We start from the raw sequence: 144,179 nt of genomic DNA, 5'->3' as shown, positions 1-144,179 counted from the left end.
AGCCGAGAGCCTTCGGGAATAGCTTGCGTAAAGTCCAGGATCTGACATTTATGTTTTCAGTAACAAGCTTTAATAAAGCATAAAAAAGAAAAACGATAAACGTTCCAGTGTGACTCACGACCGTGGACCATTCGGCTATTACTGACGATCAGCGGTACTGCATTAAAAGTCTAGTACCCTTATATCGGGTTTCTCAAAATCATTAGTCAGAGATTTAAGTCTAAGTCACCTTTTTACTGTGTAATGGGTTTCTGAAAAGTCCTTACTGGGTCACTAGTAATGTAGTCTCTGGCAGCTCTATAACATATCAATATTCTCTGGCAGAAGGGAGGAGGGGAACAAAGAGGCAAAAGTCGTTCCAATTCTCCAATACTTGTATTCATCTCAAACTTTATCCAAAAGAAATGGGGAGCTCACGCCCATAGAACTGCCCACTGTAGTTTCTCTCACACCATGGAATATCCCTTGCTCCTCACTCCATAGCATGGCTGCACAAACTGAGGGGAGTATCCCCAGCTTCTCACACTGCAGCATAGCTGCACAGGCACAGAGGAGCATCCCCAACTCCACACACTGCAGTATACTATAGCTGCACAGTCGAACTACTTCCTGCTGAGAGCTCTGCTCCTCATTGCCTCCCCTCTTTAAAATCACAGTAGTTTACAAATCACTGACACAACAAAACATCAAATGAACAATGTATAGTCTGCAACAACCATACCCTCCTTACATAGCCACACTCTGCCCTGCTGAATAGATGATGTACTCCATTCTTTTAATTTAAGAATATCCTCACAGGGAGGTGAAAAATGGGTTTTCTAATCTAGATAATGCCTAGATTGGAATGGATTGGGGCAGGACAGCACTAGGTGTACACTAGGCTCTCATTTACTGATGGCAAACCTGTATCTTGGAAATGGTGAAGAAAGAAAAGATAAAAGTGCATTAGAAAATTGTACTATTTATATACACGATAATTAAAGGGAACTTGGAAGGTTGAAAATGCAGTCCAATCTCAGGTCAGCATGTCATAAAGCAGGAGGTGCTAAGCAAATTGCTTATAGTAACAAGCAGCTAGGCGTGGGTATAGAGGGGAGATACTCTCCCTGTTGCTCCACATAAGAGAGAAATCTGGGAGAATTGTATCACCAGCTGGCTGATTAGATGGTTATTTAAAGGTGTCTCTGCAATAGATCAGCATTCCTTACTAGCCAGTGAACACTACGTCACAATGACATAGTGTACATTGCCGGGCAGGAAGAAGAATGCAAGGAATGCACACTTCATAACAAGAAGAAGAGGATCCATCCGGCTTGCAGTAAGGAGACCAGGGGGACTGGAGAAGATCAGCGAAGAGAAGATGCGGTAAGGAGTCTGCCTAAGGAGGAATAGGGGAGTATAGAAATTTTTTTTTAATGACAAAACCTCTTTAAGGAGCTACTAAGAGACTGCCAGTTCCCTTTTGCTGGGGACACAGAAAGCTGGTCTGTGTGAGTCTTGCATGTGGACTGTGAATACAATTGCTAAATCTTGTTTTTTTTGTAAACTGGCATAGAGAAGCTTTCCAGCTGGTAGAGATGGTTCTACTGTGTATTAGTTTGTGCCGGATAGGCAAGGTATTTCTTTTGTTACGGTTGCATACTGTTTTTACTTTAATTTGAACTGTGCTAATAAAGCTGGGCAAGTGTCAGTTTCAAAACCTACTCCTAGCTGCTGACTCTGTGAATGGTAAAAGAGATACATATCCCTTGACCTAATCCCTTCACTATATATATTATATATATTCATATCAACACCTTGGCTTATTTGGAGACTAGGAAGCCAGCAGGCGGTCCTACTTAGTGATTGACAATCTTCAGTCTTTCCTGCATGACTATGTATTGAGATAGCTGTCAATCACAGACTAAAACCACCCACTGGACTCCTAAGAATAGAAAGTGTAGGAATTCTAATGAATAAATTACTAGTTATTAGAGATGAGCGAGCACCAAAATGCTCGGGTGCTCGTTACTCGGGACGAAATTATCGCGATGCTCGAGGGTTCATTTCAAGTAACAAACCCCATTGAAGTCAATGGGCGACTCGAGCATTTTTGTATATCACCGATGCTCGCTAAGGTTTCCATTTGTGAAAATCTGGGCAATTCAAGAAAGTGATGGGAACGACACAGCAACGGATAGGGCAGGCGAGGGGCTACATGTTAGGCTGCATCTCAAGTTCACAGGTCCCACTATTAAGCCACAATAGCGGCAAGAGTGGGCCCCCCCCCCTCCCAACAACTTTTACTTCTGAAAAGCCCTCATTAGCAATGCATACCTTAGCTAAGCACCACACTACCTCCAACAAAGCACAATCACTGCCTGCATGACACTCCACTGCCACTTCTCCTGGGTTACATGCTGCCCAACCCCCCGCACGACCCAGTGTCCACAGCGCACACCAAAGTGTCCCTGCGCAGCCTTCAGCTGCACTCATGCCACACCACCCTCATGTCTATTTATAAGTGCGTCTGCCATGAGGAGGAACCGCAGGCACACACTGCCGAGGGTTGGCACGGCTAGGCAGCGACCCTCTTTAAAAGGGGCGGGGCGATAGCCCACAATGCTGTACAGAAGCAATGAGAAATATAATCCTGTGCCACCGCCATCAGGAGCTACACTCGTGGGCATAGCAATGGGGAACCTATGTGCCACACACTATTCATTCTGTCAAGGTGTCTGCATGCCCCAGTCAGACCGCGGTTTTTTATAAATAGTCACAGGCAGGTACAACTCCGCAATGGGAATTTCGTGTGCACCCACAGCATGGGTGGCTCCCTGGAACCCACCAGCTGTACATTAATGTATCCCATTGCAGTGCCCATCACAGCTGAGGTAACGTCCGATTAAATGCAGGTGGGCTTCGGCCCACACTGCATGCCCCAGTCAGACTGGGGTTCTTTAGAAGTGGACACATGCAGTTACAACTCCCTGTGGACCCACAGCATGGGTGGGTGCCAGGAAGCCACCGGCGGTACATAAATATATCCCATTGCATTGCCCATCACAGCTGATGTAATGTCAGCTTTAATGCAGGTGGGCAAAAAATTAATTGGATTACACTGTAGGCGAGGGCCCCAAAAAATTGGTGTACCAACAGTACTAATGTACCTCAGAAAAATTGCCCATGCCCAACCAAGAGGGCAGGTGAAACCCATTAATCGCTTTGGTTAATGTGGCTTAATTGGTAACTAGGCCTGGAGGCAGCCCAGTTAAAATAAAAATTGGTTGAGGTGAAAGTTTCAACGCTTTAATGAGCATTGAAACGTATAAAAATTGTTTACAAAAATTATATGACTGAGCCTTGTGGGCCTAAGAAAAATTGCCCGTTCGGCGTGATTACGTGAGGTTTCAGGAGGAGGAGCAGGAGGAGGAGGATGAATATTATACACAGATTGATGAAGCAAAAAGGTCCCCGTTTTTTATGGTAATAGAGAACGATGCTTCCATCCGCGGGTGCAGCCTACGTATTGCTTAGGTATCGCTGCTGTCCGCTGGTGGAGAAGAGAAGTCTAGGGAAATCCAAGCTTTGTTCATCTTGATGAGTGTAAGCCTGTCGGCACTGTCGGTTGACAGGCGGGTACGCTTATCCGTGATGATTCCCCCAGCCGCACTAAACACCCTCTCTGACAAGACGCTAGCCGCAGGACAAGCAAGCACCTCCAGGGCATACAGCGCGAGTTCAGGCCACGTGTCCAGCTTCGACACCCAGTAGTTGTAGGGGGCAGAGGCGTCACCGAGGACGGTCGTGCGATCGGCTATGTACTCCCTCACCATCCTTTTACTGTGCTCCCGCCAACTCAGCCTTGACTGGGGAGCGGTGACACAGTCTTGCTGGGGAGCCATAAAGCTGGCAAAGGCCTTGGAGAATGTTCCCCTTCCTGCGCTGTACATGCTGCCTGATCTCTGCGCCTCCCCTGCTACCTGGCCCTCGGAACTGCACCTTCTGCCACTAGCGCTGTCGGATGGGAATGTTACCATCAGTTTGTCCGCCAGGGTCCTGTGGTATAGCATCACTCTCGAACCCCTTTCCTCTTCGGGTATGAGAGTGGAAAGGTTCTCCTTATACCGTGGGTCGAGCAGTGTGTACACCCAGTAATCCGTAGTGGCCAGAATGCGTGTAACGCTAGGGTCTCGAGAAAGGCATCCTAACATGAAGTCAGCCATGTGTGCCAGGGTACCTGTATGCAACACATGGCTGTCCTCACTAGGAAGATCACTTTCAGGATCCTCCTCCTCCGGCCATACACGCTGAAAGGATGACAGGCCAGCAGCATGAGTACCCTCAGCAGTGGGCCAAGCTGTCTCTTCCCCCTCCTCCTCATGCTCCTCCCCCTCCTCCTCAACGCACTGAGATATAGACATGAGGGTGCTCTGACTATCCAGCGACATACTGTCTTCCCCCGCCTCCGTTTCCAAGCGCAAAGCATCTGCCTTTATGCTTTGCAGGGAACTTCTCAAGAGGCATAGCAGAGGAATGGTGACGCTAATGATTGCAGCATCCCCACTCACCATCTGGGTAGACTCCTCAAAGTTTCCAAGGACCTGGCAGATGGCTGCCAACCAGGCCCACTCTTCTGTAAAGAATTGAGGAGGCTGACTCCCACTACGCCGCCCATGTTGGAGTTGGTATTCCACTATAGCTCTACGCTGCTCATAGAGTCTGGCCAACATGTGGAGCGTAGAGTTCCACCGTGTGGGCACATCGCACAGCAGTCGGTGCACTGGCAGATTAAACCGATGTTGCAGGGTCCGCAGGGTGGCAGCGTCCGTCTTGGACTTGTGGAAATGTGCGCTGACCCGGCGCACCTTTCCAAGCAGGTATGACAAGTGTGGGTAGCTTTTCAGAAAGCGCTGAACCACCAAATTAAAGACATGGGCCAGGCATGGCACGTGCGTGAGGCTGCCGAGCTGCAGAGCCGCCACCAGGTTACGCCCGTTGTCACACACGACCATGCCCGGTTGGAGGCTCAGCGGCGAAAGCCAGCGGTCGGTCTGCTCTGTCAGACCCTGCAGCAGTTCGTGGGCCGTGTGCCTCTTCTCTCCTAAGCTGAGTAGTTTCAGCACGGCCTGCTGACGCTTGCCCACCGCTGTGCTGCCACGCCGCGCGACACCGACTGCTGGCGACGTGCTGCTGCTGCTGACACATCTTGATTGCGAGACAGAGGTTGCGTTGGAGGAGGAGGAGGGTGGTTTAGTGGAGGAAGCATACACCGCCGCAGATACCAGCACCGAGCTGGGGCCCGCAATTCTGGGGGTGGGTAGGACGTGAGCGGTCCCAGGCTCTGACTCTGTCCCAGCCTCCACTAAATTCACCCAATGTGCCGTCAGGGAGATATAGTGGCCCTGCCCGCCTGTGCTTGTCCACGTGTCCGTTGTTAAGTGGACCTTGGCAGTAACCGCGTTGGTGAGGGCGCGTACAATGTTGCAGGAGACGTGGTCGTGCAGGGCTGGGACGGCACATCGGGAAAAGTAGTGGCGACTGGAAACCGAGTAGTGCGGGGCCGCCGCCGCCATCATGCTTTTGAAAGCCTCCGTTTCCACAACCCTATACGGCAGCATCTCCAGGCTGATCAATTTGGGTATGTGCACGTTTAACGCTTGAGCGTGCGGGTGCGTGGCGGCGTACTTACGCTTGCGCTCAAACAGTTGCGCTAGCTCATGTCTGGACGCTGCGCTGAGAGACATTGCTGGATGGGGCCGAGGACAGCGGAGGTGAGGGTGTGGGTGCAGGCCGGTAGGCACTCGTGCCTGTGTCCTCAGAGGGGGGTTGGATCTCAGTGGCAGGTTGGGGCACAGGGGGAGAGGCGGTGGTGCAAACCGGGGCGGTGAACGGCCTTCGTCCCCCCTTGTGGGGTGCTTGGCCATCATATGTCTGCGCATGCTGGTGGTGGTGGCTCCCCAGCTGATCTTGGCGCGACAAAGGTTGCACACCACTGTTCGTCGGTCGTCAGGCGTCTCTGTGAAAAACTGCCACACCTTAGAGCACCTTGGCCTCTGCAGGTTGGCATGGCGTGAGGGGGCGCTTTGGGAAACAGTTGGTGGATTATTCGGTCTGGCCCTGCCTCTACCCCTGGCCACCGCACTGGCTCGGCCTGTGCCCACACCCTGACTTGGGCCTCCACGTCCTCGCCCGCGTCCACGTCCTCTAGGCCTACCCCTACCCCTCAGCATGCTGTATTACCAGTAGTGCAGAAACAGAACGCTGTAATTAAATGTGCCGCTTATTGGCCTGTGGTTGGAGGCTGACTTCGCTTACGGAACGCACAGCAGAGCCAGGAAAGAATTTTGCGCAAGCCTGCTGTAACACTTAGCTGGCTGCGTATGAATTAGGACAACTACCCCCAGCAGAGACCCTGTACACAGAGGACGGTCACAGGCAGCCCAAATAGATTTTTTTTCCCAAATGTTTTTGGAAAGGTCCACTGCCTATATACACTAAATATGTCTTCTGTCCCTGCCTCACCACTACTGGCCCTGGACAATGTAAAATTACTGCAGACTGTTTCACTGTGGACAGGAATACAGCGGTGATGTAACAGGCAACACAGAGGCAGGAAAGAATTTTGCGCAAGCCCGCTGTAACACTTAGCTGGCTGCGTATGAATTGGGACAACTACCCCCAGCAGAGACCCAGTACACTTGTGGACAGGAATATAGCGGTGATGTAAGAGGCAACACAGAGGCAGGAAAGAATTTTGCGCAAGCCTGCTGTAACACTTAGCTGGCTGCGTATGAATTAGGACAACTACCCCCAGCAGAGACCCAGTACACTTGTGGACAGGAATACAGTGGTGATGTAAGAGGCAACACAGAGGCAAGAAAGAATTTTGCGCAAGCCTGCTGTAACACTTAGCTGGCTGCGTATGAATTAGGACAACTACCCCCAGCAAAGACCCAGTACACTTGTGGACAGGAATACAGCGGTGATGTAAGAGGCAACACAGAGGCAGGAAAGAATTTTGCGCAAGCCTGCTGTAACACTTAGCTGGCTGCATATGAATTAGGACAACTACCCCCAGCAGAGACCCAGTACACCTGTGGACAGGAATACAGCGGTGATGTAAGAGGCAACACAGAGGCAGGAAAGAATTTTGCGCAAGCCTGCTGTAACACTTAGCTGGCTGCGTATGAATTAGGACAACTACCCCCAGCAGAGACCCAGTACACAGAGGACGGTCACAGGCAGCCCAAATAGATTTTTTTTCCCAAATGTTTTTGGAAAGGCCCACTGCCTATATACACTAAATATGTCTTCTGTCCCTGCCTCACCACTACTGGCCCTGGACAATGTAAAATTACTGCAGGACGCAATGCTCTGCACGGCCGATATACAAAAAAAATAAAAATGTGCAACACTGCAAAAAGCAGCCTCCACACTACTGCACACGGTCAGATGTGGCCCTAAGAAGGACCGTTGGGGTTCTTAAAGCCTACAATAACTCCTAACGCTCTCCCTATAGCAGCTCCGGCACCAGCAGCACTGTCCCTGATCTCTGTCAGAATGCATCTGTGGCGAGCCGCGGGAGGGGCCGATTTATATACTCGGGTGACACCTGATCTTGCCAGCCACTCACTGCCGGGGGGTGGCATAGGGCTTGAACGTCGCAGGGGGAAGTTGTAATGCCTTCCCTGTCTTTCTATTGGCCAGAAAAGCGCGCTAACGTCTCAGAGATGAAAGTGAAAGTAACTCGAACATCGCGTGGTACTCGTTACGAGTAACGAGCATCTCGAACACGCTAATACTCGAACGAGTATCAAGCTCGGACGAGTACGTTCGCTCATCTCTACTAGTTATACTTCATTTTTTCCACAGAACTACATATCCATCTACTCAGCTCATCCTGCTCTACAACATTCTGCTGACAGATTGGACTGATAAACTCTTTTAAAGGGAATTTGAGGGACTCTAATATTGATTATCAATATTTGATTAGTAGGGTCCACTGCTCACGACTCCTGCCAATCAGTTGTCTGAAGAGGCCACATCACTCAGACAAGTGCTGCAGCCTCTTCACTGCTTACCAGACACAGTGCCATACATTTCGTAGTGGCGATGTCTGGTACAGAAGCTCAATCACATTCACTTGAAGAATAAGAAAGAGGAGGTAACCAGCCTCAACACGTCGATCTCCAATCAATGATACTTTATTTCATCTTCATACAGGACAGGGAAATATAAACTCTTAAAAAAGCATTCCGTTAAGCCACCCGGTGGCCAACAGGTGATTGGTAGGGTTCCGGAGAGGCTGGCTCTCCCAAATAGGATTTTGATGACCTAAGGATAGGTCATCAATATTGGAGTCCTAGAAAACCCCATTACACTTAAGTTTGCTGTTCCTTGAGCGTAGGGACCAACATTTTTTGTTTTACAAATAGATACAAATTGATAGGAGAACTAATTAATTTCACGGCACCCAAAGATGATTTTGGCATCAATTTATAACTCAGCTGTACATGGGAAATACATGGAATCTGTTAATGCATTAATACTATCCTTGTACCCCCTAAGTTTTAACTAAACGTTTCTGCTGCTCTCTTTCTAAGGGGAACCCTATTTATTACTGGAGATTAGAGATGAGCGAGTATACTCGCTAAGGCACATTACTCGAGCGAGTAGTGCCTTAGCCGAGCATCTCCCCGCTTGTCTCTAAAGATTCAGGGGCCGGCGGGGGGCGGGGAGTGGCGGGGGAGAGCGGGGAGGAACGGAGGGGAGATCTCCCTCTCTACAAGATCATAAGCTGGCATTAATTCATGTGTATCAATCAATCGGCTTCAACCAAAAGACTAATCCTAATTAGAGATGAGCGAGTATACTCGCTAAGGCACATTACTCGAGCCAGTAGTGCCTTAGCCGAGTATCTCCCCGCTCGTCTCTAAAGATTCAGGGGACGGCACGGGTGACAGGTGATAGGAACAGAGGGGAGATCTCTCTCTCCCTCTCTCCCCCCCGCAACTCACCTGTCACCTGCGCCGGTCCCCGAATCTTTAGAGACGAGCGGGGAGATACTCGGCTAAGGCACTACTCGCTCGAGCAATGTGCCTTAGCGAGTATACTCGCTCATCTCTACTGGAGATCCTTTGTATATTATCCCCGGACATCATTGTTGAGCAAGTGCCCGTTATCAAAGCAAATGCCTGAGGTTGTCAAAGTTCTTGGATCGAAATTTGGGAAAACATGGACCAAAGATCTCAATCTAACTACATCCAAAAAATGGCATAAAGAGCAAAATATTTTTTAATGCACTCAAATGATGCTAAAATCATAAAGCCAGGTGGGTGGACACAGTGAAACAATGGCATCAATCATTGAAAATGTTCTTACTGGCTTATGGAGCACAATTAAAATACCAAATATTTCCCATTATACTGATGCTTTGTAGAGTATAGGAATTGTATTATAGTCTTATATCTACCATACAATACTTCACAGACCACTTGGTGCATTGCCAGCGGGTCTCTTAAATGTGAATATTATTCCGAGCTTCCTTCTGAGCCCATCTAAAGATAAAGATTATTTGATCTCAGGACATGTCAGTCTTGCCAGAAGCGGTGCTGGTGTGAAAACCAACTCTTAGTGGTATCAACTAAAAGCACTGAAAGCGGCAACAGCTTTTAGTTTTGTGAAGTGCTTGTACTTCTCAGGAAAGAAGCCATTCAGGGTTCTTTCAGAGGGAATTGACACTGAACCAGTGAAACAGCAAATAACCGCCGGACATGGTATTATTATATTTCTATTAAAAATAGCTTATCAGCCTGTCATGATTCTGATGTTTTTGCAGGAACTAAGCTCTACTGGCCAATGTATCACACTTTTAAGTATTGTGCTATGTTTTTACTTTTCGTCCCCGGAGACCCCTGTTTTTCCCTTGACTTATCCTTGATCAAGATGACCGATATTGCCTACTTTAGAAACTTATCTCCTTATTCTTAAACTTAAATCTTATTTCCTGCTTGGGGCTACTTAAAGGGGTATTTGAGTTATAGGGAGTTTTTGCAAAAGTTTTCACCTATCCACTAGATGGGAGAAAACTGATCTGTGGGGATCCGCCCCCTATTACCCAATTGATCCTGAGAATGGGGGGCCTGCGTACCCCCTATTTTTACAGTTGAGGATACAGGTTCCCATTGCTGTAGTGTAGAAGGGAATTAAACTGCTGGTTGCATGCGCTTTACCTCTGGGGATTACCAATCACATTGTGTTCCTTAGAAGAGCCTCAAGTGCATTCTAAATTGTGTTCAGCTCACCTCCTTTAGGCAGTTGGATTCTAGTGGTGACCCACCAGTACCGTAACAGTCAATACAGTTGAGTTAGAACAAGGTTTCGATTCCCCTCTTTTAAAGTTGTGACTAGAGATGAGCGAACGTACTCGTCCGAGTTTGATACTCGTTTGAGTATTAGCGTGTTCGAGATGCTCGTTACTCGTGACAAGTACCACGCGATGTTCGAGTTACTTTCACTTTCATCTCTGAGACGTTAGCGCTCTTTTCTGGCCAATAGAAAGACAGGGAAGGCATTACAGCTTGCCCCTGCGACGTTCAAGCCCTATACCACCCCCCTGCAGTGAGTGGCTGGCGAGAGCAGGTGTCACCCGAGTATAAAAATCGGCCCCTCCCGCGGCTCGCCACAGATGCGTTCTGACATAGAGGAGGGAAAGTGCTGTTGGTGCCGGAGCTGCTATAGGGAGAGTGTTAGGAGTATTTTAGGCTTCAAGAACCCCAACTGTCCTTCTTAGGGCCACATCTAACCGTGTGCAGTAGTGTGGAGGCTGCTTTTTGCAGTGTTGCACATTTTTTTTTTTGTATATCTGCCGTGCAGAGCATTGCGCCCTGCAGTAATTATACATACTCCAGGGCCAGTAGTGGTGGTGAGGCAGGGACAGAAGACATATATTTATTGAATATACGCAGTGGGCCTTTGCAAAAACATTTGGGGAAAAAAATCTATTTGGGCTGCCTGTGACTGTCCTCAGTGTTCTGGGTCTGTGCTGGGTGTAGTTGTCCTCCTAATTCATACGCAGCCAGCTAAGTGTTACAGCAGGCTTGCGCAAAATTATTTCCTGGCGTTCCATAAACGAAGTCAGCCTCCAACCACAGGCCAATAAGCGGCACATTTAATTACAGCGTTCTGTTTCTGCACTACTGGTAATACACCATGCTAAGGGGTAGGGGTAGGCCTATAGGACGTGGACGCGGGCGAGGGCGTGGAGGCCCAAGTCAGGGTGTGGGCACAGGCCGAGCCAGGGACAATTTGGTGTGCGCTGTGGACACTGGGTCGTGCAGGGGGGGGTTGGACAGCATGTAACCCAGGAGAAGTGGCAGCGGAGTGTCATGCAGGCAGTGATTGTGCTTTGTTGGAGGTAGTGTGGTGCTTAGCTAAGGTATGCATTGCTAATGAGGGCTTTTCAGAAGTAAAAGTTGTTGGGGGGGGGGCCACTCTTGCCGCTATTGTGGCTTAATAGTGGGACCTGGGAACTTGAGATGCAGCCCAACATGTAGCCCCTCGCTTGCCCTATCTGTTGCTGTGTCGTTCCCATCACTTTCTTGAATTGCCCCGATTTTCACAAATGGAAACCTTAGCGAGCATCGGCGATATACAAAAATGCTCGGGTCTCCCATTGACTTCAATGGGGTTCGTTACTCGAAACGAACCCTCGAGCATCGCGAAAATTTCGTCCCGAGTAACGAGCACCCGAGCATTTTGGTGCTCGCTCATCTCTAGTTGTGACACATCCCGTTGAAATATTTTTATGTATGAGGAAAATAGAAAAATGTTTTAAGAGAACTTGGGTAAGTACAATACAATATAATAAAGAATAATATTACTTCTAGAGTCTTCATTTCCATTGATTTATAGCTTAGTTTCTGGTTTAACCCTGTGCATGGACAAAGAAATATGATGTAAGTAAAAAGGGTATTTTTCAAGAGTGCAAACTAAGGTATTACAACACTAATAAATTTAGAGTTAGAAAAACACTTAACCCTTTGCAATCCAATTTTTGATTCAGGCTTTCCTAGGGGGCTCTCTCTTTCTGCCATTATACAATAGTGCCATCTGCTGGCTAGAGCCAGTACTGCAGTATGTGACATGCTGGAGAGGAGCCTGGATAACAGAGCGGCCAGTAGTATACAGTAAGAATACCCTGCTAGACGTCTTCCGACATCGAAGCTGTACAGCCTTCAATCAGAATGTCTTCAGACGTCAGACAGTGGATTGGAAAGGGTTAATACAAAGGAATTCCCTATGTAGGAGCCTCATCTTTTAGGGGAACAACCACATGGATCCTCACTTCTATTGGAACCACCATGTTTAGCAAGGCCATCCATGGTTTCAATGGGAACTGTATGACCTTTACATTTTCTAGTGTTGGTGATGCAGGGAAATTGAAAATTTTGTTGGGCTCCCCCACAGGTAACTCTTTGGCACCATTGGATGTATACTTACATTAGGCAGGGCCTAATAGGATGCCTTCAGTGTTCGGCCTCGTTTACATCTCATCCAGGATTTCATCAAGCGGTGCTATCGGCCTCTCCATTTAAAATCCCCAAAATGTCACCCCTGGGCAATACCTGCATAGAAAGGATCACTTTCATTAATAAATATTCTGAAACTAAGACCAATAAGTCTCCATTTCGGCAGATTCGTTTATGGTGGTCTGTGCTGGAAAGAATAGTGTGGTGAACCGGATTATTCTTTTTGCTACGAAAACTGCATCAAGATATAACTTGTACCACAGTAAATAAGCTCTCAGTAAAAAAAGGTATCTCTCTCGGATTGCAGTGAAGCAAAAACTAAATGAATCAATGTTGTCTCAAGATCCATAGTAGTTGTGTCCATGAGAAGGTAAAACGGACCATTGGGAGTCCCTGCAGTAGGACCAGCTATGATCAGCTTTTCGCTGGGAGGCCCTGCCAACAAATTGAAATGGTCTAAAATGGACAACCCATTTAAAGCATAGACCCTAATCTTCTTAATGGACAAGAGCAAGACTATAACAAAGCAGGGCTAAGACAGTTTCTGCATGCCTGCTTTGCACTATTCTTGGGTTTCGCCCACTTATAAAGGAAGCCTCTACAATTTTGCAAGCATCTTTAATTCATTTTAGAAACTGACAACTTGAGACCCTCTTATACTGTATAAGTGGCCAAAAGCTTTAGCGCACCATGGCCATCAAGGTGGCAATCACCACATATGTAGGATGAAGTTCTAGACCTCGTAAATCTCGTTGGGTTTCGAAAGCTCAGAAGAATAGATTGTATAATGAAGTAAGAGATTAAGTTGGGTTAAATGTTAGGATGGTGGAGGAAGATGCATAAATAGATAAAAATTATTGGAGATTGAATACATAACAGGTCAATTTGTATATTAATGGACATATAGGAGTAATTTCTCAAATCATCAGTGATAATATAACTGCACTGACTTTATTAAGATAGAGGATTTCTCTCCTGATTATTACTTTTCTCACAGATAGTTTTTAAAATCTTCTCTTCACGCTTCAGTGGGGGAACAGATAGGGCACTATTATTTTCTGGGGCTACAGAGGAGCCACTGTTACTTTGTGGGGCCACATTGGGCACAATCACTTAAGGCGGTCACAGAGGGTGCACTATTACTTCCTGGAGCCATAGAGAAGGTATTATTACTTTGTGGAGTCACATAGGTCGCACTATTACTATGGGGGTGGGGGGGTTACTAAGGGCAGTAATGGTTGTAGCATGGGAAGAGAGTGCAGAGATGAGTTGTTGGAAGAAGATTTCATAGAGAAATGCAAAAGTGGACAATTCTAATCAGAGGCAACGTCACCTGTGATCACTGGAGGTAACTGAGCTGCAATCACTGTCACTGTGTAGAGCTGGTATCCAACTGCATTATTTAGAGGTATACTAGCGCTGAGCCACTGTATCTGAGCCTGTTGTGTTATACAAGTTGTCTTATTGATATGTTGTCTCCAATGAGGATAATTAATAGAGATGAGCGAACGTGTTCGGCTCCGCCCCTTTTCGCCCGAGCACCGAACTTTGCGAGCAATTCCGTGCTCGGGCGAAAAAAGTTCGGGGGTCGCCGTGGCAGCGCGGGGGGGTGCGGCGGGGAGTGGGGGGGAGAGGGAGAGAGAGAGGGCTCCCCCCTGTTCCCCGCTGCTGCCGCCCGCGCCGCCGCGCCTCTCCCCGCCCCCCGGCGCCGGCCGAATCTTTACGCGCGGACACTGAAGTCCTCGGTAAAGCCGGTGTCTGGGTGCGTAAGTGTTCGTTTAGAACACGTTCGCTCATCTCTAATAATTAACCATTCAGTCATTGCTGATTCTCGGTCATCCTATAGATCAGCTCTTGCCATTTTCATCTAACAAGTAGTATTAATGCTGTCCATGGGCATGAAAATATTGGAGTAGGTCACTAGATCTTTCTCCAACCGTTGCTGTAGTTGGCCTACATAGGATCACTATGCAGTTACACTCCTTTGCCACATTGAGGTCTGCAGTCAGGTTTGAAGGGGGCTGTCTACACAACAGATATATAAGGGTGGTGGTAGAATGTTGAGTTTTGCCATGGGGCCCCATAGATTTTAATTATATCCCCAGCCATCTCTGTCAATTGACCCTCCACCTGAAAAATGTCTCCACTTATTCTGACATCTTGTCTGCATTTGCTAGTTCCTCCCCTGTCAATAGTCTCCAACTTCCTGCGAGCAGTGCATGATGGGAGGACAGGGGAGGAAGCATTGTGCTCATGTGCGGTTCAGAGTATCGGACGCTCCTGTCTGTTGGCTTCAGCAGCTCTCTTTGCCCTCTCAGTGAGAGGGAGGTTGGTGCTGGTAAGTTGTAGGACCTGTGAGTTGTGGGTGGAGTTACAGTGCTGGTCTGTAAACAAGCTCTATGTATGCTGGGAGTTGTAGATAACAGTCTGTACTCTGTTAACTGCAGAAGTGATGCATGTAAACAGCAGCTGCATGGGACAAAGAAAAGGGTCCAGAGCGGCAAACAAAAGGTACAGGTTGCCGCTACTTATCTTTCAGAATTTCTATTTTGTGCTTAGAATACCCCTTTAACCCGTTTAGGACCAGGCACTGTAAACTTACGGCGCCTGGTCCTGGGCTTAAAGCTTAGCCGTATGTAAAATTACAGCGTCGCTTTAAGCCTCGTGCTCTGCAATCAATCAGAGCAGGACAAGTTATCAGCTGTTAGTGTCAGCTGATAACCCAGAGGAGAAGGCAGGAGGGGTTTTTAACCCTTTCTGTCTTCTCCTTCCCCAAGTACACAGCACTTAATGAGCACTGTGTACAAGAAATGAAAGTAAAGTGTAACTTTCACTGCGGGGGGGGGGGGGTCATGTGACCGCCAGGGTCCCATGCTATAGCAGAGCTGGAAGGTCATACTAGACCCTAGGCAGTTCTGCCAGTAACTAATGTCACTACAGGGGTTGTTTTCCCCTGTAACTGGGGCTCCTATGGATGACCCAGCTACAGTGGGAAAGTGTCAAATAAAAAAAACCAAAAACATGTGAATGACCCCCAGAGGTCCTATATGACGTCATTAGGGACATAGATAGTAAAAAAAAAACATAATTCCATACATCAGTTAAACAATATTACAGAATAAAACAACAATATATACAAAAGAAAGAAAATAACCCAAGACCGACGCCAACCAAAAACATCGCTATAGGTGCCCTGTAATCCCAAACCATACATTATATATCAAAACGTCCGAAACAAAACGAGGAATCCATTCCCATACTTTATTTTAGTGTAAATATACTAATTTAAAAAAAATAACTAGAAATGTTTAAAAAATCATTTTTTTTAGCTTTTTACCCCAATAAAACTAAAAAGCGAAAATCGACCCATATGTCACAGAAAAAAAAAAAACACAGCAAAAATAATTTTTTAGCTAAAAGAAAAAAAATACGGCAGTAAAACCACCACATGGGTAAAATCCCTAAAAAGTGTCTGGTCCTTAAGGTACAAAACAGCCTGGTCCTTAAGGGGTTAAGTAAACTTTATTAATAGTTAGTCTGTGTATGTGAACCTAAATGTTCTCGCCATGAGACAACACCTCTGTCATGGCCAAGAGTATTGAGTTAAAAAAAAAGTATTTAAAAAAAAAAAGACCTAAATAACTGGATTTAGACGTTGAAATAATTTTTCTCCACAATAATCTTCATTTGCAAATTATGATAATTCCTAAATCTGTTCCTGCTACAATAGCGGCATATCAATGGGGAATGGGAAGTATGAGCAACAAGCGGTTTTTATTTTGCTTGAATGGAAGACTATTTTTGCAGCTTCCCATGCATGTAAATGTAGCGCCCGGGCTGCTGTCCTGCTAATTTCTACATTGTCTCTAAATGTCTTTTTCGGAAATAGAGGAATTTAGATGGCAAAATATAATAAACCCCCCAAAATTCTGTTGTATAAAAATACATTTAAATCCGAGCTCATCATCATAGCAATAATGAAAAAGACACACAAGCACTGAAAGAGATATTCTGTAACATGATTTCCTCCGTTTTGATTTCCAAAACCATTTTTACTGCTGAAGTTCTGCTTTACAGCTCTTATGCAGATTAACGAGTCATGTGATAATTTGGCTCTTTAGAAAAATATCATTTCAAATAGCAAAGTGCTGTCAGCGTTTAATTCTCATTGCGGATGCATGAAAAGCCATTTTCGTTGCTGAGGTGTCTGCATAATTTGTATTCAGCAGTAATTCTGTCTGCCGCTGGCACTAAGTGAAGTTGGTAAAGGTACTAATAAGAGTCTAGTGTTAATGAAATTGTCAAGAATTATCCACAGCAGTTTAAAGGAAATCTTGACTTAATTGGAGCATTTATTGGCTATGCGGTATCCTTATATAAACTGAAAAATGTCATAACCAGTTTTTTTTATTACACATGCAAAAGATTTTAGGTGGGTATCAAAATGTCCCATCATTTTACTACTGCAGTTATTTCTGTTGAGCCACAGTAAAGGGGTTAGAAAATAAAAACTGTTAAAGGGGTTGTCCGACCATATAAAAATGTTATACACGACTTGGTAAGGTAAAGTCCCCTGGTGCAAGCATCGAGTCATGACTGATTCCTTGGGTAATGTCTAGAGATGAGCGAGCACCAAAATGCTCGGGTGCTCGTTACTCCAGCCGAGATTTTTGTAATGCTTGAGAGCTTGTTTCGAGTAACGAACCCCATTGAAGTCAATGGGAGACTCGAGTATTTTTCAGGGTGACCGATGCTCCAGGAGGAGCGTCCATTGAAAACAATGGTCTGCCGGCACCTCTGAGATGGTTTTCATGGAAAGGCTTTACATATAAGCCTTTCCCTTAGGCCTCGGTCAGACGACCGTTTTTTGTCGCAATATGCGGATGCGCATGTGATCTGCGCATATATAGAGCCATTGCTTCGCAATGGGATCGGTCACATGTCCGCTTTTTATGCGGATGTCCGATAAATTATAGGACACGACGAATCGCAGATCGCGCCTATCTGCGTTCTGCGATTCCTTGTGTTCTATATATGCGCTCAATGGGGCCGGCAGCAGCAGCCAATACTGGGACGCACAGGGTGCTAGTTGATTGAGGTGCTATAAGAAGCAGCCAAAATATAAGATCGAGTACACTGCTACGCTAATTATGTATTAAAAACTGTCTTTTCTCCTTAGGCAGAGCACCTAGACAGTGAGTGAGGAGACTGAAAAGGCTATTCATGCTCCTCTGGGTAATATGCAAATAAGGGAGATGGAATAATACCTCCACAGTGCAACCTATTGGAAGGCAGCATTCCTACAAGCCAAAGTTAGACTCTTTATACAAGCCTTGCAACAATGACTGGGAATTAAAAGCAAAGATAGACTCCATTTAAAAGACTGCTGTTTCAGGGTATTTTCCCTTCATCAGTGTACAGTAGGAGTCTGGCTTTGCTAGTGAGAGGCCTGGGACGGGGGTCAAAAACGCTATCTTTTCTCCTTAGGGAGAGCACCCAGACGGTGAGTGAGGAGACTCAAAAGGCCATTCATGCTCCTCTGGGTATTTTGCAAATAGGGGAGACAGAATAATACCTCCACAGTGCCACCTATTGGAAGGCAGCATTCTAATCACAGTTGTGACATAGGCTGGAAATATCAGAGAAATCTCTGCATATTCATATAGCGTATGAGTTGCTGAGCTAGTATGCTGTGCTGTTGTGTTATCCAGTATACTGTTATGCTGATTGTGCATTGAACACAGGTGTTATAGAGATTAGAAATGTCAGAGTGGTCTCTAGTATACACACAGCATGCAGTGTTTTGGAAAATGGTGTGATTTTCGCAGTCAGAGAAGTCTCTATTAAATCGCAAAGGGACTGCCTAGATGCCTAGCTATCTATAAACATATATTGTACAGTGGGGCCATCCCTAAACCTAATCTAAAAAACATATAACACATGCCCTCCCAACATGTTTCGCCACAAGGCTTTATCAGGGGAGTTCAGGTAGGCTATAGGAAATTGAACACACAATTTATCCTGCACAGCACAAAATGTAAAAAAAAACAAAAAAAAACAAAAACTAAAAACTGATACACAATGCTTATGAAACGCAATTAAAATGATCAAAAAAGCCGTAAGTACCTCAAAATGCTACCAATAAAAACTACATTTTGTCATGCAAAAAATCAAGCCCTCACAGAGCTCCAACGATGGCAAACTAAAACAGTTATGGGACTTTAAATGCAACAATTAAAAACTAATAATAATTTCCAAAACTAAGGGTTTTTATTGTGCAAAAGTGGAAAAACCTAAAAAAATTATAATATTTTTGGTATCATCGTAGTTTCACCGTAGAAACAATATATCATGTCATTTATGCTGTATTAATAACGTTGTGAAAAAAAAGAGAAAAAAAAAACACTTGCAGAATTGATGCTTTCTCTCCCTGCTCTCAAAAATATAATAATAAAAGTTTTATAACATATTATATGTACCCAGAAATTGAGCCAATAAAAACTACAGCTCGCCACACAAAAAATAAGTCCTCATATAGCCATGTTGATCAAAAAATAAAAAAGTTATGGCTTTTGAAAGTCAAGAGGAAAATCTACAAAAAAAATGCTCATGGCCAAAATGGGTCATGTGCTTAAAGGGGTTGTCCCGCGGCAGCAAGTGGGTCTATACACTTCTGTATGGCCATAATAATGCACTTTGTAATGTACATTGTGCATTAATTATGAGCCATATAGAAGTTATAAAAAGTTTTTTACTTACCTGCTCCGTTGCTAGCGTCCTCGTTCCCATGGAGCCGACTAATTTTCGCCCTCCGATGGCCAAATTAGCCGCGCTTGCGCAGTCCAGGTCTTCTCCTGTTCTCTATGGGGCTCCGTGTAGCTCCGTGTAGCTCCGCCCCGTCACGTGCCGATTCCAGCCAATCAGGAGGCTGGAATCGGCAATGGACCGCACAGAAGAGCTGCGGTCCACGGAGGAAGAGGATCCCGGCGGCCATCTTCACCGGTAAGTATAGAAGTCACCGGAGCGCGGGGATTAAGGTAAGCGCTCCGGTAAGCTTTCTTTAGGTCCCTGCATCGGGGTTGTCTCGCGCCGAACGGGGGGGGGGGTTGAAAAAAAAAAAAACGTTTCGGCGCGGGACAACCCCTTTAAGGGGTTAAAAACCAATATTAGCATTATTGTAGTAGTAGCATCAGCAGCTATCCCAATGGACTGCACCATTTCCTTAGGAGAAGTGTATTGTTTCTTTAATTACAGTGATTAATATACAGTGAGCGGAAATAAAAAAAAATTGCAAATATCCCTTATAGGCACATTAAGTGATTATGTGGAAAAAGTAGCCTAGGAGTTCTTGTTTGAATGAGCTAACAATGTATCAACCTGTATAATCAGGCTGCCTGAGAGCGAACGAGCCAACGATGTATCTACCTGTATAAACAGGCTGCCTGAGAGCGAACGAGCCAACAATGTATCTACCTGTATAAACAGGCTGCCCGAGAGCGAACGAGCCAACGATGTATCTACCTGTATAAACAGGCTGCCTGAGGGCGAACAGCCAACGATGTATCTACCTGTATAAACAGGCTGCCAGAGAGCAAACGAGCCAACGATGTATCTACCTGTATAAACAGGCTGCCTGAGGGCGAACAGCCAACGATGTATCTACCTGTATAAACAGGCTGCCAGAGAGCAAACGAGCCAACGATGTATCTACCTGTATAAACAGGCTGCCTGAGGGCGAACAGCCAACGATGTATCTACCTGTATAAACAGGCTGCCTGAGAGCGAACAGCCAACGATGTATCTACCTGTATAAACAGGCTGCACAAGGGCAAACGAGACAACGATGTATCTACCTGTATAAACAGGCTGCCAGAGAGCAAACGAGCCAACGATGTATCTACCTGTATAAACAGGCTGCCTGAGGGCGAACAGCCAACGATGTATCTACCTGTATAAACAGGCTGCCTGAGGGCGAACAGCCAACGATGTATCTACCTGTATAAACAGGCTGCCCAAGGGCGAATGAGCCAACAATGTATCTACCTGTATAAACAGGCTGCCAGAGAGCGAACGAGCCAACGGTGTATCTACCGGTATAAACAGGCTGCCCAAGGGCGAACGAGCCAATGAGGCATCTAGCTGTATAAACAGGCTGCCCGAGGGCGAAAGAGCCAATGATGTATCTACCTGTATAAACAGGCTGTCCGAAAGCGAACGAGCCAACGATGTAGCTACCTGTATAAACAGGCTGCCAGTGGGCGAATGAGACAAAGATGTATCTACCTGTATAAACAGGCTGCCAGAGAGCGAACGAGCCAACGATGTATCTACCTGTATAAACAGGCTGCCCGAGAGCGAACGAGCCAACGATGTATCTACCTGTATAAATCGGCTGCCCGAGAGCGAACGAGCCAACGATGTATCTACCTGTATAAACAGGCTGCATGAGAGCAAACGAGCCAACGATGTATCTACCTGTATAAACAGGCTGCCTGAGAGCGAACGAGCCAACAATGTATCTACCTGTATAAACAGGCTGCCCGAGAGCGAACGAGCCAACGATGTATCTACCTGTATAAACAGGCTGCCTGAGGGCGAACAGCCAACGATGTATCTACCTGTATAAACAGGCTGCCTGAGGGCGAACAGCCAACGATGTATCTACCTGTATAAACAGGCTGCCAGAGAGTGGACGAGCCAACGATGTGTCTACCTGTATAAACAGGCTGCCAGAGGGCGAACAGCCAACGATGTATCTACCTGTATAAACAGGCTGCCTGAGGGCGAACAGCCAACGATGTATCTACCTGTATAAACAGGCTGCCAGAGAGCAAACGAGCCAACGATGTATCTACCTGTATAAACAGGCTGCCTGAGGGCGAACAGCCAACGATGTATCTACCTGTATAAACAGGCTGCACAAGGGCAAACGAGACAACGATGTATCTACCTGTATAAACAGGCTGCCAGAGAGCAAACGAGCCAACGATGTATCTACCTGTATAAACAGGCTGCCTGAGGGCGAACAGCCAACGATGTATCTACCTGTATAAACAGGCTGCCTGAGGGCGAACAGCCAACGATGTATCTACCTGTATAAACAGGCTGCCCGAGAGCGAACGAGCCAACGATGTATCTACCTGTATAAACAGGCTGCCTGAGAGCGAACGAGCCAACAATGTATCTACCTGTATAAACAGGCTGCACAAGGGCAAATGAGACAACGATGTATCTACCTGTATAAACAGGCTGCCTGAGGGCGAACAGCCAACGATGTATCTACCTGTATAAACAGGCTGCCTGAGAGCGAACGAGCCAACGATGTATCTACCTGTATAAACAGGCTGCCCGAGAGCGAACGAGCCAATGATGTATCTACCTGTACAAAACAGGCTGCCTGAGAGCGAACAAGCCAACGATGTATCTACCTGTATAAACAAGCTGCCCGAGAGCGAATGAGCCAACGATGTATCTACCTGTATAAACAGGCTGCCCGAGGGTGAACAGCCAACGATGTATATACCTGTATAAACAGGCTGCCTGAGAGCAAACTAGCCAACGATGTATCTACCTGTATAAACAGGCTGCCAGAGAGCGAACGAGCCAACGATGTATCTACCTGTATAAACAAGCTGCCCGAGGGCGAACAGCCAACGATGTATCTACCTGTATAAACAGGCTGCCTGAGAGCGAACGAGCCAACGATGTATCTACCTGTATAAACAGGCTGCCCGAGGGCGAACAGCCAACGATGTATCTACCTGTGTAAACAGGCTGCCTGAGAGCAAACGAGCCAACGATGTATCTACCTGCATAAACAAGCTGCCCGAAAGCAAACGAGCCAACGATGTATCTACCTGTATAAACAGGCTACCTGAAAGCGAACGAGCCAACAATGTATCTACCTGTATAAACAGGCTGCCCAAGGGCGAATGAGCCAACGATGTATCTACCTGTATAAACACGCTGCCAGAGGCGAACGAGCCAACAATGTATCTACCTGTATAAACAGGCTGCCAGAGAGCGAACGAGCCAACGGTGTATCTACCTGTATAAACAGGCTGCCCAAGGGCGAACGAGCCAATGAGGCATCAAGCTGTATAAACAGGCTGCCCGAGGGCGAAAGAGCCAATGATGTATCTACCTGTATAAACAGGCTGTCCGAAAGCGAACGAGCCAACGATGTAGCTACCTGTATAAACAGGCTGCCAGTGGGCGAATGAGACAAAGATGTATCTACCTGTATAAACAGGCTGCCAGAGAGCGAACGAGCCAACGATGTATCTACCTGTATAAACAGGCTGCCCGAGAGCGAACGAGCCAACGATGTATCTACCTGTATAAACAGGCTGCCCGAGAGCGAACGAGCCAACGATGTATCTACCTGTATAAACAGGCTGCCCGAGAGCGAACGAGCCAACGATGTATCTACCTGCATAAACAGGCTGCCCAAGGGCGAACGAGCCAATGATGTATCTACCTGTATAAACAGGCTGCCCGAGAGCAAACGTGGCAACGATGTATCTACCTGTATAAACAGGCTGCCCGAGAGCGAAAGAGCAAAGATTTCATTTGCTCATTTAAACATTAAATTGGCTCGTCTAAAAGGGCCCTAAGGAAGAATGGCAGAAGTACTAATAGATGCAACCTTAATACAAGTGTTCAACTATCTAATGTGGATGGCCATTTAACCCCTTCAGTGGCATGTCCGGAAATTTTCTGGGACGAGTTCTACAACCCATAGTGATATAGCCCGGAAGGCTATGTTTTACTATGGGACCTGCTGAACACAATGCCATAAGTTGTGGCATTGTGCTCTGCCTGCACAGACCCACACAGAGCAGAGCAGGTCTTTGAAAAAAGAAGCAGGAAAATAGAACCGATCTGCCGGCAATTTCCCCCTTCTCTTTTTAAACTTGTCAGAAGCCAGCCAATGGTCCCCGTGGCAGGGAGAGCTGGTGCTCGGCTGTCAGAGCATAGCCCGGCGCCAGCTCTTACAGAGCAGAGAATGGAGAAAGCCTCCGATCTCTGCTGTTTAACCCTTTACATGCCGCGGTCTCTGCGACCGCAGCATATAAAGGGCTGACAGAGGGAGGGGGCTCCCTCTGTCAGATGATAGGTGGGCACCAGCTCTTACAGCAGAGAATGGAGAAAACCTCCGATCTCTGCTGTTTAACCCTTTACATGCCACAGTCTGTGCGACCGCAGCATGTGAAGGGCTGACACCATCGGGCCCCCCGCAATATGATCAGTGGGTCCTGATGGGTCTCTGTGGCACCCAGAGGCTATAGCCTTCGGGTCTGCCAGCTTAGGCTATGACGCTCAGACTCGTCTGAGTGTCATAGCCTGTCTAATACCCTGCTATGCCTCAGCATAGCAGAGTATTAGAAAAATAATAAAAAAAAAAAAGTATTATGCAAGTCCCTAAAGGGAAAAAATTTTTAAAAAGTAAAAAAAATAAAAGTTTAAAATTTATTTAAACATTTAAAAAAAAACGCCCAAACCCCACCTTTCTACGTTTACTTTGTAAAAAATTAAAAACAAAATTACACATGTGGTATCCATGTGTATATAATAACGCAGAGAAGGAAGTCAGTACATAATTTAACCTCTTAGTGACGCGGCCCCCCTTTTTTTTCCCTTTTTGTTTTTTTCTCCCCCCTTTTAAAAAATCGTGACTCCTTTATTTATTCATTGACGTCGCTGCATGAGTGCTTGTTTTTTGCGGGACGAGTTGTATTTTCAATGGTGCCATTTTAAGTACCATATAATGTATTGAAAAACTTTTAAAAAATTCTAAATGGAGTAAAATGAAAAAAAATATGACATTCCGCCATCTTTCAGTGCGTTTTGTTTCGATGGCGCACAAACTGCAACAAAAATGACATGATAAGTTTATTCTATGGGTCAGTACGATTACTACGAAACCAAACTTGTATAGTTTTGTTTTTTTTTGCTGTTGTACTTGTAGTACAAGTAGTGGAACTTAGCCCCGCCCCATCACGCCTCCTCTCATTGCAAATAGTGCAGAGTGCTGGAGAGGGGGCGGGATCTCAGTGCACTGCTCCCGACTCTTCCAGCATCCTCCCCCTGCAGAGAGGGACACTGTATATCGGCCGGCGTGAATACCCGGCCGATATACGGTCGTCTGAATATGCCCTTAAATGTACAAAAATAGCAAAACAGAAAAAAACTGTATAAACTTGGTATCGCCGGAATCGCGTTGACTCAGAGAATAATGTTATCCCATTATTTATTCTGCACACTAAACGCGTAAAAATGAAATCTAAAAAACATATGCCAGAATTTCTTTTTTTTCCCCCAATCTCCCTACAAATTTTTACTACAAAAATGCCATCAAAAAGTACAACTTGTTCCGCAAAAAACAAGCCCTCACATGGTCGTGTCAATGGAAAAATGAAAAAGTTATGGCTCTTGGAACGCGACTGGAAAATTAGTTGAAATTAAATGATTGGCCCATTTTAAAAAACCTGCCCTGGTGGGTCTGACAGGGTGGGAAGAAACCCGCCACTCGAGGGGTTAAAGGGGTTATCCAGGCAATTTTTTTTTTTTTTTTAAGTTGCACAGCTTGGGGAAAATGCATGAAGGAAGTCACACTCACCTAACCAGATCCCCTGACATACCTGCTGCAATGATGCCCAGTCCCCATGCCTCTACTTCATTCTGCAATGATGACATCCCAACAACGAGACATGTGATGGCTACAATTAATCATTAGTCAAAGTTAGGGCTTATTCAGACGACTAAGTTCCAGGAATTAGCTCTGCCCCCGCCATGCCTTCCCTCATTGCAAATAGTGCAGAGGGGCGGAGAGGGGGCGGGAGCTCAGTGCACTGCTCCTGCCTCTTCCAGCCTCCTCCCCCTGCAGAGAGGGACGCCGTATATCGGCCGGCGTGAATACCCAGACGATATATGGTCGTCTGAATAAGCCCTTAGCTGGTGATTGGCTGCAGCGGTCAAATGTCTCAGCAGCAGGGGACAGGGCACTATTAGAATGGGAGCAGCAGGGGGGGTAAGAAGAATATGTCTCCTTTTAGGTTTTTCCACGATGCTGACGTCTTACCAAAATTTATTTAGGGTAACACCTTTATGTCTCTTCGGTAGAATATTCTCTTTTAGGATATGTCTGCATGGGGTTCAAATTAGCATCTACAGTATTTCCGGTATATGTAGTCATATCATCAAATGGCAAGCTGCAGTCTGCTGAAAAACGTAAGACGCATGACTGTCCCTGCAGCCTCCACGTCTACTTATCCTTAAAGGGAACCTGTCGCCATCATTTCACCCCTAAAACTGACTTCAGTGGCCTGCAGGGGATGAAATAAATTACTTCTACTGCTCTCTCTTTTTCTAATTAGCCCATGTACCTCCACAATTATGTTGCAAAGTGATCAAATCACGTATGCAAATGAGCAGAGAAGAGTCATCTGGTTGAGAAGAGTTGCGCTGATCCAAGAGTTGCTGAGCTAAAAGCACCCCTTTCTCTTGACAAACAGCTTGTGCTATCCCTGGTTACACAGGAAATCCTATCCATCAAAAAAGGGGGCGTGGCTAGTTCAGCAGCTCATGAATCAGCATGACTCTTCTTGGTCAGATAACTATTTTTTTTTTGCTCATTTGCATATACCATTGTTTAACTTTGGAAGATAATTGTGGAGGTACATGGGCTCATTAGAAAAAGAGAGAGCAGTAGAAGTGATTGATTTCATCCCCTGCTGGCTTTAGGGGTGAGATGGTGATGACAGGTTCCCTTTACTTGTGGTTATGATGTCTGAAACTAGTTGATTTATCTGTCTGTGTGATACGATTACATGGACCCTACCGCAGAAACTGCGTGACAGCAGCTGTGTGATCATCATCAGTAACTGTGATATGAATACCTGTGTCACCCACTAGGCAGTTATAGTAGAGGAGATCACAGCTCATCCTCTTAACTATATAGTTATAGTCTGTAGCTTACTTAGGTGAATATAGAAGGTAACGATAATTATATTCACCCTAGCAGGCATAAATACCGTAGCCACTAGTTGATGCATCATGGGACGGAGCCGAAAGTAAAACAAAAAAAATCTCATAATCGAGATAGAGCATGAGAAGCATCAGACAGGAGGATGCAGTGCATGGAAGTGACTGCAGTATACGGAGGAGACACGCAGATTATGTCAGGCAATCAGGTAAGGGGGGGCAGGAATGAAAAAATGTGTTTTCGCCGAAGAGACCCTTTAAAATTCTGCAGTCAGCAGTAGAGGGGTCTAGAAGCTTACTGTGCAGTTTATTTATTTTATATATAGTATGATTGTTCCCCTTGGAGGTGGTTGCAGGCACAGCAATTTTATGATTAAACTTTAAGGGGTATTCTAGGCAAAAAAACTATTGAGGACCTATGCCCAGTGAAGGTCATTAAAAGTTGATCGGCTGGGATCTGCCGACTGGGATCCTGATCGATCAGCTGATCAGATACCCACTTTTAGCACCGCAACAAAACAGAGGCCAGAGCGGAAGCAACTGCTCCAACCACCGTACAGTGGCCGGTGCTTGTAACTGCAGGCACAGCTCTCATTTAAGTCAATGGAATCTGCACCTGCATTTACAAGCGCCAGCCATTACACAGGGGTTTTGAGGAGTAGCCTCCGCTCCTAACCCGTGTATAACAATAGGTTCCCGATGAGCTCATCGACTGGGATCCCAAGCGGAGAACTCCATCTGATCAACTATTGATGACCTGGCCTGAGGATAGGTCATCAATAGTATTTTGCCTGGAAAACCCCTTTAACCCCTTGAGTGGTACGCCTGGAAATTTTCCGGGACGAGCTCCACTGCTCATAGCGTCATAGCTCGGAAGATTTCCGGGCTATGTATCACTATGGGAGCTGCAGAGCACAATGCCACAAGCTGTGACAGTGTGCTCTGCCTGCACAGACCTTGAGAGAACAAAGCAAGGGTTTTGAAAAACCAGCAGAAGATATTGCCGATCTGCCGGCAATCTCCTGCTTTGTTTACAGGTTGCCATAAAGACCATCGGCTTGTCAGAAGCAAGCCGATGGTCTCTGTGGCAGGGAGAGCTGGTGCTTGGCTGTCAGAGGACAGCTATGTACCAGCTCTTACAGCAGAGATCAGAGAAAACCTCCGATCTCTGCTGTGTTAACCCTTTACATGCTGCAGTCTATGTGACTGAAGCATGTAAAGGGCTGTCACTGCAGCATGTAAAGGGCTGTCACCATCGGACCCCCGGAATGTGATCAGGGTTCCTGATGGGTCCCTGTGGAAGTCCCCTAAAGGGACAACAAAAAAAAAATTTTAAAAAAAAAGAAAAAAAGGCATAAAAACACTTGTCTCCCTTTACTTTGTAAAAAATCAAAAATACAATCACACATGTGGTATCCATGCGTCGTAATGACCCAGAGAAGGAAGTTAATGCATTATTTAACCCCTTAATGACATGGCCCCTTTTTTTTCTTTTTTCCCCATTTCTTTTTTTCCTCCCCCCTGTTTAAAAAATCACAACTTGTCCCGCAAAAAACAAGCCCTTATATGGCCATGTCAATGGAAAAATGAAAAAGTTATGGCTTTTGAGACACAACTGCAAAATTAGTTGAAATTCAATGATTAGACCATTTTAAAAAACCTGCCCTGGTGGGCACGACAGGGTGGTAGGAAACCCGCCACTCAAGGGGTTAATGTCTATGCAGGATATTTAGAGTTCTGTATCCGAAAAGCAGAGCTCCAACCCCTACAAAATAATATTGAGCAATTAATCAGCGCAGAATTTTGGAATGATGAGAAAAAATAAAAAAGAGTAAAATGGTGTTCAATTTAAACTCCTGGATATCTTCTCTACAGGTTAATATGCTTCAGCGGAGTGAAAAGCAGAATATGTTGAAACTTCAGGTTTTCCATGTATATTATTCAGCTAAGTACAGCAGTAATTTTGCTTGCTCTTTAAAGACTTTCAGAGCAAGACATCTCTATTAATAGAAATTCAAGCTTTTCATGTTAAGTTGAATTCTCTTAACCATAGTAACAGTGTAAATACCCACTGAGAAGCCTGTAGTGATAAGAAAGTATATTAAGGCCTTGTCTAGTGTATAATGATCTGGTAAATTACAGATATCATACGGGGGTCCAAATGCCTGTAGACGAGCCTTGTAGGGAGGGAGCAATGAGTACATACAGTATGCAAGATGATAGGAATAGGAAAATAACAGCAACATATCAGTCTAGAAGAGAAGCTCCGGAGACAGCGGTGGGCCAGGAAGGCCTACTATACAGAGTCTAGATCTAAATTTTCCATTTTGCTCATTAGAGTACTTTTAGCCAATAGCCTTGCCATTTAACACCTCAAGGAGTGCAGGCACAGCCACCCCACAATTCCGACTTGCAAAAATTCCTTCATCTGATTTGAAAAGGTTGTCCAATGGAAAAAAAATATTTTGCAACCTGCTCAGCATGACGTAAAAACATGAAAAAGGCCTACTCGCCTCTAGTGGTCCCCCGTCGCTCTTGTTCCGATGGTGCCTGATTAGAGTTGAGCGAGTATACTCGCTAAGGCACATTACTCGAGCGAGTAGTGCCTTAGCTGAGTATCTCCCCGCTCGTCTCTAAAGATTTGGGGGGGCGGGCGGGGGAGAGCGGGGAGGAACGGAGGGGAGATCTCTCTCTCCCTCTCCCCCCCACCCCCCACTCCCCGCCGCAACTCACCTGTCACCCGCGCCGGCCCCCGAATCTTTAGTGACGAGCAGGGAGATACTCGGCTAAGGCACTACTCGCTCGAGTAATGTGCCTTAGCGAGTATACTCACTCATCTCTATGCCTGATACATTGCTACTCTACTTCTTGCTGCAGCAATGATTACCTGATACAGGGAAAGTAGTGACCGCTGCAACCAATCAGAGCTTTTTACTGTATCAGGGTGTCTTTGCTGTAGCCGGAGGTAGAGAGCGGTGGGGATAATTGTCAAATCTGGAGCAGCGGGTAATTTACTGGGGTAAGTATGTTTTTTTTGTTTTTACACAGTGCTAAACATTTTTTTCACTGTACAATCCCTTTAAAGGGATTTTTTGGGCACTTTCTGTAATGGATCGTCTGGGATCCGTTGCTAGGGACCCCAACCAATCAACTGTTTGGGCACCTACTGTCAGCGTCAAAATGCAGGGTATAGAGAGGAAACAGATAGCTCTGACCACTCTGTAGTCCCCAACATTTGTAATTGTAAGCGCACATTCCATTAAAATCAACGAGTGCTGCACCTGCCATTACCAGTTCAGGCCACTACACAGGGGATGGAGCTATATACTTCTGCTCTGTACCCTGTGTTTTGGTGCTGTCAGTGGGCACCCAAACAGCTGATCGGCCAGGGTCGGCAACCGTGAGCCTCAGATGATCAATTATAGAAATAGCTTGGAAAAAGCCTTGAAGCTTCCGGATGGATGAATGGGCAATAAATCATATTCACATATGGCTCAGGAGTAATAATCATGCATATTGGTATGCTGGATGAATTAAAGGGACCCCAGCCGATCAGGTGCACTGAGACAATTTCTGCAAGAAGCAGACAGCTCCATTCCCGCTGCAGTGGCAAGGCTTGGTATTGCAAGCCAAGTTGCATTGAGGTGAAAGAAAAGTTTGCCTGTTAATATTAAAGGGGTTGTCCCGCGCCAAAACGTTTTTTTTTTTTTTTTCAATAGCCCCCCCGTTCGGCGCGAGACAAACCCGATGCAGGGATAAAAAAAAAAAAACGGGTAGTACTTGCCCGAATCCCCGCGCTCCGGTGACTTCTTACTTACCTTGTGAAGATGGCCGCCGGGATCTTCACCCTCGGTGGACCGCAGGTCTTCTTTGCGGTCCATTGCCGATTCCAGCCTCCTGATTGGCTGGAATCGGCACACGTGACGGGGCGGAGCTACGAGGAGCAGCTCTCTGGCACGAGCGGCCCCATTCAGAAGGGAGAAGACCGGACTGCGCAAGCGCGTCTAATCGGGCGATTAGACGCTGAAGATTAGACGGCACCATGGAGACGGGGACGCCAGCAACGGAACAGGTAAGTGAATAACTTCTGTATGGCTCATAATTAATGCACAATGTACATTACAAAGTGCATTAATATGGCCATACAGAAGTGTATAACCCCACTTTGTTTCGAGGGACAACCCCTTTAAGCCTGGCCATGGTAGCAAGAATAGAGCTGTCTGCGTCTTGCAGAAATCAGCTCAGTACATAAGCACACAATTGCATATTTTCTATAAAACCCTCATTCCCCACACAGTAAAATAACCGATAGGCATATATTTACCTCTCCCCACTGTGTCCCATGCTGCAGCTCCAGGTCTCCGATTTGGCGTCAGTTTTACAGGCTGCCCCAGCCTGTTTACAGGACGTCATAGGTGCTGCAGCCAATGACAGAGCTCAGCGTTCGATCGCTGAGCTTTGTCATTGGTTGCAGCACCTGTGACGTCCCATAAACTGGGCGAGACTGCAGCCAGTAGACAAACACCGGAGCGGAGGACTGAGCAGCAGCACAGGACACAGCGGGTGCACGGAGAGGTGAGCATATAGCTGTTAATTACGGGGAATGGGGTTTTATAGAAAACCTACAACTTGGACAACCCCTTTAACTGAATTTGGGTTACATTTTATTCTCTGCCCAAAGTTTCGCTTTACAGTAAATCTCCAACTTTAACACCATTTAATTTTTAGGACCAACATTCTGTGCTGATGAGTTTCATAATACATCCTTATAGAGGTTAAAGCTCAATTTTCATTTTACATAGGACCCCAATTACCCCGCACAAACAAGGAGCTAAAGGGGTTTTCCAAAAATATACATTGATGACTCATCTTTAAAGGGTTTATCCTGCTCCCCAATTTTTTAAACCTGCCCAGGTTGATGGAAAAACATTAAAAAAAACAAAGTTGTACTGTTGCAGCCGTTCTGAGGCCTGCACCTCGCTTGCAGGCCAGACCAGGTTTTGGGTGTGCCCTTGCTTCTCTGGGAGCTGAGGGGTGTGGTAGCTGCAGGAGTAATGTCAGTCAGCACCTGGTGCTGAGTAGCCTAGCTTCTACTTAAACAGTGCCAGCATTATCTCCTGTGCTGGTCAATTTCTTCAGTTGCCTTTGGACAGCGACAGAGGAACACATCTTGGCTGAAGCTCTCGATACTAGCTAAGTGCTTTTCTGTTTTGGGTTTTCTGTTTCGCCTTCCTTTTGTGCTAGGGCTCCCTGACAGGGACTAGTCAGTGGCCTAGGCACTTGTGCGGGCTCGCACTTGTCAGAGCGATCAGTCCGCCAAGTAGGCAGGGGCCCCTCCCGGGTTAGGGGACTATAGGGATAGAATTCCCCCTAGTTTTATGTTTCCTTTTGCACAGTTGTGCCTTTTGTTTGTGTTATTGAGGTTGCACGTCCTGAGGACGCAACATGTACTTGCTCACGTAATTCCTGCTGCTCCTTTTCCACTGGTGCCCGATCCCCCTCTACCCTCTACTTCCTCCTGCAGCGATGATGTTCCTGACAACAGGGACATGTGACAGCTGCAACCAATCATCAGCTCAATTTGGCCAGTGATTAACTGTAGCTGTCACATGTCCTATTGTTAATAAGGAAGATGGAATGAAACCTCTACAGTGCCACCTATTGGAAGGCAGCATTCCTTCAAGCCAAAGTCAGACTTTTTATACAAGCCTTGTAACAATGACCTGTTGTTGGAACATCATTTCGGTAGAAGGAAGTAGAGAACAATGGGGAAACGGGCACCGTCAAATGATTGGGCGACAGGAGATTGAGTCAGGTGAGTATGTTTTTTTTCAAAACAGGTTTAAAAGAATGAGGGGGGTAAAGGGGGGGCTGGATAATGCCAAAAAGTTTGCCGCCCCATATACTAAAATACATATGCAATATGGCTGTATATCGATGAAGTAACGCGCATATGAAAACAGATTAAAAAACTGCATTTTTGTGACTATTAAAAAACTGTCACAAATACGTAAAAAAAAGAAAGGCTTTCAAAATCTATTTGAGATTACACAGTGTGTCAAAAGCTATGTGACTTCAGCAAGCGAGTAAAATAAACAGTTTAGACATGAGCAGGAGACATGCATGATAAGGCCAGACATAGCACAGAGACGTGTGAAAGGGAAAGCAGTTAAAGCAAAAAAAATGATGAAAAGAAAATTAAATCAACAAAAATAAAAAAATTCAAAAATCTCGAATACGTCGGCCGGAAGAAAAAAAAAAAAAAAAAGCGTTTGCTCTGTTAAATTATACCTAAATTTAAATGCGCTCGTTTCTCGCTTAATATTGCTTTATGCTTCTTCTTTATCCTGAGGGTTTACTAGCTTGTTAATGCATGTAAAAGAGGCAAGCAGAATTAAAAAAAAAAGAAAAAAAATCCAGTCTGTGCAAACATCAGAATCTCGGGCCCCTGCGGTGACATCAGTTGTACAGCAGGAGGACAGCAATTGGATTGAGGGACAGACTTGTCCAAAATGCACCATATTTTAATTAAGACGATTACTGTGAGAAGTAATCGCCTTAGATTAAATATTGCCTTTGTACAGTTTAAGGGTACGATTAACAGATGGCTTCTGATCATTAAGGACAGCAGAGCTACAGCACAGTGTTTCAAACGCATCACATTTGGAGGCTGGTAATTACGTTTGATTAAGAAGAAAAAATAATATAAGACCTTCAAATCCTATAATTCAGAGTAATATTACTTGAAACAGAGGCTTCGGCAGATTAGATATATCACACATTCCACAAAAAGGCATGGAAGGTGTTAATCTTCGTAAGTCATTCGACGCACGTCACGACCAGGACCGTCAAATGATTACAATTAAAGAATCATGGAAGCATCTCTTAAGTGTATAGTAAGATCTCCCGCCCCCCCTTTGTCTAGTCGATGACGTTGAGTCTGGTTGAATCTGTGCCACACAGTTATGCCAAGGACAGATTAGACTGCAGACCATGAACTCCGTGCACTCTATGTATCGAGGCCTACAAATGGCCATTCCATTGTTACATTAGTCAGTTCCAGTATAAAATACCTTTCAGCTATTCTTATCTTGCTGCATCAGAGAACTGGATAATTGCTATATTGAGCGATATCCTTTTTGTTTTTTTCACCGAGAGTCTGTTCTGGAACCAGATTGTGGACAGATGGGGGAATCTCGTCTTTCTCAAGCAGTAGGATATTTTGAGACCAAGAGCCAAGTGGTCGGAGAAAATATTAAAATCAGTACATTGACCTTGTTTGTCATTGAAAGTCATCCATTTTCTCATTAAAAGGTTTGTCATTAGAATATATAGAATGATGAGGCGAGTGGCCACTGGCCAGATATGGAATTTGCAAAAACTCCCGACGTTGCTGCCTTCATAGTCTCAACTCTTCTTGAAGGGCTTTCCAAAAGTTCATATCCGTTAAACCACAAATAATAGGAAGGTCGGGCAATGACCTGGCTAGCAATCCACTTTACAATTCACAAAAGGTGTTTCATATGGTTGATATGGGATTTTTCTCAGGTCTGTAGGTTTCACCCACACCTTTTTATCAGTGGTGGGCTTTACTATTGCAACGAAGACACAAGGAAGTCAACTTGTGCTCCTGTGTATTGTGGTATTATACAGTGACAGGAGCACAACTCCGCAGGTGTAGGTCGATTTGACTGGTTGTGCGTTGATTAGTCCAGCCAACCAATCTGTGCACATAGATACCAGCCCCTCTTTCGAGAGGATGCTGGTCATTTTCCTGACTGCATTCTGCTGTGTGCATATATGATGTTTGGTCTTGTTGCCCTTTGAATGCATGCTATTCAGTCTGTTGGTTTCGGTTTGTTTGGCGTTATCTATGTTGGGTCCTGTTCTGTTTGTGTCTGCTACCTGTCCAAAGGGTGTTCGAACATCTGAGTTTCATTTGTTTCCACTTGGCCGTTGGTGGGCATACACCCAAGTGTAGTTCTGCCTGAACTTGAGGCATTTGTCCTATTTGTATTGTGCCATTGTATTTGTCCTATCTAAACTATGTTCTGTCTGACTTTTGGTATGTACCTTGTTGCATTACTAAGCTGGAGTATTGTATCAACTGGTTCCCGGTGCTCCCTGCTGCTACTTAGGTTGAGACAGGATTGCCCTAGGTTCCTGACATGGGGCCATCCTGACCAGGACAATTATAGAATCATAGACTGGAAGAGTTTGAAGGAACCTCCAGTGTTATTGGACCCAACCCCCTGCTCAGTGCAGGATTCACTAAATCATCCCAGACAGATATTTGTCCAGCCTTTGTTTGAAAACTTCCATTGAAGCAGAACTTACCACCTCCTGTGGTAACCTGTTCCACTTATTGATCACCCTCACTGTCAGAAAGTTTTTTCTACTATCTAATTTGAGTCTTCTCCCTTTCAGTTTCATCCCATTGCTTCTAGCCTTTCCTTGGGCAAATGAGAATAGGGCTGATCCCTCTGCACTGTGACAGCCCTTCAGATATTTGTAGACCGCTATTAAGTCTCCTCTCAGCCTTCTCTTCTGCAAGCTAAACATTACCAGACCCTTTGAGCGTTCCTCATAGGACATGATTTGCTGACTGCTCACCATCTTGGTAGCTCTTCTCTGAACTTGCTCCAGTTTGTCCATGTCTTTTTTAAAGTGGGGTGCCCAGAACTAGACACAGTATTCCAGATGAGGTCTGACTAAGGAAGAGTAGAGGGGGATAATTACCTCAGGTGATCTAGACTATGCTTCTCTTAATACATCCCAGAACTGTGTTTGCCTTTTTGGCTGCTGCATCATATTGTTGACTCATGTTCAGTCTATGATCTATTAGTATACCCAAGTCTTTTTCACATGTGCTGCTGCTTAGCCCAATTCCTCCGATTCTGTATGTCTTTTTTTTAATTTTTCTTGCCCAGATGAATACTCTCTCTTCCCTAGTGTTAGCTATCCCTCCTAGCTCTGTGTCGTCAGCAAATTTGATCAGTTTCTCATCAATTCCCTCCTCCAGATCATTTATAAAAATGTTGAACACCACTGGGCCTAGATCAGAGCCTTGTGGTACCCTACTTGATACATTCTTCCACTTGGATGTGCAGCCAGTTATGATCACTCTTTGAGTACGATCACTCAGCCAGTTCTGAATCCACCTAAGAGTTGTCTTGTCAATCCCATATTTGGTAATTTTTTCAATAAGTATGGTATGAGATACTTTGTCAAATGCTTTACTAAATTCAAGATATACTATATCCACCGCATTTACCTGATCAACCCAGTTGGTGATTCTGTCATAGAAGGAAATTAGATTCGTCTGGCATGACTTGTTTGTTACAAACCCATGTTGGCTCTGGTTAATTACTCAATTTTTTCCAAGTACTTGCATAAATGCTGTTTAATAATTACTCTGCTTTTAGGCAGGTTTCCCCGTTTCTGTCAGTCCAGGGTCAGATACCTCAGTATTGTTCACATTATGACACATATTGTTCGCCCCAGTTGTCTAATAACATGTTTGTGTGTTGGATTATTCGAGTCTGCCATGTTTCTATGTTCTGTTTCTAACCGTCCTAATTGGACATAATGGTGTATGCCCATGCAAGCATGGTCGTAATAGGTGGTCCTTTCAGGACATCATATTTCCGTTTTTGTAGGCACACATAAATAATGCCTGCTCGAATGTGACAGGTTCTTCTTCTGCCCAAACTGGCAGAAGCATGTAAATCTCCAGAATCTCATTTTATGTTGTAGTATATGATGGGGCTCGTCTGCTGCCACAAAAAGAGAGCCCAACACAAGTATTCTCCTGCCACCATGCTACACTGGTATTTGGCCCCCAGCACACAGGTGGAAAATCCGTGGCGGGATTTCCCGCAGAATTTCCGTCTGTGCCTGCCTGCATAGGATTGAAAACGCAATCCTATGCACACAGCCGTGATCTGTCCGCGTGAAAACACACGCGGAAAACAAATTGCGGTACGTTCTATTTCTTTGCGGGTGTCGCAGAGGCCCGCACAGAAATGTCTCTCCCGATGCGCCAGCTGTGCTCTGTGCATGCACCGGCTGGGCGGCAGCCAGCACATCACAGAGAGAAGAATACGCGGAAACAAGTGAGCCACACTGCTCACTGCATGCCGCGATTTGAGTTCCGTGAGCAGAGAATCGCTATGATTCTCCACTCGTAGGACAGGGGGCTGCGCTTTCCTTAGCAACGCTATGGAAAGCGTGCACTGTGTTACTCACGTCCGGATTATCCCCGCGAGTAACGCAATGCACTATCGTCCGTGGGCAGGAGCCCTTATACTACTCTCACACATGCGTTTAGATAAGGGCTGCTTGAAACTGCAGCATTTTACCGCAATTTCGAATGGTGTTTTGGACCACATGGTACAGCGTTTGACAGCGCTTTTTAATGCACCACATCATTGTGATGGGTGATGAGCTGCGTTAAAAAATGCTGAAAAATAGAACAGACAGCGCTCGATAATCATGGCGCTAGAAATGCCACGTTCCAGCGCAGGTCTGCGAGGCCGCATTGAAATCAATTGAAGCATTGTACGGCCTCGCTCGGGACGCTGCACTAATTGTGATAAAAAGTTGCCGGTGTGAGAGCGGCCTTAGAGATTTGGCTCATGAAGCTGCTGTAAAGCATATGAGACAATTATCAGGAAGGGACCAATTGACTTCTATAGGAGACTGCTCTAAGCTCACTATGTTTGCAGCATTTTTAACCCGTTTAGGACCAGCCATAGTAAATTTACGGCGGCTGGTCCTGGGCTTAGAGCACCGCCGATAGTAAAATTACGGCGGTGCTTTAAGTCTCCTGGCTCTGCAATCAGTCAGAGGCAGGAACGGGTTATCAGCTGTTAGTGACAGCTGATAACCCGGAGCAGAAGGCAGGAGGGGTTTTTAACCCATCTTGCCTTCTGCTTCCCCGATATACAGTGCTCAATGAGCACTGGGTGGGGAAAGTGAAAGTAACATGTACTTTCACTATGGGAGCCTCGGGGGGTCATGTGACCTCCTGGGATTTCCTGCTACTGCAGAGCTGGAGGGTCAGACTAGACCCTGGCAGCTCTGCAAGTGACTAATGTCACCACAGGGGTTGCTTTCCCCTGTAACTAGGGCTCCTATGGACGCCCTAGCTACAGTGGGAAAGTGTCAAATAAAGGAAAAAAAAAAGTGAATGTCCCCCAGAGGTCTTATATGACGTCATGGGGGACACAGATAGTAAAAAACAGAATTACATAAATAAGTAAAACAAAACAACAGAATAAAAGAACAATACATACAAAAGAAAGAGAATAACACAAAACAGACGCCAAAACAAAAACCGTCGCCGTATGCGCCCTGTAAACCAAAACCATACATACTATATATCCAAATGTCTGAAACAAATCGAGGAACCCATTCCCATACTTTATTTTAGTGTAAATATAAAATTAATTGTAAAAAAAATTATAAATGTAAAAAAAACGATTTTTGTTTAGCTTTTTACCCCCAATAAAACTAAAAAAACAGAAAAAAAAGTCAGTGAAAAAGATATTAAAAAAATAGTCCTATATGTCACGGAGAAAAAACGCAGCAAAAATAATTTTGGTAGCCAAAGGAAAAAAAATAGAGCAGTAAAACCGCCACATGGGTAAACTCCCTAAAAAGTGTCTGGTCCTTAAAGGGGTTGTCCCGAGAAAGCAAGTGGGGGTAAGCACTTCTGTATGGCCATATTAATGCACTTTGTAATATACATCGTGCATTAAATATGAGCCATACAGAAGTTATTCACTTACCTGCTCCGTTGCTGGCGTCCTCGTCTCCATGGTGCCGTCTAATTTCAGCGTCTAATCTCCCTATTAGACGCGCTTGCGCAGAAGGGTCTTCTCCCTTCTCTTGGGTCTCGGCACGAGCGGAGTTCTGGCTCCGCCCCCTTCTACGCGTCATTGCGTAGCTCCGCCCCGTCACGTGTGCCGATTCCAGCCAATCAGGAGGCTGGAATCGGCAATGGACCGCACAGAGCCCACGGTGCACCATGGGAGAAGACCCGCGGTGCATCGTGGGTGAAGATCCCGGTGGCCATCTTGGTAAGGTAAGTAAGAAGTCACCGCAGAGCGGGGATTCGGGTAAGTACTAAACGTTTTTTTTTTTAACCCATGCATTGGGTTTGTCTCGCGCCGAACGGGGGGCCTATTGAATAAAAGAAAAAACCCGTTTCGGTGAGGGACAACCCCTTTAAGGTACCAAAACAGCTTGGTCCTTAAAGGGGTTGTCCCGCGCCGAAACTGGTTTTTTTTTTTTTCAATAGCCCCCCCGTTCGGCGCGAGACAAACCCGATGCATGTGTTGAAAAAAAAAAACGGATAGTACTTACCCGAATCCCCGCGCTCCGGTGACTTCTTACTTACCTTGCGAAGATGGCCGCCAAGATCTTCACCCTCGGTGGACCGCAGGTCTTCTGTGCGGTCCATTGCCGATTCCAGCCTCCTGATTGGCTGGAATCGGCACACGTGACGGGGTGGAGCTACGAGGAGCAGCTCTCCAGCACGAGCAGCCCCATTCAACACGGAGAAGACCGGACTGCACAAGCGCGTCTAATCGGGCGATTAGACGCTGAAAATTAGACGGAGCCATGGAGACGAGGACGCTAGCAACGGAACAGGTAAGTGAATAACTTCTGTATGGCTCATAATTAATGCACAATGTACATTACAAAGTGCATTAATATGGCCATACAGAAGTGTATAGACCCAACTTTGTTTCGCGGGACAACCCCTTTAAGGGGTTAAAACACTTGGAAAACCCACCATGTCTTCATGTCTTTCAAACATTTTTTACAAGGAAGTTTGGTGGCATTTTCTACAGTATTTTGCTACATTTGTTTTTTTGTCATTCTGCATTTTGAAAAAAAAGGGTACAAGCCAAAAAATACCGGCAATACTCAGCAAAGAAAACACTGTATACATTATGCAGACTTGTTCCATGATTTCCTATAGAATTTACAGTAACGCCGGCTGCAGTGATTCTGACCTTTAAAAAAAAGCAGTTAAAAACGCCAACAACAAATGCTGATTGTAAATCCAGCCTTTGTCTATAGCTACACAGCGTGAAATTCCCAGAGCGGACATTCACTGGGGATTCAGCAGCAAGATCCACAACGAACCCGTAACAAAATTCCCATATGTTACAAGTGGATCTGTTGTGGGTTATGCTGCAAATTTGTGACCTAATTAATTCAAAAGAGCGAATCCAAAGTGAAAATCTGCTACGATTGACAGGTTACAGATTCCGTGTGTATTGTCTCCACACCAGGGGCGTAACGAAAGGCTCAGAGGCCCTGATGAAAAACGTGAGCTGGGGCCCCTCCTCTATCTGTACCCGTACCCATACCTAAACCATGCTGCACAGAGACATAGCTTAAAGCTTCTGGGCCCCAATGCAAAACCTGTAACAGGGCCCCCAACTATAATGCTTTATTCATAGTACTGGGCTCCTTATATGGTGAAGAGAGGCCTTATGGGCCCCTCAAGGCTCCTGGGCCCGGGTGCAACCGCATTCCCTATAGTTACGCCCCTGCTCCACACCATAGAGATTTTTTAGAACGCTCATCCACATGGCTTGTACTATAAACACTGCAGATTTAAGCAGGTAATTCCGATGCAGTAAGCCTGCAGCACTTCTGCTAAGTATGAACATAACCCTATGGGCTTTATCTTCTCTTGATCAGTACGGGGAAGCAAAGTTGTAAGAATTACCCATCCCAGACATTTGACTTTTTTCAACCACAGTAACTATGCAATGAATAGGTTTTATTTACGTAAAGCAGGAATAACTCTTAAAGAGGTTTTTCACCACTATCTTCAGGGTAGTTCATCAATAGCTGATTAGCGGGGGTCCGCTGCTGATAGGCTGTTCATTAGGCTGCTGTTTCCAGGTCGAATTGAAGTGAATAGCAGCTGCTCCTGCAATACTACCCTTGAACACTACACAATGTACTGAGCTCTCTGCTTCCTGCGCCATACACTAAAACAGCAGCCCAGTGAACATCTGACCAGCGGTGGTCCCAGGTGGTGGACAATTGCTAATCAGCTATCGGTTACCTATCCTGAGGCCATCAATTATTTTGAGCAGGTGTAAGAAGGGAAAGTGGAGCCCCACAACCCTCTTACTACTGAAAATGGCTCCCAGCCAGCATACTTTGTATTTCAGACGCACTTCAGTAGCGGTGAGCGATTGCAGCGACCTCATTGGTTGTTGGGTACACCCCCCCCCCCCCCCTTTGAAGATCTGCACGAGTGGGCGGCCCGTTAAATAAGCAGCAACAGGGCCGTAGAAGGGTTGGCAACTAACCCTAACCCCTAACCCCAACCCTAAACCCCAACCCTTAACCCCAACCCTAAGCCCCAACCCTAACCCCTAGACCTAACCCTAAACCCAACCCTAGTGGCGTAGAAGATAGCCATGGAAAAAAAATTGCATGAATGGACGATTTTCCGCGATCAAGTCTCGAGCCTCTTTAGTGTGAAAATTGCCCGATCAGGAGTGGCGTGTTGCAGAAAAAATGCGCTGCTAAGAAAAAAAAAATTATTTTATCTGGGCAGCACAAAATCTTCAACTCACTACACACAGCCACATGACATTCTTTATCAGCACTCCCCACTGCTAATCAAACTCCCCTCCCCCTCTAGCATTGTTTCACAAACTTTCTCTCCCTGCCAATGCCATTGTTTAGCAGTATTAGCTAAATAATGGCAACGTTTACTTAACACTACTAATCTCACTCCCCTCTCACATACACTTCTATAGCACTCTTTGACAGCTAGTTGCGTTTTTCTGTCAAAATGTAGGTCAAGATTAGAGATGAGCGAACGTACTCGTTACGAGTACTTACGCACCCGAGTACCGCCATTTTTGAGTACTTCAGTACTCGGGTGAAAAGATTCGGGGGGCGGCGTGGCGGCACGGGGGGTAGCAGTGGGGAGTGGGGGGGAGAGGGAGAGAGAGAGGGCTCCCCCCTGTTCCCCGCTGCTACCCCCCGCACCGCCACACCTCTCCCCGCCCCCCGGCGCCCCCCGAATCTTTGCGCGCGAGTACTGAAGTACTCGAAAATGGCGGTACTCGGGTGCGTAAGTACTCGTAACGAGTACGTTCGCTCATCTCTAGTCAAGACCTATCTTTTTGCATTGCAAGGAATTTCAATTGCTGAATTTCAGTCGCTCATCTATCTTTTTAGGCGCAATTTTGTTGGGTTTTTTTGCGGCTAAAATACCTTTGAACGTGTAGTGATCAGGTGAGCGCTGGGTCATAGGTGCTGGAGCAGGATGGAGACCAGAGAGAAAGGGCTTGTGCTGCAGATCAATCCAAAAGGCTGAGAGAAAATTTACTGGCAACAACTTGTAAGTGAGGCTGGCCTCAGTAAAACTGCTACGTCTGCACATCATAGGGACTTAGTGACCAACAGGCCTATTGTGTAGGAGAGAGTAACATCAAAGGACTTAAGCTGTTCCACAAAGTGCATTGCTCGCAGTTACAGACTGAGTTAGACTGCCAAAGGATGAGTCTTCATAATTGAGACACTTTTGATTAGAGTTCGAATGCAGTGTTCATAATTGTCCGCCTGGATAATAGCAAAGAGTTAACCCCTTAAAGAAAGGACTGTGTAATTTATATTTCTATTTAACAGGACTGATCAGAGCATTATTGAAATGGTTTCCAGTATTACTGTGCGTAAAGTGTTATTGATCCTTGGATTTAGTTAGCGTTGTATTAGAGATGAATGGCAAAGTGCACAGAGCCTTAAAGGGGTTGTCTCGCGGCAAACCTCAAAATTTTACCTTACCCCATTCCCCCTGTCACCCCCCTGGCATAAAATAGCAAAGTAAAGCGGTTTTTAAGCCGCTTGCTACTTACCGATTCGACGAAATAAGGACTTTAAAAAATCTTCTCCCAAGATGGCCGCCGGTCCTTTCCCAGGGATGCACTGCGGTTTTCTCCCATGGTGCACCGCGGGTCTTCTCCCATGGTGCACCATGGGCTCTGTGCGTTCCTCCTGATTGGCTGGAATCGGCACACGTGATGGGGCGGAGCTACGCGATGATGCGTAGAAGGGGGCGGAGCCAGAACGCCGCTCGTGCCTGGACCGAGCAGAAGGGGAGAAGACCGCACAGCACAAGCGCGTCTAAAAAAGCAAGAAGACATCAGAATTAGACGGATCCATGGCGACGGGGACGCCAGCAATGGAGCAGGTAAGTGAATAACTTCTGTATGGCTCATAATTAATGCACGATGTACATTACAAAGTGCATTAATATGGCCATACAGAAGTGTATAACCCCACTTGCTGCCATGAGACAACCCCTTTAAGGATGCGGCCCCTTTTATTTAATTTTTTCATTTTTGTTTTTTCCTCCCCACTTTTAAACATCATAACTTTAAGGCCCCCTGTCCACAGGCGTTGCAGTAACCTGTGATGGAGCTGCCGCCCAGGAGCAGGAGCCTCCGACAAATCTCCGCTGGTCAGCCTTATCTGATAGATAGGCTGACCGCGGAGAATCGGGGCAATTCGCAGCATGAAAACTAAACAGCACCCTGCAGTCTCATCATGAGGGGGCATCTCGGGAACCCCAAGCTCAAATCGGAGCATTTAAATGCTGCTGTCAGAATGGGCAGTGGAATTTATGGGTTTATCAGCCTTACTTGGACCCTCACTGGTGGAGGAGGTGGCTGGCTTCTTCCCAGAAAGGTGTTGTCCTGGCAAGGTTTTAGAATGAACATGTGAAAGACTTCAGGCTGCCTAGAAGCTTCAACCAGAATGCCACTTGGCTGATCTGTGCCGTGATCGTTAAGGGTCCGATAAACCTTCGTCCAAGCTTGGGGGAAGGTACATGAAATTTTACATTTTTGGTGAATAACCACACCTTGGAAGTTGGGATCCCACAGCACTTCTATCACTGCGGCACTTTGGACGTGTATATCCTAAGGAAATTTTTAATTATGTGAAGTATGTGTATATGTTCAATTAAGGGTAAATTGTAGAGATGAGCGAACGTGCTTGTTTAGAGCAATTACTCGAACGAGTATCGCTTTTTTCGAGTAACTGCCTACTCAGGCGAAAAGATTCTTGGGGCGCCGGGGATGAACAGGGGGGAGCGGAGGGGAGAGAGAGAGAGAGAGAGATCCCCCCTGCTAAACCCCGCCGCCCTCCGAATGTTTTAGGCAGTTACTCCAAAAAAAACGATACTCGTTCGAGTAATTGCTCTAAACGAGCACGTTGGCTCATCTCTAGTTAATTGGTGATGTGCTTACTATCTGACTGCCTCTCCCCCCACTCTCCCCCGCCGCCCAAAGTAATGCTTATTTAGCCATCGACTGAGCTGTCTGAGGGCTTGTTTTTTTGCAGGACGAGTTGTATTTCTCAAATGGTACCATATAATGCCCTAAAGACTTTTAAAAATTCTAAGTGGAGTGAAATGGGAAAAAAATACAATTCCACGATCTTTAGGGGGGGGGGAGGTATGGGGTCTTGTTTCTACGGTATACATACTGCAAGAAAAATGACATGATACCTTCATGCTATAGGTCATAACCATTGTGATGATACAAAATGTATAAAAAAATTTTTTTTTGGCTGTACGACTTTGGAAAGAAATACAATCATTTTCTGCCGCTATCTTCTGACAGCCATAACTTTTTCCATCAACATACGGTAGTTGTGTGATGGCTCGTTTTTTTGAAAGATGTCCTGTAGTTTCTATTTGTACCATTTTGGAGTACATATGACTTTTTGATTGCTTTTTATTACATTTTTTTTTTGGAGACAGGGTGACCAAAAAAAAGCGCATTTCTGACATTTTTTTTGACAACATTCACAGTGCGTGAAATAATACGGTGTTTTGATAGAAAAGTCTTTTATTTAGATTTTTTTTTATTGTATATATGGAAAAAGTGTTTTTATTTCAAACTTTTTGGTAAATAGGGTAGGGTATAGATGCATGTTATACAGTAACATGTACAGTAGGATATTAGATTCTTAGGAATTATTTTCAAGCATTATGGTACATCCTCCCGCTTCTGAGGATTCAATCTTAGCTTACAACAGACGTTTATAACATATCTTGTCGTTTCTTAACAAGGGAAAGGTCTTTAGTAAAAGACGGAAGAGAGGGGAGGGGGGGGGGAGAAGAAGAGAATAGAATGGGGGGGGCAGGAATGGAATGGGGGTGAGAGGAGTGATGAGGTCTTGTAACTAGACCTCTATAACCAATAAAAACTGAGCAGCAAACTTTGTTGGCTTCATGAGTAATTTGAAGTTAGTTTTTTCGGATCTCTTCCCTCCCGTACGGTCCCCACCAGGGTCCATATAGCTTCCAGCAGTTTTGTGCAGCAGCAGTACATGCAGGGTCCCTCGAATCCCCCCAGGATCACATCAACTACAAGTCTATCGGGAGGGGGTCTCCTCCCATGATTCTCTCTATGTACCAAGGTGTTAGTTTAAAGGATTAGTAGCCTCCTTTACCCATCAGGGCAATATGTTAATAAAGCTTTCCTAGCTTTCAAAAAATCTCTGTACCCAGCTTTTCTTTCCCAATGAAGCCTCCACCCAGTCCATCTGCATGAGAATGTGATTTTCTCTAAAACCTTCGTCCAAGCTTGGGGGAAGGTACATGAAATTTTACATTTTTGGTGAATAACCACACCTTGGAAGTTGGGATCCCACAAAACTTCTATCACTGCGGCACTTTGGACGTGTATATCCTAAGGAAATTTTTAATTATGTGAAGTATGTGTATATGTTCAATTAAGGGTTAATTGTAGAGATGAGCGAACGTGCTCGTTTAGAGCAATTACTCGAACGAGTATCGCTTTTTTCGAGTAACTGCCGACTCGGGCGAAAAGATTTGGGGGCGCCGGGGGTAAACGGGGGGGAGCGGAGGGGAGAGAGAGAGAGAGAGAGAGATCCCCCCTGCTCCACCCCGCCGCCCTCCGAATCTTTTAGGCAGTTACTCCAAAAAAAAAAAAATACTCGTTCGAGTAATTGCTCTAAACGAGCATGTTCCCTCATCTCTAATTAATTGGTGATGTGCTTACTATCTGACTCACTCTCCCCCCGCTCTCCCCCGCTGCCCCCACAAGCATGCTCGGACGAGAAGGCAGTTACTCGAGAAAAGCGAGGCTCGCTCGAGTAACTGACCTTACCGAGCGTGCCCGCTCATCTCTACTTTTAATGCTTTATGGTAACTTAAATACAATGTACTACTATGCTGTAATGTGTCAGTCATGTTAACAATTGCTACATCTGTATTAGCTACTAGAGGTGGGATGGCATAGAAGGTGGGGTTTAGAGTGCTGCTAGTGGGGCAAGGATGGGTCTGGTTTCTATATGCTGCCTGGGGGAGAGTGATAGGTGAGGGAGGATGAAGAAAGGGCATTTATGTGCTTCTATAGCGGGTTGGGTCAGAGTGGGCCATCTAAGCACTACCAGGAGAGGGATTAGTAATCTTTATGTGACCGGTATACCTGTTACTCGCTCCTCCTCTAATAAAACATTGGGGAAATCTATTTCTGCAGTTTTTGTGGCCATTTCTTATAATAAACAGTTAAATAAGGAGAAGATGTAGTGAAGACTTTTTACGCGGCTGGTTACGTGTTGGGTTATGAGTGCAATGGAAAAGGAAAGGAAAGTTCTTTGAATCTGGCATCCAATAGTGCATAAAGTCTGATAATCTGATATACATCTCTAGCACCAAACTGCAAGATAATCTGGAATCTTAGAAAACAAGCGCAAAAGAAGCAATGATGAACCTCCTTGTAGTCGTCTTCCTAGAGGTTCTCTACATTTACTAGGAAGCGTTATAACTTTTTTTTATTGGTCATCTAATAGCACAGATTGTCTGATGGCATCTATTAGGTCCTATTAATGCTGGAGTAATGGAATTATACTACACAGAGGTAAAGATTCTCTAGGACCGTCAGTGGAAATACAGCAGTGGTGCACAAGTGGCCAAGAGCTCCAACGCCACTCCACCAGACGAGAGTTGTCTACACAGAATCAGCTTTATTTCATGTCTAATATGATGTTTCGGCCATAGTGTCGCCTTTCTCAAGTCCTATAGAACCCATCATGGAGTCACATATATATCATTCATTTTTGGATCTATATACTGTACTAGCTGATATACCTGGCTTCGCCCGAGTTGATTTGGTACTGGTGTTTATCTGGTGTTCACACGGAAAATCTTATGAAGTCGTCGTTACTTTAGAGATACCGAGGAAAAAAATATGTTCACCATTTTGCATGGTTCTTTGTGTTACCCAGGAAACACCACGGGGAGACAACCATGCGACATTTACTTTATATAAAATGACATCAGGAAGTGAGAGAAGTAGATTACGTACATAAAATTTGGACGCTAATTCTTTTGCGCTTAGAATTGAATAATCGAGTTGGGACGCATTAGCTTTTCCTATTTATGACATAATCAATGCTTGTGCCAAATTTCAAGTTTCTATGACATCAGGAAGTAAGAGAATTAGATTGCGTATGTCAAATTTGGACGCTAATTCTTTTGCGCTAGAATAAAATAATCGAGTTGGGACCCATTAGCTTTTCCTATTTATGACATAATCAATGCTTGTGCCAAATTTCAAGTTTCTATGACATCGGGAAGTGAGAGAATTAGAGGCGAGTCAGTCAGTGAATCAGTCAGTTAGTGAGTCAGTGAGGGCTTTCGTCTCTTTATATATATATATATATATATATATATATATAGATATAGATATAGATACAGTACTCCATGATGGGTTCAGTAGGGCTTGAGAAAGCCCATACTATGGTAGAAACATTGCCTCCATTGTATGCATTTTTATTAGCCATGAAATAAAGCCGATTTTGTACTGACAACTCTGGTCTGAAATCCAGTACGGTGACATATTTGGATACTTGGTTGTCTTACCGCAGCATTATTATCTCCAGCAGCATCTGCAGGAAGTTAAGTTATGATCATGTTGCTTTTAACTCAGTTCCTCCTGTCTGAACATTCATTTCCTCTTCTATACCTCACCTCTAAAAAATTTTTTTTTAGTTACACTAAATTGGCCCACAAAGGTTTAGTCCATAGAAATGGCTATGCCTACTCTCCTGGCAAATCAATGATGACCGAGTGTGCACACAGATAACACAGAGTCCCACAGCAAAACTCAGAATTGGACACAATGAGAGCGAGGTTGTCCGACTTGATAAATTATATTATTCTGCATGTGTGAGGTCAGTCCAGGTTTTCAGCTTCCAGCTGAAAACAGGAATATTGACAGTAAGGCCGGTCTCACACGACCAGGTATTCCACACACATTGAAAGAATAGAACATTCACATATTCGAAAGCGGATTTTAAATAGCAACATGTTTTTTGAAGTCAATGGAAGCTGTCCGACCCGCGGCCCATCCACAGTTAATATTGTGGATTGGCCGTGGGTACCTGAGTCATCGACTATTAACGGCACAGGAAAAACAAATATTAGAAAAGCATGTTCAATGCCAGGTTCAAGACACGCAGCTGATGCCCGCTGTCCTCTCCCTTGTTATGTGGCTGGTCACATGACTAATTCAGGGAAGGTCCTTTAGGCTAGTCACACTATGATGTCAATAGGCTAGCCTCTTGACAGGACAGTCATGTCACAATCTGCAAGCCGCCAGAAATCCTCTGGCCGTCACTTTTGGCTCGCGGGCCATATGTTGTGCAGGCCTGATCTAGAGGGTTCTCTAGGACTTAATTATGGAAGTCATTACTGTTGTGTCCTTAATGGGATAACAAAACTACTATTTCTCTGATGTACATTAGCGATGGAACAAAGGATTACACATCTTATAAGAATGCTGCTTTGAACCCGTTACACAAGAGGGAGTACATGTACACTGTCTGTCAGCAGGGGGATATGGAGCCGCGCAGAAGCCCCTTCCACACACAGCGGGTTTTGGCTGTCTTTGACAGCAAGCACCTGGCCACAGCAGCCGCGATCAGAAGTAAGTCCAATGGTGGCTGTTAACCATTTTGATGTCCCTATCAATTCTGACAGCGGAATTTAAATGGCCCAACAGAGGGGAGGAGCTCCCTCGGTCTCATAAATGGTCTTCCCACAATAAGATTGAAGAGCGTCATGGCAGCCTTCAGCATTGTGAAGACCCCCAGGGCTGCGATGTATTTCTGCCTATTAAGACATGCCTGTGCCTCCCCTCACCCACCACTACAAAAAAGGCAATATTTTGGTTATTCCATTTCACTCTACTTGAAAATGTTTAAAAGTTTCTTCAGTACATTAATTAGTACCCTTGAAAAATATAAGAAGTTATGAGTCATATATATAACTTATGACTGTTTTGAAATTGGGTAGGAAAAAAAGCTAAAAAGAAAAAAAAAAGGAAAATGGCTTAGGAGTAAAGGGGTTAAGGTTATGCGAAAAGAAAAATAATTGTTGCATGTTGAAGCTGCAAAGAAGTCATTCATTACGAGGTAAATCACTATAAGGCTGGGTGCACACTTTCGTTAAAAAAGTCCACGTTAGGCTTCTTTCACATGAGCGCATATCGGCTGGTCTTTTCACGGCCGGCCGATGTGCGCTGTCATCTGATGCATTGGATTCCAATGCATCAGATCACATGGGCGTATTTGTGAGACATAAGCCAATATAGCGCCGGGCGTTTTTACGTCGGACCCAAAACATAGTTCTGGAACTATGTTTTGGGCCGTAAGTGGGGAGAGTTTAGCAGCATGGCTGCTATACTCCCTCCCTCTGTTCTCCTCACCCCGTGCAGGCTCACCTGTCTTTCTCCCCGCTCGTTCTGTGCAATGGGAGGGGTGGGGGAGCCAAGTGCCGCTCCTCCCCACCTTCTCCCATTAATGCTATGGACAAGGAGCGGGGGCGGAGCTAAACGTCCACCTTCTCCCGCCCCTTGTCCATAGCCATCAATGGGGGGAGGTGGGGCAGACTGGCGCTTAGCTCCGCCCCACCCCTCCCATTGCACAGAATGAGCGGGAAGGAAGACAGGTGAGCCTGAGATGGGGAGGGAGGGAAAATGGGCGATGGCCTGATGACGTCGGCACATTTGCGCCCGGCTCACCAGGCCATCTGAACGGGCGCACAAACGTTTGATTTGTACGCCCGTTCACAAATTTTTTTCTCAACCATCGTAGCGTATGTCGGCTGGCCGATATCCGCTCATGTGAAAGAAGCCTTTCATCCACAAAAAACGTGACTTTTTTTTTATACATGTGTGGAGCTCCGCGTGGCCTCTGGATTTGGTCCGTTATTTCTCTGTATGCCACGCTTTTCCAGGGTCGCAAAAATGCTGATAGAGCCCAATTCTTTTTTCCGCATTAAAAAAAAACAAAAAAAACAAACAGCACACAGATAGCTTCTCGCGTAATGTCCGTTTTTTTCCTCTCTCTATTGATGTGAGTCTCGTCTGTATAACGGATCAGAATAGTGCATGTGTTGATTTTTTTCATGTAGTCCATATCTGCGTGAAGAACCTCGGTAGTGGGTATCGCCACACAGAATATCAGTCAGTATGTTGTCCATATGTACATAGAGATGAAATAAATGCTAGTGTGCTGGAGATCTATGAGTGGGTCTAGATGCAGATTCTGCACCAATGGCTCCTGCCACACCAAAGAACATTCCAGCATTATAAAGGGCGCATGGCAGGTGAAGGGCCCTGTGCAGGACCGCCAACCTAAATTTTTCTATTTTTGTGGACAACTTATCCAAAAATTACGAACAGCGAACATTTTTCACAGACACATAACAAAACGTCAATAAGTGGTAAAGATTATGGGATACATGTGTGAGGGGCTCAGATGATGTTTCTTTGGATGGTATAAGGGTGACCTCTACTGGCTGATGTATATCACTGCATTTTATGTACTTCTCTATGGAGTATTTCATACAACTTTCCATTGGCTGCAGAGATCAGGTGGGATGTCTGGGGGACTGGAGACGATAGAGAGATGCACGGACTGTGGGTGCTTGGGCGGGAATGATAGCAGTGAGACACCAGGTGAGAGCGATAACCTTAAAAGCAATCCCAGTAATGCAAAGCCTTGGGAGATTGCATTGAAGGGAGAAAAAGAGCTGCAAGAGGAGTGAAGAATCAGCTGAGAAAGACGAGTCCTGGAGATTCTGTGCCTGCTAGAGAGGGCAGTGGCATCAGAAAGGAGGCAGCCTGTAACTGAGAAGCGTGGCCCCATAACCTGTGAGAATTGATATTGCTGAGAGAAGAAAGCTGCAGGGACCACAGCTAGAGAGACTGATACAGATAATCCACATTGTCCTACAGCTCTGTGCATCAGGGTTTCCCCTATCAGACCTCCAAAGACACTATACCTGCACTATGGTACCAACCACAATGGAGATACGTAAGTGAGGTGGGCCCTCAAAATACCCCAGAGGCGTACACATGGATAGTGACTTAAAGGGGTTGTCTCGCGAAAGCAAGTGGGGTTAAGCACTTCTGTATGGCCATATTAATGCAATTTGTAATATACATCGTGCATTAAATATGAGCCATACAGAAGTTATACACTTACCTTCCTTGCGCTGGCGTCCCTGTCTCCATGGCTCCGTCTAACTTCAGCGTCTAATCGCCCGATTAGACGCGCTTGCGCAGAAGGGTCTTCTGCCTTCGTCTCGGTCTGGCACGAGCAGCGTTCTGGCTCCGCCCCCTTCTACGCGTCATCGCGTAGCTCCGCCCCGTCAGTGTGCCGATTCCAGCCAATCAGGAGCCTGGAATCGGCACACGTGACGGGGCAGAGCTACGTGATGACGCGTAGAAGGGGGCGGAGCCAGAACGCCGCTGCTGCTGGACAGACCCGAAGGCAGAAGACCCTACTGCGCAAGCACATCTAATCGGGCGATTAGACGCTGAAATTAGACGGAGCCATGGAGACGGGGACGACAGCGCAGGGAAGGTAAGTAAATAACTTCTGTATGGCTCATAATTAATGCACGATGTATATTACAAATTGCATTAATATGGCCATACAGAAGTGCTTAACCCCACTTGCTTTAGCGAGACAACCCCTTTAAGCACAGGCCTGCCAGTTAACCCCTTCCCGCTCTAGGACGTACATTTATGTCCTGGAGCGTCGGGGTATGTATGAAAAGAGGTCGCGGGACGACCTCTCTTCATACAGCGTGGGCGTCAGCTGTTTATTACAGCTGACACCCGCGGGCAATACCTGCTATCGGCCGTGCAGCCGATTACAGCTATTGACTCTTAAATGCCATTGTCAATTCTGACAGCGGCATTTAAATCCCCCGAACAACCCCCCGCGGTGAGATCGGGGGAGCCGTGCAGGTGTCATGGCAGCTGGGGGCCTTCTGAAAGGCCCCAGGGCTGCCTTAGGAGACTCCATATCAAGCCATCCCCGTGGGGTGGCTTGATAGGCTGCCTGTCAAATTGCAGTATGACATAATGCTATAGCATTACGTCTTACTGCAGGAGCAATCAGAGCATCGCATGTTGTAGTCCCCCAGGGAGGGCTTAAAAGAAAAGTTAAAAAAAGATCAATAAAGTTTTTTTAATTGTAAAAAAAAAGTAATAAAAGTTTAAATCACCCTCCTTTTGCCATATCTATAATTAAAAAATCTAAATCATAAAATAAAAATACATGTTTGGTATCGCCGCGTCTGTAAAAGTCCAATCTATTAAAGTCGCACATTATTTACCCCGCATGAACGTCGTCCGAAAAAAAAATAAAGAATGCCAGAGATGCACTTTTTCAGTCACCCTGTCTCCCAGAAAAAACGCAATAAAAAGCGATCCAAAAGTCGTATGTATTCCGAATTGGTACTAACGGAACTAACTACAGGACATCCGTACAACTAAGTCGACGGAAAAATTAAAAAGTTATTGCGCGCACAAGATGACCGTAGAAAATAATTGAAAAAAATTAAAACGTCTTTAAAAAAAAAAGAGTAGTACAGTAAAAAAAAAAAAGTATACAAGTTTGGTATCGTAGTAATCGTACTGACCCATAGAATAAAATAATCATTTCATTTTTGTTGCAGTTTGTGCACCGTAGAAACAAAACGCACTGAAAGATGGCGGAATGTCGTTTTTTTTTCATTTTACTCCACTTAGAATTTTTTTAAGTTTTTCAGTACATTATATGGTAAATTAAATAGCATTATTGGAAAATACAACTCGTCCCGCAAAAAACAAGCCCTCAAACAGCGACGTCGATGGATAAATAAAGGAGTTACGATTTTTTTTAAAGGGGGGAGGAAAAAACGAAAATAAAAAAAAGGGGCCCGCATCATTAAAGGGGTTGTCTCATGAAATCAAGTGGGGTTATATACTTCTGTATGGCCATATTAATGCACTTTGTAATATACATCGTGCATTAAATATGAGCCATACAGAAGTTATTCACTTACCTGCTCCGTTGCTAGCGTCCCCGTCGCCATGGATCCGTCTAAATTCGCCGTCTTCTGGCGATTTTAGACGCGCTTCCGCTGTGCGGTCTTCTCCGTGGTGAATGGGGCCGCTTGTGCCGGAGAGCTGGTCCTCGTAGCTCCGCCCCATCACGTGTGCCGATTCCAGCCAATCAGGAGGCTGGAATCGGCAATGGACCGCACAGAGCCCACGGTGCACCATGGGAGAAGACCCGCAGTGCATCGTGGGTGAAGATCCCGGCGGCCATCTTGGTAAGGTAAGTAAGAAGTCGCCGCAGAGCGGGGATTCGGGTAAGTACTAAACTGTTTGGTTTTTTTTAACCCATCCCTTGTTTTTGTCTCGCGCCGAACGGGGGGCCTATTGAAAAAAAAAAAAACCCGTTTCGGCGTGAGACAACCCCTTTAAGGGGTTAAAAATACATATGCTTGAGGAAATACATATTCGTCCGTCAGTCTTGGACAAGATATCAGACATTTGCATTACTTTCGAACTATGTGCGGGCGCCTGCTACTGTTCAGTGGGACCAGTGCCTTATAATTGAGGTGTATTGCATGACTTTTGTGATTTATAAAAGATTTCTAAACTAGCCTGCACACGTTAGAGTTATGCATATCCTTCGGTCGGTGTCACATGGGTGTAAGCGCATTTACATGTGCATTGGTGCCACAAAAAAGAACAAAAATATACAACCATGCTCCCATTCATTGAAATGGGCAATTAGTGTAATTAGATCAATATGTGGTCTTTTCTTGTACAAATACGCAGGAAAATAAAGCGCGCTGCGCATTTCTTTGCACGAAAAAAAGCACATGCAAAATATTTTTATGTGACCGAGCCCATTGAAATTAATATGTTCCATTCACTGCGTATTGCATGCACAAATTTTTCATGCAAAATACGCTATGCAAATACGGTTATACGCCAGATTAACATGGGCATATGCTCATTTACGTGTATATTTTCGCACTGGGCGTTGCATTTTTGCACGCCTCTGTGCTTTTACTGTACTGTTGGCCTGACCGCCTGCCAGGCACACCTTGAGGCCAATGCGGTTGCCTCTGAATCAGTACTGTAACTCACAAGATTCACCCTCACTCACAATTATTTCTCCTTTGGCAAAGAGGTATTCCTGCAACTCATTGGAACCGCCATGGGCAGTAAAAGGGCACCGCAATATGCCAACGTTTTCATGGCAAAACTGGAGAGTGACTTTCTGGCCTCCTGCTCTAGCAAACCATTGGCCTACTTCTGCTACACTGATGACATCATAATCATCTGGACCAACACCGAGCAAGAACTAATAAAATTCCATGAGAGATTCAATGCATTCCACCCACCATGAACCTGATATTAAGCTACTCGTATACCGAAATCAACTTTTTAGACACCACCATCAAAATTTCAAACAACTCAATACAGACACCCCTGTACCGAAAACCGATTGATCGGCCTACATACTTCAGATGGGACAGTTCCCATCCCAAACACATTAAAAAGTCCATTGTCTACAGCCAGGCCATCAGATACAACTGGATCTGCTCCAACCCAACAGACAGAGGAACATCTATACCATCTTTAAAGACATTTTTAAATCAGGGCTACCATCCCAGCTCAATGGATGACCAAATCACCAGAACCACCAGGATACCCAGAAATCAACTACTCCAATACACAGAGAAGGAAGGAAATGATTGTGTACCTCTAGTAGTGACCTACAACCTGCAACTAGAAGTACTCAGGAAAACAGAAAAGAAACTCCATCATACCCTACAGAAGGATGACCGTCTGACCACCATATTCTTGGCCCCTCCCCTTCTGTGTTACAGGAAATCTCCAAATTTGAGGAACTTTATAATTAGTAGTGCATTACCCCCTGACACACAAAAAGGAACTTATGTCTGCAATGTAAGGAGCTGTAAGACCTGCTCACATATACTGACTGCGGACAGGATACAGATCCCCAACACACAGCAGGACTATAAGATCCCAGGAACAGTCACATGTTCCACTTCTGATGTTGTGTACCTGATCCTGTGCTGTAAATGTCCTGTTGGGGACCTTAATGTTGGGGTAACAGGACAAAAACTGAAAGCCAGGATGAGATCTCATTGCCACGCAATTAAACAGAGAAAGAGAGAATTACCTGTGGCCGAGCACTTCTCTAATTACGGACACAACATATCAAAGTTATTATAATCAACGGCAATTTTAAGTTCCAACGCAATAGAAGAATTTGGGAATATAAATTTATAACCGCCTTTGGTACTATAAGAAACGGTTTGAATCTCTGAGGTGTTTTTTACATCAGGGGAGATTATGAGATATGAGAAACCCAGAGCAGAAGTAACACACTGGCCTGGTGACCCCCTAACATCAATTTAGAGACCATTAAACGTTCACATCCCTTGTTTACTGTTATGCTCCTCCCTCCCTGGTACTTATCTAAGCGTTATTAATCCCACCATGTCTGTGCCCTCTTAGTCCTCTTTTGAATGCGGTGTTAATCGCAGTATAATTCTCCCATTGAAAGCAATGGGGCCTTGCAGGCATGCGCTCAATTGTGGTGCTGGACGGCGCTTTTCGGCACCGCGATTTTCAAACAGAGTCTGTTCTATCTTTGTCCATTTATCGTGCCTCATCACAATGATGGGGTGCGCCAAAACACGCTGTCAACTGCAGGGAGCTGTGACCGAAAGAGAAAGTAAAATCGCGGCGAAGCACCGTGGTTGAGATCGCAGCGCTTTGCCACGTTCATGCGTGAGAGAGGGCTTATACTGTTCTGGAATTAATCACACCATATCTGTGCCCTCCCATGTGATCATGTGTATATGCTTTTATATAAATGCATCTTTAGATCTTTTCCATTATGCCTGAGGAAGAACCCTGAGAGGTTCAGAAGCTCGCTGTAACATCATGTATTTTCCTTACCCATTAAGAATTATCTTATCTACAAGATGACTTGGCTTCCCTTACTGACAACAATCTCACTTTACTGCAGTATTTGCACTCGCAAATTGTGCACGTTTGTCTGCACAAACCCCCCAAAAAATCACACAACCGCGGCCCCAGTCATTGAAATGGCCAATTAGTGTAATTAGTTCCATATGTTCTATTTCCCTGCGCAAATGTGCAGGAAAATACAACATGTTGTGCATTGCGACAGAATTGCGCACGCAAAATACGTGCTTGTCAACAAACCCATTGAAATCAAGGGGTTCTATTCACAGCATAATTCACGTGTACATTTTGCATGCGTAAACAGTTGCGTGGATCGAGCCTTAGGTTATCCATTTCTGTAAAGACACTGTACCGCTTATCTAATAACTGAAGCTTCTATTACCAACTTTTTCTCCAAGTTTCATAATATATATAAATGTTGTTAGTCGTTCACGACCCTCAGCGACCCTAAAGGCTCGCTCCCTGCATGTTTTTCGGTTTTGCCCTGCTTCTTCCAGTTGTGTGATATCCATGCCAGTATCAGCTCTGACAGTATCCACCATCGTGTTCTTTGGCGCAGGGTCTTCTTTTGCGACTGATCTGTCCAAGCATTATAGATTTTTCTAGCGACTTTGTTCGCATTACATGGCCAAAATCCGTGAGTCTGAGCCTGGTCATCTTGTCCTCTGTGAGTCTGAGCCCGGTCATCTTGTCCTCCGTGAGTCTGAGCCCGGCCATCTCGCCCTCCAGTGATATATCGGGGCTTATATGATTCAGGACTTCTCTGTTTGTTCCTCTCGCTGTCCAGGGTATACGCAGCAGCTTTCGCCAGCACCACAGCACAAACGCATCAATCCTCCTATCAGCTTCCCTTGCAGTCCGACTTTCACATGCATATATGGCTCTGTGGGAAACGGTGGTTTGCACTATCCTGCTTTTAGTTATCCTGCGTTTAGTTATCCTCCGTTTAGTTGCTATACCGATATCTCTACTTTTCCAGATTTTGTACGTGTTTAGCATTGTGTTTCGCCCCAATGCTATCCTACGTTTTATCTCTGGCATAGATTCTCCAGCCTGGTCAATTTCTGAACCAAAGAAGATAAAGCCTCACACGCATTCTATGACCTTATTGTCGATTTTGATTTGAATTTGGCCATTTTTTGCATTTGTCATAATTTTAGGCCTCATGTCCACAGGGAAAATCTGGCCCGCTACGGATTCTCCATGGAGGATCCGTAGCGGGTCCCTCCTGCCCCGCGGACATGAGGCATTAAAATAAGAATAAACTCACCTCTCCGCACGGTGCGGATCTTCTCTTCTTCGTGGCCGGATCTTCTTTCTTCGGCCCAGCGGATGTGCTTGGCATGCCGGCTGCGTGCCGCGAGCATATGTCGGGCCGAAGAAAGAAGATCCTGCCGCGAAGGAAGGAAGATCTGCATCGCCCGGAGCAGGTGAGTTTAATTTAGGCACGGGTCTCCTGCGGATCTGGACGGCTTCCATAGGCTTCAATAGAAACCTGTGGGAGCCGTCCCCGCGGGAGACCTGCACGAAAATGGAGCATATCCATTTTTTTTTTATGCTCCAGAAATTTTTTAATTCCCTTTTATTGACCATCCGCGGGTATTTATCTACCCGCGGGTGGTCAATGCATCCCTGTAGGGTGCGGATCTACGTGCGGGTGATCCGCTGCGGATTTTAATTCTTCTTTTCCCCATGGACATGAGGCCTTAGTCTTCTTTATATTCAGGTAGAGGCCCATGTTTTCACTTTGTTTCAATCTCCCATATCAGCTGATTCAGAGCTGCAAGCAGAGTTGTGTCATCTACATAACGGAGATTGTTGATGTTTCTGCCACCTATTGTCACCCCGATTTCCAATTCGTCTAGGTCCATTTGCCGCATGATCACTTCCGCATATAGGTTAAACAAGAAGGGTGAGAGGATGCAGCCCTGTCAGATGCCTTTGCCGATCCCAAACCATCTGTGTCCCCATACAGTGTTCTCATATGTATATATATATATATATATATATATATATATATATATATATATATATATCCTGATGTCCACATCATAGTCTGGTTCCTGCGTCGCCTGCCCCTACCGCAACGTGTCTAAAGGTCGGATACAGATAGGAGCCCATTATCAGCATTTACTGTGAGATATAAACTTATGATAATTGCAGTCAGATTATTCGGCTCATGTGCCAAGAGCTTAAAAAAAAAAATCACAAATTCACTTATTTTCTCCCCCCGTATAAACTCTCTGCTACTTGTCCGGCCTTTCTACAGTCCACACACTACTGCATCCAGCCGAGTATCACCTCCGCTGACAGCCCGGAGGAGGAGGGGGCGCTCCACAGCTCCGCGCTATAAATAACTCCGGCGTCGCCTCTCACACTTCTTTTTTATTACCCTACAACTCCAAAAAACTACATCTCCCATCAGCCACCGCGCAGCGAGTAGGCGCCTCGTCCAATCCTAAGTGCCGTTTCCACCAACGCCCCGCCCCCGGCTCGGGTCACGTGACGGTGGCTTGGGCTGTGCTCCTGTGGAGAGGTGAGCGGTGGTTTTAGAACTTCCTGTCAGGCTGAGCGGCCCTGGAGGCGGATCTGACCCGCACAGGTAGGGACGGCAGTCCGGGCTGCGGCCGCGCGTATCACCCCGGGGGCCGCCTGGTAGGACTGGACACAGTGTGGCGCACTGCTTGTCCCCGGCCGGGCCCCTGGGCAGGGCGGCAGGACTGTCCGGCTGTGTGCGCTAGAGGTGCGGGGTTATTTATGGTCCGTCCCGGCTCCCGTCCTTCTCTACATGGAGCCTGTGGAGTGCGGCTTCTCCTGGGAGGAGGGGCCCTGTAGTGGTAGGAGGGCTCTGTAGCCCCTGCCTGCTCCTCACAGCCCTGGGGGGCTTCTGTGGGCTGAGGGGACACCTGGTGATGTGTTACAGCCTGCAGTCTGCCAGAGCCTGCGGACGTAGAGGTTCCCTGCCGCCGCACAGCTACTTGGGGGCCGCCGCACAGCTCCTTGGGGGCCGCCGCACAGATCCTTGGGGGCCGCTCACCGAAATTCTCGTTTTACCGCGCCAATGATGTCATCGTTCAGCCCGTTGTATACAGCAGAGGCAGCGTCGCCGAGAAGTCATTGATACCCACCGTATACGTGAGCAGGACTGAGGAGCGCCGCGTAAACCGCACGAACCAACGCCGATTTTTATGCGTAAAATGAACCAAAAGCAAAAACTTGTCATCCGATCTCCGGCTGCATTTACACGGATTATCGGTCATTTCCGCTCGTCTTATTATTTTTTTTGACCGCTGATCATTCCGTGTAAGAGTGCGCTTCCGTGCGCCATTCTCAGATCCTATCGGGGGGATTAGAAGTAAAAGCTATTGGTATACAACATACGGCTGTCGGGCCGGCGCAGGATCTCTGGCGGCCTGTGACATGGCGACAGCTGACCCCCACTATCTGTCCCCCAGCTGAGCCGCCAGTCACATGACTGTCATTAAATGCTGGGAAGGATCATTAGGGAGCAGCGGCGCCAGGACATGGCGGACGGATCTGAGCTGCTTTACAGGGCAAGTAAGCAGACTGCAAAAAAAGAAAAATTATAATATATATACAGTATATAGAATAGATCACTGTTTAGAGTAACAAAATACAATCAGCGCCCCCAAGAGATTTGACTGCTTCAGTTTTGCTCCTACGTGCCGCCGAGTTGTGCCAGCCCGGGCAAAAAAATAGAAGCCCTCCTCTAGTCTGTCCCTGGCGATCCGGCGTTGGCGCTCCCGCAGTCCGTCTGTTGACAAGATACGAGGGATGACACCAGTATTATGGCGTGTGACACCCCCCCCCCCCCCCCCGAGGCCACTGATTGGCTGCAGAGATCACATGCTTACTGTTTGTAAACAAAGACTGGTGGCAGCTGCAGCGTTGGGTTGCCGGGGGTAACCGGACGCAAGTACGTTTTTTTTAATACATTTGGTGTTCCCTTAAGTTCGTATATGCGCTCCCCGTGTGTGAGCCGCGGCTGGGAGGCTCGGGCGCAGCGCTCATCGACAGCACACAGACATGTCATTCACGTGTCCAACTCCTTGTTCGTGATACGGGCAGGAATAGAACACGCTATGAAATTTTTCCCATGCGATGTGTCAGTCTGCAGAGTCTCCTGGGCCGTATGCTACCTGTGAATTAACACGGACATCACGCGGCCCCGAACACGCTAGTACGCCGGGCTCAGGCTGTAGTCAAACCCGTGATCTTCACGGCTGAAGGGTGGACAAAACTTTATAAACACCTCTGACACCATGGAGATGTATGACTCATTGCCCACCTGGGGTCTCCACCAGCGATCCGGCCCCGCAACCCCTGCGGTTTACCCAGTCTTTGTTTACAAGCGGGTACCATGTGACCACTTCAGCCAATCAGAAGCCTCTGCAGTCATGTGCTGTACTCCTGGCATCACCACTCAGATGATGGATGCCGTAAGGCTCATCCGCTCTCCCGTGTGTGGGCACGGACCTGGGACTATCCGTAGGCTCGCTCCTAGATGCCATACAATGCTTCTAGTGGAGAATGCCTTTGTAAAATGGCGTGAGGGCGGCCCGTAGAAGTCCGTGAATTCCTGCAGGACGTGTTTATATACTCGCCGCTCAGAACTGAATTAGTTTCATCCCGCTGATCTTCAGCCCTACACAGTAGGTGGATATTAACCCCATGAGGACACGGCCCTTTTTTTGTGTTTTCCTCCCCACTTTCAAGAAATCCTAACTTATTCATCCATCGTCGTGGCTGAGGGTTGTTGTTGTTTGTGGGATGAGTTGTAATTTTCACTGATACTATTTAATATACCGTATAATGTACAGAAAAACCTAAAAACATGGAATGAAATGGGTAGAAAAAAAAACGCGATTCTGCCATCTTTGGGGGGGGGGGGGTCTTGTTTTTATGTCACACTGCAGCAAAAATGACAACTTTATTCTATAGGTTCGTACGGTTACAAAACTTAGACAGTTTCTTGGTGTGCTACTTGTACAAAATAAAAAATCAGATTTGAGAAACATTTCTGCCCTCATTTTCTGACAGCCATAATAATCAACATATTGTGAGGGTCCGTAATACACTATTACCATACACTCATCAGAGATGGCCTTTATTCTGTAATTTTTTTATTTTTTGTAACTTTTTTTTTTTTTTTACATGTTCCATATGACAACATAATTCACATTGAAATTAAAGGAAAGAAAAAAAGCCACTGAGCCGGGGGCATCCATAGTAGCAGCATCCAAGTTACAGGGGAAAACATCCTTTAGTGACAGCAGTCACTGGCAGAGCTGCAGCCCTGTTGATCCGGCGGTCATGTGATGGCTGCGTCGAATCATGAAAGAAACACTTCAGCTTTCTCTGTGCACTACAGAACGTTAGAAACTGCCTCCCCCTTCTCCTCCGGGGCCTCGGTTGTGTCGGACAGCCGGAGACCCAACCTGCTCCTGCTTGATTGCTGGAGAAGGAGCTGCAATCCCGCGCCATGCTTTTGCTATTGGCCTGGTATAAAGTCCAGGCACCCCCCCCCCCCCCCCCCCAAGCACGATATCACGCTCTCCGCGTGCAGTTAGCTAAAGGGTGCGTTTCCACAGGCCAGCGCAGCTTCTGCCCTACAGACTCAGATATTGCACCTGCATAAAAATCCTGGCTTTGCAAGGAAAACCCCATTGCATTTGCATCCCAGCATTGGGGATTTTCACACGTATGAAAATCACATGTTCTAAAAGGAAAAATAGTAAATTCGCACTCACCTGCACATCGCGTGTGTTGGTTTTTTTTTTCCCCCTTTAAGGTGCATAGGGAATAATGGGCAATATTGCCCCAAAATAGGACATCCCACATTTATTTCTCTCGTAGCATCGAAAACAAAAATACCTTGCCTGTCGGGCACTAACGAATACACCGTAAATCCCTCTCTACCTCCGAGAGTCTCTCCCTGCCAGATGTTACCAGCCATACCCACACAGAGCAGCTTTCTGTGCTCCCCGGTAGAGCCGCTCACTCATCTGCTGGCTGCCTTAAATATCCACCCACTGCATGAACGTATTAATTACCTGGCAGGTGGGACTCTCTACTACCCCCATAGGAGGGAAAACCAGGGGCAAGATGATTAGAAATGCAGCCTCCCCGGCCGTGGTTGGCTCTTGCCTCCACCTAGTTCCACTTCAGAATGTTTCCATTGCATGGAATGGCAATATGGCCGTATGCATGGCATTATCTAGCTGATTGTATGGGCCTGTTAGCTGGTGGTGTTGCCGAAATCCTCAGTCCAACCAAGGCCACTCTCACCCAGGAACTTGGAAAAACGCTGCGATTTCAGCACAGTTGTTAACGCAGCTAAGCAAGCTGATGATGCCAGAACTGAAAAACGCAGAAACCATGTTCTACCGCGTCTTCAGCAGCGCTAAAAACACACCCCATTCATTTCACTGGGCAAAGCATCGCGGCTTAAACCACAGAATCACATGAAAATAGAACAGACAGCGCCCGACAAATGCTGCGTTTCACCGCTGGTCTGAGAAGTCCCATTGAAGTCAATGGTTGTGACTGACTGCGTTAAGGCCTCATGTCCACGGGGAAAATCAGATCCGCTGCGGATATGTAACGCGGATTTCTGCTGCGGACGCAGTGCGGATGAGCTTAAATTCCCTTTTTTTTTTCATGCGGGAGATCAATTGAGCTATGAGCACTATAAGGCCTCATGTCCACGGGCAAAAGAAGAATTGAAATCCGCAGCGGATTTTAACCCTTCTCCTGCCCGCGGATCCGCATCCCATAGGGATGCATTGACCACCCGCGGGTAGATAAATACCCGCGGATGGTCAATAAAAGGGATTTTAAAAAAAGGAGCATGAAAAAATCTGGACCATGCTCCATTGTCGTGCGGGTCTCCCGCGGGGATGGCTCCCGCAGGCTTCTATGGAAGCCGTCCGGATCCACGCGAGACCAAAATCGGAATTTACTCACCTGCTCCGGATCTTCCCTCCGCCGCGGCTTCATCTTCTCTCCGTCGCGGCCGAATCTTTTTTCTTCAGGCCGGCGCATGCGCGGGGCACACAACCGACGTGCCCTGCGCATCTGCCGGGCCGAAGAAAGAAGATCCGGCCGCGACGGAGAGAAGATGAAGCCGCGGCGAAGGGAAGATCCGGAGTGGGCGAGAGGTGAGTTAATTCTTATTTTTATGCCTCATGTTCGCGGGGCAGGAGGGACCCGCTGCGGATTCTACATGGAGAATCCGTAGCGGGCCTGATTTTCCCCGTTGACATGAGGCCTAAGCTCCCGCACGCGTGATCCGCACTTAAATGGAGCATGTCGCACTTTTTTTCACGTGCATGAAATTTTTAAATCACTTTAAAATACCATCCACGGCTATTTATCTACCCGCGGGTGGTCAATGCATTCCAATGGGAAATTTTAGGTGAGGTTCACGCACCCGGGTGATCCGCTGTGGATTTTAAATGTTTTCCCCGTGGACATGAGGCCTTAGTGCTGCGCTACAAACAGCGTTAAACACTGAAAAAAAATACCTGTGAGAGCCGCCTGAGGCTTTATTCCCACGAGCGTATATCTGCCGCAGTTTTCACCGCCGGCCGATATACGCTACGTTGGAAGAGATAAAATTGGTGAACGGGCGCACAAATCAAACGTTTGTGCGCCCGTTCGGACGGCATGGGTCCCGTCGCATATACGCCGAGACTACCATGCCGTTGCCCCTTTCCTCTCCCTCCCCATCACAGGCTCACCTCAGTTCTCCTCCCTGCTGGCTCTTAGCAATGGGAGGGGCAGGGGCAGGGGCAGAGCTAAGGGGCGACAAGAGCTTAACTCCGCCCACATCTCGCCTCTTGTCCGCAGCCAGCAATGGGAGGAGATGGGATTGCATTTAGCTCTGCCCATGCCCCGCCCCTCCCATTGCAAAGAACCAGCAGAGAGGAGAGCAGAGGGAGGGAGTTTAGCAGCCCCGCCTCTAGCTTGGATACAAGATGTGATATGGGTGGGCATGGAGGCTCTAGTACCCTGTTGTACCGCCTCAAGCTTAGATACAAGATGTTATATAGATGGGCAGGGAGGCTCTAGTACCCTGTTGTACTGCCTCTAGCTTGGATACAAGATGTGATACAGGCAGGCATCCAGAGGCTCTAGTACCCTGTTGTACCACCTCTAGCTCGGATACATGATGTGATACAGGTGGGCATGGAGGCTCTAGTACCCTGTTGTACCACCTCTAGCTTGGATACAAGATGTGATACAGGGGGCATGGAGGCTCTAGTACCCTGTTGTACCGCCTCTAGCTTGAATACAAGATGTGATACGGGTGGGCACGGAGGCTCTAGTACACTGTTGTACCGCCTATAGCTTGGATACAAGATGTGATACAGGGGGCAAGGAAGCTCTAGTACCCTGTTGTACCGCCTTAAGCTTGGATACAAGATGTGATACGGGTGGGCATGGAGGCTCTAGTACACTGATGTACCGCCTCTAGCTTGGATACAAGATGTGATACAGGCAGGCATCCAGAGGCTCTAGTACCCTGTTGTACCGTCTCTAGCTTAGATAAAAGATGTGATACAGGCAGGCATCCAGAGGCTCTAGTACCCTGTTGTACCACCTCTAGCTTGGATACAAGATGTGATACAGGGGGCATGGAGGCTCTAGTACCCTGTTGTACCGCCTCTAGCTTGAATACAAGATGTGATACGGGTGGGCACGGAGGCTCTAGTACACTGTTGTACCGCCTATAGCTTGGATACAAGATGTGATACAGGGGGCAAGGAGGCTCTAGTACCCTGTTGTACCACCTCTAGCTTGGATACAAGATGTGATACGGGTGGGCATGGAGGCTCTAGTATCCTGTTGCACCGCCTTTGGCTTGGATACAAGATGTGATGCAGGTGGGAATGAAGGCTCTAGTACCCGGTTGTACCGCCTCAAGCTTGGATACAAGATGTGATGGATGGGGGTCCTGGGTGGCGGACTCCTCAATCTGAGGATAGCTCATCAATATTCAAGTCCTGGAAAACGCCTTTAAAAACCGCCTGCAGTTCTATCTCTGTGTTCACACTGCAGCGGATGGTCTGAAGACACCCTTGTAGTTTTTGGCTTGTGGCGGTGGACCTATAGAAGGCCGTCGGAGGCGGTTTCTGCTGGTTCACAGTTTCTATAACCAGTCTTTCTGCATTTTGGGAAACTACAAGCACAATTCTCACTTTCTATCTATTGTGTTTGGCTTCTTGGCCGCCGCTCTCTGTCGCTCCCCTTGAGAACAATAAAGCTTTTAAGAGTTGACAGATGTCAAAGTTTGGAGAGACAGGATTGTTCTGCGCTGCTCGGCCGGCGTGCCCCGTCCACCCATAAAATAATACATGTGAAGACCGAGCTTATTTTTGTTACAGTTTCATGTTCTAAACCATAATGGATATCTTCCAATTACGTCTTGGAAATTGGGCGTCTGTCATAGATGGAGGTGCGCTTACCAAGGTTGTAGAATGAATCGGTGCTCGGGCATTGGACAACTCTTCGTGCCGTTTGATCTTGGCGTTTTGGACTCGTAGCGGAGGTATGAAGGACTTGTAAGGGGCTGTTAATAAACAGTCTGCCATTTACTTGGCTGTAATGTACAATGATGTGGTTGGCAGTGAGTTATATAGGGAACACTGTAAACTGCAGAAGGTGCTCGGGGCGTGCAGAGAAGGTAGGGATCGCTGGTAACCTTGATGTAATGGGCTGGGATCTGTATATGAGGACAGCAGAGAACACAAAGATATTAGCCCACATTTACTAAAGTCAGTGTGCCAGTTTTTGTGGGCATATCTAAGGGCGGTTGTAACTTCTGCCAAACTTATTGGGTGGGTGGGTCAGATTCCACATGCAGGAGCCCGCAGCAGAAATCCACCCTACCAGCGACCACACATACCTGTCCAGGCCGTCTTTTTTTCTGCATTGCGGGAGTGCCAGCGCACATTCAAAGTATAGTTTTTATTTTAAACTCCTGCTTTCCCACAGATCGGACGTCTTCCATTGCCTTCAATGGAAGCAATCCACGTGGGAACCGCACTGAAATGGAGCATGCTGCGGACCAAAAGATACGCCAAACAAATCTGCATGCTTTAATTCAGGTCCGGACGACCGTGCTTCCTTATGGGTGGCTTGAATTGCGGATGTCCCACGTGGATTCTGCAAAAGAAATGCACCTGTGGACCCAGAGTTAGCCTAAGTATTGTACTATCATAGCAAAGATAATTGGACACCTGCGCAAGAATCCATAATAGTATTCATTTCCATATGTTAATACGTAGTGCGGCTCCTTTTGGCCCTAATGATATCAGATTCTCTCCATGGCATACTTTCTACTAACATCTGATACACTTCAGCTGGTATTTCCCTCCATTCATCCTGCAAACATCTGGTGAGTTCTCTCAAAGAAGTTGGATGATGTTCATATTTTCGGATCCTTTGTGCGGCTCCTCGTCCGCTCTCACATTGGCGTTCTGCCTCGTTGCGCCGCTCCTCGTCCGCTCTCACATTGGCGTTCTGCCTCTTTGCGCCGCTCCTCGTCCGCTCTCACATTGGCGTTTTGCCTCTTTGCGACGCTCCTCGTCCGCTCTCACATTGGCATTCTACCTCTTTGCGACGCTCCTCGTCCACTCTCACATTGGCGTTCTGCCTCTTTGCGACGCTCCTTGTCCGCTCTCACATTGGCATTCTACCTCTTTGCGACGCTCCTAGTCCGCTCTCACATTGGCGTTCTGCCTCTTTGCGACGCTCCTTGTCCGCTCTCACATTGGCGTTCTGCCTTTTTGCGGCGCTCCTTGTCCGCTCTCACATTGGCGTTCTGCCTCTTTGCGACGCTCCTTGTCCGCTCTCACATTGGCGTTCTGCCTCTTTGCGACGCTCCTCGTCCGCTCTCACATTGGCGTTCTGCCTCTTTGCGACGCTCCTCGTCCGCTCTCACATTGGCGTTCTGCCTCTTTGCGACGCTCCTCGTCCGCTCTCACATTGGCGTTCTGCCTCGTTGCGACGCTCCTCGTCCGCTCTCACATTGGCGTTCTGCCTCGTTGCGACGCTCCTCGTCCGCTCTCACATTGGCGTTCTGCCTCGTTGCGACGCTCCTCGTCCGCTCTCACATTGGCGTTCTGCCTCGTTGCGACGCTCCTAGTCCGCTCTCACATTGGCGTTCTGCCTCGTTGCAACGCTCCTAGTCCGCTCTCACATTGGCGTTCTGCCTCGTTGCGATGCTCCTCGTCCGCTCTCACATTGGCGTTCTGCCTCGTTGCGACGCTCCTCGTCCGCTCTCACATTGGCGTTCTGCCTCGTTGCGACGCTCCTCGTCCGCTCTCACATTGGCGTTCTGCCTCGTTGCGACGCTCCTCGTCCGCTCTCACATTGGCGTTCTGCCTCGTTGCGACGCTCCTAGTCCGCCCTCACATTGGCGTTCTGCCTCGTTGCGACGCTCCTAGTCCGCTCTCACATTGGCGTTCTGCCTCTTTGCGACGCTCCTAGTCCGCTCTCACATTGGCGTTCTGCCTCTTTGCGACGCTCCTAGTCCGCTCTCACATTGGCGTTCTGCCTCTTTGCGACGCTCCTAGTCCGCTCTCACATTTCGTTCTGCCTCTCTGCGACGCTCCTAGTCCGCTCTCACATTTCGTTCTGCCTCTTTGCGACGCTCCTCGTCCGCTCTCACATTGGCGTTCTGCCTCTTTGCGACGCTCCTCGTCCGCTCTCACATTGGCGTTCTGCCTCTTTGCGACGCTCCTCGTCCGCTCTCACATTGGCGTTCTGCCTCTTTGCGACGCTCCTCGTCCGCTCTCACATTGGCGTTCTGCCTCTTTGCGACGCTCCTCGTCCGCTCTCACATTGGCGTTCTGCCTCTTTGCGACGCTCCTCGTCCGCTCTCACATTGGCGTTTTGCCTCTTTGCGACGCTCCTCGTCCGCTCTCACATTGGCGTTCTGCCTCTTTGCGACGCTTCTCGTCCGCTCTCACATTGGCGTTCTGCCTCTTTGCGACGCTCCTCGTCCGCTCTCACATTGGCGTTCTGCCTCTTTGCGACGCTCCTCGTCCGCTCTCACATTGGCGTTCTGCCTCTTTGCGACGCTCCTCGTCCGCTCTCACATTGGCGTTCTGCCTCTTTGCGACGCTCCTCTTCGGCTCTCACATTGGCGTTCTGCCTCCTTGTGCGCCGCTCCTCGTCCGCTCTCACATTGGTGTTCTGCCTTTTTGCGACGCTCCTCGTCCGCTCTCACATTGGCGCTCTGCCTCCTTGTGCGCCGCTCCTCGTCCGCTCTCACATTGGCTCTCTGCCTCCTTGTGCGCCGCTTCTCGTCCGCTCTCACATTGGCGCTCTGCCTCCTTGTGCGCCGCTCCTCGTCCGCTCTCACATTGGTGTTCTGCCTTTTTGCGACGCTCCTCGTCCGCTCTCACATTGGCGCTCTGCCTCCTTGTGCGACGCTCCTCGTCCGCTCTCACATTGGCGCTCTGCCTCCTTGTGCGCCGCTTCTCGTCCGCTCTCACATTGGCGCTCTGCCTCCTTGTGCGCCGCTCCTCGTCCGCTCTCACATTGGCGCTCTGCCTCTTTGCGCCGCTTCTCGTCCGCTCTCACATTGGCGTTCTGCCTCTTTGCGCCGCTTCTCGTCCGCTCTCACATTGGCGCTCTGCCTCTTTGCGCCGCTTCTCGTCCGCTCTCACATTGGCGCTCTGCCTCTTTGCGCCGCTTCTCGTCCGCTCTCACATTGGCGCTCTGCCTCTTTGCGCCGCTTCTCGTCCGCTCTCACATTGGCGTTCTGCCTCCTCTGCGGACATGGAGAATACAGGCTACATTGCTTTAAAAGGGAATAAATAAAATGATCTCCTCTTTCCGGCTCCTTGCACCTTTGTGCTATTGATTCTTTGATTCACGGAGATGACAGTTGTGTGTAATGGTTGCTCAGCAACTGGACTATATTTTATTCCCACAATTCGGGACTCTTCTCACCTGAGTGAATCCGTTCACTACATCTTCTAAACTCTCCCGGTGCAACGCGGCAGCACAAATGTGTTTTTGTTAGTTTCCAAATGGAGCGCAGGGGTTTTGTGTAAATGTATCGTATAATGAAAAGTTCTGCAACTTGCTAACATACTTGTTACAGATTCATTTGGCCAGAAAAGTGGTAAATGAAGTTTAAGGTGGGATGGAAAAATGCATCTCATGGTTAGCTACTAAACGGAGGAATATTGGGTGAAACCGGCATGGAAAAAAGACTTGGCGGTAGTAGCAAACTGAATTCTAGCAACCAATGCCAAGCAGCTGTTGCCAAGGCACATAATATAAAGGAACGCATAGATGGGTATGCATTACAAATCAATAGTTAGACTGAATGTTGTGTACAGCTAGTGTCTTGGAAAGACCTGGCAGAGTTCACTAAAACTCAAAGGCAAGTAATCAAAATAATAAAGTGCGCAGAAAGCGATGATTACAGGGGGATTCGGAGACTTATTTATTTTTTCTATTAATGACTGATGGGTCATCAATAGATGAGCAGCAGGGACCCTTCGCCCAGATCCCAACCGATCAGATGATTCCTGAAACAGCAGTCAGTGCAGGAAGCAGAATGCGCTGACTGAGAGCTGCGCCTGCAGTACTAGCCCCGGCCACTGTGCTATGGTCGTCGCTCTCTGCTTCCTTTGCTGACCAAAGTGACAGTGACCCCGGGAAATAACTGATCGGTGGGGATTCGAGCAGCGGGTTCCCGCTGATCATGTCAGTCAGAGAAAAAAATTCCCAGAATACCCCTTTCCATGTGTTTCTTAACGTTTTACCTCCACCAGCGTTGGGACACCTGTGCTTTTATAGTCTATGGGCAGTGAGGAACTGGTTAATGTTGCCGAGTGCTCGAGCCTTTAGATTGAGAACCTACCTCGTTTTTTGTTTTTTTTTTGAGTAATGGAAAACCATTTTTAAGGTACACTATCCTACAAAAATTAATTGGACACTTGGGGAAGAATTAAAACATGTATCTACATATGTTAATACTTAGTGCAGTGATTCCCAACTGGGGCGTCGTGAGAACCCGCCAGGGGTGCCACCACTCCCAGGCTGGGAATCACTCGGCTATGGCAGTGCCCAAAGGAATACTCCGTGGTCAGGGTGGAAGCACTGCTCCAACCCTTGTGTAGTGACCGGCGCCTGTAATTGCAGGCGCAGCTCTCATTGAAATGAATGGAACCCCCAACCAGCAAATACAAGCACAGCTCCCGTTGATTTCAGTGAGGGCTGTGCCTGCAATTATGAGTGCAGGCCACTACACGTGGGTTAGAGTAGCGCTTCCGCTCCAACCAAGGAAACCTTTCATTAGGCGCTGCCTGGAAAACATCTTTAACCCCGTCCCCCTTTTTTTTCCACTTCCATTTCCCCCTTCCCTTATTTAAAAATCGTAATCTTTTATTTATCCATCGACGTTGCTGCATGAAGGCTTGTCTTTTGCAGGACGAGTTGTATTTTTCAATGGTGCTATTTAACCCCTTCCCTCCCCATGACGTAAGGGTACGTCATGGGAGTAGGGTACTTCCCGCAAAATGACGTACCCTTACGTCATAGGGATAGCGCAAGATCACATATGATCTGGCGCTATCCCGCAGCGGGAGCCGGCTGTCAGTCACAGCCAGCGGAGATGCGCCCCCTGCTGTTAACCCCTTCCCTGCCGCAATCTATGTAGATCGTTGCATGGAAAGGGTTCACAGAGGGAGCCCGCTCCCTCTGTGAAGTTGCCAGGATCTTGCGATATAATCGCAAAGAGCCGTGCCTGTTGCCATGGCAACAGGGCGCCAGACACTGGCGTCTTGTGTTGCCAGTGCCTGAGATCGCTGTATAAGCGATAAGGCATGGCAGGGCAAGTCTCTGAAGTGGAAGTCTCTGTACCGATCTCCCATGTAGTGGCCGACGCTTGTAACTACAGGCACGGCTCCCATTGATTTCAATGAGAGCCGTGCCTGCAGTTCCAAGCGCCGACCACTACATGGGAGGTCTGTATGGAGGCTTCTGCTCGGAGCTCTGTGGTGTTGCGGCGCTGACAGCATGCGCCCGCTCAGATGATCGGTCGGGGTCCGGAGTGGCGGACCCCGCCGATTTACTATTGATGACCTATCCTGATGATAGTGTTTCACTGGAAAATCCCTTTAACTGTTGGCACAACACACTGTGGTAAAAGGCATTCCCCAGGCTCCCCCACACCCAGGTACCTCCATCTGATGTGAAGATGAAGCACTGTGATTCGTCACTCCATAGAACGTTCTTCTACTCCTCAACAGCCCAATGACGACACTCCTTCCACTCTTGTAGACAGGCTCATGCATTGCACTTCTTGATGGACGGCTGGTGTGTAGAGGCATAACCCATATATCCAATAGCGTGCGCTGCCCATCACAAACTATAGCTGCCACGTACAATGGTCTGCATGCCATGTAGCATGGATTAGGACTTGATCTATTCTTCTGATGGGGGGGGGGGGGGGGGTCAAACTACTTTTGGTAGGATAGCATATTGTTCACAAGTATTGATCTTTGTCACTCGAGGATCAGTGTGACGCTAAACCTAAGCCGTCTGCAGGAATGGCGCTAGTTCTGGAAATCTGAGCCTTTTTTCTCTGATCTGGTACAACCCTTTAGCTAAATGGTGGTCTTGTTTCTCCAGACCTCCGCTCGTGCTCGCAGCCTCCTGCTAATGTCTTTTATCCTGGCCGTTTTCTGACTAATTATCTTCAATTCTGGAAATCCGGTGATCTTTGTTGCGCAGCGCTTGGCCGGGGTATTCCGGGGCATAGAAATGTGAGGCTTGTCGCGCAGCACATGCCTATAGTCTTCTGTTTGCCGGTTACTTAGTAGAGGGAACACAAATTGAATTGGCGTGATCCAGCAGCCCCGGCCTGTTGTGTGCGCCGCTCTCCTTGTTGCTCGTGTGCGCCGCTCTCCTTGTTGCTCGTGTGCGCCGCTCTCCTTGTTGCTCGTGTGCGCCGCTCTCCTTGTTGCTCGCGTGCGCCGCTCTCCTTGTTGCTCGCGTGCGCCGCTCTCCTTGTTGCTCGCGTGCGCCGCTCTCCTTGTTGCTCGCGTGCGCCGCTCTCCTTGTTGCTCGCGTGCGCCGCTCTCCTTGTTGCTCGCGTGGGCCGCTCTCCTTGTTGCTCGCGTGCGCCGCTCTCCTTGTTGCTCGCGTGCGCCGCTCTCCTTGTTGCTCGCGTGCGCCGCTCTCCTTGTTGCTCGCGTGCGCCGCTCTCCTTGTTGCTCGCGTGCGCCGCTCTCCTTGTTGCTCGCGTGCGCCGCTCTCCTTGTTGCTCGCGTGGGCCGCTCTCCTTGTTGCTCGCGTGGGCCGCTCTCCTTGTTGCTCGCGTGCGCCCGTTCTGCTCCAGCGCCTCGCTCTTATCAATTTGCCATGGGGAATCTTTGAATCTTAAGTTTCTTTTCCCTAGTCTGCAAGAGTCTTGAAATCGAATTATATCTATTTGTACTCTGTCTAGAATGATAAACTGTCCCATAATTGGCCCGCAGCAGTTTATTTTAGGTTCTTTCCTCCATTCTACAGCTAATATTAGTATTTGACATCGTTGTGACAGAATGATTCTGTGGAGGGTGATTGAGACCCGAGATCTTGCCCAATCTTGTTCTGCACTGGAGAAAAAAAAAATCGGTCTTCCCTCCGGCCCCCTCGCCTGCACATTATATTGTCCTCCTTCTAGTCTTCACTTCATTGAATGGATCTATTTTCCTTAATGTTCAACCACTTGATTGGGTAAATACTGAATAATGCTACTATAGTTGATACTCCATCATGGCAAGTTATTCGCAGGCTAACGGGGCAGGAAGGGGCAGACCAATGCGCCAGTGTTCGCCAGTCTGTGTACATTAATGAAGTACAAGTCGGGGGTACATGCGATGTGTTGTAGAACTTTTTTTAAATTTTTTTATTTGGGGGGTGGGGGGTTGGAGAGATGGAACTCCCACTAACCCCTGAAATTCCGCCATTGTTTTGGCCGTAAAAGTGACATAACTTTCTGGATCGACACGATTACTGCAACCAGTTTGTGTCGATTTGTTTTCCTTTTTTACTGTTTTTGCACAATAAAACCACATTTCTAAAGAAAAACTGAATCTACATCACCGCATTCTAAGATCCATTGTTATTTTTCTGGCAAGGGAGCTATGCAAGGGCGTTACGGTGTGGGGATGTCTTACGTGGCGCGGTCTCGGTCAGTTGTTTATAGTGACAAGAACCATGACCACGGAGGTGGACCCTGACATTCTAGATAATATTGAGCTGCCGACAATGTGGTAATACTCTGGGAATGGTCGGCCATACTTCCAACAAGACAGCAAGCCTTGTCACAAATCCAATGCCGTTTGAAGATATGGATGTTCCATGATCGGACCGGCTGCACAGAGTACCAACCTGAACCCTACAGAACATCTTTGGGAAAAACTGGGATGTCGAGTCTGGAAATATGAACAGCATCCATCATCTTAGAGAGAACTCGCCAGACATTTGCTGGACGGATAGAGGGAAATATCAGCTGAAGTGTATCAGATGTTAGTAGAGAGTATATCATTAGGGACAAAGGAGCCGCACTAGTTAATAACACATGTAAATAAATGCTACAAGTTAAATTGCCTTGTTTTTGTTTTTTTTTGCCTTCTTTTGGACCAAAAAGGGGAGGGGGTTGAAACATACAATGTTAATTTTGGTGGGATTGTGTATGCTCTACTCAATGTACCAGTTTCCGACTGGGAATCTCTTTTTGTGTCAGGCCACTCCCACAAGGGCATATTGTTGCGCATGACACGCAATGCCAAACGACCATTAATTTCTATTGGGCCACTCACACCGGCTTTTTTTCTTCATACGTGTATTGCGCGCAAAACAAAAAGCAGCATGCACGATCTTGCCGTGTATTACATGCGCGTACACTCCAAGATTGTGCATGCGGATTAGCAGCAAGTACGCAATGTTGTTGCGCACTTGCTGCGTGCCGGGGTGCGAGACTCTTGCCCCCGGGGCACCTCTCCTCTCAAGTCATGTAAGCCCGGCCTTAACCCTTTCCAATCCGCTGTCTGAAGACATTATAATTTAAAGCTGTACAGCTCTGATGTTGGAAGACGTCCGTCAGGGTTCTCTTACTGTATATGGCCAGCCTCTCTGCTGTCAGCCTATCCAACGTGTCACCTCATGCAGTACTGACTCTAGCCAGCATATGGCGCTGTTGTATAACGGCTAAAAAAGAGTAAGCCCCCTAGGAAAACCAGGATACAAATTGGATTGGAAAGGGTTAATCCTAAACTGCCTTGATCTGATTTATATTCAAGAATGATCGGGTTTATGCTGACCAATAGGGAGAGGAAGAAGCTGCATGTGACTATTATGAATTAAAATGGCTTGCCCAGTCCTAAACCAATAATACATGTGTCTTGTCAGTGCAGACATTTATGTCAACATGAAGTGCTTAACCGTACGTCCCGGTGCTGAACGGTCACTCGTCACCAAGCACTTGATGGGGTCATCAATGAAGAGCCTTCTGTATGGAGAGGTGCTGCCGTCTTCCACATGTATTGGCGCAGCTCACGCTGTCGGCATTTGGGTTCTGTGCATGACGGCGTCTGAGTGAAATAATAACCAGCCTTCGCCGCCGCGGTGTTAATAGCGTGACGAGCGGATACCGTGCTCTAGTCTGTGATACTGACACATATATACAGCTCCATTCACACCAGCCTTGTGTACTAGAAGAGGTGTTATACAGCTGTTAGCGCCATCCCTCCACCCACAAGTAATACCTGGCTGTCGGCGGCATGCAGCTGCCTCCCGTATAATGCTTTCTCAGCTGTTTCTCTTCTTCCTTCCGCAGGTTCCTCATCATGGCCTCGTCCTCCGTAACAAGGTTCAATTCAAACTCCTTGGAAAATTCTTCAATAAGAAGGGTAAGTCTGCTGTTAATGCAAATCGGGACAACTTTCTTGTACGTTTTTGGGCCATTGGACATTTCTGGTCGCGGTGCTTACAGTAGAATATCAAGGTGTTGACATAGAACGTCTTTAAAACTTCCGTACGGATGACATCCTTGTAGGATCCAACTTGTCTTCAAAATTTAACCCCTGTCTTACCAAGCATCCTGCAATACATTTACAATACCTTCCAGGCAGCATTAATGCATAATATAATGTATCAGTGTTACCTGGTGTGCCCTGTAAATCGGCAGTCCTGTGTCTAAGGCCAGCGTCACACGGGCATGAGCGTATTTTACACGTGCATTTGCGTAATGGGCGTTGCTTATTTGCAAGCGCATGCTTTACTGTTCTACTTGTGAGCATTTGCACGTGCACAAAAAACACACCGCCACGCTCCCATTCATTGAAATGGGCAATTAGTGTAATTAGTTCAATATGTGGTCTTTCCTTGCACAAATGCGCAGGAAATTAGAGCGTGATGCGTATTTTAGTGCGCGAACAAAATGCACGTTCAAAATACGCTTATGTGAAGGAACCCATTGAAATCAAGGCGTTCTATTCACTGCGTATTGCACGCGCAGATTTTTTCAACTGAACGATTAGCGAACGAGCCGGTGATGATTTATATGCCTGCATAGAATGAGCGTTGAGCGAAAAGTGAACGATTATCGTTTATCATTCGGTTGTTGGCTCACGTTTAGCCTGTGCGATTATCGTTTACTTCCGCTTGTTTGAATGATGTTTTTGAACTATAATGGTTACGTCTAAAAGCACTTTCAAGTTATGGCGCTTTCGGCAGGCGATGGGTTCCCTTTAAGACGCGCTGTACACAGGGCCTGACTGATGTTTTTAGAGGAACTCATCTGGCTTTCGCTTGCACTCTATTATTCCTGTATCTACCTGTAACCTGTGATCCGTGGGGATTGGTGGTGTTCTTGGCCTCATTAACATTAGTTGGATTGGTAAATTGAAAACGTCTCCTGTGTGACCTTTTTTTCATTTCCTCAATGCATCCGTGAAAACAAATGAAACAACTTTTTAAAATATGCAACTGGATTTTGCAACTTTGATGCGGATTGTGTCTCCATGGTTACAGACTACAAACAAACCGTTTGTAGTCAGATCCTACAAGACATTTTCCCTCCCAACTGATTGAACTACATAGTTAGTGCTATGGTTTTGATTTTTTTTTTTTTCCTCAGACTTTAGCAATTACTGTGCTGGGTACATAAATGTGAAAAACACAGGAAATTTTACCATTTAGTGACCGTTGTACTGATACATTAAAGGGGTTGTTCCACTGTCCCACTAAAACTATTACCTACCCACAGTATAGATCCACATGATACATAAGTGTCTGATCACTTGGTTCCCCACTAGAGATGAGCGAACGTACTCGTTTAGCGCGATTTCGCAATCGAGCACCGCTTTTTTCGAGTAACTGACTACTCGGGCGAAAAGATTCGGGGCGCGCCGGGGGCGGTGTGGTGGAGCGGGGGGTAGCAGTGGGGAACAGGGGGGAGCTCTCTTTCTCTCCCCTCCCCTCCCCCCCCACTCACCCCGGCGCCCCCCGAATCTTTTCGCCCGAGTAGTCAGTTACTGAAAAAAGCGGTGCTCGATTGCGAAATCTCCCTAAACGAGTATGTTCGCTCATCTCTATTCCCCACTGATCACAAAAATTGGGGTCTCATGTGTTCCATGAATGAATGGAGGGGTGGTTTCACATGCACAGTGCTGCTCCTTTTTTTTTTTTCTAAGGGTCTGCCAGAGATAGCTGGATCAAAGCAATGAATGGAGCGGTAGTCCGCCTGTATTACCACCGCTCCATTCACTTGTGCGACACTCAAAACTCCTCATTCTCATGATCATTAGGGGTCCCAGCAGCTAGACCATCTCTAACCAGATCCTTCATAGACAATGTATTTGAGCTTCTTTTACTACGGCCCTAGTGATCTTGGTACCGCTAGCTGTTACTATTGAGACCCCTTTTTTTTTTTTTCCCCAAAACATATTTATAATGCATTCGTTCCAAAACCTTGATATCCCCTAAAAATGACTTTTTATTCTTGCAGCCTCCCAGAGATGGCACCAACCAAGAGAACAACAGTGAAGTCCCCCTCCTACCTGGAGAAAGCCTTGTAACAGGTGAAGACCTACATCCTCCTGGTGGTCAGCCCTTGCTCCTCCACATAATCATCTCAAAAAATTAGTTACCCCCCTTGACTACCATGTATCTCACCCTGGCAGCCTAGTAGTGTATGAATATCTGCTACTAGCAACTCAATATGGTGACCGTAACGACTGGTATTATAACGTTTGGCTCATGTCTATGTTGCTTAGCAAAGGCTCAAACACATTAAAATCACTACTTGCAGACATGGTTAAGAGATTACCCAATGCATAGTTGCAATGGTCATCTCCAAAGTTCCCCTCTAAGATGGCAATTAAGTTATACCTTAGAATGATTTCTATATGTGCATTGTTTAGAGGTTTGACTCGGAACACAATGGGACAGATTTATAAAGCCCAGTGCAGCCACACCGTGATTTTGTGGTTCATAGCCACTAATCAGCGTAGCCATCCCTCGAGTTCCCCATATATCAAGAGATTTGTTTGGCACTCCAAAAAATAAGTACAGTATATAAATTAAAAGTGGCAGTCTATCCATGCAGCTTTTTGCATTGTAGTACATGGGAGCTGTAAAATGCTAGGTAGCTATTACAATACCCAATAATCTACAATAAAGTAAGCCACATGGATGTATGGTTTACTCTTCTGTGGAGTAGTGACTGTAGAGAGGAAGGAAGACCCCATTGTCACAATAGATGGAAGTAGCCAATGTGGAACCCCCACTTATTAGACATTTATAGCATATACTTTTGATATTCCATAAATCTCTTGGTTGTCATCAGGGGACCAACAGCAGCAGATCCCACTGCTGCCACCAACTGGTCACAAACCAGGCTTTCTTAGCACATGACATGAGTGTGACCGTGAGGGGTTAATCCACATCTACACTCTCAATCCTGCACTCATTGGAAGATGGAGCATAAATCACCCACCCCAGAAACGCACGCTGCCACCACTGACCTGCTTTATTCTAAGGCGAATGAGATGCCTAGATTCCAGTAACCTCCCGGTGCACGTGGGCACTCGCTGAGACTTTGCAAAGTGAATGTTTTAGTCAGGGATTGCAAGTTCTATAGAGCAGCCAGGGCTCGACTTGTTAACGTTTTAAGCTTTAATATAAAAGATACTATGTTTAAGCCAAACGATTATAAACAAGCAAAACAGTTGGAGAATGAAAGAATACTAGGCTTTTTGTTAATTAGATGGACTATGTTTCAGGCGTGAGAAGATCTGATGAAGTATCAGTACAGGCCTGCAAAGTTAGATTGTCAGAATCCAGAGGAGCGCAATGGTCTTTGGCTGACTATAGGGTCCCCCTTACCCCTCCTCCTAGATCATGTGACAGGGGCAGGCTGATTACATGCAGGATTACAGTTTTGAAGACCTATTTATTTAGGTGATGTCTTCCTGTAGGAAGCTTCTAGGGGGAAATTATGACCGTCCTTTTCCATAGCACATTTTCTCCTTGTCTATCAGTATCAAACATGGTGGAGAAATATTAATAACCTGGAGCTGATATTAAGTTGTAGACTTTCTGGAGCCTCCCATTCCCAGCGCTCAGGACAGATAGTGGCTCAATTACCCTGGCACAACCATATGACTGGAGTTACCATGAAAATGAATCACAGCGGGAAAATGTAAATTATATCTCTGTTGTGCTATAAAGACGTCCGTTCAGACATGCTGTGGTCGGAGATGCTAAGTGCCCCCTCAGCCCTCCTTGTATACGCTACTGACACATTCTTCACAAGTCCATGTCCATACTCCTTATGTGCATGGATGCTGCTATGTGTATACCTGAAATGACCGCCTGCTGCAAAAAAGACCTGTTCTTGGCGCAAGTGTCGACTTTTTGCAGTTTTACGCCAGGCCCTGTCATCGTGGGCCCTAGCTCTATGTGGCGTGGGCATGAATGTTCCAACAGTCATATTTACTATCATTTATGGCTTGTCTGGTGCACAGAGGATGTACCACTTAATACATTTTTTTGCGCAAGCGCATAATTTACTTACTGGCATATTAAACACTGCTCTAAGTAAATATGTCCCATTGTTCTGGTCAGTTTGGTCCAACTGAATTTAGGACAGCCCTTGTCGGGATTTGAACACATCCTAATATGCTGAATATGTAACCCATGGCAGACGCTGGACATTTTATGACTACTCATATGGGATAAGACGTAGCAGGATGGTAGAGTTGGAAGGGACCTCCAGGGTCATCGGGTCCAATCCCCTGCTCAATGGAGCATCACTAAATCTTCCCAGACATTTGTCCAGCCTTTGAAGACTTCCACTGAAGGAGAACTCACCACCTCCCATGACAATCTGTTCCACTCATTGATCACCCTCACTATCTAATCTGTGGCTCCTCCCTTTCAGTTTCACCCCATTGCTTCTAGTCTTTCCTTGTACAAATGAGAATAGGGCTGATCCCTCTGCACTGTGACAGCCCTTCAGATATTTGTAGACCCTATTAAGTCTCCTCTCAGCCTTCTTTTTTGCAAGCTAAACCTTCCCAGATCCTTTAACCATTCCTCACAGGACATGCATTACTGTACACAATTTCTTAACAGTTAGTAATACTAGTTAGCTTTGTTTTGGCCCTTAGGAGTGGTTCATTATAACAATATGGCTTTCGGGCCGGAAAAAGGTTGTGCACCCCTTGTCTGGGGCACATGGATGGGTTCTTTTGATAAGGCCACTTCTTTCAGTAAGAACACTGTGTGCTACATGGGAAACCCATTTGAATGGATGCTGTGACTTCATCATAGATGCATTACATTTGGTTATGCTTTACAAATGTTTCTGTTTTGCATTTTTTAGTATTGTCATCAAAGCAGTGTCTGCCTTTAGTTAAATATTGTTTTCAGGTAGTTTGGGATTTTATCATTTGGCTGAACATTGCAAAGTTGTTCGTTTTTTTTTTTTTGTTCTTTTTTTTTTAATAGAACTATTTATGCCAAATAACTAGGGATGAGCGAGTATACTCGCTAAGGCACTACTCGCTCGAGTAATGTGCCTTAGCCGAGTATCTCCCTGCTCGTCCCGAAAGATTCGGGTGCCGCCGCAGCTGACAGGTGAGTTGCGGCGGGGAGCGGGGCAGAGCGGGCAGGAGAGAGAGATCTCCCCTCTGTTCCTCCCTGCTCTCCCCCGCCGCCCCGCGGCGGCACCCGAATCTTTCGGGACGAGCAGGGAGATACTCGGCTAAGGCACATTACTCGAGCGAGTAGTGCCTTAGCGAGTATACTCGCTCATCCCTACAAATAACCCTTTTCTATAGTTTATATATACCTGCTGTCTTATGTATGCGCTCTGTTCTCTTTAACAGATAAAGAAGTTATTTATATGTGTCCATTTAATGCTCCAGCTAAAGGAAGGCTTTATGTCACAAACTATAAACTGTACTTCAAAGGTGAGGAGACGGTAAGTTACAAACCTTTGTCTCCGATTTAGGATTTTATTTTAAGTGAAGTAGTTGTCATATTTGGTGGTTGAATGATGTGCCATAGTTGTGTTCTCTGCCAGCTGCCATTTTTGATTTACACCCCACCAGGATGAGGAGACAAGATGGGGTGGAAGACATCTGGGACCTATTAGATATTTGTGTTCTATCCTGTGGATATGCTATAACAGTCTCAGCAGAAAAACCCTTTGACGCATTGTCCCACCAAATCAAGGGAATAAAGGATGACTTGCTGATTAGTGGGGGACAACTGCTGGGACCTCCACTGACATTAAGAATCCTGGCAGTTGAACCTCTTACATGCCACAATAAATGGAAGCATGTAAATAGACAGGGAGGGGGCTCTATTTGTCACCCATCAGCACCCTGCAGTTCGATCTCAAGATACCAATGGGTTCCCATGGCAGCTGGAAGTCTGACAAAGGTCTCCATGTCTGCCATGTAACTCCTCCTATTAGACCCTACCTCCAGCAGAGTCTAATAGGCTGAGATCATAGTCGGAGTAGAATGCACTACATAAGTAATAAAGTAAAACCCCCACATTTTTTAACGGATGAAAAATATTCAAAACAGCTGCACATAATGGATGTTACCACATTTGTAATGACCCAAGCAATGAAAATTTGGTGAATAATTTTAAACAGTAATGCCAGAATCGCTATTTTTCTTTTGTTCGCCTCCTAAAAATGTAATAAAAAGAATTCCAATGGTGACATGTACCTCAAAATGGTATCAATAAAAATGACAACTCTCCCTGCAAAAAACAAGACCTCCCCTAGCTCAATTACCAGTAAAGTAAAAACGTAGGTCTTAGAATGCAGCAATGCAGATCCAATTGTTTTTCTTTAAAAACGTCTTTATTGTGCAAAAGTAATAGAAAAATAAAATCCACATTAACTCAGTATTGCATTAATCCCGCTGATCACGTAGAGTAAAAATGTTATTTCTTCCGAATAGTGACCGCTGTAAAAACAAAACCCCAAAACAAAGGTGGAATTGCTGGGCACTTTTTTTTCCCTAATCTATTCCTCTCCAAAAATATAATAAGTTATAAAATACAATTATATGTTCCCCAGAGGCATAACTTGAAGCTCCCGGGCCCCAATGCAAAACCTGTAACAGGGCCCCCAACTATAATGCTTTATTCATAGTACTGGGCTCCCTATATGGAGAAGAGAGGCCTTATGGGCCCCCTAAGGCTCCTGGGCCCGGGTGCAACCACATCCCCTGCATCCCCTATAGTTACGCCAGTGATGTACCCCATAGTAGTGCCATTTAAAAATACAACTCGTCCCAAAAAACCCACAAGCTCTCGTATATCAAGAAGTTATGGCTTTTGCAATGCGACAATGAGGATCTCAATTTCACAGAAGCCATGTGAGATGTTTTTGAATGCAAAGCGCCTCACATAGGTGTGAAAACCGCTCGTTGGCAAGTGCGATATTGGGCCTGATATCGTGCTGGCCTGTGTGAATGGAGGCGGGTGACTGGTAGATCTCCAGGACCGGAGGGTCGCGTTAATGAGCAAAACCCCAAGCAGAGCGGGGAGACGGGATCTTCATAAACTCTGTTCTCTATTCGGGAGTTCTTGCTTTCATATATACAGCTTTACATAAAACGATGTCTCGTACACATATTGGAGAACTGAAAAGCCTTATGTGTAAGACGGAATATTTAATGATATGTATATTTTTGTATCTAGGAGCAGCTAATCGTGTTTGAAGTTCCTCTTGGTGTCATTACCAGGATTGAGAAGATGGGGGGTGCCTCCAGTAGAGGAGAAAACTCTTACGGCCTGGATATTACCTGTAAGGTAAGGTTTACAGTCATATTGCCGATACTGCATGTAGGGGTGACCTATATTTTGACTCCCTTATTAAAGGGCATGCTAGTGATGCAGCAACCCCTTTAATTGTCTCTACAGGGGATTATGACTGGTGTACACAATTTGTGTACTAGGTATTTATATTGTGCTGCACGTGACCAATTCACAAGAATCACATGGAAACAATGCTGTGGAAATATGGGTACTAAGGCATAAATGCAGGTGCCAGTACAGCATATGTTGGGCATTTCTTGTCCATAGAGGTGGTCTTGCTGGCATCTTACTGGCTTTTGGACCAGATCTGCAAAGAGGCTTCTGCTTAAAAGTTTTAATAAAATCTAATCTTGCAACCTGAGATGAGGATTATTACGCCGGCACAAGTCCAGTCATGTCTGGTTATTAGATACCACTGCTATATGGAGAATGATGCTTGTGCAGTAGCCTCGTGGCGCATCTTGGCATGACCTAATGCTTCCTGCCACATAAACTAATTTAGGCGGAGAACCTCTGTAATTATAGCTTGGAAGTCGGGTCTTCCTATTGCATACGTTTCTTTGCACTTCCTAAAATATATTCATATGCTGTACTGAGCCTCCATTGATTTCAATGGGGCTTCTCAGACGAGCGTTTGAGCTTTTCGAACGCTGTCTGTTCTATTTTAGTGCGTTTCAGCAATTTTTAACGCACCACATCACCCAAGCACCTGAGAAAACTCTGTAAAGCGCCACATTTAAAAACGCAGCATTTTTACTAATGTTTGTTCACCCAATGCAGTAAAATTATATGTAGTCGAATTAGTGCAGATTTTTCACAGCAAATTCGGGCGCAAACTTCATCCCTTCAGTTGAAAGGGTGAAATCTGTTTCAGCAAAAACTGGAGTAAATTTGCACAAAATGGTGCAGATTTGCTGCAAAATCCACTGCGCAAAATATGCTGTGGATTTTGCAGCAGATCCACACCAAAATACGATGCGTGTAGATTATTGATGAGCGAGCATTGCCCTTAGCGAGTATCTCCCCACTCGAGAGAAAAGGTTCGGCTGCCGGCGCACGTGACAGGTGAGTTGCGGCAGTGAGCAGTGGGAGCGGGGGGGGGGGGAGAGAGGGAAAGAGAGAAAGAGAGATCTCCCCTCCGTTCCTCCCCGCAGCTCCCCGCCCGCCGCCGACAGCTGAACCTTTTCTCTCGAGCGGGCCGGTACTCGCTAAGGGCAATGCTCGCTCGAGCAATTACCCTTAGCGAGTATGCTCGCTCATCACTAGTGTAGATGCATCCTAAGGGTGTGTTCCCACATCGTTTATTTTGTGCGGATCTTGGTGCCACAATTTCACAAGAGTTTTGTGCGTTGCGAGATGCACAAAACTTGCACTTATATGAACTCCATTCCTTGGAAAGGACTTGTATATTTATTTTGTTTCCTCCAGAGGAAAAAAAAATTGCAGCATGTTCTATTTTTTTGGCGTTCCCTCAGAATGCCTCGCCCATTGATTACAATGGGACCTTTAAAAGACATCGCATGGCTTGAAACCAATGGGAAACATTTGCAATCCTCTGAGGATCGCAGTTTCACAGAAGTGATCTTTAAATGGAACCCGCCTCATATTAGCCCAATACTGCACTCGCCCGTGTGAATCCGGCCTTAGTCGTGGTAACTGATTAAACCAATGAGCCGTTTTCTATAGTTATTGGAAAACTCTGAAAATCTGGGGGGCCCGTTGTAGTGATTAGGGAGACCACTGAGGAACAGCTGAATTTTCTCCGGCAGCAGCTGGGTGTGCAGGATGTTGTTGGGGCGCTGTTATACGAGAATTAGTGGTGCCTGCTGGGGCTCGCAATTTGCTGATTTAATTACCAGGCTCATCTTGCAAGTCCAGAGGCAGCCTGGAAATAAACTGCAAATTGGGAGTGTTGGTGTCGTCCATGTGCTAGCACCCTCCGTATAGTAATGTGTGTCTACAACCTGCTCACAAGCAGGCTCCTGGATACAAGGTTTGCTCACCATGTGTTTCTTATAACTTCTGGACAAGGTTTGTGCCGGTCTTCTATGTTCTAGTTCCTGTGAATAAGATGACTACAATGATTCATTTATATCCTTTTACAATTTAGGACATGAGAAACCTGCGTTTTGCTCTGAAACAGGAAACCCACAGCAGAAAACAGATATTTGAAGATCTCACAAGGCATGCCTTTCCTCTTTCACACGGTTTGGTAAGCAGCTATGTAGAATTCTACAATTCTTATTTTCCCTTGTCATGTAATCACAAAATATACGTTGTCCAAATACTTGCCTGAACATATCGCTGAGCTGTCATTGTCCCTCGTACCACTACTAGGGCCGACTGTCGTATGTGATAGCTCCACTGACCATCATAACAGTAGGGGGGGCAGTGTGCAACAAAGGCAGGATTGAGGCGCTCAACCCTAGGTCTGCAGACACAAACATGACCGTCATCCGGTTCCTTCTAGGTACAACATTGAGTCTGTCCTTAAAAGGAAAATTTTGCCGCTGTTGCGTGTATGACCAGTTAGAGACGCGCATGTTGGTGAAGTCTGTGGTCAGCACAAATTTCCAGAATGAAAATATATAAATATTGTTTTATTTATGCCAGCATTGCTTCAAGCCAAAGTTAGGGCGCAGGTATTTCCAGATCCTCGGTTACGTGGTAACATATTTTATTTGCCCTGAAACAGCTGTCTGTGCATGGAGTCTGGCTTTGCTTTTAATTCCCAGTTACAGTTACAAGGCTTGTATAAAGAGTCTAACTTTGGCTTGAAGGAATGCTGCCTTCCAATAGGTGGCACTCTACAGGTATTATTCCATCTCCCTTATTTGCAAGATGACACCTTAAACTGTCACATTCCTGAGCTCAGTGGGCTGATTAAGTATTTATATCTCTGCTCCCTTTGTCTGTTTTACGTTTTGAGTGCAAAACGGTCTCAAATTTCTGTGTGTGAACATTTGTATTTCAGTCAAGGGGGCTGTTCTCTCTACATATTATATATGTGCCCCACCCAAAACAGTTTCATTTTAGCTTGATGAAGGATCGATAGCTCGCTGTAACATCATGTATTTTTGTTAGCCATTAAAAGGTATTATGTCCACAAGATTACTTGGTTTCTCTTGCTGGGAACAATAACACTTTGCTCTACTGGCTAACATGTTACCAACCCCTCCCCCCCCCCCCCCCCCCTTTTTTTTTTCACTCCCCCCAATGACTTGGAAGAAAGGTTGGACATATTGCGTTTCAACATGCCTGATCCTTTTTTATTATGGGAGACAAGCCACCACTAGCGGTGTACAGCACAGAGAATTACTCCCCTCTCCCCATGGAGAACACATGCTAGGCCGATCTTGTATATGTATGGTGGATTAGCTGCTGGGGAACGAGCATTTAGCTGACCGCTATCTAAAGTGTGTGTGGTGACCGTTTGAACCCAGGCGCTCGCCGACATTCAGTAGACGGGGAATACAAATGTTCACCATTCGGTAAAAATAACATAATTCCTTATTTGGGTCAGCACGATTACTGTGATACCAAGTTTATATAGTTTTTTGTTGTTTTTTTTTGCAAGAAGAGTTGCAGTTTTTATTGGTGCATGTGACTTTTGGATTGTTTATTACTTTTTTTTTTTGTTAATCCCACCCCCCTAAAAAAGAAATTCAGAGCTTACTTTTAAAAAAAATTTTTGACATTCACCAAGCGAGAGAAATAACAAAGTATTTTGCTTGTTTGTGTTGTTACAAATGTTGCAATACCTATTTAAAAATGTTTTTTGTGGGGAAAAATGCATTTAAAAAAAAAAGTTTATATTATAGTGAACTCTTTTTGGATGCTATTATTTTTTAGTCCCCCCAAGAGGACTTGAAGATGTGATCATTCGATCGCTAGGATAGTACACTGTATTATGTAGTGCATTCTACAATGCCTATGATCTCATCCTATTAGACACTGCCGGAGATTGGGGTCCAATAGGATGAGATGCATGACAGACAGGGAGGCTTTTGCATGCCTCCGGCTGTTATGGGAGCCCGATGGTACCTTGTGATCGCATTGTGGGGTACTGATGTGGAAGAGCCCCCTCCTCATATCCTCTACTTACTTGCTGCAGTTGCTATTGACTGTGACATGTAAAGGGGTTAAACTTCCAGAATCTGAGGTTTCTCCATTTCTGGTGGTTACAGCAGGAGCCTGGCTGTCAGTAGTCAGCCAAGCCACCACTTTAAAGAGCTGTGCAAGTTTCAAGCCCATTAGTGGTTGCTGTAAAAAGGCATATTGGCAGTCACTAAGGGGTTAAGATCTGATATATGAACCTGCGTTTCTAGTCTGTAACCGGTTTACAAAATGTTGCAAGAAGTATTTAGGTTTATGAAGGATGTCTGGTAGCACTGACCAACTGAGCGCCAGCGTGAAGCGTGCCTTTCATTGGGCATCAAGTGAGCTGCCAGCCAAGCGAAGGAGAGATCTAAATGAAATCATTGCATTGTTGAGGAAAGTAATGCATGCTTGAGTGGAGTAGGGAAAGCCACTCAAGGCTGTTGTAATCCCTAATCCTCCTGAGAGAGTTCTGCAGACTGGCAGCACTATAATGTACGGTATAGCGTGTCGTCTGCACATAAATAAGGGCTATTATGGTGTCAGCAAATAAAGGTGCTTATTTGTGTAATGAAAAGTTAGACCGGTTTCCAGCGCCCTCTCCACATTACTGCTTCACTTTACATGCTTGTAGTAGTGGAGAACACTTGTCTTGGTCAGGCAGTGATCACGCCGATGCTCAGTACAGTTATCAGAGCCGAGCATATATGGCCCTACTACGTCTGTATGTATACAGCGTGTAGTCAAAAGCCTGATCCAACGCTATGTCTCAATACATGGGGTCCTATTGTTAAATAACAATAGTGTGCTTGACTAGGAGGACGTGCTCATGCTACATGATGGTATGGCGCACAGGCTTCTGGGGGTCCCGAAAAATGAATTTTATTTTTGTATTGTGGCCCCTGTAAGAGAGAAAGAGAAACCCAGTTGCAAAGTTGAAGAGTAGCATGTGAGAAGCAGAAATCCACTTTGTGTCTCTCTAAAGCCCCATTTATATGCAATGATTATCACTCAAAATTTGCTCAAAAGCCATCATTTGAGCGATAATCCTTGTGTGTAAATCCTCCCATCTTTCATTCTTTGGCTAAACGATGATTTTTAGGTGAGCATAAAATCCAATGTTTAGCTAGAGAGAAGATAACACAGACCGCATAATGTTTGCTGTCCATGGTGCCGTATTCTCCACCGGAGCGCTGATTTCATTGTCTTCAGCAGAAAGTCTGTGGCAGAACAAAGGAGCTGAATGCAGAGAACAGACCACCTGCTGATCTCTGCATACAGGTCCTGGAGGCTCATTTACATGCAAATGAAGGTTATAATTAGAGTTGAGGGAACGCACTCTTCCGAGCTTGATGCTCAGTCGAGTATTAGCATACTCGAAGGTGCTTGCAACTCTAACGAGCACCACGCCGAGTTCGACCCTGCCCCAGTTTTGGCCCCTCAATGCTGCGCACGTCAACGGCAGTTTGTGGCAGGCTGGCAGTAGAAGGGAGGGTGAGAGTGCTTGGACCCGGCGGGTCCCATACAAAAATGCTCGAGTCTCCCATTGAAGTCAATTGGGTTCGTTACTCAAAAAGAGCTCTCGAATTTTACGAATAGCTCGACCCGAATAACGAGGACCCGACCATTTGGGTGCTCGCTCATCTCCAGTGATAATCTTTTGAACGATTATCTTTGCATGTAAATGGGCTCTAAGTCCTGTCAGACTGCTATGACTGAAGTAAGGAAAGTGTATTCGAGTGGCCTCAGTCTGCTATGATAGGGGTAGATCATTTAGGAAGTCATCCACCATGCAGGAGATTCCGGTGCCGATCTGCGTTAAGAGTCCCTGGAATGAGTGCAGGTCCAAAGACGGCTCCATACATGTATCACAGCTGGAGGCCACTTTGAGAACACATTCTTTACTTCAGTCATAGCAGCGGTCCCACGCGACTTCGGCCGGTTTCACACAGGCGACAACATCACACGATTTTTCCGGCAATGCAATAGCGCGAGAAACCGCATGTTTGCAAAGTCCATGCTTTTCAATGGTTTTCTTCACATTAGTGATGTTTTCACTAATGCAGGGCTGCGAGAGGAAAAAAATGCAACGTGCTCTATCTTTCAACGATGTGCTATTTCGGTTTTTTTATCTCCCATGTTTCTCTACGAAACCTCCTTTTTATCGCATCGCACAAACTTGCGATTTTCATGCGATGCGTTTTTAACATTATAAAGGCCTATTGACTTTCGCGATTAAAAAAAATAAAAATGTTTTTTATTATTGAGGGTAACAGCAATGCGCGATTATTCTCAAGAAAAAGCATCACCGGCGCTTAAAAATGGCGGGAACAAAGCTGTGATATCGCTGTGATTTTCTCAGGTGAAACTGGCCGTAGAGACGCGGAAAGCGGATTTCTGCCATGCTAGTTTTACATTTTTGAAATTGCAGGGGCCACAATGCAAAATTAAACCTCCATGTACCGGGGGCCGCGCGGGATACAATCGTGTAGAGCGCCCGTGCCGCCTTGTTTCGATATGGAGTGGGGGGGGGGGAGGGGGGGGATAGGCTGATCTGGATGGACATGTGTTTTTTTTTTCTGCCTTACATACAATGATGATACCAGTATTGAGATAATAGAGCTGGATCCGTCCGTTTGACCACACCCTGTATATATCTACATGAATGACATAAATTGTCAGGAGCGTAAAGTTACTGGTAATTGGTATGGAACTAAAGTGACTTCATAAGCGATTACTAATCCAAGGTGAGATGTTTGACCGGGAAGCCTAGTGTGTCCGTCCGCCTTCACAAAGTGTGTCATATACCCGCAGTGTTATAAATAGTTCTGCGTGGATCCGCGCCCTAAAAAAACAGCCGTTTCCAATGTCACAATCCATTATTTAGAGACGCTACCATTAACAAAACCTGTTGAAAATAGAATATATGAATAATGTATTTCCTCCCAGTTCAACCAGTATTACTGCAAGCAAGAACACTTGTCCCTACCGCAGAATCGCTGTTACATAAGCAAGAAATAGACGATGAAATCACAGATGGAGGTTTATCGAAATAAGCTTAAAAAGGAGTTTTCAAGAGTTTATAAAATTTAGCCAAGAGGGCAGATGACTACATAAGAGAAATAACTAGAGATGAGCGAGTATACTCACTAAGGCACATTACTCGAGCCAGTAGTGCCTTAGCCGAGTATCTCCCCGCTCATCTCTAAAGATTCGGGGGCCGGGGAGAGCGGGGAGGAACGGAGGGGAGATCTCTCTCTCCCCCTCGCTCCCTGGCGCAACTCACCTGTCACCCACACTGGCCCCCGAATCTTTAGAGACGAGCGGGGAGATACTCGGCTAAGGCACTACTGGCTCGAGTAATGTGCCTTAGCAAGTATACTCGCTCATCTAACAAACGGAAGCCATGATGCAAATGGTCATTGTCCTTTCTAATATTTCAACAAACTTTTTACATAAATCATTCGTTCAGGCAAATACAAGACACTTTGTAATTTTTGGTAGGGTTTACTACAATAACCTATATTACAACCTCACTTTGGATTGTAAATCGCTGGGGCAGAGGAATCAAGTCTATTATCAGTTTACACTGGATTGACTCCCAGGAGTCAATTCACCTTGGATTGGATTTACCTATTTAAAACTAGTGTTTCTTAGATCCAGTCCTCACAACTCCCTACAGGTTGGGTTTTCAGGATTTCCATAGTATTGAATTGCTAATGTTCAAGTGGTGGAAATTGTTACGCTCAGAAGGAATTTTTGGAATATCATTAAACCTGCTACATATGTACAGAGAACACCCAGAATATGGCCCCCTGCACTCGGGTGGATATTCCGCAGCGGGATTTCCACCCGTGCCCGCCTGCATAGGATTGCAGTACAAAACGCAATCCTATGCAGACAGCCGTGATTTGTCCACGTGAAAACGCACACGGAAAACAAATCGCGGCACGTTCTATTTCTGTGTGGGCCTCGCAGTAAAGACCCGACTGCTCCGCTCTGTGCATGTGCCGGTTGGCTGGCAGCTGGCACATCTCAGCGCTTCGGAGACGCCGGGGGCGGGTTAGTCGCAGGGCTGCGCAGGGGCACGGGTCCACATTCCGCTGCGAGAATACTCTCAGCGGATATCTTGTTGGGGTCTCTCCATGACTTGTACAGTTTGTGGTGGGTGGCCATGTGACATAATGCCGCTACCTGTGGCATCCCAGACATGCTCTATTGGGGATAAATCTGTGTGGGCCAATCCATGGTTATGACACTTTGCAAGGTGTGTCTTGTGATGGCTGCAATATGTGGATGGGCATTATCCTATTCAGAGGATTCTGGACAATATGGTATGCCAACCGGTTGTATTACTCTGTCTACATACTGGCAGGCAATTATTGTGCCCTCAACAACCACCAACTCCATCCTGCTATCATAACTAATTGTCCCCCAAACCACGAGTCTAGGGGATGGACCTATGTGCCACTCTGAAATCACAGCGCAAACGATACGTTGATGATTATCACTTTGCAACAGAAAGTATTGGGACTGATCACTAAACACATCTGTCCTCCATGCTTGTGCCAAGTTGCAGCTAGCGGTGAAATTGGGTTAATGGGAAACACTACATGGGGGTCTGAGCATGCAAGCCAGCTTCAAGCAGTCTGTTTATAAGTGTGTGTTGGGTGGCTCTGACGCCAACCGCTGTGCGGATCTGAGCTGCTGTCGCCAATCTATCCTTCACACGGTGTTGTCCTGTACCGGGGCTATCCTGTGGCCACAAAGTCACACAATTGGGGGGGGGGGGGGGAGGGGCGGAGTTCAAACTGTACCTATTGGCGTACCTGCTCACCGACAACCTGTGAATGGAAAAGGACCTTCTTGCGTAACACACTTTGACTTATAAACTAAAACAATGCAGCATTTTGCATACTACTACATGTTCTTCATTCAGTTTTATAATTATTCAATATACTTCATATGAAGAGACTTTGATCCAAGTTTCAAAAAGTTCTTGCATCGGTCGGGATGTAACTCTTGCAATTTTTGCTGTTCGCATCGGCAACTTGTCAGGAAAAACTGACATATTATTGCGGCCAGTGTCCTAATGCTCTATATTTTTGTAATAATGGGTACTTTTTAAATTTCTTGCTCCACGATCGGCTGATCTGGATTCTCCCCTTACAGTTGGTTGAACACATCCATGTTGTACTTTTGGTATTAAGGTGGTTGTAGAGCTGGAATGTCTTCTGCAATTGTCAGTGCCTCAGACCTTGCCACAGCTCTTCTCCCTTTAGGATATCCTCAAATTGGGGGTCACGAGGACTGCAGTTTGGGAAACACGGTTTTAGCCCAAAAATAGCTGGCCTAATGGTAAACCTAAGAGTGAGGCACTTTTAGGACGAGGAGCTGACGTTACTAACTTGCCCCTATATGTGATCACAGTCCAACATCTTGCCACAATCGGTAATATTTCTCCAGATAGCCTCTGTGTGCATGTCTTGTCGTCTGGACGTGCTTTGGCTTCCCTAACATAGGCTTCGGTTTGACAGTCCCTTCTGCATACCCGTAAAAACCGACACAATTGCTGAACACAAATATAAGGGTTACGGCTGAAGGTAGCGAGTAATTTGTGCCGCTTGTGAAGTCCTCATTGACCCCATTGAGTCTTGGAGAACTGCTGAGATGCTCCAAATTATGTTAATTTTGCGATTGTTCATTATCCGGCTGAACACGGAGCGTTACATTAGGATGTTTGTAGTCTTTCCATTCCGTCTGTAAGGTGCACATTATTGTGAGTTATGTTTCCTTATTAAGCTTGCATATGTAGCTAATGCTTCCATAATTAACCCACATATGAAGATGCGCCGTCCCCGATGATGGAACTAATTCTGATTGACAACATTTGAGTAGCTTGTGATGCTGAGCGATATTGTAATGCCAAATGTAAATTTGCTAATAGATGGGATCTAACGAGAGATTCACTTCCGCCGCCGCCGCTGCTGACCTTGCAATAAAATTCATTTGTTAATTTAGGTTGATTTGCATACAAAGAAAATGCTGTTTTTACTGCTCATTTCTGATGTCGCTTTATTTTTTTTCTCTCCTTCATTGCAGATAAGGCTGTGGACAAGAGGCCACAGACAGGGGTGTCCTTAACCCTTTCCAATCCAATTTGTATCCTGGTTTTCCTAGGGAACTTACTCTTTTTTTGCTGTTGTACAACGGCGCTATATGCTGGCTGAAGCCAGTACTGCATGAGGTGACACGTTGGATAGGCTCAGACAGCAGAGAGGCTGGCAATATACAGTAAGAGAACCCCGACGGACGTCTTCCTACATCGGAGCTGTACAGCCTTAAATCATAATGTCTTTAGATGTCAGACAGTGGATTGGAAAGGGTTAATAATGTAGCAATAATGCTGATTTGTCTGATTTCAAGCCATTGGAGCTATGATTGCATTGTTTAAATGTCCCAAAAAGTTCCTCGATAAGTTGGGGCGACATGAAGAATTCTCCTCTGTACATTTTGCACTCACTTAGCCGCTATGATCAGTAGTGGCCTATGGATGGAAATGATACTGATGCTAATGTCCATCCGATACTTGTGACAATTCTTCTAACCGCAGATAGCTCTTCAGTGGTTTGATAAATTGCTACATATAAATGGACATTCAGACATTTGATAGCTCCGCTGGCCTGAATAGATTGTGATTTATATAGAGGGAGATGGAAATGAGTGCCTGTCAGTCAATTCAAAGGCTGACGATTTTCAGAGGAATTTTTTTTTTTTCATGGTAATAACCTGAACTGTTCATATCCGATGTCCCAAGATGGAAACGGTAACATTCAGTCAAGCCGTCCCTTTAGGATTCTGTCCAAATCGGTGGGCTCCACTGAAAAAATCCATCTGTGGCCGGCTTAACTCTTGGTTGAACAACCATTAAAATTGTAAAAAAAAGTAGGTGAACTTTTTTGGAGTTGCCTGGAGTTTTGCATTGATTACTTATAGAAGGTGGTCCGACTATTGTTTAGGTCACAGTTACAGCAGACACAATCTAGCTAAACGTATAACACACATAGTAGCGCTGCTCGTGTCCCTTATCGAGCACAGTGAGTAAGATCCACTGTGCGGAGAGAAAAAGTGAAACTCTGTATTAAAGGGGCTTTGCAAAGATGGGCATGCTCCCCCCAGAATGCAGGGCTTGGGATAAATGGCAGATCACCCCAGGTTTGGGGCAGTCGGCTGAGTTAGGCCGCTTTCACCTGGCTGTGAATCTTGTGTGAATATGAACCCCATTCTTTTGAAGTAGAGGCATGTCCTGTCTCTTCGCGTTTTTTGGAACGCATCACCCATTGATTTCAATGGGAGCTTTAATGTATCGTATGGCTCTCTCATGCCGCGGGATGTGAGGGTTTCCCATTGAAATCAATGGGAAACACTTATGATCCTCTATTGCATGTGAAACTCATGCGAGGGGATCAGCATTTCAGATGCGATATGGGCGTTTTTGCATTCCGCAGGTAAATCGCACGGTCATGAGTGCAATATCGGGCAGAGTTTCACGGCCTGGTATCACACTGACCTGTGTGTAGGTAGCCTTAACTGTGGGAAATCACAGCCAGATATGTACTTGCTGTGTAGCAACCATTGCAGGTTAAAGGGGTTTGTTCAAGTCTTCCCCCACACCCCTTTCACTACAATGGCAGAGATACTTGCCTCTCCTGGACCCCGCTGTGTCCCACCCTACAGTTTCTGGTTTGCCTCATGAAGTCATATTTACAGGCAGCAGCAGCGTGTTTACGGGACATCACAGGCTGCTGCAGCCAATGACAGAGCTTGTCCCTCAATCGCTAAGCTCCTGTTGGCTGCAGCAGCCTATGACATCCCACATACAGGATGACTGCACCCTGTAATCAAACGGGCAAGGAGGACCGAGCAGTGGTGTGGGAGCTGTAGAGAGTCAGGGGAGGTAAGTATGTGTCTTTAATATATTACTGCATAGGACACATGTTTAAAAAAAATACTTACAACCCCTTTTGAATCTAGTATTGCAGGATGGCCATTTGCCTGACTGTAACAGAAGAGCAGACGGTCGGCCAGAATGGTTGCTGTTATTACTGAGCAGCTCTCTTCTGGGCCATAGAGGTGGCCCAGCTCTATAATGCTGATGGACCCTAATAGTGCACATAAACAGGGCTTGTGCTCTGGACACCCAATTAATGACTTCACCCACAGATAACTGACTGCAAGGTCTCTCAGTGAAGGATTTACAGATACTTTACTCATTAATCTGCTCATTTCAAACGATTCACTTAGTTTTTTATTAACTTTTTTTCTCATTCCCAACTGCTGCATTGCCATGAACCTTTGGTTTGGCTGAATGTAAGGAGGACTTACTGACTAATAGAAGAATGAATGCATTTTGTATTCGAATTGCATAACGAATACCTTAATGTTTTCTTATCAAAACTGTAACTTTATCATTTTGGCTGATCCTGTAATGATTTCTCCAAAATTGCAGGAAATGAAAACTTCCCCCGTGGTGCTCTGCAGATGCTGTTAGCAGTTTAACTATAATATCTCTTCGAGAGAGCAGAGATGGATGTAGGGTCCCTCCACCTCAGACTCTTGTTTACAGGGTCACCTGCTGCCCGATACAGCAGTCGGGTGGGTTCACACGTAGCTGATTTGCAGTGAATCCACACCATTTAGCGCAAATTTTGCTTTTGATTTTGGTGTGGATCCGCAGCAGATTTCACCTCTAAATTCAATTGAAGGGGTAAAATCTACAACAAAATCTGCACCCAACGCACCCCATGTCCGAAAGGGCAGATCAGCCGTGGACTTTGTGCAGATTTTCTACACTGAAAGGCCGCCTGCACACGAGCGGAAATCCCGCCACGGGATTTCCCGCGGGATTTCCGCCGCTGAAAGTTTGCATAGGAGTGCATTAAAATACGCACTTCTATGCAGACGGCCGCGGTTTGGCCGCGCAAAATCTCGCGCGGCAAACAAACCGCGGCATGTCCTAATTTTCTGCGGGGCACGCACTCACCCGGCCGCCGGCTCCGGGCTGCGCGGCAGCCGGCACATGAAAGAGCCGGGGCCGCTAGGCGCGGGTGAGTACGCGCTCGTCTCTGCAGGCTCTCGGGTCGGATCGCGCGGCGAGAATTCTCGCTGCCGGATCTGACTCGCTCGTCTGCAGGCGGCCAAAATCTGCTTTTCAAATCTGCGGCTGCTGTTGGGATCTGTTGCAGATTTTGCAGAGGGTTATCTGCATGTTCTCATTGTGGAAAATCTGCAGCAAGTCCACAGCTACTGTTACGGATTTGGTGCACATTTACACGTTTTTCAATCGCTGTCTGTTCTATTTTCACGCTTTCTGCATTTTAAAATGCAATGCTTTGCCCATTAAAATGACAAAACGAGGTACAATGTGGTTCCCGCGTTTTCAGCAGAGTTTTTCAGTTCTGGCATTATCCGCTTGCTTGGCTGCGTTTAGAACTGTGCTGAAAATGCAGTCAGACGCGGTCAAAAACGTGCGTCAGCGCCGCTGGAAACGCAGTAAACGTACACGGGCGGATTTGTGTTACGGACTCCGGAGTGGGTGTCTGCCTCTGCATTCCACAGCAAATACCGCCCATAGCATGCTACGCAAAAGTTATTCTTCATGCACACGAGTGGAAACCAATTGCGGTTGCTGCTCTTGGATGAAAAATCGCAGCATGCTCCTTTTTTTTTTTTTTTTGCGGAGTCCGCACGGATGACTTCCATTAAAGTCAATAGAAGCCATCCGATCCAAACCCCGTCTGCAATTGATATTGTGGCAAAGGCTGCGGATTCCACAGAAAAAGCAGGAGATTAAAAAGAATCTGCATTGCATATGTCCGATGGTGAGTCGTGCGGACCGTCCGCGGTACAGATGAAGAGAAAAGAAAGCAGGTACGCGCTGCCAGCGCCGGGTGCAGCCGGCCTCAGTGTCTGCCTTGTGAATCTGCCACCTAGATCTCCTGGTGTGCGCTGGGCTGCGTGTGGCGCTCTATGGAAGAGCTTCCACATACAGTCAGGCTGCAGAGCCTCTTCTATCCATAAACAGGCTGAACTAGATGGCCATTGTCTTCATTCGGTCTTACATACTCTGTTACTACTATAAGTGCCATGTCTTTGCACGAAGCGGCCTTCACCATATATCCGTCGTGTCCGGCTAAATAAACATCTCTTCCTCCTCCAGCCGGCTCCTTCTGATGGACTGTGCTGAACGGTGATATGTATAACCTTGTCCCGCCTCGTCCCGCTGACCAAGACAAATGGCTTCTCTGTCTCAGTTCAGCCGGCTCCTCCATTATATCCTGACCGCTATTTTCACAGTTCACTTTCTGGAAATGTAGCTCTAAAGTAAGACTGTAAGCGAGTCCTCGGCCCCATCTACATTGCTCCGTCCTCGGAAGATTGGCGCGGGGAGGGGGGGGGGTTCTTTCGCAATTATCAGTTTGGAAAGAATTGAAAAGACATTTTAATTTGGTGTTTAATGTATAAATAATAAAAATCTTAACTCCTTAAAGACGGGGCCCTTTTTTTGTTTTCGGTTTTTCCTCCACATTTTCAAAAATTCATAACTTTTTTTGTTCTTTTTTTTCCCCTTGGTCTATGAAACCGTCTGAGGATTTTAGTTTTGCAGGACCTAGCCGTACTTTTTTCAATGGTACTTTAAAATGTGCCATAACTTTTACAAGGTACTAAGAGGAGTGAAATGGGGAAAAGCAGCGCTGCTCCACCATCTTGGGGGGTAGTGGGGGAGCGGCTTGTTTTATGGCGTACACACTGGTCTTTAATGGTGACATAACTTTTTATTCCATGGATCATTGTGAAATAAATATATATATATATATATATATTAATTTTATTATTTTCTGTACTACTTGTACTACTCTGTGGCCGTCTTCTGACTTCCGTAACTTTCCTTCAGTCGATGGGTTGTGCAGGGCTTATGTTTTGCAGGACAAGCTGTAGTTTTCTGTTTTGAAGTACAGTTTCTTGGAGATGGGACGACCAATTGTGGCGTGTATTTATTTTATTTTTTTTTCTTGCTTCGTCTGACAGTGTTCCCCATGCAGGATAAATAATGCATTAATTTTGATAGATTGGACCTTTACAGACATGGTGCTGTAAAAAATGTGTTTATAAATACAGGAAAAGGGTTTTTTTTTTTAACTTTTAGGCTGGGTTCATACGGGGCAGATTTGCCGTGGAAATTCCGTCCAGGATTTCGCCGCGGCAGATCCGCCTGCGGCCGCTAATCACGGGTGTGGCCAGCCATGTTGACGGCAAAGCCGTCAGAAGCCGGCACTGCGGCGCGGATTAGCCAGCCGCAGCATGCTCATTCTTTTTCTTCCTCCGCTGCGGCTGCGCTCTCCTCTATGGGAGCGCCGGCCGCAGCGAAGGAGCGAGCGGCCAGGCCGCTTCAAAACCCGCGGCTAAGTGCCGCGGGTTTTGAAGCAGCGCTTCTCCCGGTGGAAATCTCGCGGTTTTTCACTGCAGCCAAACCGCAAGATTTCCGCCGGGATTCCGCTGTGTGGGAACCCAGGCTTAGGGCTTATTCCGACGTGCGTATATCGGCCAGGTTTTCACGCCCGGCCAATATATGCTGGCGCTCTCTGCAGCGGGAGGAGGCGGACCGGGCCGGGAGCAGTGCACTGAGCTCCCGCTCCCTCTCCGCCCCTCGTCACTATTTGCAATGGGACGGGGCGGAACTTGGCTCTGCCCTCGTCCCGCCCCTCCCCGCAAATGTGCAGGAAAACAGAGCTGCATATTTTCTTGCGTGACCGAAATTGTGCGCAAAATACATGCATATGAACAAACCCATTGAAATCAAAGGGTTCTATTCACCATGTATTGCACACGCAAATACATTCGGGGCCGAAGGAGGTGTTTTGTAGAGTAAATCAAGGCCGCCTGTCCACGGCCACAATGGAATGTCACTAGCGATATTCCGCCACGGGGGAGGAGCACCGTAAGGTCTCTGCAATGAGCCTATCTAATAGGCTCACCGCGGAGAATTGTGTCATTCCGCGATTTCAATCACGCAAGCGGAGAATCGCTATGATGCTCAACTCGTGGACGTAGGGCTGCCACTGTCCATAGTTATCGTATGGAAAACTTGTCATGCGAGCTCCGCCGGCCATTGATCACCGCCGACCTCACTATGACATCTCGCCCGTGGACAGCCAGTCTAATATGGAGCCAGCACCAATGAAATGTTCTAATAACAAGAGCCTTTAATTGGAGTTTATACAAAGCTTATTCTGGAGCCGCCGGTGCCCAACAGGGAGGACTTGTAGGGCTGGGACTTTACTGGAAGCTGTCAGAGCGGTTCATCACATTGAGTGGAGCTACATCCCTCCTAGGCTTCTTTCTAGAACTATTTTTGCTTTATAAAACCTCGACACTGAGGACTAAAGGGGACCTTTTACCTGCCTAAAGCACCATAAACTGGAGGCCCTTTTACACGGAACGATTATTGTTCAAAGACTAGTTTAAACAAGCGTAACTAACGATAGTTGTTCATTGTAACCGCAGCCAATGATCGATCGAGAATTCATTCGCTTATTCCTCAATCGCTTTATGCAGGTATGAAAATCATCGTTGGGTCTTTCGCTAATTGTTCGCTGAAATGCAGATAGTTCGGTCATTCGTTCGTACAGTGAATGTGAGCGGCTGGACGATTTAGCGAACGATTTATCTGCCTGTATAAACAGGCCGCACGGGCAAATCTGGCAACATTCACTCATGCAAACGATAAATCATTAGGTGTCAAAGCACCCTGTGTTATGGTGGGGTTAGGGAAGGTAACAGGGATTCGGGGGGTGATCTTATATATTTTTTTTCTCCTATACCTACCCACTCCCCGGTTCCCGCTGCAGAGTCCTGTGCATGTGCTCCCCCATACAAGTCTATGGAAGAGCGCGTGCACAGGGCTAGATTGGGTTTCTGTGTGCTGCATGGACTTCAGTGGTGGGAACTAGGGAACGAATAAATAAAAAAAAAAAAAGCCATTAAGTAACTGTTAGTTTATGTAGCTTTAGGAAGGTGACCGGTTCCCTTTTAAGGTGACAACAAACGAAAATATATAATGAGGAAGATACATATTTGCACATTAGGGCATGTTCATACAGCATTTTTCACGCTGGATAGGTCACCCTATTTATGGCAGCAATCTTAAGCTGACTTGCATTTTCACAGCAGTATGGATCCACACATGTCCTACCTTAAGAATCTTATTTCATGGAGAATGAAATTCCAAAACAATGCCCTCGCCCATAAGATGTTTATTTCCAGAATGCTCCGTTCTTCAGATACTGCAGCTCTTGATTCCTCTGGCCTCTGGTTGTTTACTGCTCGCTGCCAGGAGAACAGGCCACCTCTTCTACGGCGCTTGTGCACGTCCTCCATTTCAATCTCACGCCTGGGATCTCGGGAGCGTATGAATGAGCTTTCGGCCCGGCCACCGGCTACCATTGTGCTCTCTTTCTTTCCACACAAAATGTCTGATTGTTTACTGCTCGTTGCTAGAGAAACGGAGGACAAGAGGAATCAATACCTACAATATCTGCAGAATGGAGCATTTGGGAAATAATGGTCTTATGGGTAAGTGCGTGGTTTTGTGATTTCGAACGCCTTGAAATGGGATTCCTGAGATGGGAATACATCTTTATGAGGGAAGTTAGAAAAATGGAGTTCTGTGTTGTGTAAAGGGCCCTCAAAGACATCAAAGGGAAATCGGTGGGACTGGCCAACTATCTGAAGTTTATGGAAGGTCTTCCCACCGTTTCGGGGGATGTCACTGTAAAGGCGTGAGAAAGTATATGATCAGCCCAGTAAAAAAGAAAAAGTGCAATATGGGATCGTGGTTTTTTTTTTGTTTTTTTTTTTGGGGGGGGGGGGGGGGGGGCGTCATATTTCTACATGCAATAGCAATTGACAATTTTAACGTGGATCAACAGCAGATTTTAGTCTTTCAATTAGAGTGGTGAAGCCTGCTGTGGATCCGCGTCAAAATCAGCACCAATAGTGCATTTTTTATTATTTTTTGGTTTTTTATTTTTACACAAATTTTGCTGCAGATTTTCCTCACCAACTCCACTACTTGTGAACGCAGCCCTATAAGCTTCTGTTGTTAATGTTGTACTTCGTTCTAGTAACCCTTCATTCCCTGATGTGCTACCATCGGGCTGATCTTCTCTACATACAGATTTTGTTAGCGTTATGAACCATTCCGTGGGTTTTTCGGCTTGGTTCTGCCTTGACCAAGTTGGTTGTTGTACAGATCTTCGTTAGTTTCTATCCAGTAGGCATCAGGAAGCCGTGCGCAGTGTTTCCTTCCACCCTCACTAAATGCTTTAGTCATACTTGTCTTTAAATTACCAGACTAGTTTTACATGTCAAACCGCTTATTTTCTATTCGAAAGACCTGATGGTGCAAAACATGAGCGTTATGTGCTGTATTTAAGAGCCATCAATCATCAGCGTTGTGTAAGCGGATGTAATTATATACTTCTAGGATAATGCCTCCGCTGCTAATAAACGTGGGGACTTCATGACTAAATGCCTGCATTTCCGTATAGATCATTTCACATCTAGGGCTCATTTATGTTAAAAAGAGATTTAAAGGCCGTTGATCTATTTTCCATAGTAGCCTATCGTAGGACATGCCACCAATGTTAGAGCATTGGGGTTCTGTCCACCGTGACCCTTGTCGATAACTAGGGTGTAGCGTCCGATTTATTTCACTTTTCTCTTGCTTGACTCTTTCTTGGTGGTGACATGAACCACAGTCTTATTCAATGAACATCCAGGCAGCCACCTGGTAAAAAAAACTAGTGTCAATGTTTCTATAGCTTGGATTGTAGCCAGTCCGCTATAGGAATCAACTTTCAGTTTTGGTAGGAACACCGCTCTGTCCCGCTTCGGTTATATGAGAAACTAGTAGAAAGCCCGCCCGGAATGGCGACTGCAATCCATATATATTTAAATATCCGTGCCCAGGAAAAGTAGTCAGCGGAATTAGAAATAATAGTTAGAACGTAAAGGCGGCAGCTGTTTTGAATGCACCGGATTCCCAGGGCAAACCAACGTGGAGGTCCCTTTGGTCGTCGCATTCTCTCCGCTTGCGCAGCTCGGCGCTCCTCTTCTCTATTATATATTCAAGGACGTACCATGATCTCACAGAGTGAAGTTTGGAATTTGTTAATTTGGCAACTTCATTAAATCGTCATCGTGGAACCTCACCAGACGATGGGTGAAAATGTACATTCTACAATGTAGACTTGTGTGTTTGAGAGAGGTAGCTGCTCACCGCTTGTGTGGATGTAGATGATGTGAGGATGCTATGTGAGTGTTGGGTATAACGTGTAGTACATAATGCATATACATGAGGGCAGATTATTTTGAGAACACACTGTGCCAACCTGGGGTAAGATGTACATACAGGGTGTGTCAAATGTGGAAACTCCCATGTAGAATGAAAACGGTTTGTCAGATGGTGATCCAATTTTGCATACAAGCTGCAGGGGAAAGACGAAGCATGTTAGGCCATGTGATCAAAATGATGGCCATTTTGAATGCCGCCATCTTGGATTCAACGTTGCTTGTTTTCCAATGGGAGGGTAGGTGTGTGATATAGCAAACTACCAGAAAAACAATGGTGGGCTTTATTTTAACATAACTGTGTTCCTTCTTCTGTTAACACAGTCGCTGTATGTGAAATCAGAAAAGTGAAGTACAGTACACTATTTTTCTGGTGACATTCTCTGCCGGTCTGATATATCTTGCACTTCCCATCGCAAAAAATTTGAGTTCAATTCAAAATGGCCGTCATGTTGGACACATGACCTAAAAGGTTTACTCCTTTACCCTGCAGCTTCTGTGCAAAATCGGTTCACCAACTCCCAAACCGCTGTCATTCTATATGGGCGTTTCCACACTTTTGAGGCGCCCTGTATATTAGATACTATCCGGTGCTTTTTGCTACGACATGGCATTCCGTCTGCTGATCATATGTAACTTCCACTTTGACTCTCTAGAATACCCCTTTAAGGGCATGTTCACATGGCGGACTTTCCGTGTAGATTTCGGCGTGTTTACCGCGTGACTAAACGCTTGGATTTTGCTTCCCATTGTGTTCAATTAAAATCTGCCTTGTTGAGGGGGGGGGGGGGGGGGGAGCAACGTATTGGAATCCCATGCGGAAACTCTGGCGGGTAGCCACATGCAGATGGGCAACATTGCATGGGGCTAATCGGTGGCATGCCAACTGTCAACTCTTGAGAATCGCCCTTGGGTGTCAGCTACAAGATCATAAGCTGGCATTAATTCATGTGCATCAATCAATCAGCTTCAACCAGAAGACTAGTCCTAATACCTTACTGAAAACCCAGCGCCCGAGCCACGTCAGACCTTGTAGGCCCAGTGCTGTCACGTCCTACCTCGGATACTTTTGGATTTCGCTGTGGACAGTCATATGTTGCTCCATGTTTAACCCATTGTATTCCTGGTATCGGAACATTCATTGATTTCTTGCACTGCTCAGTCTTGTCTTCCGTAGCCTCACCTCAATATAAATGTGTTAAGTAATGGAGCAGTAAGGAATTGCCGGGCGCTTGTAAGTAAAGGAGATGTTTCTTTGTGCAGAAATTGCCGTGTTGGGGAAAGATACTGATCACAGCAAATCTGTCATTCAAAGCACAGCGGTAGACACAATGTTCGGATTGCTTTCTGTACACATTATCCCCCTTCGTTCTCTCTTGTGAACGCTCCTGATTACAAGCTGCCTTTTTCCTTCCTTCCTCTAACGAGAGCCGTGGACACTGCTGTAATTTTTTGTGAAATTGACCTATATTTCTTAAACAGCCGTGTGTTGGCTATTCTGGTATTGGTGTTAAAGCAATATGGTCGTATCTGATGACTTCTCAGAATTGGCTGACACGCGTACATGGGGAATAACACTATTTTTGGCCAATATATGACTTGCATCCTGCATTTTTCACCAGTTTTCCCCTCTGCAGGCTGTAGATTTAATTCTCTGTTATCCCTGAGCTGGTGGGTGGAGACTAGCTGCTATGATGTATTCTATACACTGCACCTTTAGGGAGCAGGATCTCCTATTCTCGATCTCTGTAGTATACCCTCAGCAGCAGTACTGAGCAGTGTAACGGTCAATCCAGTACAGGGTCACAATGAGACACTTATTAGTCTTCTGCAGTAGCTTCCTGTGTGCTTCTGTCTCGCTTTCGCTCTGCAGTTGCTTCCTCCCCTCTCCTTACACTTCTATGGGTAGCATGATGCAAAGTTTGCTGAAACAACGGCGTCGGTTTTAAAGCATTAGGGTTGTGTGTTAAATGCACTAATTAGACATCTGAAACAATTGCGCAGTTACAATGCATCATCCCTAAACAAGAGATGTAAGTGCTGTATACTGCTGCCAACCAAAGAGGCACGGCGTTCTGCCATATCTAGAGAGCCATTGTTTTCTGCCCTAAGGCTGTCCGTACACTTTAGGTAGCTGTCGCCTGAACAGTAGTTCGGCTGGCAGCTCCTCTTCCTGATGCCCCTCCTCCTTCAGCTTCACTCAAGTGCAAGAGGGGAATAAGCTGCTGCCAGACACCCCCAGTGTCGGCTTATCTCCCTGCAAGCAAAAGGGACAGGTATGTTGAATTCCTACATGATCAATCATTCTTTGCCCGGCCATCTGCTTTCAGGGGAGATTCAGAAGGCCCACATCCATACACCTCATTGTTGGCGGTCCCACTGAAATTGGCGCATTCAGCTGACTGTACTCTGTGTATGGCCACCATAAAGGTTTATTTACATGGGCCATTAGTGGGCCGCACAGTCAAAAACCAATGTCTTACCTGTTCACGAGAAGAACCGCACAGGTGAAGGTACCACTGTGATAGGAATACACGTACATATGTGATGATATAGTTGTAGACCTCCCAGTAAAGATGGCAAGTATATGATGACTCCTGCAAGTGATATATATATATTCTTTTTCTTCCAGCAATTCTTTGCGTTTGTAAGTGAAGAAAGATTTCCCAAGAATGGTTGGGATATGTATGATCCTGTGAAAGAGTTTCAGAGACAGGTAAGGGAAATGCTCAATCGCAGAGATTACGGTCTGTTCATTGTATTGCCTGCCTAGAATACACACACGTTTAAAACTGTTCTCCAGTCTTGGGGCCCGTTCACACGGCCGTATTTGTGAGATGCATGCCGTCCGTACATCCCACATACAGCACCCCCCCCCCCCCCCCCATAATGGACTATGAGGCTATTCAGATGAACTATTCTTCACATGGCTCATAGGCCAATGGTCCTTGTGAAAAATATATCCTCTTCTCATCCGTGATAATGTGCAGGGTCCATGAAGATTGGACAGCTTCCAGACCGGTGACCCGAAAAGAATTCTGTGGGACGTCGGCATTTGAAAAACATGCAAGAATTTATTCCAAGTCAAACATAAATGCTGCGACGTTTCGGCTCTACGCTAAAACCTTGGAAAAAGCTGTAATGTAGAGCAAAAATCCTATTGGGCGCGGAATAAATTCTTGCGCCTTTTGCAAATGTTGACGTCCTACGGGATTCTTTTCCGTTTGTCTGCCATATCTGTCACCAGTCGTCGGGGACAGCCTGTTACATGGATCTACCTAAGGCCGGCGAGCGCGATATCCATTTGAGAAACTCAGAGCAAGATCGTGCTTTTCACTGCGACTTGTGATGCGTTTTGTAAGAAAACTCATCACATCTCTGCACTTGTAGTTTTTCACGTGCATGAAAATCACATGTTTCAGTAGGAAAGCGGTTTTAAAAACCGTATTGCGCTCGCCTGAAAATCATATGAGTACAATTTATTTTTGCTCCAAAAACAGGACATTCTATCTTGTCGCTGTCAGAGAAAAATCACCCATATTAATACACCCATTGGGATATTACGACATGCGAGTTCTGGGCTTCTCGCAATTGCACAGATCTCTCCGCGTTTTTCTTACCTGTGTAAATACGGCCTAAGGGACACTAGTACTGTCATCCACTCATGCGGAGGAACATCACTTATCCATACATAGACTAGATCCTCCAAGAGGCTGCACCAGAATCACAAGTTATCAACCCTGTTCAAAGGATAGGGAATAACTTGCTGATTGGTGAGGGTCTTACTGCTGAGACCCCCACCAAGCCCGAGAACGGTGGTCCTGGGTTTCCAGGCTTGCTTACTGCACCCCCGCACTGAGGAGGAGGCTTAATGGAGTTCTGGTCGTACAAGAGTGCTGCTGCCTCATTCACTTTCAGTGGAACTGTGGAGATAGCCAGGTGGCAAGCACTTGGGTATTTCTGTCCGTCCCATTGAAATGAATGGAGCATTGACTGTGCATACTCGGCCAGCGCTCCATTCATTCTCATGTCGCTGCGGGAGGAAAAGCGCCCCCTACATTGATACAGTGGGGGACACAGGAGTCCTGTTCTCAGTCTGTGGACGTCTCAGGGGTGAGACCCCCTCCGATCAGCAAGTTGTCCTCTATCCTGTGAAGCCTGTGCATGTTTGCCTTGTTCACTTTGAATAAAACAGTCTTATGGACATGAAGCGGGTGGAATAAAGAAGGAAGTTGTGTTGGACTTTATTCTGCTTTTAACAAATCTAAAAGCTCTAAAAATGTCCCAAGTTTAAAAAAAAAAAAGTAAATTGCAGCCACAACAATGGTGAGAACACAGAAGTCATGTGACTGCGGGCGCTGCCTCTGTTAACGAGCCCCGTCCAGTGTTGCACTTTCCCAATTGCACTATGAAGACTGTCTGCTTGATCTGCAATCTAGTGTCTAGTTGTCAATGACTCTTGGTGGTTCTTCTGTTGCACATTGCACTACCTGCGCTGAGGAGGAGCCCGGGCCGGTACAGTCAACCCAACTTTTTTTTGCATATGTAATCTACTGAGGTATCTGCCACTCGGGATACCGGGTGATGAGCTGATTGTCCGATCCACTGTCAGTGCAGGGGGCAGTAGCGAAAGTGCCCTTGCTTGCTTCACTCCCATTGAAATCAATGGGATCTGAAGCGGCTATTACACTTCCGCATCAGTCCCCGGTTTCGAGGTGGAAGTAGAATAGCCAGCTTCAGCTCCCATTGATTTGAATGGGAGTGAAGCCGACTAGGGCACTTCTTTTTTTTTTTTTTTTTTTTTGCCCCTAAGTGGATGTCTGTCCCCGCTGCACTGACAGGCGATCGGCTTGCAGTTCCTTGGCGATTAAATTATTGATGAATTATCCTGAGAATGGGTCATCAAAAGTGTTTTTGTTTTTTTCCCCCTAGAAACCCCTCTTAAGAATGGTGATGGTAGGAATATTTGAGCTTAGGTATTGCTGTCCAGGAAGGGAGGAGATGGATTACAATGAGTGATTCCCTTCTCCTCTTTGGGTGTGAACCTAGCCCGTCTGACCATGTAGCCTATAGTAGTTCAGCTTGTACTAGAATCAGCCGGGAGCCACCGCTTGCATTGTGGAGCTTACGGAGAATACGCACTGGTTATATAGCAAGTGTCACCGTCCGCCAATTAATACCCTCCTCGTTTTACCTACTTCATCTGTGTCAGGCTGACATACAAAGCAATAAGTGGTTCACGTTACTGTCTGAAAACTTCCATGTGGTATGAGCAAGGCTCCCGGGCTTCCTGCCTAGGTTGAGTCAGCCTGTTAGTACAACAGCTGCCAGCTCAATGGCCACTCCGCCCTCCTAACATTCTCAATCGTTATGCCATTAAAGCGATTACACCCATTTTGTGTCTGTACATTTCCACTTAGAGCTCCGCTACACCTCCAAGCGCTCTTCACACCGCGGGCTCGCTCAGATGCTATCGGAGATCACGGTGTGAAGTGTTGAGCTTGGTATTTATGTCTTTTGTGTTTTTTCTCTCTTTCTATATTGTTTGCAAAAAAAAAGCCATTGCCTTCATATTGTGAGATTTGATCACCACCCTGTGGTTACACGGACACAGTACAGTGGAAAGAAACGGTCAAGAAGTGAAATTGCTGGCATAAATTGGTCTTCCCGTGTCTCTTCCTCTCCTCCAGGGTCTTCCAAACAATAATTGGAGATTAACCTTTATTAATAAAGCGTATGAATTCTGCGACACCTACCCTCCTCTGTTAATGGTCCCATTTAACGCCACAGATGATGATCTCAGGAAAGTCGCTGCCTTCAGGTCCAGGAACAGGATTCCGGTATGTAGAAGAGGTGGCAATCGTACATAGTAAATAAATAGAGCATCACCTAAAGGTGACAATATTGCATTTTGTCTTTTACCACTTCCTAAAAATCACGATCATACTTAAGCCTAATGCACACGGCCGGGTCAGATTCCGTAATGCAAATCCGTCTGTGTGCATTCGGCCGTACTGATAGGAAATACAAGGGTCGGTATAGAACCACATCCCTCAGCATGCAGACAGCCAAATTGCTGTATGGGGAAGGTAGCACAGGTGCAAAACACTGATGAACAACCACTTGCATAGCTACCATATATTCAGGGGAGTCATTGCTTAGTATTACACATAGATGAGGCATGTGCCAAGCGAAAAGACAGATGTGGTGCACCATGCAGGCTTACAACCTGTTAATGACATATGATTTAACCTGGCGGGGTACCCTGCACTTCAAAAGCGAACCGCGCTGACACTTTTACCCTGGGCTCCCCCAGCATTCAAAGCCATGTTTCTTGCCACAGAAATAATAAACATCGATAAATACGAGGTATCGGTTAATATTTTGACCAATACACATAAGCTTGCAAGCCCACGTCAAGGGTCCCATTTACTCCTACACTAATATTTTAAGCCACTTCCTGAGCAGAACTTTTACCCTCCTTCCCTACTGGGCATGGGCCACCTGGACTTTTCTAGTCTATGCGGCAATCAGGACCTGTTTAACCAAAAAATATCCGAATATTTATTAACGCCGTCTCCTATATACACTTCCTTAATACAGAACTGTTCTATAAACTATTCTTGTACTTTTATCCTTTTAATAGATAAATAAAAATGAATTCAAAGGGATATTTGGGACCAAACTAAGGATTACCTATCCTCAGGATAAGTAATCAATAGTTGGTCTGCAGGAGCCCGCTGCTCAGGATCCCCGCCGACAAGGTGATTGAAGTGACCACAGCCGCTTCAGTTCATACTGGGCACAGCGCCACCAGTGGATATTGGCTGTGCCTGCAGTAGCCGCTCAATTCCATTCCCTTTAATAGGGCTATCCTGAGGATAGATCGGTAACAGTTCAGTCGTGGAAAACCCCTTTAATGTATTAGGTATCTATAGTGTTAAAGGGGAATTTTAAAATAAGACCTTATAAAGCAGCCTGGGAAGTTTTGTAGTTCTGTTCTGTAGAGCGATGGAACAAAGCTGCAACTTTTTGGGCCTATGGATCAGCTGTAAGTCTGGAGGAGGAAGAATAAAGCATATGCTGAAAAGAGCCCCTGCCTACAGTGAAGCATGGCGGTGGCTCAGTGATGCTCTTGGGCTGCACTAGGAACCTGCAGCATGCGGAGGACAAGATGGATTCAATCAAGTAATCTTAGAAGAAAATGTTATGCCTTCTATGAGGAAGCTGAAGCTTGGGCATCATTGGACCTTCCAACAGGACAATGATCCCAAGCAAAGTCCACCAACGCTTGGTTCAGAAGTCCTGGAAGTTTCTCGAGTAGCCATTACAGTCACCTGACTTGAACCCCATAGAAAATCTTCACTGGGATTTGAAGAAGTTGGTTGCAGCATGCAGACCCAAGAATATTATTGAACTAGAGGCTATTGCCCATGAGGAACGCTGTCAGAAACTAGTGTGTGATTATGCAGCAGGTCATAACAGCAAGAAGTGCTCCACTAAGTACTGAAGACATTTGTCATGAAGGGGCTAAGTAATTCTGGGACTGCAATAGTCATTTGTCTTCAATTTGGAAAATCCACTTATTAGCTGTGTTTAGGTACTTAAATTGTTGTCTGGACTTTTGCAAAAAACTGAAAGTTTGTACATTTTGCATGTCTAATTAATTTGCAATGGGGATTGAATAATTGTGATTGCAACGGTTTATGGTCATTTATTAAAGGGATATTGCCAAGATTACAGTCATGCTCTATTGCACTGCATAGTAAAAAAGTTAATATTTGTGAATACAAGCTCATTTCTAAAATGATCTCCGTCATAAAAGTACCCCATCCCCTTGGTTTTGTATTTTATTCTTGTCCCTGGTAACGTCCCTCAGTAGTTCCTCACCCAGGAGACTTGGTAAACCAAGACTTCCCGCTTTATTGGCATGGCAGGGCTGTTCCTCGCAGTGCAGTGAGATGATGGATCCTTTTTCCCACTACAAAGGGTGAGTTTTTGCAGTTTAGTCCTGCTTGCCCTGTAGCTCCTGTTTGCACCATCATCGGCACTGCCTGGGAAATGTTAGGTGGTCTCACACGTTGCAATGTGCAGGACCACCCATCCTGACCTCTGTTCAATGGACGTGGGGCATTGCTGCAGGAGTGCAGATATTAATAGGGAGATCACATAGGAAGTGGGCGATTGTACGGTTTGTAGGTATTTTCACGATCAGAAAACTTAGGGAAAAACCTTTCTTTAATAAAGAAAAAGAAATCCCTTGCTCTCCGAATAATAAATGTCTTCCCACCGCAGGTTTTGTCTTGGATACATCCAGAAAATCAGTCCGTCATCACAAGGTGCAGTCAGCCATTAGTTGGTATGAGCGGTAAGCGGAATAAAGATGATGAGAGGTACCTGGAGATAATTAAAGATGCCAATAATCAAACTTCAAAACTGACAATTTACGATGCCAGGCCAAATGTAAACGCTGTGGCTAATAAGGTAAGAGACTGAACCTTGAGATCTGGCATTGTCAGAGTATCGCAAGTGTCCCTTACTACGTCTGCTGTTATGATAAAAGATGGTAGAAATTAAGGCCCATTTACATGCAAAGATAATCTTTCAAATAATTGAACGTTTTAGCAATCTTTTTGCATGAAGTGTTAATGGCCATTAACACTTTATCATCTTCATTTGCATATAAAAGGGCCTCCAGGAGCTGTTTGCAGAGCCCAGCTTGCGATCATACGCCCAGCTGTGCTCACAGCTGCATTGTTCTCATTGTGGGTGTCCGCAGAATACAATGTTAATTGCCGGCTTCCCACGGAGGTAACAGCCTGCGATCTACTGACAGATCAAGCAAACTGCTTTATCTCAGTAGCTGAACCATGGATTTTAAGTTCACCCTAAAATCATTGTCCAAAATGAAAGGCGTCCAATGCCCGTGTGTACATGTGACGATTATCGCTCAGATTCGGTCGTTTGAACGAATTTTTAGCGATAATCATTGCGCGTAAATGGGCCTTTAGTGTTTGGATACAATGAATGATCCTTCATGTACTTGGCGCAGTCATGCGGTTCTCTCGCCAGTGTAAATAAGCCCTTGGATGTTGGAGGGATGTATGATACAGGAGAAGTCTTATGTGACTTCAATCAAGCTGGACTTCAGCAAATCATTATCGCCATCCGCCTAAAAAATATAGAGATTAGGACAGTAGTAATGGCTGCTAAATGAATACAGCAAGGGAAAAAATAGGGGGACTTACCCAGTGACTGGTGGGGTTACCTCCTGGAAACCACCACTAGCTCCTCCAAATCCTGGGAGGCATTAATACAAGTATGGGGGGAAATCCACGTCCTTCTGTGGTCGCAGGAAAGCTGCTGACATTGTTGTGCTCCTTCAAACTGAATGAGCCCGAAGTGAATGCTCCAAATAGAAAAACTAAAACTCTTCTGCGCTTGTTTGGAAGGAAAATGTCCGGGCTCTTTCTGTAATATGGAACAAAATCTTTAATGCAGTGCGTTTCAGCCGCGAACGGCCTCTCAAGCATAAACATCACAATAATAAAACTCTGTGTGTGTGTATATATAATTTCTATATTAGAGAGAGAGTGTGTGCGTGTGTGTGTGTATATATAAATATACATACACACACACACACACACACCCATCTTGCTTCTGTTCAATCATTACGCTCGCGGTGCCGGACGGCTCCATGGCACGGATAAATGACGTCACCTGGCAGTCGCTTCACTGTGACTGCCACCTGACACAGTGGAGCACAAGAGGCGTGATGAGCGAGCGTACTTGGTAAAGACAGATACTCGAGCGAGCATCGTCCTTTTCGAGTACCTGCCTGCCCGCTAAGATTCTCTCTCTTTCCCCCTTCCCCCCCGCTCCCTCCTGCTCACTCCCGCAACACAGCGCTCTCCCCCACCGGCACCTGCATCTTTGCGGGCGAGCAGGCAGGTACTCGAAAAGGACGATACTCGCTCGAGTAGCTGTCCTTACTGAGTACGCTCGCTCATCTCTAGTGATGACCTCATCACATCTCCTTTTACTCCGGATCTAAATAACTTTATTAACAAATTCCAAATCACAGAGTCCAGGCTACAGTAAATGGCTATCATTTCTTTTCCATTATAAAACTTAATTCTGATTATCAGGTTTAGAGTAATTGTTCTAATTATTAGAAATAAAATAAAAATTTGGCTACTTTATGAAATCTAAAAAAATACCGTGGTATAAAGATGTGCATATATATAATCTCCAAAAACAATCTAAAAGCTCCTACACATTAGGCCTCCTTCACACAAGCGACACCGCATCGCTGCGAGAAAATCACAGCGATATCGCATCGTTGCACCGTACGATATCGCTGCGATTTTCTCGCAGCAATACTGCGATTTTGTAGCGCTACAATGTCGCATGTGACGCTACAAAATCACGCGACCTTGTAGCATCTGCTACTGCCAAAGTTGCACCGCATCTCATGCAAACCGCGTTTTCGCGCGATGCGATGCAACAGAGAGGAAGGCTCCATAGAGAAACATGGGCTACAAAACCTCGCGTGTCGCAGGCATATCGCCGGACCTGCGAGGTTTGTGTGTCGTTTTGTAGCATGCTACAAAACATCTCATGTGTGAAGGAAACCAGAGGAAACCATGGGCTTGTCATACATGCGATTTGTAGCATCGCTACAAAATCGCGCGACTTCGTCGCCCGTGTGAAGGAGGCCTTAAAGAGAATATCCAGTAATGATGGCCTATGTGCCCCACAAACCTCTATATATCTAGGAACTGTTGTTCATACATATAAAACTGTGTTTCTATTAATACTATAAGGTTGACTCGTATATCATTAATATCTAATAAATATAATTCTGGGTCGCTATCGCCATCCAGCCGTCCGATGTTACATATAAGGCAGCCTGGCCAATTGTCACACACAAGGTAATAGATATTGGGATCGTGTTCCTACGGTTGTCATTAATAAGTCATGGAAATATCCTGCAGATGGCTACAATATGGAGATGCTTCCTGTGTATTAGTGCTTCATGGGCCTTAATCCATATTTTATAATTAGAACCTATTCTGCTTTCTCCTTGGTCTTCCTGTAGGCGACGGGAGGAGGCTATGAGAGTGACGATGCCTATCCATTCGCAGAACTCGTCTTTCTTGATATCCATAACATCCACGTCATGAGGGAATCTCTGAAGAAGCTGAAGGATATTGTCTTTCCACATGTTGAGGAATCTCACTGGCTCTCCAGCCTGGAGTCTACGCACTGGTTAGAGCACATTAAGGTACAATCATGTCTATGGCATCTAAACCGAAAAGAGACCCCATGGGTTATAATAGTAAATTAGGATCTCAAGACATTCACGTCTTTCCCGTATCATGTCTTGTAGAGCTCAACTAACTGCATGGGCACACGTTGCCCCAGTCAACCCAATCTGTTTGAGCGGGTGGGGGGTTGTCAAAGATGTGATTGGAGCACTTCAGTAGATTGGCTTAGGCAGCTGTGTACATAGAAGTCATGGGGACCCATTGCATAATTTTGAATTTCACCACATCATCCTCCTCCAAAAAGAGGCAGCGCATCTAATAATGTGCTAGGTTATATACAATGGGTCGGCTCTAGTATAACTGGCTTTACACAGTGATAATGTCCCCTCTCGGTAGCCCCACACACAAGAGAAAGAGGAAAGTATCTCCAAGCAATTACTGTATATCCAGACTGGGTACTCGGATCCTCTTCATAGCTCTTCTAGGTACTATTGTTCTCTCTGTGGCTCCATACGGTATGAGTGTTTCCTTCTCTGTGCCCCCCAGTATGCCCGGCTAGCAGCACTAGTGTCTCAGAAACTCACAGTACTGCTGCTCTCTGCCGGTGCAGGCTGCTCCTCCCCCTCCTACCTGTTCTGCGTAGGGAGGAGCAGCCTGCACCGGCAGAGAAAGCAGCAGTACTGTGAGTTTCTAAGATACTGGTGCTGCTGCCCGGACATTCACGATAATGGAGAGGCAAGTAGTCTGTGGCCAAGGGACAGGGCCATTTGGTCCCGGGTCCAGTGGGACCATAGCAGTCGTGTGGTCTGTCTACACTGGCAGCACGCCACCTGCCTTAGGATATGTAATCTGCATGGGAATGATCTGTACAGTTGCCACAACGCTGGTTGGTACTAACCTGAGTGTTCTCTCTTTAGCTGGTCTTGACGGGAGCCATTCAAGTAGCAGACAAGGTGGCTTCTGGTAAGAGTTCTGTAGTTGTGCACTGCAGCGATGGCTGGGATCGGACCGCCCAGCTGACGTCTCTGGCCATGCTGATGCTGGATAGCTACTATAGGACCGTAGAAGGCTTCGAGGTGTTGGTACAGAAGGAGTGGATTAGCTTTGGACATAAATTTGGATCGGTAAGTATAGAAAGCACCTTTCTTCGTAGAAAAATAATTTGTAAAGAGGTTGACCCCCCATCCGCCCCCCTCACCACCATCCATCATATATTGCATGATCATCATATCAAGAACACTATGAACATATCCATATCATATCCAACACTACACGTTGGATAAAGTTCTGTGCTGGCAATCGCTTTTGAGAATAGTTATGTTCATGATTTAGATCTCCAAGATCCAGATATATAGCGGCCTGTCTGTAGTGTAACCCGGGCGCCGCCTGGAATGCTAGGTCAAAAGCGAAAGCCTATACATCTAGTTTTACATATTTATACAGCTGCTGCAAACTTGACTCTTAACACATTGGGGCTCACACGAGCGTACGTGACCTGCGTATTACGATATGTAATATCCAGTACATGGCAATAAGCATGTAACATGCGCGTTTGCTGCATATGTTACATCCCTGTAGGCTATATTGGTGTATAATACACCAAAACAGGACATGCTGCGTTTCTATTTTTCATGCAGGTATGAGTGACCCAATAGAAATCAGTGGACTTCTAGCTCTGTGTATTACGTGGGCCACATACGCCAGCGTGAGTAAGCCCTGTGGCATAGTTTTTGCCCTTCCAATAGCTTTTCTATGTTTTTTTGTTGTGTTCAAGCGACTCCCTGATTTCAAGACACAATTTTGTCCCGCGGGGGTTAGAACAACTACAGGTAATTAACCCCCTTCTCTCTCCTGTCCAGACACAGAATTTTGTCCCAAAACTTGAGGGTCACTTTAAGATAACAATAGCTTTTCAATGGCTTCACGATAACTTTTTACAGGAAATAATTGTGTCAAGTTAAACTTGGCTATACCTGTATTTGCATATTTAAATGCCTAATGGATGCGAGTCCCACCTGTGGGACCTGCACCTATGTGATGAACAGGGGTCCCTTGATTCCTGTCTCTTCTGAGCTTAGGCCGCACTAGAGAATGAGTGGAGAGGTGACGGTACGGGCATGACTCTTTCCACTCTGTTGTATGGGACTGTAAGGAAACAACAAGTAAGTATGCTCGACTGTGTCTGTTTCTGCCATAACAGGGAATAACTCCAGAAAGAGTATGCCGGTAGGTTAGTCATATTCTGCCAATCCGTTCACGAGGGGAGTGCTGCCCCTGATAAGTGACGCCACTGGCTGTACACAGAGTATACCAGTCAGTCGTGTAACACTCTTCTGAACTGCTGAACTAAATTGTGAGGTCCGACTAATGGAAATCTGCTCCATCGGTCAGAGAACTATTCTGGGGCGTTAGTGATAAACGCTACATACGTAGTATGTCCTTCAGACTAGCCTGCATAAAAAAATCCATAAAGCTGAAAACTGTTCTTCTAATTTCAGAGAATCGGGCATGGCGACAAGAATCACGCTGACGCCGACAGATCTCCAATCTTCCTTCAGTTCATTGACTGTGTGTGGCAAATGTCTAAACAGGTATATTGTACATCTGTGCGAGTCGGTATTCGTCAGCCATCCATGTGAAATCTTCCATATTACAGTGGGGGAAAGAAATGAGCAGGGGGGCGGGGGGGGGGGGGGGGGGGAATGAGTTGCTATAATTGCATGGTAATTGGAAAGAATAAAAACACCCAGTAAAATAATCTTATGCATCCAGGTGTCTCTCGTCTGTCTTGTAACATTTGTGTTATTCTTTCCCTTCAGTTTCCAACGGCATTTGAGTTTAATGAGCACTTTCTCATCACTATTCTGGATCATCTTTACAGCTGTCGGTTCGGCTCTTTCTTGTATAACTGCGAGTCCGTAAGAGAAAAAGAGGCAAGTATCTCCAAGCAGTTACTGTATGGCCGGGTACTTGTTGCAGTAGTATTCCCGCCCCCACCCCACCCCACCCCACCCATAGAGACTCTCAAACTATCCAATAGTTTAACTAAAAGTTTATATTTTTATTGCTACTTACTTAAAAACACACAAGGCTTTGAATGTTAATCTGTCCGGGAAGATCAGCATTGAAATAACTTATTAAAAATCCTAACTAACAAAGGGTCTGATTGTGTCATGTTGGTATAGATTAGTCAATCCTGAGCAATCGAAAGGAAAAAAAAACACCCATTTGCTTACTTTAAATAGAGTATAAAACATAAAAGGCGCTGCGGAGGGTTAAAAAAATGACTCTTCTGCATAGGTGTGGTGCTGCTTTTGGAAGAAAAGCTGTGTTGTTGTGGAGCATGGCTGCAGCGACCGGCACAACCCATGGAAGAAACAGACATGCTTTTCTAATCTTGCACAAACGATAAAGTTAGGTCTTGGCCATCTTCCCAACAACTGGCCTCGCTGGCTTTGCCCTATACTATTTTTTTTTTTGTGTCTCCACTTCAGGGGCTTAAAATCTGCCTGCCCCACTCTTCTTTAAATATCCAGCCTCACATGTTGCATGAACTTTAGAGGAGTTAGAATGATCTTGCTACATTGTTTAATTTTGAATTACCTTTGGTAAGGATAAAATTTTAAAGTCCCAGGAGTTTTCTGGACCACAAAAACATACTTGCCCTCCTAAATGGCTCCCCCAGTGCAGCACAGGAGGTCAGGTCCAATGCTATGCTCCCCCAGTTCTCCCCAGGCTCCTTCCCTAACCTTCTGCCCACTGATCTTCTCCAGTCCCCCGGGTCACCTCACTGCAAGCCGTCTGGATCATCATATTTTTGTTATGAAGCGTGCATTCCTCGCATCCTTCGTCCTGCAGGTCAGAGGAGGTCACATGCCTGTGACATAGCGTTCACTGCCTAGGAAAGAATGCCGATCTATTGCAAAGACCCCGCGCATGCGCAGTCTCTGCAATAGCTCGGCACTCCCTGCTAGGCAGAAAGAAGACTGCCTGTGAATGGTCCCTTCATCACAGGAAGCAGAAGAATCAGCCAGCTGGAGGTGAGGTGACTCCACTGGGACACCAGGAGACAGGAGAAGGTCGGCAGGGAAAAGATGCGGTAAGTAGACTGACAGGGAGGAATAGGTGAGTATAGAATTTTTTTTTTCTTGAAATATAAGCCCTACCCCGAAAATATACCCTAACTGCAGAAAAAAAATCACAAAAAACACCATACATTACTTAGAAGCACTGTACGGAGCTCCACTGCAGCTTCTTCCTGGGTCCCTGGCACTTTGCCAGAAGAGATGAAGACGAGGATTGAAAATCCCTGCCTCCTGGAAGCGCTGGCTGTGATTGGCTGATGCTTAGCCAATCAGAGCAAGTGCTCGATGAATGGCTGACGCTTAGCCAATCACAGCCAGCGCTTCCAGGAGGCAAAGATTTTCAAAACCCCGGCCAGAAGAGATGAAGGGGAATAGTGTCAGGGACCCGGGGAAGAAGATGCAGCCGGGCTGACAGTGCTTCTTAGGCAATGTATGTGTTTTGGGTTTTTTTTTTTTTTCCCTGCATCTAGGGCTTTGGCTAGGGCTTTTACAGTAGGATTTTCTACTGTCAAAGTTGCATCGCACCACACGAAAAGCACGTTTTCGTGCGATGCAACAGAGAGAAAGGCTCCATAGGGAAACATGGGCTACAAAACCTCGCGTGTTGCGGGCTTATCGCAAGGTTTTTATGTCGGGTTGTTGCATGCTACAAAACATCGCATGTGTGAAGTAACGCAAAGGAAAGCATGGGCTTCACATACATGCAATTTGTAGCATTGTAGCAACGCTACAAGGTCATGCAACTTTGTCGCCCGTGTGAAGGAGACCTAAATATTTTGTGGGCTGTATCTAAGCCGCCACGTAGAGTTGCCCATGAGAAACGCATGTTTTTTCTAAATGTACACCCGCTACCTTAAGTGTTTGCCCTTGAGCCTTATTGATCGTCATCACAAGTGCTATTTTTAGAGGGAATTGCAGCCTTTTGAATTGATATGGCAAATTCGTCGGTATTATCAGAATGCGTGGAAATCAAAACACTTTCTCCTTTTGCTATTCCAATCATAATAATGTATCTTACAATATTTCGCCCCAGGTGTGTAATTTTGTAATAATTTGCCGTTGCACAGTTTTGGCGCATTAATAGGAATTAACGGTTGCTATGGGCAACACAGATTTTCTTTAAAACCTCAATCCATGTTCATGTGTCTTTCATTCAAGTTTTGATTCTGGGCAACGCCGGGTAGCCCTGCTAGCTTCATAATTGCATATGTGCGGCAACGACGTCTGCCCGTTTGTGTAGGCCTAGCTTATGATGTACCCCCCCCCCCCCCCCCCGCTTCCCCTTCGCTGCCGTGTCGGCGGAGGTGCACCTGCGCATCCCCAAATAGATCTGTCTTGTCGCGCTCCATAGAGAACCCTATAAATTTTCAGGATAAAACCTAGCCTATGTCCTTCCTTAAGATGCAAGCATCTCCCTGCCAAAATTCCTCCAAATCGCTCCAGCGGTTTAACCATTTAAAACAGTTATTTTCGCCTTTCTAATATTAGTATGGATCAATCATCGCAGAATTTCTCTCTGAAGGGTGTACATTCACTTTAAAGTGTTTTTCCTCATGGCTGAGCTAGTGGCGTATCCTCAGGATAGGTCATTAATAGTTCAGTGCAGGGGTCCACCGCTCGGGACCCCCTGTCATCATCTGTTATCCGGCCCGCTGTCTGCATTACTGCGATGTGTCCTGAGCTTCCGGCTCCATCCACACCTACAGCAGGCTGAAGAATAGCTGATTGCTTGGGGTCCCCCGGCAGCCCCCTCACTAATGCACTAAAGAGAGGTCCTCAATAATTTAGTCTTTGGTTCGAATGCCGTCTAATTCCTGCGCTTAAAATCTCAAACCCTATTTTGAAAAGGTGCATTATGGGTGTTGCGGTATCATGGACAAATCCATTTTAGGCTGGAAGTACACTAGCTGTTTTGATTGAGTCTTTTGAATGAACGCTAAATCCATCCAGTAGAAGGCCTTCCTTTATGTTGTCTATTCCTTTTGAATCCATTCCTGGCTTAACCCCTTAGTGACGGCCCCATAGTGTTTTTACGTCATGCAGCTGCAGGACGTGTATGGAGAGCGATCGCGGGGCTATCTCCCTCCATACATCGCGGGTGTCAGCTGCTTCTTATAGCTGACACCTGCAGGTAACAGCCCTGACGAGCCATACTTAGTTTTACTAATTCTTAAAAAAAAAAAAAAGGAATAAAAGTTTTTTTAAAAAAAGTTTTGCCATATTTACAATAAAAGAATCTAAATAATAAAAGAAAAAAATACATATTTGGTATCGCAGCGTTCATAAAAGTACGATCTATCAAGGTAACGCATCACTTACCCTGCACGGTGAATATCATCCGGAAAAAAAATAAAGAACGCCAGAAATGCTTTTTTTTTTGGGGGGGGGGGGGGGGTCACCCTGTCTCCAAGAAAAAATGTAATAAAATGCGATTTAAAAAGTAGTATGTATTCCAGAATGTTACCAACGTCCCGCACGAAGTGAGCCCTCACACAACTAGGTCCATGGAAATGTAAAAAAGTTATTGTGCGCAGAAGAGGGAGACAGAAAATTTAAAAAAAATTAAATGTCTGTTAAAAAAAAAAATACAAGTAGTGCAGCAAAAAAACACTAGATACGTTTGGTATCGTAGTAATCGTACTGACCATAGAATAAAGTTATGTCATTTTTGTTGCAGTTTGTGCGTCATAGAAACAAGACGCACCGAAAAATAGTGGAACGTGGTTTTTGGTTTTTTTCCATTTCTCTCCACTTACAATTTTTAAAAGGCTTTTCAATACATTATACGGCACATTAAATAGCACCACTGAAATATACAACTCGTCCCGCAAAAAACAAGCCCTCATACAGCGACGTCGATGGATAAATAAAAGAGTTACGATTTTTTTAAAAGGGGAGAGGAAAAAACGAAAATGGAAAAAAAAACAAAAAAGCTCAGTCACTAAAGGGGTTTCTCTCAAAAGACTACATCAAAAATTGCCACAAAACCTGCATTTCTGATTCCAACCTTAAAAAACAAACAACTGCAACCCTTTAAAACGACCCTCCAGTTCAGGGATAAACTTCTGTCCGGTACTGAAGGTCGCTGGAACTGTTGGGCGCCTGAGTAGATGAAGCCACTCTGACACAATCTTCTGACGATCAGGAGGACTTGTCTGCAGATGTGTTTTTGAGGTGGGTTTCTATATAAACAAGGGGTGGAGGAAAGTTTGGAAAGGACAGGGGTAAGCACGGACAAAGGCATTTTTTCTTGCATTCTTTATTCCGTCCCTCTCCTCCGTTGTATTCAGGATATTCCTCCGCTGATACTCTCGCACTCCATTCCCGGGAGACCCACAAACTGTTGGCGGCATTTTTCGTGTTGCGATAATACAAGCTGAAGTTACAACTGCTCAGAAGCCAGAATGTGGCTGGAAATGAAGCAGAAACATGTCGTGTTGTCATCTTCAGCTGCTAGATTTATGTTTCTTTTATCCTAGAAATTGAGGGAAAGGACGCAGTCCCTGTGGTCCTGGATAAACAGCGAGAAGTCAAAGTACATAAATCCCTTTTACACAAAGGAGTTGAATCGAGTCTTGTACCCTGTCGCCAGCATGCGTCACCTGGAGCTCTGGGTCAATTACTATATTAGGTGGAATACAAGAATCAGACAGCAGGTAAACTTTCTGTATCCGCTCATAAACTGATGTTTATCGTTAAACCTCCCTACGAAAGCACGGGAGGGGGGATTCACCTGCAGTTCTTCTCTGCCGCCCCTCTGATCCACCGGTTACGGGCCCTGTTTTCAGCCATATGGTATGCCTGCAGCAATTTTTTAACTACTTAATGTCCATTGTGCACTACTCTTTGATGGGCCAGTACTGATCACATGAGCAGCTGTGGCCAATCAGAGCAGGTATAGTGCATTAGTAGTCTAACACTACCAATGCACGGTGGAGACTAGGTAGCCGAAAGATTGCATCAACCATCTTGGATCGCCTAAACCAGAACCAGCAGATTGGAGGGATGGCAGAGAAGAGCAGCCACAGACAATCTACCCCCTCCCTCTGTGGTCCCGGGACTTGAACTCCAATTCTGGAGTCAAGATAGTCTTCCCTCTAATGAGTCTTAACTTATATGGTGGGTAAAATATTTGAAGGGTTCCTAAGAGATGCTATCCTGGAGTACCTCAAAGAAGATGACTGTATAACTCCATCATATCCGCATGGGTTTATGAGGGGTCGCTCCTGTCAAACTAATCTGATCAGCTTCTATCAGGAGGTAAGTTCTAGACTGGACCGGGGAGAGTATGATACTGTAACACATGACGGGAACATTGTTCTCCCTCTTTACAAGTCACTGGTCAGGCCACACATGGGATATTGTATATAGTTTTGAGCACCGGTACTCAAGAAGGACATATCGGAGCTTGAGCTGTTCAAAGACAAGCAACTAAGTTAACAAATGGATTGGGCGGACTACAATACCCAGAGAGGTTATCAAAATTGGGGGTTATTTAGTTTAGAAAAAAAAGGCTGAGGGCGACCTAATAACTATATCAGGGGACAATACAGAGGTCTCTCCCATGATCCACTTATATAAAGGGCTACAACTGTAACAAGGGGGCGCCCTCTGTCTAGAGGAAAGACGGTTTCTACACCAACATAGAAGGGGGTTCTTTACTGTAAAAGCAGTGAGATTATAGTTACTGATTACATTAGAAGGGTTGGTCATCCAGGGATTATTCTCATTGCCAGATAGCAGTTGGGAAGGAATTTTTCTTTTTCCTGTAAAAGGAGGAAAATTGGCTTCTGTTTCATTCATGGGTTTCCTCTGGATCAACATTGGGAGGGGGTGTGTGTTAAGAGCCTGAACTAGGATAGACATAGTTTTGTTTTTTTTTTTTTTTTTTTTTTCTTTTTCTCCAGCCTTGCACACTATTACTATGTGATGTGTCTATGACTCTCAACACAAATCAGTACTTGAATCTCCTGCTGATGACTGTGGGTGACTTTCTGGATGATCTGCCCCTATCATAGCAGACGGAGGCCACTTCAAGTTCACTTTCCTTCAGTCATAGTAGCGGTCCCTCGGGACGTAGAGAGACAACGAAAGCGGATTTCTGCTTCTCACATGCTGCTACTATAACTTTCCAGTTGGGTTTTAGTTTCTCCGTCTTACATGGGTCACAACTCAATTGGAATCCATGCTCTGGGGACCCTGCACCCTATCACTGTGTAGCACATGCATGCTTTTCTATTCAAGTACACTATTGTTTCACTATAGGAAACTAGTATTGAGATGTACCCTGTTTCCCTGAAAATAAGACATAGCATGATTTTCCAGAATTTTTGAGGATGCCTGAAATATAAGCCTTACTCCAAAATTAAGCCCTGCTAATAGTTAATTAAAATCGTCAGTTTAAATAGTGTCCAGGCAGCTATACATGTAAAAAAAGTTAAACCTTTTGGAACAAAAATTAATATGACACTGTCTTATTTTCGGGGAAACACGGTAGCACTGGATCAGTCTTTTTTTTTTTTTTTTTTTTTTTTTTTTTTTTTACTACATCCTGCATACGGCCTGATAGTCACAGAGCTGCACTCACAACGGTCATACAACTTATAGGGAGCTTTTTTTTTTTTTTCTATTTATGATGCACTAGAATAACCTTTTTTTTTTCTCTTTTTTTTTTTCTATTTCTTTCAATAGCAACCAAACCCAGTGGAGCAGCGTTACATGGAGCTTCTGGCTTTACGAGACGACTATATAAAGAAACTTGAAGAACTTCAAATCTCCAATTCACCAAAAATGAATAACTCCTCCACCTCCCCTCCGTCACCCTCACGAATCATGCAAACTCCGTTCTGAACAAAACAACAAAAAAAAAAAAAAAAGCTATTTGTACGAAATCTAGATACGGACTCTATGGCTAATTTTCGGGGAGGCCATTTTGAATGATGCCTTAATTTGGATGAAGTTTGAATCTTCAGGGTTGAATAAAAATGTGCCTTTTTAAGATCTTGAAATATTATCTTTTTCTATGTTGCACTGGTATGTAGATTCTGTTAATATCCGTAGGAGTAGCCCTCCGGCTGTCTTTTAACCATATCACGTTGGACTTGTGAATATATATTAACCAAAGTAAAGGGAGCGACTTTTGTTGCTATTTTTCAAGACTTGGCTTTTCCTTCTGTAATCCGCATCCTTCATGCTTATTGTTTGTGACAGTCCACAGCATGTACCCCGGGGTCATATCTTCCTTGTGCTGGTCACACAGGGCATCTTGTATACTCTTCAGCTATATGCTGCATTTTTCAGTATTTTACTCATCGCCCGGAAACAACCATTTTCCTTTTAACGTATTTCTCATTTCTTCTAGGCTGATGGTTATGGATGCTGTGTAGAGGACCTCTAAAGTTCTCTTACTGCATTTCACCTTCTATGAATTTTTAGTAATAGGGATGCCATGTGTTTATACAATAGATATGCCACAACCAGAACTTGTAAAGTCTCAAATTCTGCCACATTTGTACTAAAAATGAAGCAATGTACATTAACCCTTTGCAATCCAATTTTGGATTCAGGGTTTCCTAGGGGGCTTTCTCTTTCTGCCATTATACAATGGTGCCATCTGCTGGCTAGAGCCAGTACTGCAGTATGTGACGTGCCGGAGAGGCCCCCGACAACAGAGTGGCCAGTAATATACAGTAAGAATACCCTACCGGACGTCTTCCAACATCGGAGCTGTACAGGCTTCAATCAGAATGTCTTTAGACGTCAGACAGTGGATTGGAAAGGGTTAAAGGGGTTGTAGCACAATTGCAAGTTATCCTGTCGATAGGGGAATAACTTGCTGATCGGTGGGGGCCTCATCACGGATACCACCCCGGCTGATCTGCAGAATGGGACTCCGGTGTCCCATTATGCCTGCCCCTGCGGCGGGACATGGAACCCTCGCAGTAATGTCAGCATGAGGGGACCGCTCGCCTAGCATGCATGTTCGGCGCATCGTTCATCTCAATGGGCTGATGGGAATACCTAAGCGGGTACTGCTTGGGCATCTCTGCAGTGCCGATGAAAGTAAATGGTGCGCTTGTACTACAAGCACTCCATTCAGTCTACACCTCACTGCGGAGGGGATATGTGGGGTGCAGTAAGCTTGAAATAAGGAGGACGAGGGAGGTGGGACCACCACAATCAGCAAGTTCTGTCCTGTGGATAGGAGATAACATGCAATTGTGATCCAACCCCTTTAAATCTGTTGGGTGGTGCCCCCATTCCCATTGTTTTGGCTTGTGACTAGATGATTGCACTGTGTTTAGCCACGAGTGGGCGAACTGACCTACTAATTTTCTCCCATTGGATATATCAAAGCTATAATACATAAACCTTTAGAGATAATGTTCTGTGTATTCAGAAAGTTAGTTAATTACTCCAATAACTTTAGAAATTGGTAGAATTAAAAGAAAAGAAATTATAGTTTTCTCTACTGTTCTAGTAGTAGTATCTGATAGACCAGCCTTACATATGTTAGTGGGAATTCATGAAATCTAATGCAGAGCCCTCCGGCATTCCTCCTCTTGAGCATCGTGTGCATCATATGTATATTACATCCCAATCAGCCGATCGCTCTGTAACTGACTGCTGATCTGTGATTTGGCTTTCACAATCTCCGGTATAATGTTAAATAATCTGTTAAAGAAGCCGAAAGTATTACAGAGGTGACTCCTTTATTGGCCAACAGAACAATTATATAAGCAAGCTTTCGGCGCTACTTAAAGCCTCTTCATCAGGCGTCTACTCAGATTATATCTTGAGGAAATATCTGACTCCTATCTTAATGAAGAGGCCTTAATTAGTCTTTGAAAGCTTGCCTATATAGTTATTCCGGTTAGCCCAGAAAGCTCTTTTCTAGTCACGGTGACTACCGGATTATCACTCTTCATATTCCACAGATGTAAAAGGGTTTTCCAGGAATAAAGTATCGATGACTGATCCTCCGGATCGGCAGGGGTCTAAGTGAATGTGGCCGAGTCTGCAGTACCGTTCCGGACCATTGCACATCATACAGAACTGTGTGTTTCTGACACACTGTTGCTCAGGAAGACAGCTGATTGGAGGGGGTGTTGGACCAACCAGTTTGCTTTTGATGATAGGATGGGTCATCGGCACTTTGGTCCTGGAAAACCCCTTCAATACCTTCACACAGGCGTATTCTATTTTCACACAAGTTCGGACTTGTACAGGGATGTAATACTGTGTGCGGACTAGTCTGTGGGGCCATTCTGTACCTCTTTATGTTTTATATTTGTAACAGATCTGTTTTCTGTTCGATTCTATATCAATCCAGCAGAAAAAAGTTGCCATGTTCCATGAAGCTTTGCCTGTTGGGGTAGAGAATTTCTCCCCTAGTATGGCGCTAAACAGCCCTACCATTGGATGGCACACGAGACCCTACAGCTTCATACTATAGAAGAAACTTGGTGCGCCTTAGATCGAAGTTTGCATCACCAGCTGCTTCTATCAAGGCTACCAGGGTATACTGGATACATTGTTTCTTGTCTTGTTTTTATCCTATACATACCGTGTTTCCCTGAAAATAAGAAAAGTGTCTTATATTAATTTTAGTTCAAAAAGGTTTAACTTTTTTTACATGTATAGCTGCCTGGACACTATTTAAATTGACTTTTTTAATTAAGTTAGCAGGGCTTAATTTTGGAGTAGGGCTTATATTTCAAGCATCCTCAAAAAGCCTGAAAAATCATTTTGCATCCTCAAAAATTCTGGAAAATCATGCTATGTCTTATTTTCAGGGTATGTCTTATTTTCAGGGAAACAGGGTAGTACTAATCCCATCTTTCTCATCCAGCCACCTTTACATGCAGTATTTGGAGAAAAGTTTTTTTTCTTCTGTATTAGTTTGTAAATTATTGTAAAGTTTTAGATTACTTTATAACATGTGTCATTAGACATTAGTGTGCAATGATGTAAAAGCATAATAAAGCCTTTTTGTAAATACTCCTAGTATATTGGCAAAGAAAAAAAACTAATGGATTGGGGTTGAAGTATTGTTTTTAAAGAAAAAAATAATTTTTAAAGCTAAATAGAAGTTTCTGTATGTGAGTAAAGTTTTGCACAGTTGTATTAATATATATATTCATTATTGAGTTCACATTTCTTTTGCTATCTGGGTGTTCTGGTGCCATCTGAAAAGTCAGACTGCTAATGTAAAGCTATTCTGCTTGGAATATTTATTTTTCAGGTATGTGTATGCTACATATTACACTGATGGGTCGCTGCCTTTAAGAATATATTTTGGGTTGAAGGGGTTGTCTCCTAATGTTGGCCTATTTTTTGAACAGGCCATCGGGTATAGATCAGTGGTAGTCTGCTGGCCAGGATCAGCTGTTCACCAGCGCGCTTGTGCACTGAGCTGATTTCTGCAGGACGTAGACAGCTCTGTTCTCACTACAGTGGCCAGGCTTGGTATTGCAGGCCAAGTTCTGATTCGATTTAATGGGAAATTGGCTTGCAATACCAAGCTTGGCCACTGCTGAAAGAATGGAGCTGTTGGCTTCCTGCAGAAATCAGCTTGGTGCACTGGTTTAGTGAACTGAAAAATGTAATTATTTTTTTTTATTCAAGTTAGCGGGAAGCTGTCATCAACTTTGAGTCCCACGTTATAGGGGTACCAAGTCGAGGGGATGGGGAGTCCAGGGAGCTGTGTTTCATACCCGGGTGACTCGCTGCAATGCCGTGTATCCGCAAAGTTGGTGCACACACACACCTTGACTCTGTTCAGACAGCTCTGTGTGCAGTCTCCCATAGAGATGAATGGGAAAGTGTGTGCACCGAGCCGTCTGAAAGCAGTCAAGCTTTGTACCTGCATCATCATCGCGGTTCCCCAGCACAGCTCCCTTTTCCCTCAACTTTAAGCCCCATAACATAGTTCATGGGCCCCAAAGGTAACGACAGATTACCTTTTAAGCCTGAGTGCCTACCCCTCCAGGTCGTCTTGGGAATCCACGAGGATGTACTGAGGTTTTGAGGTGGGCGGGGGGGGGGGGTTAACTAATGAACAGCCCCTAAGACCCACCATTGTTAACGGGCACAACATGGACACTTACATGACTACAATTATTGTACATATGAGGACCGCTTTCAAACACCTTTAATCATACCGACATTAGAGCTCAGTGGGGATAGTCTGAATGACTGTAACAATTTGATACATGAATATGTAAACATTTTAATCAATGATCCTTAATTTTATTTGCATTTTATACTGGGAATCGTTACGATGGATACATGTAAACAGCCCTAAATGCTATCGGACACCTTTTTTGGGAGCATTTGCTTCAACTGAAATGCATTTATTTTTGGCTATAAATCATTTTTGTAAATTGGGTTTTCGTATTTTTTGTAAATATTTTTGATTTGGTCCTAAATCCGCTTAGAAGATCCTTTAGGAGAGAAGGAAGGGCTGGAGGCGGAGTTGCCAAAAATACATATTTAAGTTAAAAAACAAAAAATGCCCCCAAAGGTGTCCTTGGCTTTTAACTTGGGTTAAAGGCGTTCTGTCAGATTAGAAAACATGGCTGCTCTCTCACAAGAGCAGCGGCGCTCCCGCCCATGGATTTTGTCTGCCGGTTTTCAGCGGCGTGGTTTCCAGAAGAGAGCAGCCATGTTTAATTAATTTGATGAAGCCCCTTTAAGTCTGTTTTTAATTTCTGCTTGTAATTGCAATATCTTTTGAAATACGTATGTGTACACAGTTGGTGACAACTAGATATAAGTAATGAGTAGCATGAAGTACATGGGCTTTTTTTTATACATGCAATGTATATTTACTGTGGAACGGCGTTATTGTGGTTTTCCGGGCAAAAAACTATTGATGACCCATCCTCTGGATAGGTCATCCATAGTCAAAAGGCTTGTCCAAATTGTAAGATCTCTGGACAAACCCTTCCACATGCAGTAAATGATGAAAAGCGATATACTCCTCTCTTCCCCCTGTCTCCTGCACCGGCGCTCGGTCCTCCGATCTCTGTTTACAGCTGCAATTCTACCTGGTTTACGGGACATAATGGGCCGCAGCTGTAAGCAGAGACTGGAGCAGGAGCAAGGACAGGTGACTATATCACTATGGGGACCTGCCATACAGAATCCCTGACAATCACCTGATCGCCCGGCTGTCAGTGCAGCGAGCCAGACGTGGCCTACCTGGCTTCACAACAAATTGAAATCGATGGGAGCTGAAGCGGCTATTACACTTCTGTCTCCAACACTGCGGAACGGCCCCGAAGTGTAATAGCTGCTCCAGCTCCCATTGCTTTATATGGGAGTGAAGCCCGTTAGGCCGGGCGACCAGGTGATCACTGTGGGTGCCCAGCGATTTAACTATTGATGACCTGTCCCCAGTATTTGCCTGGAAAACTCTTTAAAACAAAGTTGCACATTATTGTTAAGGAGAACACAAGTTCCTGATATCGGATAGGTAGACATGGACATATTTTACTTGCATTTCACAACCTGTATTATGAACCCAAACACCAGGAGCCCTTGCAGTTCTACTCACCCGGGATGACCACAGATTTCTATGGAGATAAGAGTTTTGCAAGTAGAACCATAAGGAGTCTTGAGTGTTGTGGTGATATTACAAACTTGTGAAACCTGCCATACTTGACTACCTCAAACTGTACTTTACCAGCTAGTAAGTAATAGGGGAGAGTAGTTGTATGGAAAAGTATCCCACATATGCTCTTTGGTACCATCATTAGAATACATGTAGCGTTTATGATGCTAAGAGGAAGGGCGAGTTATGGGTCTTCTACATGCCCATTTATCGGGCCTTAATGTTCTTCCCAACGCTCATTTGCCCAACAATTGGGCCGTGTAAAGTGACCAACAAACAGCCGACTAACAAGCAAGCGCTCATTTATCAGCTGATCGTTAAGTGTCAGTGAGCAAGAGAATGCCGGCTGTACGTCTCTCCTATACAGCCAGCCTATGGGGACAAACCATTATAATTCCGATCCTTGATTCTCGGCCTGGTTTAAAAAAAAAAAAAGGCAAGAAGCGCTGATCGACAGGCATTTCGATCGGCGCTCGTTAGATTGGGCCAAGAACTCGGCCAGTCTGGAAGGGATCGTTTAGATCGTCCTATAGTTAAATTCTTCTATTGCTGCCTTGGGAGCAATTCGAGTAGTATAGGAGATATATGCAGATTGTTCTAGAATTGATGTGAATTTGCTTGGCCATGAACAGGTAGAGTTTTTTAGCATACAATGAATTTTCAAGTGTATATAATATGGTATGCAACCTAAACATGGAAATTCACTTTTCACCATCATGTCGGAGGTTGCTTATATAGAGGTTCCATAATTGAGGATGCTCTTTTGAAGAGTGATCTAACTGTATCGATGTGAGCGCTAACATTTCTGTTTCATCTTTACCCTTGGAAAATAAGAGTATATTTCGAATTAGAGAGAACCTACAGACGTCAGCTGTCTGTTGGGTACACCGGGCATTTATATAAGATTCTATAAAATTGGTGTAAAGAGCAGTTCCTATCACACTGCAAGGTGGTGATGCATTCATACTTATAACCTAGTTATCGTCTCATGCGTGGTACAGCACATATGTCGCCTGTACAGAATATTTCCGACCCGTGGCTAAATTAAATCTTTTTTTTTTTTTTTTGGACTTGTTAAGTCATAAAATTTGCTTAGGTTTTTTTTTTCTTTCCTCCTCAAACAGTATGTATGGCTTGTTTGATTTACTATTGTAAACTGAAATAAAAATGTATATAGTAAGCTAACTTGTGTTTTTTTTCTTTTTCTTTTATCATAAAATGAGAAGTAACTAAATCGGAACTATAATGTTCATGTGCCCTGGTAAGGCATATGGATGTCTTAACCCCTTGAGTGGCGGGTTTCCTACCACCCTGTCGTGCCCACCAGGGCAGGTTTTTTAAAATGGTTTAATCATTGAATTTCAACTAATTTTGCAGTTGCGTCTCAAGAGCCATAACTTTTTCATTTTTCCATTGACATGGCCATATAAGGGCTTGTTTTTTGCGGGACAAGTTGTGATTTTTTAAACAGGGGGAGGAAAAAAAGAAATGGGGAAAAAAGAAAAAAAGGGGCCATGTCATTAAGGGGTTAAATAATGTATTAACTTCCTTCTCTGGGTCAGTACGACACATGGATACCACATGTGATTGTATTTTTGATTTTTTACAAAGTAAAGGGAGACAAGTGTTTTTATTATTTTTTTTTTATAATTTTTTAACTTTTTTTTTTTCTTTTATTTATTTATTTTTTGTCCCTTTAGGGGACTTCCACAGGGACCCATCAGGACCCCTGATCACATTCCAGGGGTCCGATGGTGACAGCCCTTTACATGCTGCAGTGACAGCCCTTTACATGCTGCAGTCACATAGACTGCAGCATGTAAAGGGTTAACACAGCAGAGATCGAAGGTTTTCTCTGATCTCTGCTGTAAGAGCAGGTACCTAGCTGTCCTCTGACAGCTAACAACCAGCTCTCCCTGCCACAGAGACCATCGGCTTGCTTCTGACAAGCCAATGGTCTCTATGGCAACCTGTAAACAAACCAGGAGATTGCAGACATATCGGCAATATCTTCTGCTGGTTTTTCAAAGCCCTTGCTTTGTTCTCTGTGGGACTGTGCAGGCAGAGCACACTGTCACAGCTTGTGGCATTGTGCTCTGCAGCTCCCATAGTGATACATAGCCCAGAAATCTTCCGGGCTATGTTGCTATGAGCAGTGGAGCTCGTCCCGGAAATTTTCCGGGCGTGCCACTCAAGGGGTTAAAGGGGTATTCAGGGACTTTTTAAAAATTTTCTCATGATGGCTGACCGGGAAGAATACCCCTTTTAAGCCTTATTTAATGGTGAATCTTGCCTCTCATGTGACATTGAATCCGTGATGATTACAGCAAATCTATTTCCCATTCATTTGAATTTTAAAAATGGATGTCACATGTAGAGATGAGCGAGCACCCAAATGCTCGGGTCCGCGTTATTCGAGTCGAGCTTTTCGTAAAATTCAAGAGCTGTACTCGAGTAAGGAACCCTATTGACTACAATGGGAGACTCGAGCATTTTTGTATGTGGGACGCCGGGTGCCGAGCTTTTTTTTCTTCTTCTAGCTCTCTCTCTCTCTCATCTCCTCTCCTCCCCCCAGTGGGGAGGGGCCAAAACAGGCACGTCAGTGGGGAGGAGCCAAAAACTGGGGCGGGGTCGAACATGGCTTGATGCTCGTTCGAGTAACGAGCATCATCGAGTACGCTAATACACGAACGAGCATCAAGCTTGGCAGAGTATGTTCGCTCAACTCTAGTCACATGCTTGATATAGAATCTGAGTTGGGTTAGCCACACGTAGATACCATTACTGAATGTTAGGTAGACTTGTCTCCTGTAGAAGGATCGTCATTAGGGATGAGCGAGTATACTCGCTAAGGCACTACTCGCTCGAGTAATGTGCCTTAGCCGAGTATCTCCCTGCTCGTCCCGAAAGATTCAGGGGCCGCCGCAGCTGACAGGTGAGTTGCGGCGGGGAGCGGGCGGGAGAGAGAGATCTCCCCTCCGTTCCTCCCTGCTCTCCCCCGCAGCTCCCCGCCCCGCGGCGGCACCCGAATCTTTCGGGACAAGTGGGGAGATACTCGGCTAAGGCACATTACTCGAGCGAGTAGTGCCTTAGCGAGTATACTCGCTCATCCCTAATCGTTATTCCTTTCTCGGGTCCTTAAACCAACTGCACCATAGTTTTGATATGCCTATTTTCCACCTTGTGCCAGTAATACAAATCTGATTACCGAGTGATTGTTCTCAGTAAGAGAAACCAAGTAACCTTGTAGATATGATACCTCTGATACTTCTTTTTGTTAGCCATTAAAAGTATCATATCTACAAGGTTAGGCTTCTTTCCCATGAGCGTAAATCAGCCGGCTGTTTTCACGGCCGGCTTATATACGCTGTGATCTGATGCATTGGATTCCACTGCATCAGCTCACATGGCTGTATTCCTGAGCCCGTAAAAGCGCCCGGCCAGCCCAATATAGCATTGGCATTTTTACGTCAGGCCCAAAATATAGTCCTGGAATTATGTTTTGGGCCAGACTACATCGGCTGCTGCATGGGCTCCTATGGGAGCCCATGGCAGCGGCCGCAGGTGGGAGGGAGTTTAGCAGCATGGTTCTGTGCTCTGTCCTGTCCTCTCCTCCCTGCTGGCTCTCTGCACTGGGAGGGGGTGGAGATAAGTGCCGGCCCAGCCCACCTCTTCCCATTGCTGGCTGTGGACAAGGGGTGGGACATGGGCGGAGCTAAGCCCCTGCCCCTATCCATAGTCATCAATGGGAGGAGGCGGGGCAGGCTGGTGCTTAGCTCTGCCCCGTCCTGCCCCTCCCATTGCAAAGAACAAGCAGGGAGGAAAAGAGAGGAGAGCATGCGATGGGAAGGGAGGGAAAACTGGCGACAGCATGGTAGTCTCGGCGCACAGGACCCAGAACCCATGCTGTCTTAACGGACGCACAAACGTTTGAGTTGTGCACCCGTTCACCAATTTTATCTCTCCGAACACAGCGTATATTGGCCGGCCTCGGGAAGGAAGCCTTACTTGGTTTCTTTTACTGAGAACAATGGCACTTTGCTCTACTGGCTAACACGGTACTAAACTTCTCATTTTAGGTCTGATTACACATATTCTTAAAAAGGCAACGCATTCTTACACAGGCGACAAAAATGGAAGAAAGTCTTTAAAGGGTTTTCTCAGACTAAACTATCAAGCTATCCTTAGAATGGATCATCAAAAGTTGATCGGAGGGGGTCTACCGCTCAGGATCCCTGCCGATAAGCTGATTGAAGAGGCTGAGACGCTCAGGGGAGCACTGCTGCCTCTTGTCAGGTCTATGACGCCACATTCACGAGTAACATGGCCTGAAAGCAGAAGAACTTATCACAGCGATCAGAGCTTTTCAAGATCCCTGCAAGGATATTAAAAATGTAAAAAAAAAAAAATACAACTCCCCCCCCCCCCCTTTTTTTTTTTTTTTGCACATTTCTCCCCTTTTGTGTTAAAATAAACAAAAGTACACATATTTGGTATCACATCTGTAACGACCTGTACAATGAATTGAACACTCTATACTACTTAGCAAAAACCGTACAAAAAACCCTCAAAAACGGAGGCGACATGCTTTTGTTCATTTTGCCTTCCAAAAACATACAATAAAAGGGATAAAAGCCGTATGCACCCCAAAACGGTACCAATGAAAACTACAGCTTATCATATAAAAAAAAGCTAACTGAGTTTTGTTCCAAGGAAAAATAAGAAGATTATAGGACTTTGACTGCAACAATGTAAAAAGGGGTTTTATTGTGCAAAAGTGGAAATGCCTAAAAAAAATGTTATGGTCCTAATTGTGTCTATCTGCAGGACAAAAATAGTCATTTATGCTGCATGATTAACGCTGGAAAAAAAATGTCAGAATTGATTTTTTTTTTTTCTCCCTGCCCACCCAAAAAAATGTATAAATGTTTTACAATATATTAAATGCACCCAAAAATGGTACAGATTAAACTAGTTTTCCTCACAAACAAGCCCTCATACGGCCATGTCAAGGGAAAAATAAAGTTATGGCTTTTAAAAAATGGAGATGAAAGTCCCCCCAAAAAATCATTGAAGTTTTTGGCCAAAATAGGCCATGTAGCTAAGCATAAGCATCCCTGGGATAAACATACTGTATGTCAGTGCAGCGAGCCAGACATGGCCTACCTGGCTTCACAACAAATTGAAATCGATGGGAGCTGAAGCGGCTATTACACTTCCGTCTCCAACACCGCGGAAAGACCCCTAAGTGTAATAGCTGCTCCAGCTCCCATTGATTTATATGGGAGTGAAGCCCGCTAGGCCGGGCGACCAGGTGATCACTGTGGGTGCCCAGCGATTTAACTATTGATGACCTGTCCCCAGTATTTGCCTGGAAAACTCTTTAAAACAAAGTTGCACATTATTGTTAAGGATAACACAAGTTCCTGATATCGGATAGGTAGACATGGACATATTTTACTTGGATTTCACAACCTGTATTATGAACCCAAACACCAGGAGCCCTTGCAGTTCTACTCAACCGGGATGACCACAGCTTTCTATGGAGATAAGAGTTTTGCAAGTAGAACCATAAGGAGTCTTGAGTGTTGTGGTGATATTACAAACTTGTGAAACCTGCCATACTTTACTACCTCAAACTGTACTTTACCATCTAGTAAGTAATAGGGGAGAGTAGTTGCATGGAAAAGTATCCCACATATGCTCTTTGGTGCCATCATTAGAATACATGTAGCGTTTATGATGCTAAGAGGAAGGGCGAGTTATGGGTCTTCTACATGCCCATTTATCGGGCCTTAATGTTTTTCCCAACACTCATTTGCCCAACAATTGGGCCGTGTAAAGTGACCAACAAACAGCCGACTAACAAGCAAGCGCTCATTTATCCGCTGATCGTTAAGTGTCAGTGAGCAAGAGAATGCCGGCTGTACGTCTCTCCTATACAGCCAGCCTATGGGGACAAACCATTATAATTCCGATCCTTGCTTCCCAGCCTGGTTTAAAAAAAAAAAAAAAAAAAGGCAATAAGCGCTGATCGACAGGCATTTCGATCGGCGCTCGTTAGATTGGGCCAAGAACTCGGCCAGTCTGGAAGGGATCGTTTAGATCGTCCTATAGTTAAATTCTTCTATTGCTGCCTTGGGAGCAATTCGAGTAGTATAGGAGATATATGCAGATTGTTCTAGAATTGATGTGAATTTGCTTGGCCATGAACAGGTAGAGTTTTTCAGTATACAATGAATTTTCAAGTGTATATAATATGGTATGCAACCTAAACATGGAAATTCACTTTTCACCATCATGTCGGAGGTTGCTTATATAGAGGTTCCATAATTGAGGATGCTCTTTTGAAGAGTGATCTAACTGTATCGATGTGAGCGCTAACATTTCTGTTTCATCTTTACCCTTGGAAAATAAGAGTATATTTCGAATTAGAGAGAACCTACAGACGTCAGCTGTCTGTTGGGTACACCGGGCATTTATATAAGATTCTATAAAATTGGTGTAAAGAGCAGTTCCTATCACACTGCAAGGTGGTGATGCATTCATACTTATAACCTAGTTATCGTCTCATGCGTGGTACAGCACATATGTCGCCTGTACAGAATATTTCCGACCCGTGGCTAAATTAAATCTTTTTTTTTTGGACTTGTTAAGTCATAAAATTTGCTTAGGTTTTTTTTTTTTCTTTCCTCCTCAAACAGTATGTATGGCTTGTTTGATTTACTATTGTAAACTGAAATAAAAATGTATATAGTAAGCTAACTTGTGTTGTTTTTTTTTTTCTTTTTCTTTTATCATAAAAATGAGAAGTGACTAAATCGGAACTGTAATGTTCATGTGCCCTGGTAAGGCATATGGATGTCTTAATCCCTTGAGTGGCGGGTTTCCTACCACCCTGTCGTGCCCACCAGGGCAGGTTTTTTAAAATGGTGTAATCATTGAATTTCAACTAATTTTGCAGTTGCGTCTCAAGAGCCATAACTTTTTCATTTTTCCATTGACATGGCCATATAAGGGCTTGTTTTTTGCGGGACAAGTTGTGATTTTTTAAACAGGGGGAGGAAAAAAAGAAATGGGGAAAAAATAAAAAAAGGGGCCATGTCATTAAGGGGTTAAATAATGTATTAACTTCCTTCTCTGGGTCAGTACGACACATGGATACCACATGTGTGATTGTATTTTTGATTTTTTACAAAGTAAAGGGAGACAAGTGTTTTTATTTTTTTTTATAATTTTTTAACTTTTTTTTTTTTATATTTATTTATTTTTTTGTCCCTTTAGGGGACTTCCACAGGGACCCATCAGGACCCCTGATCACATTCCAGGGGTCCGATGGTGACAGCCCTTTACATGCTGCAGTGACAGCCCTTTACATGCTGCAGTCACATAGACTGCAGCATGTAAAGGGTTAACACAGCAGAGATCGGAGGTTTTCTCTGATCTCTGCTGTAAGAGCAGGTACCTAGCTGTCCTCTGACAGCAAACAACCAGCTCTCCCTGCCACAGAGACCATCGGCTTGCTTCTGACAAGCCGATGGTCTCTATGGCAACCTGTAAACAAACCAGGAGATTGCAGACCTATCGGCAATATCTTCTGCTGGTTTTTCAAAGCCCTTGCTTTGTTCTCTGTGGGACTGTGCAGGCAGAGCACAGTGTCACAGCTTGTGGCATTGTGCTCTGCAGCTCCCATAGTGATACATAGCCCGGAAATCTTCCGGGCTATGTTGCTATGAGCAGTGGAGCTCGTCCCGGAAAATTTCCGGGCGTGCCACTCAAGGGGTTAAAGGGGTATTAAGGGACTTTTTAAAAATTTTCTCATGATGGCTGACCGGGAAGAATACCCCTTTTAAGCCTTATTTAGATGGTGAATCTTGCCTCTCATGTGACATTGAATCCGTGATGATTACAGCAAATCTATTTCCCATTCATTTGAATTTTAAAAATGGATGTCACATGTAGAGATGACCGAGCACCCAAATGCTCGGGTCCGCGTTATTCGAGTCGAGCTTTTCGTAAAATTCAAGAGCTGTACTCGAGTAAGGAACCCTATTGACTACAATGGGAGACTCGAGCATTTTTGTATGTGGGACGCCGGGTGCCGAGCTTTTTTTTCTTCTTCTAGCTCTCTCTCTCTCTCATCTCCTCTCCTCCCCCCAGTGGGGAGGGGCCAAAACAGGCACGTCACAGTGGGGAGGGGCCAAAAACTGGGGCGGGGTCGAACATGGCTTGATGCTCGTTCGAGTAACGAGCATCATCGAGTACGCTAATACACGAACGAGCATCAAGCTTGGCAGAGTATGTTCGCTCAACTCTAGTCACATGCTTGATATAGAATCTGAGTTGGGTTAGCCACACGTAGATACCATTACTGAATGTTAGGTAGACTTGTCTCCTGTAGAAGGATCGTCATTAGGGATGAGCGAGTATACTCGCTAAGGCACTACTCGCTCGAGTAATGTGCCTTAGCCGAGTATCTCCCTGCTCGTCCCGAAAGATTCGGGGGCCACCGCAGCTGACAGGTGAGTTGCGGCGGGGAGCGGGCGGGAGAGAGAGATCTCCCCTCCGTTCCTCCCTGCTCTCCCCCGCAGCTCCCTGCCCCGCGGCGGCACCCGAATCTTTCGGGACAAGTGGGGAGATACTCGGCTAAGGCACATTACTCGAGCGAGTAGTGCCTTAGCGAATATACTCGCTCATCCCTAATCGTTATTCCTTTCTCGGGTCCTTAAACCAACTGCACCATAGTTTTGATATGCCTATTTTGCACCTTGTGCCAGTAATACAAATCTGATTACCGAGTGATTGTTCTCAGTAAGAGAAACCAAGTAACCTTGTAGATATGATACCTTTCAATGGCTAACAAAAATACTTCTTTTTGTTAGCCATTAAAAGTTATCATATCTACAAGGTTAGGCTTCTTTCCCACAAGCGTAAATCAGCCGGCTGTTTTCACGGACGGCTTATATACGCTGTGATCTGATGCATTGGATTCCACTGCATCAGCTCACATGGCTGTATTCCTGAGCCCGTAAAAATGCCCGGCCAGCCCAATATAGCATTGGCATTTTTACGTCAGGCCCAAAAGATAGTCCTGGAATTATGTTTTGGGCCAGACTACGTCGGCTGCTGCATGGGCTCCTATGGGAGCCCATGGCAGCGGCCGCAGGTGGGAGGGAGTTTAGCAGCGTGGCTCTGTCCTCTGTCCTCTCCTCCCTGCTGGCTCTCTGCACTGGGAGGGGGTGGAGATAAGTGCCGGCCCAGCCCACCTCTTCCCATTGCTGGCTGTGGACAAGGGGTGGGACATGGGCGAAGCTAAGCCCCTGCCCCTATCCATAGTCATCAATGGGAGGAGGCGAGGCAGGCTGGTGCTTAGCTCTGCCCTGTCCTGCCCCTCCCATTGCAAAGAACAAGCAGGGAGGAAAAGAGAGGAGAGCATGCGATGGGAAGGGAGGGAAAACTGGCGACAGCATGGTAGTCTCGGCGCACAGGACCCAGAACCCATGCTGTCTTAACGGACGCACAAACGTTTGAGTTGTGCACCCGTTCACCAATTTTATCTCTCCGAACACAGCGTATATTGGCCGGCCTCGGGAAGGAAGCCTTACTTGGTTTCTTTTACTGAGAACAATGGCACTTTGCTCTACTGGCTAACACGGTACTAAACTTCTCATTTTAGGTCTGATTACACATATTCTTAAAAAGGCAACGCATTCTTACACAGGCGACAAAAATGGAAGAAAGTCTTTAAAGGGTTTTCTCAGACTAAACTATCAAGCTATCCTTAGAATGGATCATCAAAAGTTGATCGGAGGGGGTCTACCGCTCAGGATCCCTGCCGATAAGCTGATTGAAGAGGCTGAGACGCTCAGGGGAGCACTGCTGCCTCTTGTCAGGTCTATGACGCCACATTCATGAGTAACATGGCCTGAGAGCAGAAGAACTTATCACAGCGATCAGAGCTTTTCTGTTTCAAGATCCCTGCAAGGATATTAAAAATGTTTAAAAAAATACAACCCCCCCCCCTTTTTTTGCACATTTCTCCCCTTTTGTATTAAAATAAAAGTACACATATTTGGTATCGTATCTGTAACGACCTGTACAATGAATTGAACACTCTATACTACTTAGCAAAAACCGTACAAAAACCCCTCAAAAACGGAGGCGACATGCTTTTGTTCAGTTTGCCTTCCAAAAACATACAATAAAAGGGATAAAAGCCGTATGCACCCCAAAACGGTACCAATGAAAACTACAGCTTATCATATAAAAAAAAGCTAACTGAGTTTTGTTCCAAGGAAAAATAAAAAGATTATAGGACTTTGACTGCAACAATGTAAAAAGGGGTTTTATTGTGCAAAAGTGGAAATGCCTAAAAAAAAAGTTATAGTCCTAATTGTGTCTATCTGCAGGACAAAAATAGTCATTTATGCTGCATGATTAACGCTGGAAAAAAAAATGGCAGAATTGATTTTTTTTTTTCCTCCCTGCCCACCCAAAAAAATGTATAAATGTTTTACAATATATTAAATGCACCCAAAAATGGTACAGATTAAACTAGTTTTCCTCACAAACAAGCCCTCATACGGCCATGTCAAGGGAAAAATAAAGTTATGGCTTTTAAAAAATGGAGATGAAAGTCCGCCCCAAAAAATAATTGAAGTTTTTGGCCAAAATAGGCCATGTAGCATCCCTGGGATAAACATGCTGTGTGTATATATATATATATATATGTATATATACACACTAAGAGAGATAAAAAGGGAATAATCAAAAGGTAGACTAGATAGACCAGCCTCCCCATCTCCACCCCCCCCCCCCCCCAATTTCCCGGTGGGAGTTGCAGATTCAATTACTGGTAAACGCAGCCCTTTTGGACAATTTTACGCAAGGAGCCTGAACATTACCAGATTCACATTTAGGCTGGGTTCTCACATGCCGTATTTCCAGCTGAAATCTCGCGGTTTGGCCGCAGCGAAAAACTGTGAGATTTCCACCGGGAAAAGCGCGGGTTTTGAATCGGTCTGGCCGCTCGCTCTTCCGCTGCGGCCGGTGCTCCCATAGAGGAGAGCGCAGCCGCAGCTAAATTAAAAAAAAAATGGACATGCTGCAGCCTGTGAATCTGTGCCGCAGCGCCGGCTTTGCCGTGACTGATTCGCCGTCCCATGTGGACGAGGTTTCTGAGAAATCTTGTCCACATAGCTGGCTAATCCCGGGATTAGCAGCCGCAGACGGATTTGCCGCAGCGAAATTCCGGACGGAATTTCCGCGGCAAATCCACCCTGTGTGAACCCAGCCTTATAGTGTGTATTTTTAGTGCAGGTTTCACACCATGAATCTGCATGTACAGTATACTGCATGTGAAAGGGATTTTCCTAAAAGCTCATTCAAATGCAATGAAAAATAGTACATGGATTTAAAGCCAGGCTGTGGATTTTGATATCCATAAAAAAAAAAATTGGGTACATTACTGTGCAAAAGTTTTAGGCAGGAGTCCTAAAAATGCTGCAAAGTAAGAATGTTTCAAAAACAGAAGTGTTCAGGGCATGGCGGACTGCTCACCCCACCACGACTGCAGACAACCTGTGGACCAGGTGAACCTCATTATGGGCTGTAGAAAAGGCTCAGGTAATCCTCACCCAACCTCAAAAGGCGACAGGAGCAATTCCTCTGCTCCTCCCAGTGTTGATGATAATGCCACCGCCGCTCCCACATAGACTGCAGATGCTCCAGCTCCTCTGTGTGCATCAGGGATGCCCAATGTAGGGGCTTCCCCCACTAGGGATCATGTGAGGAGCTCCTGTCCCCAGCTCCCACCCATCCCACATGAAGCACTGGGTAATACCATATTACAGAGAGCTACGACAGAGCATACTGTTAATGTGCATGCTTCACCTGCACACAAGGACAGTATACTGGGGACTCATACTCTTCCTGGAACTTCTGCGGTTCCTACAATGACTCCAGCTCAGCACAGTTCTCCTCCAGCTCCTGCTTCCCTCTCTATGCTGAACCCAAATGTTGATACTGAATAGGGCTGGAAGGCCCACATATGGGCACTAAAGACAAAGGCAGAAATTGATGGTCCTCTCAAGAGCATGAAGACCTCACACAAAAAGGAAATGTCAGCCCTACAACATGATCTGCAGCATGTAGATCAGAGAATAGAGGCGGCAGAGGAAGCAGGAAAAAGTTCTGGATGTATTGGACTCTCACAGACAGGCCATACAAGACCAAGTGCTTCAAATTTCGTACTTGTTCATGCATCTGGATGACCTGGAGAAGCAACATCGACGGAGTAATCTTAGTATCTTAGCGAGGACTTTGAGGAGGCTCAGAAATTTTTCAGAGGCCACCAGACCGGCTATTAGAGTTCGATAGCCTCCACAGATCATTGGGCCCTAAATACACTGACTTAAGATGCCTTCGGGACATTATTTGTCACATACACTTGTATAAGGATAACGTGGTGATCCTACGAAAGGCCAGGGAATCTGATAGTTTGTCTTTCCAGGGATTCCCTATCCATATTCTCCCTGACTTGGCCCAACGCAGCCTTAACTCTGTAAAGCCTTAAAACCTTTGCTTACAGCACTACAAGAAAAAAAAGTTGCAGTCCCGATGGGGACATCCCTTCCAGCTTCTGGCCCGCAAAGGGGGTAAATCTGCTGTGTTTAAATACCTCAGCGACCTCCTGAAACTCTTGGAAACTTTTGACCTCCCAATGATCACTCTGCTTAATTCTACCCCTAGTTCCTCGCTAATATCTCCACCTAGAGCAACTTGGCATACTGTGGGAGGAAAACCCAGCGTCAGCCTCGTAGAACACAATTGGGACATACTTGAAAGTTTCCATCTCATTCATAACTCCATACTGAGCCTACATTATGGTTTGAACCAGTTTTGATATGTTAATTTGGATTATTTAGCTCCATAGGTTGCTTGTTTGCTATTGTAATTCTCTCTGCAGGTTCCCTCTTTCAGATGATCTTTGTGATATGTCTGCATAATTACTTAATTTTCTAATTCTTTTTCATGTGGTGGGAATGATTAGGGAAGCGCCTCCCGCTATTGGCTCCCCCCTCCCCCCATAGGATTTACAACACTAGGTGCTGTACGGAGTTATATTCTGACCTGAGTAGATCGTTAATTTTGCAGGGATTAGATCCCTTCTTTAGTTCTTCATACACCATCCATTCCCTCTCTCCCTCACCCTTATTGGGTTGGGTACTTGGATGCAGAGCTGGTACTTATGATTTCTTCCCTTTTTTTTCTTCTTTATCATGACTAATGTGACCTTCTGCACATATAATGCTATGGGTCTAATCCGACCCTGTGCCTGGCCAGTGACCCCTGTGTACCTGTCTGGATTCTTTTTATTCTGCACTGCAGATGTGCCGGCCGGCGCACATGCACAGTACAGATAATGCTGCGCCGTTGTTAGGCGATGACGCGGATCCCATGACCTTTCTGCAATGATGATTGCAGAAGGGCCGCGGGTCGGATGGCTTCCATCGTCTTCAATGGAAGCCGTCCACACGGAATCCGCCTGAAAGGTTGACCAAAGGTGTTGTGTTCTTGCATGACAATGCCTTGTTCCATCACCCACAGCAAAGTGGCTAACCTGGTCTTCGAGGTACTGGATCGTCCTCATTATTCGCCTATGCAGCGACCGAGAACCAAGCCTTCAGCCGAGGAGACAGCGGGTTACACTATGGCAGCGGTTAACGGTGGCCTTACTGTCTCCTTTTCTATAAGGCTGAAGCACAACCCGACTCAGCCACTAGCAAAGGAAATAAGATTTCAGCAGACTTGATAACTGCAATTCAGTCCTAGATTATAATCGTGACGCCAGTGTCCCTAGTTGAGTCATCAGTTACTCGCGATGATTAAATGAGTTCACAGACAAACAAAATGCTTTTCAAAACCGGGGACACACAGTTTCCTTTTATTCACGTTCCAACTTTGTTTTTCCAACACAGGCACATTTACTAGTACTTCTAAACATGAAGTTACAAGTTACAGGCTTCAGAACAGTTTCCTGAAGTCTACTTTTTTGGACACTTCTGACAGTAGACGGTTCTTCTCCCAAAGTATACACATCCTCAGTGGCTGTCATCTAAATGGCTCTTGCTTGGGTTACACAGTCTCTCATATCACTCTCACTCTAGTCGTTAGCTGTAACAGACTTCTGCGCTTCCCCTCTATATGCAGTTCAGCGGGGGCGCGTACGGCTCTTGCACCTCCATTCCAACTCTCAAGCCGCTTTCATTCCCTGAGAAGACAAACGTTCCAGCAGCGGAGACATAGTCGCGGCCTAGCCCGGGCAGTAGCATCAGCCCGTCTCTCCTGCGCGCACCTCCTTCTCCGACGACACACATCACACTATTCTCCTCTCTCACTAACTCCTCCCTATTCTACTCAAACCACCAATCACAGCACACTGATAAGACAGATAGACAAACAGACTTACAAATAATGGAGGGACCCTACTCTGGGTCACTACACCTGGTCTGGCACCCTCGGACTATCATCTCTCATTTGTAGAAACACCTCAAGGGAACCAAATTTGCCTCCAAATGCAGAGGCCGACGTCTGGTTTGCCGCCCAACCAAAAGAATTCTTTCTGGATGGGTTGAAGAAGCTGCAACACTGTAGTGACAAGTGCATGGATATGTGAGCGAACTATCAGTGTGAAATGGCATTGTTCTATGTCAACTTTTTGTGGTCAAAGCCAAGGACTCATCAGCATGCTATAGATACTGGAAAGCACTGCTTGTGGCACATGCTAGCATGCCTCCCAACCGTCCCGGATTTTCTGGGACAGTACCAGATTTGGGATGCTGTCTTGCAGCCCCAAGCGACAGGAGGAATATCCCACTGCCCGCCCTCATCCTAAGAGTAAAAAACTACTATACTCACCTAGGTCGCTCCTACTGCTCCCAGCAGTCCATGCCACTGGTCCCCAGCATGTTTCCAAGTAGGCAGAACACGTGACACACATGTTGTCATTTGATCCCAGAAACACACAAAGGACCAGTGGCACGGGCATTATTGATTAATGGGGTCAAGTTAAGCATTATTATTAAATGGGGGTATTTTTATTAAACGGAGCATTATTAATAAATAGGGTCAAGTGGGGCATTATTATTAAATGGGACCATGAAGAGGTATTAATACTAAACAGGGCATGAGGGGCATTATTGATTAATAGTGCCAAGTGGGGCATTATTATTAAATGGGGGCATTATTAATAAATGTTACCAAGTGGGGCATTATTATCAAATGGGACCATGAGGAGGCATTAATACTAAACAGGGCATGAGAGGCATTGGTTGTCCCGCGAAAGCAAGTTGGGGTATACACTTCTGTATGGCCATATTAATGCACTTTGTAATGTACATTGTGCATTA

General features: G+C 45.6%; 1 protein-coding gene across 2 annotated transcripts; it reads left to right on the top strand.

The window, feature by feature from the left end:
• Positions 1-58,406: 58,406 nt before the first annotated feature.
• On the top strand, positions 58,407-129,954 carry MTM1 (myotubularin 1). Of its 2 annotated transcripts, none has more exons than XM_066581784.1 (15): positions 58,407-58,505; positions 74,778-74,850; positions 76,950-77,022; positions 80,335-80,429; positions 82,172-82,282; positions 84,399-84,500; positions 104,430-104,513; positions 107,488-107,637; positions 110,093-110,281; positions 112,899-113,084; positions 113,985-114,191; positions 115,566-115,658; positions 115,887-116,000; positions 120,632-120,808; positions 122,844-129,954. In XM_066581784.1, exons 2-15 carry the CDS (start codon positions 74,788-74,790, stop codon positions 123,000-123,002), a joined length of 1,803 nt encoding a protein of 600 aa, XP_066437881.1. In that variant the 5' UTR covers positions 58,407-58,505; positions 74,778-74,787; the 3' UTR covers positions 123,003-129,954. The 2 variants fall into 2 exon arrangements, with proteins under 2 accessions (XP_066437881.1, XP_066437882.1); XM_066581785.1 differs by having other exon boundaries at positions 58,418-58,439.
• Positions 129,955-144,179: the final 14,225 nt, after the last annotated feature.

Source organism: Eleutherodactylus coqui, chromosome 10 (genome assembly GCF_035609145.1).
Source record: "Eleutherodactylus coqui strain aEleCoq1 chromosome 10, aEleCoq1.hap1, whole genome shotgun sequence".
Lineage (NCBI taxonomy): Eukaryota > Metazoa > Chordata > Amphibia > Anura > Eleutherodactylidae > Eleutherodactylus > Eleutherodactylus coqui.
The sequence above is the reverse complement of the archived record's forward strand: the minus strand, read 5'-3'. Positions and strand labels throughout refer to the sequence as shown.

What these genes read in the sequence shown, in the direction of transcription:
- MTM1 (XM_066581784.1), top strand. Translation starts at nt 74,788, where the DNA reads ATGGCCTCGTCCTCCGTAACAAGGTTCAATTCAAACTCCTTGGAAAAT. An exon ending in TGGAGAAAGCCTTGTAACAG is followed by an intron (nt 77,023 to 80,334) that starts GTGAAGACCTAC and finishes TCTCTTTAACAG; the next exon opens with ATAAAGAAGTTATTTATATG. An exon ending in TGAAAGAGTTTCAGAGACAG is followed by an intron (nt 104,514 to 107,487) that starts GTAAGGGAAATG and finishes CCTCTCCTCCAG; the next exon opens with GGTCTTCCAAACAATAATTG.